This window comes from Aedes aegypti, chromosome 2 (genome assembly GCF_002204515.2).
Source record: "Aedes aegypti strain LVP_AGWG chromosome 2, AaegL5.0 Primary Assembly, whole genome shotgun sequence".
Lineage (NCBI taxonomy): Eukaryota > Metazoa > Arthropoda > Insecta > Diptera > Culicidae > Aedes > Aedes aegypti.
The window spans coordinates 227,022,836-227,167,014 of record NC_035108.1 but is presented as its reverse complement, the minus strand read 5'-3'; the positions used below and the strand labels follow the sequence as shown (position 1 = coordinate 227,167,014).

The 144,179-nt window shown below is 37.4% G+C and overlaps 2 protein-coding genes and 1 long non-coding RNA gene across 10 annotated transcripts; 2 read left to right on the top strand and 1 right to left on the bottom strand.

The window, feature by feature from the left end:
- Positions 1-4,997: 4,997 nt before the first annotated feature.
- LOC5571797 lies at positions 4,998-6,053 on the top strand. The gene is made up of 3 exons (XR_002500359.1): positions 4,998-5,307; positions 5,377-5,536; positions 5,616-6,053. It is a non-coding gene; the product is annotated as an uncharacterized LOC5571797 (long non-coding RNA).
- Positions 6,054-27,483: 21,430 nt separating this feature from the next.
- Positions 27,484-89,584, bottom strand: LOC5572042 (protocadherin-like wing polarity protein stan). 7 transcript variants are annotated; one of them, XM_021844223.1, is made up of 10 exons: positions 88,729-89,582; positions 53,107-55,017; positions 45,052-51,655; positions 44,775-44,995; positions 44,180-44,716; positions 43,754-44,120; positions 33,658-33,727; positions 31,961-32,696; positions 31,827-31,891; positions 27,484-28,313 (listed from the first exon to the last, which is right to left on the bottom strand). In XM_021844223.1, exons 2-9 carry the CDS (start codon positions 54,972-54,974, stop codon positions 31,858-31,860), a joined length of 10,437 nt encoding a protein of 3,478 aa, XP_021699915.1. In that variant the 5' UTR covers positions 54,975-55,017; positions 88,729-89,582; the 3' UTR covers positions 27,484-28,313; positions 31,827-31,857. The 7 variants fall into 7 exon arrangements, with proteins under 7 accessions (XP_021699915.1, XP_021699916.1, XP_001660147.3 ...); XM_021844224.1 differs by lacking the exon at positions 31,827-31,891 and having other exon boundaries at positions 88,729-89,237; positions 89,309-89,582; XM_001660097.3 differs by lacking the exon at positions 31,827-31,891.
- Positions 89,585-98,703: 9,119 nt separating this feature from the next.
- Positions 98,704-141,359, top strand: LOC5572039 (mediator of RNA polymerase II transcription subunit 9). Of its 2 annotated transcripts, none has more exons than XM_001660096.2 (3): positions 98,704-98,978; positions 99,088-99,151; positions 140,909-141,359. In XM_001660096.2, exon 3 carries the CDS (start codon positions 141,076-141,078, stop codon positions 141,322-141,324), a length of 249 nt encoding a protein of 82 aa, XP_001660146.2. In that variant the 5' UTR covers positions 98,704-98,978; positions 99,088-99,151; positions 140,909-141,075; the 3' UTR covers positions 141,325-141,359. The 2 variants fall into 2 exon arrangements, with proteins under 2 accessions (XP_001660146.2, XP_021699913.1); XM_021844221.1 differs by having other exon boundaries at positions 98,708-98,978; positions 140,909-141,352.
- The last annotated feature ends 2,820 nt before the right edge of the window (positions 141,360-144,179 follow it).

The window sequence follows — 144,179 nt, the reverse complement described above, 5'->3', positions numbered from 1 at the left end:
GCTGAACGTTTTCGTTAAAATATTCGAGGTGCATTGAAGTTCAATAATGATCGAGATTTTGACACTGTATGTATGAGACTCGTAAAAACTATTTTGCGCCATCCATCATAGTGTCGAAAACATCATAAAGTGAAGATGAATTGGGTCCTAAAGCCCTGTCCCAATTTTAGTGCCAAACGCTTAAGTTTAGGCCAAAAACACATGTTTACTCAATTTTCTAATGTTTTCCGTTAATTTAAGCCCAAAAACATTTTTATTAGATTTTGTCACATCCTTTGGCTTAAACTCAAATTTTGGGTGTATTTTGTTTTCCGTGTCCCTTACGAAATGTCAGATAGGAACAACCCCAGTGGTCGAACTAAAACCCCTGTGGTGTTTTTGTCGACTAAGCGAACGTCAAACATGATCAAAAGTGTCAAGGTTCATTTATGGACCAAATTTTTAAATTAAAATTTAAACATGATATAGCCATTATTTGAACGGGAAAAATTGCTAAAGTAATTGCAGTAACATGCTTTTTCGTGTTATTAAATAAAAACAAGATTTCATTACACATTTTAGGACCCAATTGAAACCACCCCTAAACTTTCAAGAGCACAAATCTAGAAGACAAAAAAGGGGTCTTAAATAAACATTCGATCGATTGGTTGCAACAAACAAGCTACTAATCAATCAAATTTTATGCGTTATCGATTGTTTTTGTTCTTTAGGTTTGATTTTTGAAAATTCTGAATATGGCTTGGTTTGATGTAATTAAAAGCGAATTTTAAACAAAAAGTGGAGATATTTCAAGGCATCGGCACAAATTTTCAAAACTGTCGCGGAGCACCTGCCAAGGCTTTGCGGAGCACCAAGTGCTCCGCGGAGCACGATATGAAAACCGCTGAATAGTGTAACAAAAAATGACATTTTTGCGAGTCTCAAGGATCAAATCACGTGTCTCTAGTAGATTAGGAGTCGCTGAATCTGATGCGATTTTCAGAAATTCGTGCCCTTGAAGTTTGGCTTCGATTCAGCTTCACCTTATATGGCAGAATACAATATGTTTCCAAGCCATCAAAATAGATATTTATGCAACAAGTTGCAAAATGATGATTTTTTTCAGCACGAGTCGTACATTTATCCGACGAGGCTTGCCGAGTTGGATAAATACGACGAGTGCTGAAAAAAATCGAGTTTTGCAACGAGTTACATTCAACATGTTTTGCAATTACGAAACATGCCGTTTCAGTTGGATTATTTCTAGGAGCACAATCAAAATTTAAAAGAGAATCCACATGGACAGCCATGTGTAGCAGCGACTCAGTATTTTCAATCAGGTAGGCGGTGATGCAGTAGTATCTATGACCATGAACATGAATGTCACAATTTTTTTCACTTCACTCAAACTCAAATGGATCTTGATTGTTAATTCGTGAACGGACCAGGTAAAACGCCGCTTGCAGTTTTCAGTTGTGTTGTAGGTACAGTTATTTACCATGTGTCAAACTTCCTACACAAACCGTGTGGGAACACGAAGTTCTTATCAGTTTTGGTCTGGCTCACCAACCGCCTCTACGTTCACTGGACGAACCAATTCCGTGTCGGTATGGCTCACCAACGGATACGGATCACCCAATGGATATAAAATCGTAGGCTTGTAGACAAAGTAATTGAGAACCACAGAGTAATTCGATGAATTGCGTATGAAGAGCCACCGATAAGTAATTTACTGCCACCAAAATAGTACTGAAAAGTGCAACTTTTCAGCACCGTTTTAAGTGTTGAAAAGTAGCACTTTTCAGTACTGTTTGTTTTGTAAGGAAAAGTAGGCCGTTATGATATCCATTCTATTCATGAAAAGTAGGCTCATATAATGCGGAATTGCAAAAAATAACTTTTTGCAATTTCTCATCGTAATAGGCTGTTTTTCATCACGCCAATCTGTCATGAAACGGGCTACTTTCCTGCACTGAAGTATGCAGTGCGGGAATAGTCATTACCTAACCGAAACCAATGCTGTAATGGTTCATTACGCAACGCTTTCTCATTACGCAACTGTTTTGAGTTGCGTAATGAATCATAACACAACAATTTCTCATAAATTGTTAAATAATGGTGAATGCATTCCGATATAATTTCTGATACCCTCAAGTGGTCTTCTACGAAATTACAAAAAATGTTGTACGTAACTCGTGGCAGAACTCGATTTTTACAGCACTCGTCGTAATTATCCTACTCGACAAGCCTCGTAAGATAAATTTACGACTCGTGCTGTAAAAATCATCATTCTGCAACTTGTTCCGTAAACTACTATTTAAGTACCGTCGATGGGGGTGACAATGGGTCTAGAAGGTGAGATTGGGTCAAAACGGAAATTTTTTTTTTTTTTTAATTTCTTTATTAGTATCATTCCAAACATTACATTCATTTCTTATATCTAGGTGTTCTGTGTTATTAGGCAACACTATCATCCTAATTTGGTAAAACAAATTTAAGATTTTATTAACATTTTGTTAACAACATATAACATTTCATTTGCCGTAGCAGTTCAGATTTTTTACAGGTGAGTTGATTTCACCTGCTTATAAGAGAAAAAAAACGCTTTAAATATACTTAACCTAACTTAACCTAGACATATAACGCATTAATCGTGGCAATAGAAGATTGTAACGATTTTTGCCTGAAATTATTAATTATTTTATTTGACATTTGTTCCAATGTTTCAACATTGGATATTCTATGTAACTCATTGGTACTATACCAGGGAGGAAACCAGAATCATTTTCAAAATTTTATTTTGAATTCTCTGCAGAGCTTTCTTCCTGGTATTACAACAGCTAGTCCATATTGGTACAGCATACAACATGGCTGGCCTGAAAATTTGTTTGCATATCAAAAGCTTGTTCTTAAGACAAAGTTTTGATTTTCTATTAATAAGGGGATAAAGACATTTTACATATTTATTACATTTGGCTTGAATGCCCTCAATGTGATTTTTGAAAGTTAAATTCTTATCAAGCATGAGCCCTAGATACTTAACTTCATCTGACCAATTTATTGGAATCCCTCTCATCGTGACAACATGTCTACTTGAAGGTTTCAAATAAAGAGCTTTTGGTTTATGTGGGAATATTATTAGTTGAGTTTCGGAAGCATTAGAAGAAATCTTCCATTTTTGCAAGTATGAAGAAAAAATATCCAAACTTTTTTGCAATCGACTACAGATGACACGCAGGCTTCGACCTTTGGCGGAGAGGCCTGTGTCATCCGCAAACAAAGATTTTTGACATCCCTGAGGTAACTCTGGTAAGTCAGATGTGAAAATATTGTATAATATTGGTCCCAAAATGCTGCCTTGAGGAACACCAGCTCTTACAGGAAGTCTTTCAGATCTGGAGTTCTGATAATTTACCTGAAGTGTACGATTTGACAGATAACTTTGAATTATTCTAACAATGTATGTTGGAAAATTAAAGTTTTTTAATTTTACAATCAAACCTTCATGCCAAACACTGTCGAATGCTTTTTCTATGTCTAGAAGAGCAAGACCAGTAGAATAGCCTTCAGATTTGTTGGAACGGATCAAATTTGTTACACGTAAAAGTTGATGAGTGGTCGAATGTCCATGGCGGAATCCGAACTGTTCATTGGCAAAAATTGAATTTTCGTTGATGTGGGCCATCATTGTGTTCAAAATAACCTTCTCAAAAAGTTTACTGATGGAGGAAAGCAAACTGATTGGACGATAGCTAGAAGCTTCTGCAGGATTTTTGTCTGGTTTTAAAATTGGAACAACCTTAGCATTTTTCCATTTGTCAGGAAAATATGCTAATTGAAAACATTTGTTAAATATATCAACTAGAAATGATAAGCTACTTTCTGGAAGTTTCTTGATGAGGATGTAGAAAATTCCATCATCGCCAGGAGCTTTCATATTTTTGAATTTTTTAATAATAGTTCTCACTTCTTCCAAATCAGTCTCCCAGGCATTTTCGAAAACGTTCTCTTGATTGAGAATATTTTCGAACTCCTGAGTAACTTCATTTTCAATTGGACTAGTAAGTCCTAAATTAAAATTGTGCGCACTTTCAAACTGCATAGCAAGTTTTTGAGCTTTTTCGCAATTAGTTAGTAATAATTTGTTTTCCTCTTTCAATGCCGGTATAGGCTTCTGAGGTTTTTTCAAGATTTTAGATAATTTCCAAAAGGGCTTAGAGCCAGGGTCCAATTGAGAAATTTTATTTTCAAAATTTTTGTTTCTTAATTGAGCAAAACGCTTTTTGATTTCTTTCTGCAAACCCTGCCATATAATTTTCATAGCAGGATCGCGAGTGCGTTGAAATTGCCTTCTGCTCACGTTTTTAAGACGGATCAAGAGTTTAAGATCATCGTCTATAATCACGGATTCAAATTTTACTTCACATTTTGGAATTGCAATGCTCCTGGCTTCAACAATGGAATTTGTTAAAGTTTCAAGAGCATTGTCAATATCAAGTTTAGTTTCTAAAGTAATGTTAACATCAAGATTAGAGTCAACATACGTTTTATATATATTCCAGTCGGCTCGTAAATAATTGAAAGTGGAGCTGATAGGATTTAGAATCGCTTCTTGGGATATTTGAAATGTAACAGGGACATGATCAGAATCAAAATCAGCATGAGTAACTAATTGGCTACAAAGATGGCTAGAGTCGATTAAGACCAAGTCAATCGTAGATGGATTTCTAGAAGAGGAAAAACATGTAGGGCTATCAGGGTATTGAATTGAGAAATATCCTGAAGAGCACTCATCAAATAAAATTCTGCCATTGGAATTACTTTGAGAATTATTCCATGACCGATGTTTGGCATTAAAGTCACCAATGACAAAAAAAAATTGACTTATTGCGAGTCAATTTTCGCAAGTCAGTTTGGAGCAAATTAACTTGCTGCCCAGAGCATTGAAAAGGCAAATAGGCAGCTATGAAAGTAAATTTACCAAACTGTGTTTCAACAGAAACACCTTCTTCTTCTTCTCCTTTCTGTTAGCTCACTGTCAAAGTAAGCTTCAAATGGATGGCACAGCAATCGCTATATTGTCAGCATGTTTTTGTTTATAGTCCCCATCGACTTTACTGTCAGTGTGTTCAGAGATTAAGAACGTTTACCGTAATTTCTAATTGGATCTATGTCAGGTCAGTCAGATTTGTTTGTTTATTTCTTTAAGGAAAGCTATTACATTTTGGAGTATTTTGATATTTTTGGTAGCAAATATTTGATAAATACTGTGATACCTGTCTATTTCATATTTGCTCCTTGTTGTCGTATAATTAGTGCAATGGAAAAGTAAGTGTTCTGCATTTTCCACAGCATTGCAGTTTTCACAAATACAACTCTGCTGTATTTTCATTTTAGATAGCCAATAAGCTGAATAATCATGGCCTGCAAGGAGACGATTGAGGGTGCGTACTTCAGAATTAGAGAGCTTTAATCCGGTATACCAGGGTTTGGATGGTATCGTGTTCTGGAACTGGAAATATTTGCGTCCCTTTCCATTCACAGCGGCATATTCGAGGTACCATTGTTGTGCATTTTGTTCTGCGAGCTGACGAAAATAGTTTTCCACATCATGACGAAAAACCTTATTATTGCAGGAGTACTGTTGATTCAAAGCTGCTTTCGCCAACTGGTCAGCAATCTCGTTCCCGGCAGTGCCAGCGTGGCCAGGAATCCACTGCAAAGCTGTGCTAGTTTTCGAAGCCATACCGAGCAGTTTTTCCACGATTTCATCCCGAAAATCATCTTGCATGTTCGATTTGATGAACTCAAGACCCGCCTTTGAGTCGGACATGATAACGGTATTGGAGATTCCAGATCGTCGTATATACTGCAGAGCTACCCAGATGGCCTCCAATTCTGCGGACATAATACACACATAATGATCTAGTTTAAGACTAAGCCTGAAATTGGACGATGAGTCATAAACTCCTATTCCACAGGATTCCCAGTTTTGGGAAGCATCCGTGTAGATGATACGTCTCCCGTTGTATTTACCGTGAATTAATGAAAGAGAAAGTTGCTTCAACACCCGATCACTTGTAGTTGTTTTCTTCCACAGGCCGCCTGGTAGTTCGGTGTCGATCTGAACATCTTCCCATTTATTTTGGCAAACAAATGAGGTTGACGTCACCTGAAGAATAGAAGCATGATCTAAAGCGATCCGCTCGATAAAACTTAAACGACCATTATCATGATCTTGTTCCTGCTCTATGGTGAAGTCCAGCTGGTGTTTCACAACAGAAACTCGATTATAATGTCTAGCCAGCTGTTTGCCTGCATTCTGCATACGGCGAAACTCCAAAGGAAGCTGTCCTGCAATTGCATAGAGTGTATTGATCGGTGTCGTTTTTGTGCACCCGGTAACCTTCCGAAGACACTGGTTGTTCAGCACATCGAGCTTTTCAAGATTTGATTTACAGGCAGATCTGTAAATTGTAGATCCGTAGTCTAAACAACTCCTGAATAGAGCGTTGTAAGCCATGCCTAGTGTTTGAGGGTGCCCTCCAGATTTGATTCCACTGATGACTCCGACCATATTTTGCCGATCTGATAAACGATGAACAAGCTCTCTGACGTGTGGACCGTATCGGAGCGATCTGTCCAGGATCAGTCCTAGGTACTTATGGATTCGTACGTTTTCGAGCTTGTTACCATCAATACGAATATCCAAATCCTTCGTACTGTTAATAAATAGCATAGCCTTGGTTTTTTGTGGGTTCATTGTGAGATTCAGATCCTCTGCCTTACGGTTGAATTCTCTAAGGAAAGCCTCGCCTCTAGCTGACACTTGTTCTCTGCTGCCCCCTTCGATTATTGCCGCAAAGTCGTCAGCGTATTGTACAAGCACAACACCTTCAACCTTAATGCTGTGCAATACCGCAGTATAAACATTGAACAACGTGGGCGAACAGACATCTCCTTGTGGCAGTCCCTGAGTTACATATCGACTCAGTTTTTCACCTGCTACTTGAATCTCAATTTTTCTGCTTGTTAGAAAAGAAACAAACCAACTGATAAGTTCCGGAGGGACATCAAAATCTAGAAGTGTTTTTTCTAACTTATCAACTTTTACGCAGTTGAATGCATTGGAAAGATCCACAAAGACTACTGCAGCTATGCGATTTTGGCTTTTGATCTGGTTGATCCTGTTAGTGACAAATTCTAGGCATGAAATAGTTGACATTCGTTTCCTGAATCCGAAGGACAAATCCGGGAGGATAGATTTTTCTTCCAGTACCTCTTCGAATTTTTTCAGGACAGCCCAGTTCAACATTTTGAGACCGCAGTTCACTAGGGAGATTGGACGAGTCCCTTCGATCGTCTCAGGGTTTTTTCCGGCCTTAGGAATTGCAACCACCTTAATCGTTTTCAAGTCAGTGGGTATCCTGTTTGTTCTCCAAATCAGGTTCAGATCTCTGATTACATTATCTCTGACAACTGGTTGCAGCATTTGAAGAATCTGATACGAAATTCCATCCGGTCCCGGTGCAGATAGTCGTGTCTTCCCTTGCGTTTTTTTAGCAATTTGACTCTGCCAAAGATCCACGGATAGAATATCATAATTCGCAGTACGTGCAGGTGTGTCATCTTGGAAAGGTTCTGGCGGAAAATGCTTGTTCAGGAATTCGTTTGCCAAACTCCTGTCAACATGAACGAGTACATTTTCTGCTCTTCTTTTACCACCTGTTAGCTTTCTCAATTTGTCCCAAACAGCTGAGACAGATGTTTGTGGATCAATGCTCGAAACGAAATCCTGGAATTTCGCTCTTGAGGATTCTTTTTTCTTCCTGATAAAGATTGCTTCCTTCAATTTGTAATCCAGAAGCTCTTTAATGCCACCAGTACGATTGAACAGAGATCTAGCCGCCCTCTTTTCTTCCCACGCTTTTTCAATTTCCTCAGACCACCAGAATTTTGGCGAGTATCTATTCTTCTGTCTAGATTTTTTCAAGATACTCTTGGTTTCTTTTTGTAGCTCTGAAAATGTGGCAACATCTCCACCTTCAATTTTTCGAACTTGCTCGAAAACCTTTCTCCTGTTAATGAAGAACTTATACTTCGGAGGTGTGGAGAGTTGCACAATCGTTTCCAAAGCTAAATGGTGACTGCCGATACCATAATCGAGGATATTCGTGATTGAATCGAGCAAAAGCGAGGGTGACACAAGCACCAGATCAATGGCTGACGGACTCTTATTCACATCAACCGGAAAGAAAGTGGGCTGTCCATTATTCATAATCACGAGATTTGAATCGTTAATCAGATCATACAGAATGGTGCCTTTGCCATCTAAGTGTCGTGGGTCCCAGGAATAGTGATGCGCGTTGAAGTCGCCTCCAAAAATCACCTTTCTGTACCCGGCAGCTATGTGGAAAATTTCTTTCAGCTCGATCTCGAAATCTGAGACTGATATACTCGGTGACACATATAAGGAAATGACCAGAATGTCATCGGCCACAATGTGACGTCCAACCGATTGGATTTTTGGAGAATCCGGTAGTTGTACCTCTCTCGACTTAACTGATTTGTTTATAAGTACTCCCGCTCCTCCATAACCATCATTTCTTGAATCAAGGAATGTAAAAAACCCTGGTATCTTATATTTTGTTTTTTCTAATTCTAGTTTACTCCAACTCTCAGAAATGAGAGCTATATCATAACCCTCTTTAATTAAAACTCTTGAAAGCTCTTCCTTATGCTTTTCCAAGCTTTGTATATTGATCTGGAAAAGTCTGACTTCTCGCCCTGACATTTTTTACTTACGGTTGAAAAGAATCGTTCTACTCATCTCTGCGATTGCTTCGGCTGCGTGATCTCTCCTTGTTCTTCGTCTCGATGTAACTCGTACGTTGAACAGCGCCCAACGGTTTGGACGGGCTATCTACTCCACTGCTGCTTGAACCTTCGTGGGTCGTCGACTGTTCACTTCTTTTTAGCGATTGCTGCTCTGCCGCGGAATTTGTTGAAAAGGGCAACTCCGTTGGTGCTTGTGTCTCCGGACGATTTTTTTCTCTTATCAGTGAAGACATCAATTTGTTGCGCGATGACCACATCTTCAATCGGTCGCTTGGGTCGTTGAGGCTTCGGTTTGAAACCTGGCTTCGCTGTGTATTCACCGGCAGCCATATCTGAATACGACTGCGGCAAAGCAGGAAACTCCTCATTATTCGTCAGCAGGTCGTACCGGTTCTGAGTCAAATTCCACTACTGATTCAGAAAACCACTTCACTACTCAAAGTTTTAAACAAGGTTTAGCTGTTTTTTTGATAATAATTCACCAAGAAAAAAAGGTTTTTCCGCGCACTCGCAAAAAAACTAATATGGCGACACAAAAAAAGTTTCACCGGAAGAACAGAAACACCTAAAGTTTCAAAAACTTTAGTTTCAAATGATGAAAACAGTTGATGTTTTATACGCCTATGAATGATGATTGCAACTCCCCCACATGCCCCATCAAGTCGATCATTACGATAAACAAAAAAGTTAGGATCTCTTTTGAGTTTGGATCCAGGTTTTAAATACGTTTCGGTAATAACTGCTATATGCACGTTATTAACCGTAAGAAAATTAAAAAGCTCGTCCTCTTTACCATTCAGAGAACGAGCATTCCAATTTAAAATATTTAAATTATTATTTGGATCCATTAGAAAAACGTAATCCAATAACAATTTGATTTGTAAATTTTACACCTACTTGGACTGCTTCAGTCATAGTGGTGGCTTTGAACATTGCATCAATCATTAGATTCAATTGTTCAGTTAGAAAATTAAAATCAGAGGCAGACATGTCATGTGATTTCCATTAGAATTTCCGGTAGACGAAGAAGCGGAATTACCTGTGGCGGTAGGGTTTTTTCCATTTGATTTGAAACAAGTAGAATGGGTACCCATGGATCGAACAGGGGAGGAGTTCAAATTTCCTGCTACGATATCGGCAAAGGATTTTCCGTGGGTAGATACATTCGAAATTGAAAGATTCGAACGCCTACCCGACGGATTAAAATTAGTTTGTGAATGAGCATGATTATGATCTTCCTGATGGGTATGATTCATGATCAAGCGATCGTTAACTGAAAAATGAGCATTGTTCGATACTCTACCAGGCAAATTGCGGAAACGACCGTTATCGTAACGGATATTATCTTTCATCTGCCTGGCACGAGCCTCAATGACCCTTTTGCGTGAAGGGCATTCCCAAAAGTTAGCTTTATGAGGGCCCTTGCAATTTATTTATTTATTTTTTTATTTTGGTATCTTCTTTCACAGGACAGACGTCCTTAGCGTGAGAAGAACCTCCGCAAATCATGCATTTAGCATCCATGCGACAATTTTTTGTACCATGACCCCACTTTTGGCACCGACGGCATTGAGTGGGGTTCTGGTAATTTCCTCCAGGTTTATGGAAATGTTCCCATGTCACACGGACATCGAACATAAGTTTTGCTTTTTCTAAAGCTTTCATATTATTTAGTTCTTTTTTGTTAAAGTGAACTAAATAATATTCTTGAGAAAGCCATTTCCGAACAATGCCAGATTGGGTTCTCTTTTTCATAATGATTACTTGGACTGAGGAAAATCCAAGTAAATCATTAATTCCATTTTTGATCTCTTCAGGTGACTTATAATCACTTGAGAGGCCTTTCAAGACAACTTTGAACAAACGTTCAGTTTTGTTGTCATAAGTAAAAAAATGGTGCTTCTTCTCTTCAAGATGTCTGAGAAGAAGTTCACGATCTTTAAGAGTTTCCGGCAAAACGCGACAGTCTCCTTTCTTTGCGATTTGGAAGGAAACCTTGATTCCCCTAATGGAGTTCAAGATCTCCTGCCTAACTCCCCCAAATTCGGAACAACTGACCACGATAGGCGGCACTCTTTGCTTCCTCACTTGAATCAAAGAGCCTGAGCTAGAGGCTGCTTCGATTTGGTGTTCGGAAAATTTGTCTAGAGCATCGAACTGATTGCTCATTTCGATACAATTATTCATTTCACCCTTGGAAGAAAGTTCGCATTCCGGGGAAGCGTCCTTTCTTCCATTCTTGCCACGTGTAGTGACAGTTTTAAAACCCACTTTTTTGGAAGGAAGTAGTGAATTCAGAGATTTACCCTTCCTTTTGTTAGTTGTTGATACCATGTTTAGTTAATAAACGAAAGAAGACGTGACCTTCGAGAGGTTTTTTCCCAAGACGGTGTCCAAGAAGGATTACCACCGCTAGCTTTCGCCAACGGATCCAACGAAAAATCGAAGGCACGGGTCCAAACAAGGATCGTAAAGGGATCAATAGTAGAAAAAATAGTACTGAAAAGTACTGTTTTAGTAGCACTGAAAAGTACCGTTTTTAATTTTAGCACTGAAAAGTACTGTTTATGTAGCACTGAAAAGTACTGATTTATTGCTTTAGGAAGTTTTTAAGAAAACTTCCAAGCAGGGCCGTACATTTTCATTTCATTGAAAGCATTTTCAGTCCCCTACTGACTGACTCAAGCTTGCTTTTCAGTTGAAACTCTACTGTTTCGTTTAAATCCGACGAACCTTTCCTTTCATCGCAGCAAGCGTAGTCTCTCATCTCTTTCGTGCTGCTTGTGCGTCGCGCGTCATAAATCGGAGCCTCGCCGCAGCGAGCTGGTCTTTCAATCGGTAGTCTCTAACTGTAGGAGCTGTTTAATTCAAATGAACGACGTGGTGGCCCGCATAGTTTCTCTATCTTAATTAATCACTCAACAAGTTACATAATTACATTACAAAAATAGGTAAAATGCAATTTTAAACATTTTGATAAATTTCAACGAAATTAAATGAAACGAAATTCTTACTCTTCCATTTCACCTTTCTTGTTCGTTGCTTTCAATTCGGATAAAGAAACGAATGAGTGTGGAACGAAGAACGAAGCGACGCAGTTGTTCGTCACCATCGAGACGATACAACCGAGCCTTCGTGTTTCACAAAATGCTTTCGAAAATGCACAGCCCTGCTTCCAAGAGCAGAGAGAATTCGTGTACGCACAGCACGAAGGTACGATGCGCACTGAAAACGGAAAAATATGATTTATGAAACATTTCAGCTTACGGTTCTTTTGAAAATTTTCCGTTCTGCGGTAGCCGCCAAGTTCTACCGCAGCCGTCAAAGTTCTACCGCTGGCTTGAGAATCATTGTATCATTGAACGAAACCGTCTAATCAAAGTATGCTAACAGAGTCCAATGCTTTGAAAAACAGCCGTAAACAACAGTCATCAGCGTGGTTTCCAAGGTATCATCGCAGCCGATCGATGATGCTTTGTGAAAATCAGTAATGTTTCAGCTGCGGTAGCTTTCTGTTCAGCCGTAGAATGGAAAGTTATCTCTAAAATTGCAATAACTAAAATTAAGGGGACACGGGAGACCGTGTTATTTTCCCTATCTTTTGTCTCATTCTAACAATTATCATCAAAACTTTGCCGAAGCAAATCTCGAGTTTTAGTGAACCGATGAAGCTGAAAATTTAATCGATTGTGCACCACATATATAGAATATAGTGATAAATTTTTCACATCCATATATGGAGTAGTACTTGAGATCTGCTTCTTCAAATGGATAGGATGATTATAATGACGTCCCGTGCGGCCTTAATAATGTATATGTTAGGAAACATATTATTACACATAATTGATCACAATATACATTTAGTAATAGTAGTTTTTGTTTAATATATCAATAAACTTGTATGTTGAAACTAGACAAAATTTACACCATAAAATTTCTCCTGTGCAAAGTATCACGCATGTACTTTAACCTCTATTGTAATATTAGTAGAAGGTTGAAAGTCTTTTCAATACACTTCACACGTATTTTCCAGAATCTATTTGATTTTTCTACATAAATTTATTTTTTTCGGTAAGGGATGGTACACAAATTATGTCACGCAAAATTTCAACTTTTTTGAGTAGTGTTCTTATGAGCACTTCCACAGTTATTAACTGAGAGCTTTCTTTGCCAAAGTTACCATTTTCGCATTCGTATATCGTGTGGCAGGTACGAAGATACTCTATGCCCAGGGAAGTCAAGGAAATTTCCATTACGAAAAGATCCTGGAACGACCGGGATTCGAACCCAGACACCTTCAGCATGGCTTTGCTTTGTAGCCGCGGACTCTAACCACTCGGCTAAGGAAGATTTGTTTATTCTTTCTAAATACAACTTCGCTGAAACATCCAACAACGTCTAGTTGAGGATTCCGTGCATTCCGTGCAATATTTTTCAGCTATGAATGATTCTGCAATCATATATGATTAAGGTACCGCGGGGCAAGTGGGTAAATGGGGTAAGTGAAAATAATTGATATATTTTACTGAATATGTGAATTAATGTTTTAAACTCATGCGTAAACCTTTGAGGCCATTGAGAACATTACGATAGGTAAGAGATTTCTGAGATTTTTCAGCCATTATTGCATAATAGAGCGAAATATTGTTAACCTGTCAACTATCACTCCGTAACAAGTTGGCGGCGTGCAATCTTAATTTAATATTTTCAGTGGAAAAAAGTTGCGGAAAATAATTTTCTGTACCACTTTTAAGTTGTCCCCTCTGACAGTTTTAAACTGCAATAAAAAAAGTTTTAGAATTAATTCGACATAGACCTAAAAATAACTAAATTGAAGCACCGTCAATTTTCCAATCACGTGGGGCAAGTGAAAAGTTTCTCATTAGAGATTGAATTTGTGTTTTCTCTTTAGGTAGCTATAAGTATACAGGTATGTTCCGTTTTTATCAACACGATCGGCAATTTTCAGTTGACAAAAACGGAACCGTGACAAAAACGGAATAATTTTCTTAGACAAAATATTTTACAAATTTTAAAAGAAAATTGCAGTTTTGTCAGTAATACCAATTGTTATCATATAAATGCACAATTTTGATGTTTAGGAGCCGTGAGGAGCATTTATATTGTACATCCTTATTCGTTCGTAATGAAAGTTGATTACGGACTCCTATCAATCAATATGATTTTGTAATAAATCATTACTAGTTTTAGTTTTCATGGTTAGAACTTCAATAAATGTAAAAAAGAATATTAAAATGATAATCACATAAATGTCCTTTGCATCATGAGGTGCATCGTATTTGTAAAAATAACTACAAGGAAGAGGGTCAAGCTGATTATTGTTATTTTTTTAAAGAAACATATAAAACAACTTATTTTTCTATTGTTTATCCTCATCTTTCTGCTTCTTTTTCTTTTTCTTCTTCTTTGTGGCATTACATCCCAACTAAAATAGAGCCTTCTTCTCAGCTTAGTGTTCATTTAAACAGTTCCGCAATTATCAACTGAAAGCTTTGTTGCCAAGATACATTTTTTGCATTTTTGGCCACACTCGATTGGCGATTCAATGTGGAGTTATGTTGCGAATGTTTTGCAAACTAAAATGAATATCTATGGTTTCCTGTGCTTTGAATTGCCAAAATATTATCAATAAAATTGTTGTAGTGATCTTTCTTCTGAAGTTTTTACTATAAACTTCGACAGAGATGCACTAATCGCCAATCTAGAACAGCGCCATCATAGCCTCTAGCTTTACGTTAAATCACGAATAGACTGGCAATAAACTAACCTAAAGTTATGGTTTTTTATTAAGTCAAAATAATATTTAACAGTGGTCCTGTCAAACTTCATTTTGCCATTAAGTAGGCTGCTAAAAATGGCATGCAATGTACTATGGATCAATGCACGAGTTCACTAATTTGACTTTTGAGCGGTGCCGAATTCACTCGTTGCCATGGTCACGTAAATAACATGGCACCGCTCAAACGTCAAATAGTGTACTCGTGCATCGGTCCATACAAAGCGACAGATTAGTTTTCAGTTGTTTTTCCAGTTATTCCAGAGATTTTTTTAAAACATTTCCTTCACTCAATCACGTCGGAACACATGAACAATGCTTCACTGGAATAATCATGTAAGTCACCATTCCATTTTTATTTATACAGAAGTTCATTAAAACACAAAAGTGTACAAACTCTTGAACAAGCATCACCAAATACGAACGTTTTGGTAAGAAACTCTTTTGTAAAGTTTTATTAAGAGGCGTGTGGCTGTTGGTATAAGACTCCTAAATAACTTTTTAGTCTCCATATGGGGAAGGGGTTCATGTCTGCTCAAAGATCAAGATCCCAGCAAATTTGAAAACGTCCAGTATCAACAGTTTCTCAAATTGTCAGCCATTTACCCTCTTCCTCGATGCAAACTTATTATATGGAGCTTCCAAAATTGTCTTTAGATTGCTTAGTTTTGCTGGACATCTTCCCCTACCCCAACAGGATCTAATCAAAGGCTGTTTGCTGTAATTTGTGCAATGCTATCGAGTTTGAGAGATAGAAGATTATGTCCAAGATATGACGGGGTCGACAGTCTTATTAAAAATAAAATAAACTCGATCATGTCTCTTGCCGTTGCCCAAACATTATTCAGTTCATTCCCAAGTGTATCCATAATAAAAAGAACTGAACATATATGGGATCGTCCATTAATCACGTAAGCGGTTATGGGGGGACGGAGGTTTGAGATATCTTACGTGCCATACAAGTTATTTTTTTCATTTTCATACAAAAAATCATACTATAGGGAGAGGGGCCGGAAAACCGCCATAATTATCTTACTTAATTAATGGATAGCCCCATATGTCTATCAAATTCACATAGAAAATTCTTTGATGCCATGTATAAAAAGGAGAAGTCTTTGCAACTCTCTCTGAAGTACGTTTTCAACTAACCATAAATTCCAGTTGCTGCTAGGACGTGGCCAGAGGAACTCTTGATTGTTAAAGGATGAGTCAATCTTGTTCAACAGACCATGCTAAGTATTAAAACTCAAATTGATTAGTGGATAGGAAGGAGTCAAACCTTATTGAATCGTAGATGACTTGACACTTACCGTGTATCGTAGGTGCTCAACATTAACATAATGTCGAAAATTCAACAATGAGGCTTTTGAAAATTGTAATTGTAATTGCTCAATCCACACCCTGGCAGACAATTATCCGCCCATCTAGACACGGGCTGGGTGAGGACCTACCAAGCCTCCCCCGTTAACATGTCCTATACCGTTTAGCACACCGGGATCTTCCACAAGCAGGCGCCGGAATTAAAGCGGTCCCACAAGCTTCAGATACATTAAATAGATATAGTCCCTCTGGCACTAAACCGCATAGCGGCCTCCATATCATCACTAGCACTGCCTATCCCGCACGCCAAACAAAATGCCGGAAGTAGCGTGCCGTGTAGAACATCCGATGTTCTACACAGCACACCACCTCCGACACCATGCTCAACGTACAGCAAAGACATCGCTAATAAAAAGCGGAATGCGTCATTCGATTCAGTGCTAGACGGACTATAAATGTAACGAAGAGGAAATGAAAAGATAGTAGAGATGGTTTGGTTGTTGGATTGCTGAAACGAGAAGAAATAAAGTCATTACGTTAAAACGTGGTTTTTATAGTTGAATAAATGTATCGATAGTTTCTCATCTGTTTCTTTTCCGTGTCGTAGTTGCGTCGATTCTATCCACCTCGAGTTTCGTCGTCTCCGCTCGAGCAATGAGGACCGCGATGAAATGAAAATATAAAAATATGAGCATTAGTGTTTATCTATTATTTAATGTGGTTCTCATTTGCTTTTAAATACCTAAGTAACATGTGAACTCTGCCTCTATCAGAAAATTCTAATGAATTATATTTTATTCTCCTGCACTTTCCCTAACACAAAGTATTCCTATTTAGTAAGACATTTACAAGTGCAAAAGCGCAAATAAAAGTGTGGGACCTCATCGAATCATGTTGATGCCCTCAGAGCACTCAGTCTTCGATTTGCGAAAAATGAGTCCGCTGAAAACACCGACCCGACTCGACGCAATCGCGCACCTCTACCAACGCCTCCGCACATGTAAAAACTTCTGCGATAAACCTGTGGTGTGAAAGAAATGCGCAATATTATTTTAATTTCAATCCTAACTGCATGACCCGTAGGCTCTATGCGTATGATTGTTCATTATTTTAGCTAAATATACCATTTATTCCTGTACATCAGAAGAAAAGAAAAACGACTAAGAATATCTTGCAGCGTAAAGTTTAAGTGATCAATTATTAATCCTTTCTTTGAATCTAATTTCATTATACATTGGGTTATGCTATGCTTCGCGTGTGATACGAACAATTAGATTTAACAATATAATGCATTAGCATCCAAACAAATACCCTAGAAAATTTTCTTATTGTCCGACAAACATTTCAAAACAATTACGAACTGCACAAATTCAACGGCAACTTTACTTACAAGCTTTCATTCGATCACCCTTAAAATACACAGTCATCAGTAGACCCTGCACTATAATATCCTCCTAATATAACGCAGAGCTAAAAATCCTCTCTTGCGTTACCCAATCTGAACAAGAAAACATTTTCAAATACTTCCCATAATTTGTGCACGGCAAAACAGATTCCACTTTCTACGTAATGTAACCTAGCATGAACAGCTGCCCAACTCTCCAAGATCCAAGGTGCTGCTGCCTTACGTTCAAAACTTCTTTCCTCAAAGTCTGTCTATCAATTCCGAACTCTATTGCATACTACCATACCAATCAGACCCTATTCCTGATAAGACACAGAGTCATAACCCCAATGTGATGGATTTACCCAGTAAATCCACAACCTTGTCCTAACCCCTCTTACGTTTCGCTATCCTCGAAAGTCACCCATATTGATGCTTGGCAAAAAATATCAGTATTCAATCTACAAATCCCAAATTACACCACATTACGTTGGTCCGTTTGGCGTCGCCGGTGGATACCTGTTCTGACATTCGTTTATTTCAAACCCCATTTCAACCATGTCCCCCCACTTTATCAATACGAATGTTGACGAATCACGATAATCTGAAGATCGTGACCAGAACGGAGGTAGGATAAATCACTAGGGACCAACTACCACCAACAATGAGGCTTTTGAAAAGCATTTAAATTGCTTCAAAATTAGTATTTAGTTTATATTCTAAACATTTTGAAAATAAAAAATAATCTTTTTTTGTGTGTTGATAAAAACGGAGCGTGACAAAATCGGAACGTGATAAAAACGGAACATACCTGTACAAGGTTCGCAATTAGCATAGAACAACAGAACGTGCTGATAATTCAAGAAACACTATACTCAAAGCGTTAAATGCTATTATCATGGCCAAATCATGGAACTTCACTAAAAATAAGGTTACCAAATATTACGATATTAATATGTTTACTTCGGACAGCCGATTAAAAGGAAGACGTTGATTAAAAAGCTCCAATATAAGAGAACGCACGGAAATCTCGTGGACTGTCTATGTAAAGCTAGTTCAAAACATAAAAATGGGGTAGAGGTGTATCCACTTAAAAAAGTTTCTAGATACTTTATTGAAGAATTCCGTTTGATTTCTTTTGGAAAGTTATCCGGCGTCATATCCGATTTTCTTAAAAACAAATAACGAGTTGTGGAAAATCTACAGAGCAGAAATACAATTGAACTAACATTGGAAATGTTGCAGTTATAATGTTGTCGAATCATTTCAACAAACATAACTGAACAGAAGAAAATTCAAGAAGAAAATTTTCTTTGTATACATGTTACTTATATTTATGTTCATTGGGACGCCTTAAGAAATGTTGAAGGTAATAGAAATCGTGAATATAACTGTTAGTTTTTGGATTTATTGTCCAAAACGATAAACTTTTTACTTGCCCCACCTGTGGGGCAAGTGAAAAGTAAAGAGATTTTTTTCAAAAACTTTTTCTGTACTTTTTATTTCAATTTTACATAAAAATCAATTTCAGTTTACTGCCTATATATTGTGGGAGTCAAACTAAAAAACATACACGACCTCATTTGTTTTAATTTAAGGTCTCTAGAATTTGAAGAATCCCAACTATGCAAAATCCATTACCCACTTGCCCCACGGTACCTTATTATTATTATTATATATTCTCAAAACCAAGTTATTTCAATTACAGTGACCCATAGCAAATTGTTTGATATAATCGTACTTTTAAGTGGGTTTATCATACTTGTGAAACATCTTAGAATGTCATTTCATCTTGTTTGCATCGTATTTCATCAATATTTTTAACTATGAATGATTCGGCAATCATATTCTCAAAAACAAGTTATTTCAATTACAGTGACCCAATGTCAATGACCCCCCTCTATGAGGTGAGATTGGGTCAATTTTCATTCACTTGTGGTGCCGCAGTGAATAAATATTTTTATTTATTTTTTGTACAGTGGTTAATGTAGCACCAAAGTACATAAACACCAAATTTGAAGTTTATTGGAGTTAAGTTGCAATAGTTATTCAATAAACAAATCGTACATATCCTTTTTTGACCCATTCTCACCCCCAACGACGGTATCGAAAGTTTTTATGAACTTTATTGATAAGTATTGATATATACATGAACTTTGAATTCTATGGCAAATTAACCAAATAAATTGCCATACAAACTGGCAAACTTGCATGCAAGTTGGCTGAAATAGTCAAACTTCGCATTTTCAACATTTAATGTCTCAAAACTAGACGTGCTACGACATTTTTTAAAACAGCATTGGATTCAGGAACCTCAGATTCGCTGCGTGCAGGGCTTATGGAATTCCATCAATTTGGGGGTGTTGTTGAATATCTCGTATGCGTTAATAAATATCACAAGTACTGTCTTCGGCGGAGTTTCAGCACTCAGTACGATCTACCTTTAAGAGTTGAGGACCATCTTTTTTAGTTTAGAACTTGGTCGGTAGGGGCACTTTTTCTGATTTGCACTATATGAATAATAAGGGATGAGAATGCAAAATTTGTAACATATGATTTATGATATCTCCAGATCCTGATGTTTTGGAAGTTTGGTGCCTTCGGAAGTGTTGTTCAATAGCACAAGGGCTGACATCTTCTTTTTCTTCTTGGCTTTAACGTCCCCACTGAGACAAAGCCGGCTTCTCAGCTTAGTGTTCTTATGAGCACTTCCACAGTTATTAACTGAGAGCTTTCGTTGCCTAAGTTGTCATTTTCGTATTCGTATACCGTGTGGCACTGTGGCAGGTACGATGATACACTATGCCCAGGAAAGTCAAGGAAATTTCCATTACAAAAAGATACTGAATTTGTGTGCCGTGGTTCATTTCCCCACATTCGCACTAGCTAATTTGTTGATGTGCACATTCGTATGGGTGAGCTTTGCAATCGTTTTATAAGAGACATCAAAAAGAGATCCTCGTAGCAATCCCGGTTCAAATACTATGTTTTTTGTAGCTAGAGAAGATTTTTTCCAACCTCGACGTTAATCCTTCGACATGAACCAACAACGAGCTTTGAGTTTATCTAAAAGAAAAAAAAAGAATTTCTTTCGAATAATTACCATTCAACGTACACAAATTACATGCTTGTATTTTGAAAACATGATATAAGTTTTTTTTTTGCTTTGTTCAGACGTTATACTTGTCTTTTGTAATACTTTTCTACATGTACATAAAAATCTGTCACTGGGTTCCTTAAGTGTACACTGTTATCTTGAAAATTATGTTACATTATATTAAAATAAATTAAACCTATCAATATAGTTTGATAATCTCACTTTTGCTTTACAGTTAAAATGCACTTCTTATACTCTCTACTTATAATACAGCATGTTCGACATATACAATAAACATAATCGTTAAAAAAAATGTGCCGCCTTATAAAAAATATATAATAATAATAAAATAAAATAACCGTATTATACTGCCGTTCTACGCATATTTGTCCCGCTGTCCATAAGGTTTACATAGAACATGAGACAAGTAGGCGCAGAAGGGCAGTATACTCTGATTAAAAAAGCTTATCTAAATAAGAGAACTGTCAAAGTTGGCATGCTGGGAGATTATGGCACAATTAACCCAGCCAGTCAGTCTAATGCACTTTATTTTGTCTCATCCGTTGTTTTTGAAAGAAATGATCATATGAATACTCTTTTTACGTAGTTCATATGTTGATTTCCACAATGGTGAAGTGTAAACTGAGGTGAAACGTATATAGACAAATAATAAATACCATCAGTGCATCATATTCCGCTTATTTAAGACAAGATACGTGTTCAAATTAATAAAAACAAACTATTGGTCCAAGCATACTTTTTTATGTCACAATTTAGCTTAAAGTATATCCGTTCAGTGGGAAATTATAGTGAATTAAAAAAAAACTTCCATAAACAATTATTTAGGTAATTGCATTTGTTACTGCAATCACTGCTCACGCTAAACAGATTTTATATCAAACGTACTAAAAATGCATTATTTCAAATTTTGTTATTTATCCTGATAAGTAAATTAAATCAAAGCAAGTATTCCACTAAACAGCTCGAAAATTTATTATCATTATGCTGATATTTTTAAGGACAAACCGTAGCTGCGACAGCAATAAAAGCTGTACATAGGTGACCCGATTTTGTCAGTCCCTTTTTCAAAACTTCTTTCGGCTCCTATTTTGAAGAGCAATTTATCAATGTTATTTCTTCCCTATGTTATGCGAATTCAGAGTAAGTTTAATAGGTTTGTAATAAATTTGGAGAAAAGCTATAATATAACAATGACAACAAAAAGTTCTCCGTGAAAAGGGGTTGACAAAATCGGATCATTGCTGTATACTAAAATCGACTTTTTTTTTAATTTTGTTGCATGGGCGATAACTGAAACATACAAAAATACCTACTGATCCAATAATCGCTTACAAAGTCTTGTTTTTTGTTACTAATACAATGATGAATACAATAATAATGAAAATAATGTCATTCGACTTCATTTGAAGTTTGTGATGCTGCCAGAAGATATCCTGTAAGATCAAGATTGCATTTTTACCCGAAAAATCAGTTTTAACACAAATGAGCGGTAATACGGGCATGAGCCGCTACTGGTCCATTAATTGTTAAATGCATTTAAGAACTAATAATAGTATAAACGTCAATGAATTTGAGCTTTCGATGTTTCAAATGCGTACCCACTTGCAGCCAATGTTAACAAGACAGTGCCTTATGGAAGTTTTCTTAAAAATACGCTGTTCTTCAACATTTGATATTTTAATGTGTATTTCCGAATTGTAAATTCAAAAAAAAAAAAAAAAATATGCCAGGCTATTCTACATTCTTCGTTTGATTCAATTTTCGATTTAAAATTTTTTGTTGCTCTTATATTAAAGTGATAATAAAATAAACATACATAAAAAATGTCTATAATTGTAAACATTTCAAATTAGACTAAATCTTTGAATTAAATCGTTCAATTTAGTATGCCTTTAAAATTGTCATGTTTTAAGTACGCTTGTTCCCAATAATCCTCGATATCATCGGTAAAATTACTCGCCCTAAATGTTTTTAGGCACTAACATATTACTTCGATAACATTATGTTTTCATATAAAAAGCCAGAAAGCGAAGAGCATTCTAAATTTATGTATAATGCCTAAATTAAAAAAATCAAAGCACAGATCTATTTACGTTTTTCAATATATTTAAGGCATATCGTTCAGATATTATGTTAACTTTAGTATTAACACGTTTCTGCCTGTGCACATTGAGATTTTTTTTTTTGACGGTCGAAGAACTTTTGAAACAAATGGAATGTCGTTATCGTATTACAGGCCAAATACACAGTTTTAACTTTATTATTAATATATTGGATTATAATGTTGTCAGAGCACTCGGCTTACGAATGTAAAAAAAATGACAAAATAAAAGAATTAACAAGCATTTTGTTTTGAATTACATTTTAATTTTGTGACATGCTTTGATAACAATATGCAAGTTTTTTTATAGCAAAGAGACCGCAATGTTAGCGATTATTTTTGAGTATTATCTCAGTCGCTCACTTGTATGCATATTTTTGAAGCATATCACAAAACGTTTCACCTACATACATCAGACTTTTGTTTCCAGGGAATGTCATTTTCATTTTCATTTTGCAGCGTTTGGTGGGGCAATGAGAGCGCAAGTCAGTCCAAAGCCGGGGGCAGGGATAGGTAATGGCCGTAATAGTCTATGCGGACCACTTGAACACCATCGGAAATGATAGGAAGGGTTGGGGTAGGGTATAGGAAATTGGAGAAGACTTGACACAGTAATGCGATTAATGCTGCAAAATGTAAATGTGCTGAGAGCAATTTAATTTGAGTTTTGAAGTTTGGTTTAATTTAATTAAATTTCAAACAATTGTACAAGTAAGAAAGAATGAGCTGATCGCTTTATAGAAATTTAATAAACAACAAAGTAATAACAATATGAGAGTGATGCTTGCTGATGGCACGATGCGACGCTTTAGGAGCTTTTGATAATGATTGAACATTACTATAAAGAACGCAATTCAATCGATGGTGACAACTTTACAAACTTTATCTGTTTTTATTATGTACAGATATAAAATTATAATTCAGTTTACTGATTGGCGGTGCTGATTTATTTAAAAATATTTGATATTATTAAAATGAAATGTATTACTTACTCATGTGGTTCATACTTCCCTGACCAGAATTATTCTGTTTTGAGCATTCTTTTCGAAGCTATTCTATCCAGTTATCCATGGACTGCTTACAGTTCTGAAATTATTCTTATTGTGCATGCTCATGCATTATATTAGTAATGATCATAATCATGCAACAGTTAAGAAGGTGAGAAAGAGAGAATATAGGAACAGTGATTAGTAATGAGTAATTATGTAATTTTGTTATAATAATAAACAATTAAACAGCACTAATGAATAGCTTAAAAAATGACATTACAGCATAGCTGAGCCTTTCGGATCATAAGACCGATGTATAAAAATAATTTGTTTCGAAATTGTCCGCGTGGTCTTCTAGTGCCCCTATTAGATTAGAATCAGTCATAGACATACATACCGAATGCTCGCCATGACCCTATGACCAACATTTGTATATGTATAGCCTTAGCTGATGTGGCTTTTCTAATAGGTAGTTCTTTCACTCATTGATTGTCTTCAAAACCTTGTCAAGTATAGAAAATTGATTTTATTTCATTTATGACTACATTGAAGCTACACTGTACTTATTGAGTATTAGGTATTATTTTATGTTTTTATCACTATTGATATTATCAAGGCCAGAATTCCCATTGAGTGAAGAATTTTATAGTACTAGAACACCATAGAAGATCGCTAAACATTACCTAATCATGGAACGGCTTTTTGCTCTATTATTTTAAGTAGATGCTATTGATCTCCCTTTGCTCCTATCCGCAACCCGGTGCACGCGCCCTGTTGGTTTTCGAAAACCTCGTAGAAGATTACAAACCGTCAATGGCATTCCCAATTACTACCCCACATTGCACATTCAAGGGTCTGACTGTGCTCCTAACCCACCCTCAGTTTGTAATCTTCTCGCCAGATTGAAATTATATTTTCCCGAAGTGAAAGTAATTTTGATGAGTGATAGCCGTACTATGCAGTAGTTTAACCAGAATCTTTAGGTCTGAAGACAAAATCTAAATTTTGTAATAAAAAGTTTGCCATTGCTTTGAAATTCACCTAACATCTAATCAATCTACTAACAACAGCGATCAATCATCAAAACTCATCGCTCCCTGGAAAATATAATCCCAAGCCCAGGGAACTTTTGTTTCCAGGGAATGTCACAATAATTTTGCTAACTTGGAATGCGTAATACTAAGCGCGAATGCTAAAATGCATCTTTTTTTACTAGAACAAAAGATCAAAAGCTCGATAGGCAGGGAAATTTCCATTTCTGAAGAAAGGATTTTGAATAATGATTAATGAATGCATGAACCTGGATTAACTACATACATTTGTATTCTGGATTGGTCCGAATGAATCTAAAACATGTATTTTCCAATCAGATCTAGATACTGAAGATCTGATAAAACGCAGCAATTGAATAAGTTTTATTTACTGTCGCCACTGTTCATTAATATACAACAGTCTCATTTATCTTATTCTAGACTAACATGTGAAAAGGTTGGTTGGTATAGGCAGTGTAGGCAACAGTAATTTAGGCAGCAAAGTGTAGAATGAGGACATCGTCGTACATTTGTACAACAAGGGTTGGCAAACATCCAGTTACGCGACAGATGTAAAAATCGTGTTGTACACCGAATTGCTTACATTTCATGCAATTTTGATCATAATGTTATCTATCTTGTTCCAAGTTATGTAATGAATTAGCATTAAGTAATGATTACGCAATTGGTTGGATACAGAAGGGTGGAAGTGACAAAAAACTGGTTTTGAAATTAGAATTAGAAACCGTAAGAAAGATTTTTTTAATATTCAATTTTTCAATATCCTTTCTTCGGTCTTGGTATACATATTACCTCAAATGTTGTAAAACTTAAGCACCCGTCATATTCTATGTAAATATATTCTTACATTTTTAAACAAAGCTCGAAAACCACCAGAACTCTTACAATTGTAAAATCATCCTGGATTGAATTTCAGTACAAGCAAATTCTTTATGAATGCTAGCGATTAGTTATTTTGTGTGTCAAAGCTGATAAAAATCGGAGAAAGAAATAAAACTATCGAGAATGTCTTTATCTAGTTAGATCTTTACCAATAGTGCTGAGATGTACCTACGTCATTTTAAAGAGTAATACAAAGTAACCATCGAGTTGGAGCTGTACGCATGTTATAGATAAAGTATATAGGGTAGATTGCCAATCGTTGCACAGGTTAAAAACGCGCCAATGATTGCACACTCACAAGTGATACATGGACTATACAATAATTGGCGCGTTTTTAGCCTGTGTAATAATTGGCAATCTACCCTATATTGACATGCTTTACTCTATATCTGCCATTACAGTTGAATGTAAGCTGGAGGTGGCGCCACCATTGTTGAATTACGAATATACGTACACTAAAAAGCACATATCATTGCTACGTGAAAATCCACGTAAGCCGTAAAAGAAGTTCATTCTCTTGAACTCAACTGACGAAGGTAAACAATATTGGGCTAAGGATAGATGTTCACCTGTGGCATCTGCGTCAAAATCACGTATTAACTTGAATTTTTTTTTTTTTGACACTTTTTGTACTTATTGTGTGGCATACAAATTTGACTTCAAATTGATTATGCAGCCGAAAAATTAAAGAGACGTTATCATTCGGTGTTGTATGGATTACAATAAATCTTTCATTATTGCAATTTTCGAACGTAAGTGAGTATAGATGTTTTCCAAATACTATATTTCAACTTCTATAACCACTTTATAAGATAAGCTAAGGTAAAATCACGTAGATACTACGTTAAACTGCGGCGGAATGATAATTCATTAGTTCATTCTTAGTCACCTACGATCCACGTAAATAAAGAAAAAAAAATACGCCTTGACGTGTGGATTATTTTGAGTGTAGGTATTCAGCTCGTTATTCAGCTGTAGTAGCGCCACTTTACTGCAACCTTGACCTTCCGGTCGTCGCACATTTTACCACCGTCAATCATCCGCGAGCTGTGTATAAAAGTGAGCTTTTTTCATCAGTGTTGTACAAAATATAACAGCATGACTACTAATGGTAGATATAAAATAATGCATGCCTTTATATACATACTGCGTGAAGCTTCAGCTCGATAGTCACTTGGGATGTCGCGCATAAATAACACTCCTACGAGTTCATCATCACCACATGATAGATGCCATTGCAATGCATTGATAGAACTTAAATTTCCCAGTTTGCCTATCACACAATTTCTTCTGTTATTGTTGATCTTACTTGCACAGAAGGAGAAAACCGTAAATAAACGAATGCAACTTACAAAAATAAGACACAACCTTTATATAGACCTTATAATTCAATCCCATAATTAAAAAACAAAAACAACTTATTTACAATCTCAGCTATTATCATGACAAAAAAGCTGCCATTTCTCATTTTTGCGCTTCGTTTTCAAAATAGGAAACTAAAAAAGTTTTTCAATTTTTGGACTGAACATAATATTACAATCTTCACAGTATGCAAACAAAGCAGAACACGGTATGTCGCAACTAGCAGATTCAAATAATCGAATGTACATTGGATTTTTTTCGCAAGAGATCAGTTTATCAGTTTATTTATTAAACACCCGAATTTAAATTTGCATAATCGGAAGGTTTTAAAGTATTCTATGGGAATTTTTTTCAGTTTTTAGCTTTTTTTATACTAAAAAGCTTGAAAATCCTGTTTTGGCGTATTTTAGCCCATACAAAATGTATGGAAAAAAATCTCCATTAGAATATTTTAAAACCTTTTGATTATAAAAATATAGACCAGATACTGATCTAGGCGATGAATAAACATATTTTCAATCGATTTTTGAAATCAGTTAGTTCAGACACTGCGTGCAGCATACTGACATATTTATGATTTCTGGTTAATATTTCGAAAGAACGAAAACCTTTGTGGTAGGTACATTGGATCCTTGAGAAACTGTTTTTTCTAGCTATTTATCGTGAAGTACCCATATTTCTTGCGTGCTCCTAATTCCGCTCACTGCCACTTTAAAGATGTTTTGCTAAATAAATGTTTGTTGGTCATCATTTTTTATAATGGATCAATACATGAGTTCACTATTTTGATGTTTGAGCGGTGCAAAAATCACTCGTTTCCACGGTGACGTGAATAACACGGCACCGCTCAAAATTCAAAGAGTGAACTCGTGCATTGGTCCACACTCCTTCAGTCATGCTTACATAACATGCAATTACACAATCTAATATGTAAGTATCAACAAATATGAATAAAATGTCATTTAGCGAAATTAGGAGCGTGCGCGAAATATGGACGCATCACGGTATACCCTCTTCAAATATTGATGTCGGATTGTTCATTCTATTGATGCACAAATGCACAAATTATAACACAACTACATTAGGATAATTTGTTGAATGGGTCTTCCGAAAAAGTATGTAACGCTTATTACGCTTGCTATGACCCCCTTACTCTCTCAAGAAGCGAACCATGTTTTGTTCATGACGCCACTACTATTTGGAGGACATTTGTATAATACATCCAAACTTCAAAATTATCCTAAGGAAACAATCCTGAATGAATGGTCTATATTTTCAGTCTGCTTCGGATGAACATTGACGGTCGATATTTAGAAGACACATTTTTTACCAACCAGGAAGCAATAAAAAGCTGTGCTAAGCTTAACATAAATTTCTTAGCCTACGGTTGTTGCAATAGAATTTGTGCTTTTGAAATCACTTGTGATGTGAGGAATGCTACGCCAAACCGTTGGATCTCATACAGTTGTCTCGTCGTCATCGTTAGGTCCTCTAAAAATAGATAGGATAAATGATAAAAAATACTTACTGACAACACACTATATAAACATAAGATAACATCTAATTTGCGATCTACATAGTACTAATGAGTTACCGTAAAAGGGGTGACTTGCAACACACGGTAATTTACCATAATATTTCACTATAAAAAAAAGTTGAAAAGAAATGTCAGTTCAAACGGGAGTCGTTGTAGAAACTTTATGCAAGGAATTGGCGAGAAATCTCTTTAACGATTCCAGCAAACCAACCTTAAAACACAAATAGCAAAAGAAAACTTGTCATAAAACGGTCCTATAATATGTGCGGTCCACAATTCGAGTAGTGGATACAACGGAACTGCTCATATTTGCATAGTCGACGTAAGCGCCAAATGACCAAAATGCATTTTTACATTGATATGCATTCTTTACACTGGTTGGACATGCGAACAGCGCTTATTTGTTCTGACATATTTGAACTATAAGAAGAAAACGGATTGACGAGAGCACATACACCAACTTATCCGAAGAAACACCCGGTTTGCAGTGTTTATTCGGATAGTTTAGCGTTTAAACCAGGTTGCTATGATAGTGACCTGGTGTTTACGATAATTCATCCATATAATCGTTCATCAAACTCACTGATTAGACGGATAAAACGACGTATGCGTTTGACAAAGTGAGAAATGACACAGATGACAAAAGTGAGAAATTATTCAAAAAGTCTTCCCCAGTCAACTTTTGAATTTTAATCCTTAGCAAATGCACAGATTATTCGAGTAAAATTGTTGAAATATTCAAGAATGCAGCTGGGAACACAAAAACGCATTTTCCCAGCAAACATGGTGCTGGTGGTTACGTTGACCATGAAAATATGGATAGTAAAGCTTTTATTGTAATTATTTTTACAGATCAAGCTAACTCTTATAAACTTCTTGAAAACATAAAATGAGATAGATTCAATTTATATTTCTATGATTATATTTATTTTACAAAATTGTAGCAACATTTTTTAAATATTTAAATGTTCTCATGCAACAATTAGTTTTTATAAGATTTAGAGTTCTATAAAAGTTATATTTTTTGGTGGCTCTAAAACCCGTATTTATGATTTAAAACCCCATTCTCACATATAAAAATATCTCAATTAGTTCCATACAAATAAGTTATCAAAATTCTCTTATCCTGGCTCGCATGCTTTGAAGACATGAACAACAATACTTGAAAAGTGTGACTTATGAAAAATATCAACATTTTGTTGTAAAACACTAAAATACTATTGAGTGTTGCAAATTACTTCGCACGAGAACATTTAAAAATTTTCACCTTTTTTTTGTTTTTGATATGACAAAATAATTTTATACTTTGTCATCTCATTATGTGGGCATTAAGAGTTCAAATAATAATTTACTGAAATTATTTATGGTTTTGGTTGGTTGAAGGTGAAAAGTGTTCCAAGTCACCCTTTTTGACGGTACATAGAGTATCCAATGTTGAAACATTTGGAACAAGTATCGATATAGATATCAAAAATGATTGTAATGTTTGAAATGATAAAAGAAAATCATCAGCCTAAATGCTGAAACTAAATGCCTATGGGACAGATGCATATGCAATCGGGTGCGGCTTATTTTTCGAAATGTCCCAAAACCAAAAATTCGTGTGCTCTCCTGAATTCAAATCACATAAAAATGGAAACCTCAAATTTTGAGCCAAAAATATTAAGATTTAGAGGTGGCGCATGCGACTTGAAGGTGAATTTTCAAGTTATGAAATATGACCTTCAGTGAAGTCTTCATATCTTTGCTTTTTTTCAACCAATTTTGAAGCTTTAAAATTAAATTTATGAAAAGTTTGCTGAACATTAAACATTTGTCTAAAATCAAAACTAGTCTTAGTTAAAAGTAGTTTTCTCCAAATTTTTCCTCTTTTTACTAGAAAAAATCATGTTTGTTTGACCATAACTTCATGAATACTCAATTGATTCCAGATATTTTTACATGCTTTTGAAGCTTATTTAGTTGTTTTCATATAGTGTATAAAACAAATTAAATTAAAAAAAATGTTTGAATAAGTTATTTAACAAAAACTACTCAAAAACATGATCTTTAATAAAAAATAAAAAAATCAAATTTCTTCGAATTGTTGATTATTTTTCGCCAGAAATTACATTTTTACTGTTTAACTAAAGTTTATGAAGCATCTTGTTATAACTTCAAGTTGAAAAATTCATACATTTTTGAAAACTTCAAAAATATTTTTGTTTTAATATTCATGAAAAATTGCTCCAATGACCTTTCTGAAGGTTTAATGAATAAGAAAACTCAGTTTCAGCTTAAGTATTAATGTTTAACTGACAAAAATTTGAAAAATATTATATTTTACGTTGAAAATTCATGTTTTTAGGCAGTTTTGGCTGAATAAGTAAGTCAAAACAATTTTTAAATCAATATGTTTTGCCCACAACTTTAAACCTACTAAATTTGCTACAAAAAAATGTAAAAAGATTCAGAATCGTTCAAGTATTCATAAAGTTATAGTAAAACAAAACATTTTTAGTGAAAAGAAGAAAACTTTGGAGAAAACTACTTTTAACAAATAGCTTTAATTTTATACAAATTTAATATTGAGCAAACTTTTAATAAATTTAATTTTGAAAAGAATGATGCTAAAAGCTTCAAAATTGGTTGGAAAATAACAAAATTATGAAGACTTCACTGAAGATCATATTTCAAAATTTGAAAATTTACCTTCAGGTCGCATGCCCATCCTCTAAATCTTAATATTTTGGTTCAAAATTTGAGGTTTCCATTTTTATGTGATTTAAATTCAGGAGAGCACACGAATTTTTGGTTTTAAGACATTTCGAAGAATAAGCCGCACCGTAATATGCAAGTATGGGCATTACTTTGCTAGTATATAATAAAAACATCAGAATGTGTTGATTAACAATTGTAAGCAATTTTACAAAATATTAATATACGAAATAAAAAAGGTATAATAAAATTATGATTTCCACTGCCTCATAAGGCTGATACAAATATTTATTTTCTTTTATGTCACCACACCCCTCAAAAAGTCGAAAATATTGCTTTTGTTTGACTTTATAAGGTTTTCGAGGCAAAGAAACCGTTGAAACAACTACCCTATGGTAAACCTAAGTGAATTTCAAGCATGAGGTTTATTTATTGTCACCTTTTTTAAAAAGTAATTAAACAAAAAAATGTGGAATTAACTTTTTTTGCATTTAATTTTTTTGTTCCTTATTTATTTTTATCCCCCCCCCCCTCGTACCTTCCAAGTGATCTTGGACATAAAAGAAAATTGATATTTGCATCAGCTTAATGTAAATCATATTTTTTAGCAGGAACAAAACACTAAGCAAAATAAACAAAAAAAAAAATAAAACTGAAAAACAGTAGAAGTGCATTTAACCTATTTTCAAAATCGTAAATGAAATAAATGGATTCTATGCACGTTGTTTTGAAAACCAGTGTCGCAATTTAACATTAGTACTAAATCTTACTCTGATTTGGAAGGATTATCAAACGTTACGTTTATTCCAGACTTTTCAGTCGATCCCAACACCATCTGTTTAGTAAGAAATTTATTAGTATTCAATAATTCTACAAAAAAAAAAGTAATGGAAGGACTACTTACTCGTTATTATCGTTCAAATTCGTTAAAGGCGCCATTGGCTGTATTGAAGTAGGGTTGTTAAACCGATGCATTATTTGACCAGCTCCGTCGTTGGATTTCATTGTTGTGTGACTTGAATGGTCTTCTTCCGCTGTATACGGGAAATTGTATGGATTTTTATCCGACCCTTCTGACATACGGTCAGAATCAGCCCCCTGTTTGTGACGTTGATAATCATTTTTCAATAGTGATTGTACACTGGACTTGAATGATCCATGTGGATCAGTCCGAGGACTGTACAAGTCTGGAGCTATACGCTCCTTTGACATGTACGGTGATTCAGCCTTGTAGCCAAGTGTTCTGGATCTTTCGTAGAGAGATTCTTTGAAACCATATGGGCTCTCATGATTATACGATCGCATGTGATTGATAACTTGCGTTGATCCAGATAAATGGTTCATGCCTCCACCTGCGACGTAAGACATTGTTTCATGATGATGGCTTTCTTCGTAATCTCTGTATCCTTCAGTTGTATACTTGTCGTTGCCATGATTGCCATACTTATCATTTCTTAAATCTTGATTTGAATAGTTATAGCTCTCCTGGATATTTTCCAGTATTGAAGGTGGCATGTTCATGCGATTTTGGTGTAAATATGATGTATCCGTTATATCTGGATTGGGCAAGACATTTGCAGCCCCAGAATTGTGAGGATGGGCTTCATTATCAGATCCAGTTTCCTGAGACCAACGTCCAGCTTAAAAATAGAATAATACAATTACGCTATAGAAGAATCATGAAAAAATTCTAAAACTATTTTTCATATGAAACTGATTTAGCATTTTACTCAGCTACAGCACACAGATATTGAGTGTTCTCTAAAAATTTGAGCTTATTCTTATAAAACTAAGACACTTAAAATTGGTATAGTCATTACTATGGGAAAATAAGGTGATTCATTCACTCAATCAAAGTTCCTTTCCTTTTGTTAGTTTAAGATGTACTGTTTTTTTTTTTGTCAGTAGCGATAGGGGTAGTACTGGGACTTTTAATCTGCCATAAGCTCATTTTTTCAACATTTGCTTTTATAATCCTCTATTACGTTCATCACACAGACGTTCTGTGTGAAATGTAATAAACACATATGTATACTTTTCATTATATCACTTCACTATCACAGTTACAATTTTTTTTTATCAAAATTACATCACACTGCTTTCATAATCATTAATTTGTATTACCATTTACCATTACTAAATAATCAAAGGGTAATCAAACTACGATTTAGCACTACGATCAAGAAAGTTATAGTAGAAAAATAAAATCACTTCGATCAATTCTACTGCACTTACTGTCATTATGAACACCTTTATCATAAATGTGTTAAGAGCTAGGCAATAGTTTTTATATTCAGCGATAATATTCCCATAGAAAATCCCATATTGGAAGTTCGTGCAGTGTCAATTTGCTTTCAAATAAGCTCTAATTTTTGGGGAAAACACTCAGAATATGGACAAGAATCGAAATAGCGGTGTGAAGTAAATACGATACAGAGTATGCAAAATTTGAACATTTGAACATTGTCCTATATCTAAATAACTTCCTGAAGGGTCGTTGTATAGGTTATTTCATCTCTGCATTAGAAAGTAAGAATGCCGAAAAAGTAAGAATAGAAGAAAAGTAACGTTTAGATTAGATGAGAAACATGTAAAAATTACCATTTGTATTTCCTATGTATGATTCTGGAGCCTGACTCGACCATCTCGTAGCATTAATGTTGGGGAAAAGCTGAAAATAAAAAATAAATAAATTTACATTGCTATAGGGTTGCTGATCCAATGATAGTGTGTGTCCAAAAATAGTGGTAGTGCTATAAACCGCGTGTTATAGGTAATTTTTATTTTTGTGTGTATTTTCCTAAAACACTGAACCAAGTAATCATGTCCGATTTATCTGAAAACACATATAGTTTTTTCCCACATAAGTTTTCGCATAACGCTCATCAATTTACCACATAAACTTGTAAGATTTTGTTTTAATTAGATTCATCTGAAAAATATACATACATTTCATTCAAATTGAAGATATGAACCATTGTATGTTGCCAATGAATCTTATGTTATTCTAATATGTTAATATATAATAATAATATATAATGTTATATATTATGTTAATATAATCAGATGGAAAATATTAATATTGTCAATGGTTTTTATATGACAATATAATAAGTTTGCGACGATTTCATTTCAGGTTTGTAGTAGAATTAACAATATAATTATAATTGAAACAATATTCATTTAATAAATTATCAATTACATTGCATAGCAAATCATTTTAATGTATATGATTATAACTTAAAAAATCACATCATATACTTCTAGGCGTTTCTGTTCCTTTCGTTCTTGTTCCCAAGTGATATTTCCTGTAAATTTAATTCCAAAGTTGATTTACGTTCAATTTGTGTTATGAATATTTTACTTACCCATCTTTCACATATTCGTTAACTATTTGACAGTTCCAATTCATGTCGCTTATAATCTAAACTGACTTAAATCCATCACAATGAAATTATCAGACCCAAATTCGCCGTCACGAAAGTACGAATCAAATACGACAATAGTAAGACTGAATTTTCACATCGGAAAATCACTTAACATTCATCGATACATTCGATAAATGTATCAATCATCAATAATGATAAGCTAGTCTTTGCAAGTTCCTTGATTAGGATGTAAAAAATTTCATCATTGCTAGAGACTATCATATTTTTGATTTGTTTAATATTAGTTCTCACTTTCTCCGAATTTGCCCAGCAACACCTATCCCTACTTCCTCGTGGTACTGGCCGGTGGGAAATTTGGTCGTAGGCTGACAGGCAAACCACCACACCCTCCTTTTGGTTCTGCAAACCTGGAGCGTCTGTACTCCATGTTAGGAGCGGCTCTCAACAGCGTATGTTCCCCATGTCAGGGACGGCTGATCATCGTCCGAGTGCCAGAGAAGGACTCTAAGCTAAACTGCGCGCTATGGCCCTCCGTACATTTAGAGGGAATGGTCTTCCGGAAATCTAGAGGGTTGATATCAGGCCCTGAAAGCTAACCGTAAAAATACACCAGCCCAGGAACGTCAACGAGATAATAAGAACCAGAACAGTCGGCAAGGACCACAGCGACGGAAATGGACTAGCGGTTGGAAACTCGGTACGTAGAGCTGCAAATCTCTCAACTTCATCGGAAGCACACACATACTCGCCGATGTACTGAAGGTCCGCGGTTTCGGCATCGTAGTGCTGCAGGAGGTGTGCTGGACATATTTGATGATGCGAACGTTTATAGGTAACCAGAGCTACGGCAACACACGTGAGCTGGGAACAGCTTTTATAATGGTGGGTAATATGCAAAGGCGCGTGATCGGGTCAACCAAAGAATGTGCAAGCTAAGATCAAAGGCCGGTTCTACAACTTCAGCATAATAAACTTGCATAGCCCTTACTCCGGAAGCACTTATGACAAGGACGAATTTTACGCGCAGCTCGAACGCGAGTACGACCGCTGTTCAAGCCACGACGTCAAGATCATCATAGGAGATTTGAACGCTCAGGTTGGCCAGGAGGAGGAGTTCAGACCGACGATTGGAAAGATCAGCACCCACCGGCTGACGGACGAGAACGGCCTACGATTGATAGATTTTGCCGCCTCTCAGAATATGGCCATTCGTAGCACCTACTTTCAGCACACCCTCCCGTATCGGTACACCTGGAGATCACCACAGCAGACGGAATCACAAATTGACCAAGGAACTTCTCCGATATAACCGACATCAGAACCTATCGTGGCGCTAACATTGACTCTGATCACTATCTAGTGATGGTGAAACTGCGCCCAAAACTATCCGTCATCAACAATGTACGGGATCGACGCCCGCCTCGGTATAACCTTGCGCGACTGGCCTAACTGAACGTCACCGCCGCAAACGCGCAGCATCACGAAGTAGCGTTGCCGGAAGAGGGCGAGCTGGAGCACCATAAAAGCAGCCACCAACAACGCAGCCGAAAGCATCTTCGGGTTCGTGGAAAGGAGGACATGTAACGATTGGTTCGACGAAGAATGCAGGCAGGTTTTGGAGGAGAAGGAGACAGCGCGGGCTGCAATGCTGCAGCAAGGAACGCGACAAAACGTGGAGCGATATAAATATGGGGAAATAGGAAGTAGGAATAAATATGGAAGCATCTTGACCAGGGTTTCTTAACCGGTGGTCCGCGGACCCCCAGGGGTCCGTAAAGAATCATCAAGGGGTCCGCGAAGCCGTTGTAAATAGATGTCGTATTTTTGGTTTTGATGAATATAATTGAGAATTTTTTCAATTGGCTTGTTTTGCAAGAGAGTATCATTACCGAGTTGCAGTATGTATTTTTGAAATGTTGTTTTTTTTTAACTACTGAAATACTGATTTTTCAATGACTTTCTGTCTATAAGAGATTGCAAATTAGATATATGTTTCTTATCGGTGTTGCTTAAGTATTTTCCAGGAAAAATTTTAAAATGCAATTAATAGCGTTTCTATAAAAAATCATAGCATATTTTCGGCTTTAATCTTGTTAAATTTCATCAGGAATTTATGTTGTATTTATGTGTCAATTCCCGGTAGAATCCTAGTACTGACAGGATAAAAAATTCTAAATTTTAATTGTTTTGACTCAAACCATCATCAGAATGTTTTCGAATCTATCAGCAGTGCTTTTGAAGAGATTATCAACTGTAGTAGTGATCTTTTACAGATTTCGGCGATGATTTGGGACGGATGTTTGACAAGGCATTCTAAGAGTTTCTGTCGTTTTTTGTGGTAATTATATCCCACTAGTAGATTTCTAAAAATATTCTTGGCAGTTTATTGGTGATTTATTGTAGATATCAGGATTGTTAACGTTAATCAACGATTAACGCCGTTTCGTTAATTCGTTGACGTTGATTTCAACGATTAACGGAACTACCGTTGATTTTTAAGAACCGTTGATTAACGATAACGTAAAAGTTGATTTAACGTCAACGACAAAGCGTTATTTCTAATGTTAACTTTTTCGTCTTGTGACAAGATGACTTGTTGTATTTTCTTACACTTTTGTTCTCTTTGTCTCGGGTAGTTTTTTTTTTCGAAAACCTATTAGGCTGTGGTTTCGAATCTCATTTGAGCAAGTCGATTTTTTTCATAATTTTACTAATAAATTGTACATATTAACACTTTGCAACATTTTTTTGGGTGCTGAACAAGATAGTTGGTGGATGTTTGACAGTTTAGTGTACTTACTCAGTTTGATTGTAATTTTGAGCAGCATTGATTTTATTTGACTCAATGCTTATGATCTATATCTTTTTTTTTATGGTATTCAGTTGGAGCTGCCTGACAGCTTAACTTGTCAAGGCTGAACCCTCGGTCTGGCTTTTGCCAAGTTTCCCCTCTACCAGGACCAATACTCAGACGGACTAGGCAATGGCGCCCACATGAACACTGCTTTTTTATTAGTATTGTGACGTGGTAGTTTTTGAAAAGTACCCATACTCCCTTGCTTCTGAGAAAAGGAAGCACTGTGAAAATCAGCAGCTCCATCAGAATTTGTTTGAAATAGTAGTGTAGTAGTGTCATTACTAATACTGTCTAGTCGAAATGGTTTTGAATAATTTGTCATTCAAGTTGTATTCTGATTACTCCTGTCTTTTACGTAAGATTAGAGTCTTGAATGTCAATTGTCAAGTCTTAACAAAATAAGGCTGTTTAGTAGTAGTTCTAGTTAATTTCATTTTTGTTGTTAAAAGTATTTATTGGTCATTACGTTCATGTATCCTAGTCGCTTTCCTCGTCTGTTCAACAATTTTTCGAAACTAGCAAGTGTACCCTAATGATCGATCTCAGCGTCTTACTTTCCATAGTCATTTATATAGTGAATATTGAAGAGTAAAGTTACCTTAGGCTTCTATTACAGTCTCCTACAAGATTCACTTTTCGGTAGCAAATGCAATGCTTCACAACGCCTACTTTCTACTTGTAAATTTTGCGAAAATGAAGCTGGAATTAGATTATTTATACCGCTGTTACAAATGAGGTATTTCTTATTATGGCAATGTAAAAACCATATTAAAATAAGATTGTCGCCACTTATTTCTACTCAGTGAAACTACTAGTCATTTTCCTAAGAGTTCCTAAGCATTCCCTACGTCGTATATGATAAAGATGTGTCTAGCTAGCTAATAGTAAGAGTGGCTACGGATCATTCTGGTTAGCAAAAGGCAAACTGAACGTCACCAATAGTATTAATGTCCACTTCGAATAGATTAATTATTTGAAATGGGCATCAATTCTATCAATGACGCAGAATGTCCGTTGGATCACATCCGAAATATTATTGCGTCTATGCAATATGAATTATGACGCGGCTTTAAGCAAAAAATTCCAAAATGTGATACCACCACTACAGGTTACGCCTTTGGTTTCCATCATATGGGCTAATGGATTATGCCCTCCCATCGCGGCAAGGTCGCATAACCAAGGGGAGGGCTCAATGCTTATGATCTATATCATATCTATATAAATTCTTGATTTTCATAAAATTTGATTCCAAGAATGTAAATTTCAAGGGGTCCGCGAGATGTTTCTATAATATTGAAGGGGGCCGCGGCTACAAAAAGGTTGGGAACCACTGATCTTGACGGACGGACGTGAGGCGATTGACAGGTGGAAGCAGCACTACGATGAACACCTGAATGACACGGAGAACACAGGCGCAAAGGGTCACGACAGCGGAGGAAGTGACTAAGTTAGCACGGCGGATGACCTGTTCCCACATCGGGGAAATGTATCGGTCTAATAAGACCGGTAGTACTCTATGGACATGAAGCATGGACCATGCTGGAACAGGACCTGCAAGCACTTGAAGTGTTCGAACGAAGGGTTCTTAGGACCATCTTTGGCGGTGTGCAGGAGTACGGTGTGTGGCGGCGGAAAATGAACCACGAGCTCGCTAGGCTCGGCGAACCCTGTATCCAGAAGGTGGCGAAAGGTGCGTTGGTCAGGGCATGTTGCAAGACTACCGGACAACAACCCTGCAAAGATGGTGTTCGCGTCGAATCCGGTTGGTAAAAGAAGGCGGGGAGCACAGCGAGCGAGGTGGCTTGATCAGGTGCAACAAGATGTGGAGAGCGTGGGCCAAAATCGAAGTTGGAGGGACACAGCCATGGACAGAGTAAATTGGCATAACATCGCTAACGAGGTATCACCAAACTAATTGATGTAACATCAAGTAGATAAATTCTTACAAATCCTGAGTAACATGATTTTGAATTGGGGATGGTACACAGATTATGTCACGCTAAATTTCAACTTTTTTGAACCCCCGACCCCCCCCCCCTTGTCACACTTTTTGTATGAGTCCTCCAAAAATTTTGTAAGGCTTTTCACGCTTGGCTCGACCCCCTCCCTTGGAGCTTGACGTAATTTGTGCATGACCACTTGGGCTAATGAGTCGTAAACTAAAATTGTGCGCGCTTGCAAACTGCATAGCAAGTGTTTGAGCTTTTTCGCAATTAGTTAGTAATGATTTGCTTCCTCTTTCAATTCCGGAATTGGCTTTTGAGGTATTCTCGATGTTTTAGGTAATATCCAAAATGCCTTAGAGCCAGGGTTTAATTGAAAAATTGAAAATTATTGAGAAAGAATTTTGGTTATTTCGGCTCGTGAATAATTGAAAGTGGAGCGGATAGGATTGATAATCGTTCCATGGGATATTTGCAATGTGACAGGAACCAGATTAGAATAATTCTTGACAACACTATTTCTCCAACCAATCAGGAGTCAATCTCTCAACTACCTGTCTCAGGTGTTTGTAAACAAAACGGCCAGCCCTTCCTCGCCTAGCAATGAGAATATATACCGAGGTGTGGAAAAGACATTTAGTGTGCGTGACATCCGTGTGCGGTGCAAAATGTTTCACAACTACAAGCCAATGAGCTCCCATAAGAAGCCATGTAAGTGACGTAGTTATTTTTTTTTACATTTTTTCTCCTTACTAATACATAGCCATTGCTTCTTCTTCCACACCTTGGTATATATTCTCATTGCTCGCCTACCCTGTCTGGTATTCTCCACAAAGTAAGTATAATGTGTCACCTTATTAAACCCGCTGTTCAGTTTGACAACAGTCCACAGGAAACTGAAGCAGTGGCAGCGGTATGCACAACGAGAGCTCCGCCCATCCAACCAATGACAACGACAACGACGACGATCCGACACCGAATCATTGTGCTATAAAAGCAAGGGCCGAACTGCGCAACGGAGTCAGTTTTTGTTCACCCGTCAGCGTAACAACAGTCGAGCGTGAAGTCCTGAGCCGTCATCCAGCCGAAGCCGAGTTGGCGAACCGTGATCATCGCGAGCAAATCGAACTCGACTGCCAACGCGAGTGATTCGGTTATAAAACCGAAAGCGTGTGTGACGCAACAGTTAGTTGTTCGCGAGCCGCCATACAGTGCGAATCGAAAGGATAGCCGTCTGCCGGCTGAAGAATAAGTTAAGAAAACCAGAGAGAATGAATACAACGGTGTATTATATATATAATAAGTATTCTTTCGTGTTTGATTTCCGACCACCCTTCATCCAGTGCCCATCCATCAAATAGTTTCATGTCAATTTGGGAATAATATTCACTCGAGTTGTTAAGGAAAAATTCACAAATGGAGTCACTGGTTGCTGCTAGCTAGAGGGCTAGTCCAGCTGAACCGGATCGAGGCTTCATGAGGCGAAGCCCATCCAGCGTCGGAAGGAACATAGAGTCCTTTACCCATCCCGCTCGGTTCTTGAGGGAACGCGAGCCACTCAGTTTTGCCAGTGCAGTGCAGTCCACCCGCCTTGATTATTTTTTTGTTTGACGTCAAGCATTTGTAGACCATTCTAGATTAGATGTAAGTACATTTTCTGTTGGGGTTTTCCGTTGATAAAGAGACGGAATAGAAGTTACCTGTGGCGGTATAAGCATGGGTATTTCCATTCAATTTTAAACAATTTATTTTTTTTTCCTAGAATTTAAAAAAGTATTGATTTTACTGAAAAGTAATTTTGTACGCTTCATCGCGGGATGAATAGAAACATGCAACATTTTAATTATCAAGTTATATTTGAGCCTAATAAAATTGTTTTTTATCCACACGGTTTAAGTTGTCAACATTCACATACCTACTTCGGAGAGTGTTTCTATTCGACCTATTTTACAGTACGTAGGAAGAACGTCATCAACAGCTCAAGAACAACAAGGCATTTAAATAGGATGGTAACGGAGGGGAAAGGTTGGCCACTTGTCCGCATGAAATATCATAGACAAGAATAGCTGTTTCGGGAAGGTCACAACGTCACAACGAGCGATAATGAACGGTGTACAAAGTTCTTGGGCAAACACTTCCGTTCGTTTGAATCTCACTGAGTGCAAGAAAAACTTATGGACTGTCGTCTTCCCGATCACATGGGATTTGAGCCACCATATGATCTTACAAAATAGCTGTGCAATAACAACTGGATTTTATACCCTATAACGGTTGTGGACAACAAGCGTGATTACGTATAGTAACTTGTAGGACCGCTTTAAGATTAACTCTGAATACCGTGAACGTACCATATTTGACGCGGGTCCAAACTTGACGCATTTTCTTATTAATTTTATTATAAATTAATTCTAGTTCAAAATAGCATTCAAAAAATTATTCCTAAATCTTCATTTACATGTTATTGAAAGATTTCAACCAAAAAAAGTTTAGTTTTGATTAATAATGGGCAAAAAATAAAAATTATTTGAAAATGCATCCGACAAGTGCGTCAATTTTGTCATTCCTTAGTGAATGTGCTAAATATTGTTAATCAATTTTCATGAAAATATTGTGCTGTTTTACAGCAATATCATCAACAACAGTCAGTAATATTCTTTTATTCATAAATTGACGTCGAAAATTTTCTATTTTTAAGGTTTAAGACATATTTTTGTATGAAAATCTTGTGCGTCAAGTTAGGAACACAATGTTCCTAATTATTTGCTATTTTGTTCAGCATGTTTTATTGAATCGAAAATAGGAAAAGAAATATTTATGGTGCTGGCATACAAAAAATCCGTCCGCAGAACAACCCAATGCTTTATGTAATCACATGTAAAGGGTCATCCATAGATTACGTCACGTTTTTAGGAAGAGGAGGAGGTTCAGATAAACGCAACGATTTATACAAAATATTCGCACTTTTCATAAAATAAATGTGGCCAAGGTTGAGAGGGGTTGATGGTTGAAAATTGTACAATTTATCGCGGTTCATGGACGTCTTCTAATGTTTCAAGGTAGCTTCAATAAATGCGTCAGGAGGTGAGGTGTAGGTTCAATGGTTTGTTTCGTATAATTTATACAATAGGGGGTGTCCATGAGATACGTGTCACAAAAACATACTATTTTCTACAAAAACCCCGCCCATCCGCCCTACGTCTCACTTTTTATATAGAGCCTTCAAAAAACTTGTGTGATTCGTCACATCTTGCAGAACACCTCCTTCCCCCTAATAACATGACGTACTTAATGTATGACCGCATATATGGTTCTCGATCTATTTCGAGGCCCATACTGCCGTTGGTTCTACCGTAGAACTTCTACGCATATTTGTCCCCCGGTCCATAAGGGTGACATAGAACATGGGACAAGTAGGCGTAGTTCACGTGTTATAAGTAACGAAGATTCTAAAACGGCCATTTTTGGAACCGGTTGTTTTCGTTCTAGTTTTTGACTAATTTGTCCTTATTTTAGCAACTACCTTCCCCGCAACATAGTTTTCAAACCTCTCCCTTGTTTGATATCACGACGAAAATACATTAAACTAAACTATAATGCTTAACTATGGATTGAACTCAATCGCCGGTTTTATTTTCTACACTAACTAAACTGCCCATAACTGCATATTTGTAACATTGAACAAAAGTAGGCATTGAGTAAATGGAGCACCAAGTGTGCGTTTTGTGGCAGCATGGGTAGAAACTAAAATTTATAAAAATTCCTAAGAACTCAAAAATGCTTATTTGAGGCTGAAATTGTGTACAGCTAATATTGCATATTAGGTGAATAGTCAAAAAATATTTCTGATGGAAATTTCATTGCTACTACATTACTAAGCGCATATATAATCTCAATGTGACTGTTATGCGGTTATAATTACCAATGTGACAAAACAACTTGGTATTTTTTTCGAATTTTCTAGAACAATCTCAGAGACTTCAATAAGTTGATCGAAAGTATTTGTCATTTGATGACTCTCCCCGGTATTAACTCCAAATTGTCAAAAATGTCGAATGTGACTGTTATGCAGTTATGGGCAGTAAACGCATAGCAAAAGTACTACCGGATGACGTCATTCAAAACTTTTTCCAAAGGTTCTAACTTTTCTGTTCACTCAAAAGCGCTTTTTTCAATTAATTGAACTATTGAATACTGAAATTCTTGTATATTTTAAAATTTGGCAATATTTTTTAAGTGCGTCAAATAAGGAACATAGTGCGTCAAATTAGGCACATTGAAGAATTGATGCGTCAATTAAGGAACCTAATGTAATCCACAAAAAGTCAATCAAACATGAAGAAAAAAAAGTTTAATATTTTTTTACTGATTTTTCCCTAACTCTATAATAGTTGAGCTAGCATAGGTTCAAATTTCAACAAAATCGGACAGATTTAGACAATTTGACAAGTGTTTGAATTTAGAATTTTCTTAACCGCGTCAAATATGGTACGTCCACGGTACCAACGTACCTGAGGACTCTGAACGACATGTAATTCCGGTGGCGTAGTGACCACATGCTCTGTAATGTTCGGCAGGTAGCTGGTAGAACAAACTGCAGAGCTACGATGTGTGCTGCTATTACGACCAACACGTGATTCTTCGTCATCACTTGAATGACTAGACGCAAGCTCCAGGCTTCTGCCATCTGTTTCGCTACCGGAATCCGAATCTCGTCGATGGCGTCGTACTTTTCTACCGTGCGGCGAACTGTCGCTTGATTCTTTGATTTTGCGCAAAGCATTTCCTTCATATCCACGCATGTATGACGGCACACCATCGCTATTAGAATTATAGTTCGATGTGGACGTTGATGTGTGTCGGAACTGTCCATCACTTCTGTAATTTTGTTATAGATGAAAATTAATATAAATGAAAATGTATTGGACAACACAAACCTGTATGGACTTGAGCTGGTCTTCGCAGTGCTTCGAGATGTCGTACTAGATGTGCTAATTCCTATATTTCGTCGTGCAGTCTCGTACTGACTGGCAAAACCTGGAGTTTTTGACGTTTGTCCAATATTTTGAGAACTACTGCTAACCACCAGAGATGAATCAAGTAAAGGTACTTTCCTCCCTAAACATCTTAAAAATGTCCTGTGGAGATTCTCTCGTACGCGTTTATTGATCACACAATACCCAATAATGGAGAAAAGGGCATGTATAATTACAACTGCTGATAGCAACACCTTCAACGTCTGTGAGCTCTCTGATGCTGCTAAAACTGCTAAAACCCACATTATTCCCATCAATGGCAGTGAAACTACAGAAAGCCACAGCAGAGTCCGAAGATTTCCAAATCCCAACACATGATCCTTTATCGTAAAGGCAGCCTTCACCGAAAGGAATAAGATTAACAGATCTACAATAGACATCACGACGATCGGTCCAACTAACCACCATATTACCGATTCGTACAGCGATAACCAGCAGCTGAAAAAAAAAAATCAGTTGGTTTAATTCATATGATTATTATTAGTTTTATACATACAACATATTGTTTCCGTATTCGTGTACCCGGACTCCTACAGAAAGTCCTACCAGCAAAGCCGGGGCTCCATATCCTAACGTGTAGTAGAAACCCATAGGACCATGGTTGATGTCACGCATTTCTGTCAACATGCGATATAAGTGCACGCAATCTACTGTAGTCCAAGCGAATGCTGCCAGCCATGCATAATGTAAAACAATCGCAACCAGTTTGCAAGAGAACTGCAAATGAGACAGTCATTCATTGTTTTACAAGTAAAAAAAGACGGAATAGTTACCTCATTATCGATCAGTTCTCTCCGTGCTTGAATGCCAATGAAGAATAGCAGTTCAGCGATAAAAACACAGAATAGCAAGTTTTGATGAATGGTGTTCGAATTGGTTTGCAATCCTCGTAGAAGAGCCAGAGAAATTATAACAGCAAACAACGCAGGCAACGATATAAGGAATGCCGAAAACGATGTAATTTGCACCAACAATGATGGTTCTGGGATGATTTCAGGATCGATTACATCTACCAGTACGGCATAACTCGATATTTGACTGCAAGTGCAGTTGATTAAGATGCTTTCATTTACTGGTAGCGCTTCGTAATTTGGAATCTCTGTTTGACAGCCCAACCGTGTCCACAAATTTACGTGAGCATTCCATCGCACGCATTGAGGATTTGAGCGCGCCCCAAACCAACTTCTAGGAATATGTAACCACATTTGTAATTTAATTGGTTGGGGTAGATAAGGATTACCCAATGGTTTGTATTCAATTGGTTTATCCAGGCTGTCGTAGCTGAATGATAGTTGCGAAACGCTTCGCTTTCGTATTTTCGTATATATTGCTTCGTCCATTCCGTACGTTGCTTCATTATTGACTGAACTAGATGACAAAACTACTGTGTCTGGTGGATTCGATGTTTCGAATGGATTTTCATCGATACTCATTATAATTTCCGGATGTTCACCTAAGCTCTCCAGATTATCATGCTCACTCATATCATGAATTGATATTTTAATTTCATTTGAATGTTTTTCATTGATATGTTCATGATTCGAAGGAGCGAATACTTCAGTATCTTTCATAGAATACTTTTCCAAATAATCCGAACGGCCACTCGTAGATTTTACTTCAGGTGGTTTATCTGGAATGGGCACCATTATGCTGAGTGCTAGAACTGGACTAGCGATTTGAACATCGACGCCCCACCTGCGAGTTATAGTTTCATCGAAATTCATTGGGAAAATTGCGCCAGCGTCCTTGTATTGTGCATATCCAACTATAGCTCGATAGTCACTAATGACATTAGTAACTTCATCTTTATCAGGCTGTACGATTCCTAACATGTCTAGCGGAATCAGAATTTTGCTGTGTCGATCAAATTTCGTTTTATCTTGAATATAATTGTTATATTTTGGAAACGAAATTAGAGGATATTTCTGTTTAGTTGGGTGTTGCAGGAATGAACTCGTATCTGGCAAAATAACGCTTTCGGTAGTGAACATATTAGATTTACTATTCCTATGATAACCCGTCAGCAATTGAGGCTCATAACCGAACAATGATTCTGCAGTTACTATGTCCAAACCGAAGGCCATATTATCGTGAACTATTTCAAACGGGTTTGTGTAGGTATCATGTTGCGAGCGACCCAGTATGAGCATATATTTGTTGAATGCCTCTATCAGATCATTGGGTCCTCTTTGGGTTAAATCAGTTAATCTCTTCCATTCGTTTTTGTACTGAATATCTAGTATGACTCCGGCACTTTCCACTAGATTTTTTATGTAATGCTTATCTTGACTGTTGGACAGGTTCAAGCCATTTTGCCGTGATTCATAGTTGATCAGTTCATGCAGTAGTCGTTCCGTTATCAATATATCTGCACCATATAATCTACTTTGAGTAGTTTTTTGCATATCATACAAATAGTCAAACTCGAAATCGTTTGGCTGCCACAATGAGTTTTTCGACGTGAACGATGACTCAAATGCATAAGTACGCATCATATCTTGCCGATCTTCTTTAGCTCGTCCGTAACTAGAAGTGGCACTCTGTAAACTAGCAGCAATTTTTACGGATATGAACGCATTCAGCTCAAGTCCCTCCATTTCTATTTGCGATAGTTGTTTCCGTAGGTCCAAGAATTTTTCTGAGGTACAGTTGAACATATCTGGTTGACCCCATCCTCCTTGTTCGATGTCGCATCTTCTAACGCCTTTTCCTCTAGCTGGCAGAGGACAATTTTCAACAGCAATCTCACCGAAACTCGTTCGAGGCCACCAAACTCCAGCGGAGAAAGATTTAGGACAAGCATCATAAACTACTTCACATCCGTTAAGTGTCACTTCCGCATATGGATTTGAGCACGAATCACAACGCCTTCCTATTACTCCTTCACGACATTCACATTGACCTGCGTTGTTGCATGATTTTCCGTACGATCCTACTGCGTAACATTCACAGGGTAGGCAAGAAGTGTCATTCACCATTTGGTAGTGGTTTTCCCTGCAGTAACACTGCCCTGTTATTTTGTTACAATCTGGATGATAGCCTTGTTTTAAATTGCATTTACAAGGACCACATCCTCGTTCTCCCCACCATCCAGCAGGACAGGGCTGCTGTGTTGTAATTTCACAGTAATCACCAGAATTTGCGGTGCTATTGCACTGACAACGATAACCTTTTTGGTTCATCATATCAGCACGACACTGACCATTGTCTGAACAGGGTTTGGTCGTACAAACTGGAAGGCAGTGCTCTCCAACGTAGCCATGTATGCATTCACAGTGCGCTTCATCCCAACTCATAACACAAGTTGAATGCTCTGGGCAACTATCGGGACATTTTGCATTAGACATACATCCATCGATCACGTTTTCACGGATGGTTGGGCGGTTAAGAACCGACTGAGTGCCTCCAACACGAACGTCTTGTATGCAGCCTTCATAGAAACCGTAGTCACCATAACCGGAAATACTGGTCTCAGAACCTCCGATGACAATTCTGCCTACGTACAAACCTTGTATTTTTTGAGTCATCGGCAATAATCCAACACGCTGACCATAGTCCACCGAAAGTGACACCTCCGTTCCCAGCCATTTGATTTCTATCCGATGCCATTTTCCATCGGCAAGATTTGTCCCAGCAAGAAACATGGGCTCTGCGTTATATGTATAATACAAAACTCCATCTCGCAGAGAGACAATAACAGAACTATTCTGGCCGACTTGTATTTGCATCAAAAATGCATCTTTTTGACGAGTTCTTATTGAAAGGGCTGTTAGCCATGGTAGTTGAATTGGTCGAAGCAATGGATTAAAGCTTAATATCCCATCTCCGTTAAAGCGCCATGGCAACGTAACAGACTCTTGACATGCATTTCCGGAATATCCATCAGGACAATCGCATTCCCAACCTTCGCCCCAACCTTCTCGGCAGGTTCCACCATTGAAGCACGGCTCAGACACACAGGAGGCAGATTTTTGTGGGCAACCTGCTATTGTACCATTATCGGCAATGAACGAATTGAAATCAACATAACGGTGATCGATGTAAAGATCCGATATGCATCCAATAAAATCGTGTGACTGTATTTGGAAATGAGCCGGAATCCTCGGTAACCCGCCTATTTGTAGAGGACCAGTTAGATCTAAAAATCGATGACACGATTCTGTGAGTGAGGAACATCTACGATCTAGTATCATTGTTGTCTGATTTGCACAGTTCCATCGTTGACCAAGACTGGCCAGTGCTAAGGCAATGTCACAATTGTCTACAGACAGAGTCACGGTACGGTTGAAATAAATCACTTCCACCGTATGCCAGTTTCCATCAGAAACGCGTTTGTTTTGTTCCACTACGACAGATTCAATTTTATCACCAAGTGAAAACGAAAACATTACTCTTCCGTTAATGATTTCTAATGCGATGAAGTCATGTTGTTCGTTGTATCTTCCATTGTACAGAAGCAATCCATTGTCTCGAACCGTTGCGAAACTCATTTTTATATTGAACCTGTGTCGCTGCTTCAGACTTGTAAACGTAAGGAATGAATTCCTAGTAAACGATCGCGATATCAGTTCACAAGTTTTTGTATAAGACGGACTATGCGGAGTATTTAGTGTATGTGACAGACAGCTGAAACCTTCTCCACATTGATCGGCAGCACATGGTTTAAGACTTTTAATTTCTGTCTCACAGTTTACTCCTGTATACGATTCTGTACAAACACATGTGTAATCACCTTCTCTCCGTATGCAGCTTCCTCCATTCTGACAAGGATCTGAATAACACAAATCTACTTCTGTATCGCAAAGGTAGTGTTCTTTGCTACCAGTGAAACCCTCCGGGCATTTGCAAGCGAACGTATTAACTGGATAAATTGGTCTGAATAGTACAGTATCGCTATGAATAAACCCTGACGCATTGCCGAATTTAAGTACCGAAATACATTGTTCGTAGTTTAAGCAGGGTTCTCTAACGCAAAGATTATCATCGAATGGTAACACTTGTACGGTTGCTAATCTAGCCAAAATAGCCCGGTTCAAATAGACGCGTTCCTGCAGGTATTGTGGGCTATAATATTCTTCGAAGGCAACGTCTGGACGTCGAGCAGAAAAGCTAACATTCAATATCCTTGAACTGACATCGGTGTCATCCTGAATTGAAAACAAGTAAATGTTTTCCTTGGGGCACGGAATTATTGCTGCCAATCCATCAAGGAAAAAGTTCAATAAAGGGGATAAGAATGCTTCTTCCGTCATCTCATCTAAACGGATAGTAACTGAATTGAATAGCATATCCTCAGTCACAAGACGCACGATCAATTGCATGATTGCCTTGGCTTCATTGATTCCATCTGACACCGATACCTCCATGGTGGCAAATTTGGGAACATTTGTATTGAGCTGTGGACTTAATATCAATCCTCCGGTCGAGCTATTCAATTTCACCAAGTTTGCATTGTTACCGGATAAGATTCGATACGTTAATTTATCAGTAACATCTGCATCGAATGCTGGTATTCTTCCAAAAACACCGCTCGGGAAACAATCCTTAAAGTTGTTGAATATAACTTGAAAATCGCGTAATATTGGCGCGTTATCATTTACGTCCGTTACTAAAATCTCCACATGAACGTCGTTTCGTAACGGAGGGCTAGCTGCACGTATCACCAACTCAAACCGCTTTTTACTGGACTCATAATCCAATTCCGTCATTGTCAACAATTGAGCACGTTCCGATCCTGGTCTCGTAACTAACGAAAATGAATTGGAATCATCTCCACCAATAATCGAGTAGTGTACAATAGCATTTACACCCTCATCTGGATCATGAGCATGAATTTCACCCACCACTGATCCGACAGGGCTGTTTTCCGGAACGTACAAAGTAATTTTATCGGAAGGGAATGTAGGTGGAGAATCATTAACATCGTCTAATCGTATCTGTACTTCTACCGTACTACTTAGCGTGGGTGTTCCCTTATCCGATGCAATTGCTTCCAGATGATAAATTGCTATGCTCTCTCTGTCCAATCCTTTGTTAGTACGAATTACTCCCGATGTGGGATCTACCACGAACGAGCCATCTTCGATGTCCTTTGAGCTAAGCGTGTATTTTATCCTGCCGTTCAATCCCATATCAATATCGGTGGCGGCGATTTGAACTACTGAAGTACCAATGAGTGCATCTTCTGCTATCGTTGCTTGGTACAGAGGTACTTTGAATTGCGGTGCATTATCATTCACATCTGTAACGCTTATTTCTACATCCGTTGTGTCACTTAATGAAGGGTTGCCTCCATCCTTCGCTGTCACTGTTAATAAATAACCACTCATTGTTTCGCGATCTAAGGGTGCGTTCGTAATAATTGCTCCTGTTTGCGGATTGATACTGAACGGTTCATTCGACCCCAAACCATTAACAGATTCATCGTTTAAAAGGTACGTTATTTGAGCATTTACGCCAACATCGCTGTCTGTTGCAAAGACTACCAGAACTGTAGTGCCAACTGGTGCATCCTCAAAAACTGATGCTGTATATGGAGCGTTCTCAAATACTGGTGCGAAATTATTAGCATCAGTAATATTTATGTTGACAATCGCTGTATCAGTTCTTTGGCCGCTATCGGTGGCAGTAATCGTTAGGGCAAATCTTCGCTCTTGTTTATAATCTAGCGGTTGAGCAATTGTTATCAACCCGCGACCATTCTGAGACGTTATTGAAAAACGTCCTCTAGTATTACCAGCCGTAATTTCGTAGTGTAGTCGAGAATCTTCATCGGGATCAGTTGCGGTAACCGTTGTCACAGGTGTTCCTGGGGGTTGATCTTCAGCGATAGTTGCCTCGTAATATTTTGGACTAAACGTTGGATCATTATCGTTCACGTCTTGTATTGTGACTACGACGGAAGTACTTGCAGACTTGGGTGGTATTCCACCGTCCATGGCAATCACTTGGAAGCTATACCTACTTCTTTCTTCTCGATCTAATGGCTTAGTAGTGTGAATCCAGCCTGTGCGAGAATCTACAGCTAGTGGAAGATTATCATCTCTGTCTTGTATATTATATGAAATTTCTGAATTGGCTCCTTCATCAGAATCATACGCCTGCACACGCACTATATTATAACCTACGGGGACACTTTCCAATACTGCTTCTTGGAACTGAGATGTATAAAAACGAGGCGCATTATCGTTCGCATCAAGCACATTGACAAGGAGTTGTGTCGTGTTGCTACGTGATGGACTTCCACCGTCTTGTGCACGAATTACCAATCGATAACTTCTTACGCTTTCGTAGTCCAAGGGTTTCACAAGAGATACATCGCCACTCATAGAATCTATGGAAAATTGAGACTGCGTATTTCCACCAATGATTGCATATCTGAAAATAAAGGAGTAAATAGACGTTGGTAAATTGTATGATCACATTATTTTTAACTCGATATTCGGTATTTCGATAAGTTAAGACAAAGGATTAATGAAAAAGACCACTTATATACATCTTCTTCTTCTTCTTGGCATTAACGTCCTCATTGGGACAGAGCCTGCTTCTCAGAGTAGTGTTCTTATGAGCACTTCCACAGTTATTAACTAAGAGCTTTCTTTACCAAAGTTGCCATTTTCGCATTCGTATATCGTGTGGCAGGTACGATGATATTCTAGCCCAGGGAAGTCAAGGAAATTTCCATTACGAAAAGATCCAGGACCGACCGGGAATCGAACCCAGACACCTTCAGCATGGCTTTGCTTTGTAGCCGCGGACTCTAACCACTCGGCTAAGGAAGGACTATTTGAACTCTAATGATTTAGAATAAAATCAACGGTATTTTTATGATCGATCATGTAAACTATAAGTTGTTGGATTTAGTTTTTTTCACGCATGTACTCCGTAATTTTCTTTGAACCAACATACATTAGTTGTTTAATTGTAACTGAAGCGAGGACTTTTCGTTTTCTTCGAACATCAATGTATATTAATCTCGACCATGGCTAATCCGAAAGCAAAACGGTATACATGAAAATAATTTGTATATTTTATTGAATATATGAATTAAACTTTTAAACTAATGCGTAAACATATGAGGCCATTCAGAACATTACGATAGGTAAGAGATTTGTCAACCATTATAATAGAGCGAAAGATTGTTAATCTGCCTACACTTACTTCGTAATAAGTTGGCGGCGTGCAATCTCATTTCAATATATTCAGTGAAAAAAAGTTGCGGAAAATAATTTTATTTACAACTTTTAAGTTGTCCTCCCTGACAGTTTTAAACTGAAATAAAAAAGTTCCAGAATTAATTAAACGAAGAATCAAAATTAACTAAATTCAAACACCGTCAATTTTCTAAATAAGTGGGGCATGTTAAAAAAAATTCATTAGAGATTGAATTTGTGTTCGTTCTTCAGGTTCGCAATTATAGGAAACACAACTTATGTTATTGTTCATTGAGACCCCTTAACAAATGTAAATGAAATCCTAAATATAAGTGTTAGTTTTTCAATTTATTGTTCAAACACCATTTGTGCGGCAAGTGAAAAGTAGGAATACGTTTTTCAAAAACTGTTGCTGTATTTTTTTCTTCAACTTTACATAAAAATCAATTTCAGCATAGCGCTTTATTTGGTGGGAGTCACGCTAATAAATATACATTACCTCATTTATTTCAATTTAAAGTCTTTAGAATTTGAAGAATCTCAACTATACGATTTCCATAACCCACTTGCGGTACTTGTGGTACCTTAAATCTTTTTTAAACAAACAACAGTTTCTGAGTAATTCCTTTTGTTAGGTGATATAAATCCTTCTGATTGTCGATGTGGCACACTTACCGTATAGCAGCATTATTTCCTTGATCAGCATCTGTGGCTTGTATATGTGTGATAACATTGTTTTCGTTAGTCCATTGGTCCTCGCTAACTTGAACTGTATATGTCCTTTCACTAAACTGTGGGTAATTATCATTGTCATCGAGAATTTTCACTATCACCGTTGCCGTCGCCGATCGCCGTTCCGTTTGCAATGTAGCCATATCGGAAGCAGATACTATCAATTTATACATTTCCGATGTTTCACGATCTAACGCACTTCGTGTTGATATGGTACCGCTTCGAGCATCGATTCGAAAAGATTGTTCATCTTGTCCGTTCGTCGCAGATCCATCCCCATTGATACTTAATATGGCGTATTCAATATCTGCATTTTTACCGATATCTTGATCGGTAGCTCTGATGGTGATAACTGTTGAACCGACACTGACACCTTCACGAATACTGGCTAGAAATTCTTCAGATTCGAACGAAGGAGTGTGGTCATTGCAATCCAGAACGTTGACCTGTAGCGTAGTCGTTCCAGAGCGTGGTGGGAAACTGTCGTCTGTTGCAATAACGCGAAAATAGTGGACATCCATTAGTTCTCGATCAAGGCTTGCCGCAGTTGTTACGATTCCTGTTCGTGAATCTACTTTGAACATGGATTGTGAACGCGAATCTAATAGTGAAACCATCGAATAAACAACAGGAGAATCTTCGGGATCACGTGCTCGGACGGTCGTTACGGACGCTCCCGGTAGTTGTTCTTCCAGCACGGATGCAACGTAAAGTGCTTGCTCAAAGTACGGGCTTTGATTGCGCAGTTCTCGCTTGACACGCTTAGCAATATCTGTATCATTCAGCTCTTGGTGATGGTAGACAACTTTTAGTCTGTGATCGGCATCTACAATATCTTTGCGATTACATTTTACATTGAATGTAATCGCTACCTTCCAGTAAGATTCCGCTATGCATAAATCATCGCTAGCCACTAAGTCAGCAGATTTCGATTCTATTTTGAAACGGCCATCATTCACATCTAAGTATTTCACTGAGCAGTATTGTTGTACTGTTTTCGGTAAGAACGAGTTGATAGAATTGATGAATTGTGACTTTTTCAGGCATATTTGGTTCCATTTATCGGTGGTATGAATGGCATAGGATGCATAGGTTTCCGAAATCCACTGTCGAGCATCATTAATTTTTCGGTGTATGCGTTGGTCCGGTGGGTCAATTAGACCTCGCTTTTTACGAACAATTATATTATGACGGTATGCGTTCTTTTCCGTGCTATCAAATAATATGTCTCCATCTTGGAAGGAGGTATAATTTGTTATTGGCGACCCTAACCATGGAAATTCGCGATAGTAACTGTGGAGATTATTTCCAGTATATTGTCCGTATAGGCGATTATCATGCACTTCATTCGCTCGTTTGCGTCGCCTATTATATCCAGTATCATCTTCTTCAAAAAAGTGTCTAAAACTTTCTGCTACAGAATCATCTGTACAATTGGTCCCAGCAATAAATATACGTAGTGGTAAACTGTAATAGTCTATACTCCGAAGCCGGTTTGAGGTAGAATCAACGTAAAATGTGAACAAATTAGGGTAATAAATTCCGTCGCATGTTAAACGTTTCCTTAGGCGGATTTGTCCATTGGTTGGATCAACTTTGAGCAAATGATGAACAAAGTGTGCAGATTTATGTGTGTTGATTTTGTAGTGCCTCTCGGATCCTAGTTTGTAAACCGATGCATTGAACACGATTCTATTTGGTTCGTCGTTTTCACTGACAATCACCATATAGCCGCTGACACATCTCCAAAGAGATATCACTTGAACAACGAATAGCGCCAGCGATGCTATTCGTGTTTCTGGTAGCTTCATTTTGTGTTCAAGTATAATTGGAAAATTATGTCATGATGAGGTCCTGAAAAGAGGGAAATATAAGAGGAGAAATGAGAGATGGTGTAAATGACAGCATAAGTAATTGGGTTTGCAAACAACTTATCGTGGAACGAAATTGCAATTAACGAGAAGTATTTGCATTTGCTTTAATCAAAACACTTTTAAAACGTTGGGGTTTCCAGGCAGAATCTGACTTTAAAGTTTTATCTAAATGATATCAAATTTTGTTTTTTTTTTTTATAGGATATTGATAGCCGTTCCTGATAAGTATTTTCTGGATCGAACTTCAAACTTCGATATATTTTTGATATTCCTCAATTCAAATAGATTTTGTTGAATTAAAAGTACAGTGAAACCTTCATGAGTCTATATTTCAAGACTTAATAAGAGAAGTTTCTCAGTGCGCATCGTACCTTCGTGCTGTGCGTACACGAATTCTCTCTGCTCTTGGAAGTTTTCTTAAAAACTACCTAAAGCAATAAAACAGTACTTTTCAGTGCTACATAAACAGTATTTTTCAGTGTTAAAATTAAAAACGGAACTTTTCAGTGCTACTAAAACAGTACTTTTCAGTACTATTTTTTCTACTATTGATCCCTTTACGATCCTTGTTTGGACCCGATTTTTCGTTGGACCCGTTGGCGAAAGCTAACGGTGGTAATCCTTCTTGTACACCGTCTTGGGAAAAAAACCTCTTAGGAGGTCACGTCTTCTTTCGTTTATTAACTAAACATGGTATCAACAACTAAGGGTGAATCTCTGAATGCGCAACTTCCTTTCAAAAAAGTGGGATTAAAAACTGCCACTAAACGTGGCAAGAATGAAAGAAAGTACGCTTCCCCGGAATGCGAACTTTCTTCCAAGGGTGAAATGAATAATTGTATCGAAATGAGCAATCAGTTCTATGCCCTAGACAAATTTTCCGAACACCAAATTGAAGCAGCCTCTAGCCCAGGCTCTTTGATTCAAGTGAGGAAGCAAAGAGTGCTATCTATCGTGGTCAGTTGTTCCGAATTTGGGGGATTCAGGCATTGAAGATCTTGAACTCCATTAGGGGAATCAAGGTTTCCTTCCAAATCGCAAAGAAAGGAGACTGTCGCGTTTTGCCGGAAACTTTTAAAGATCGTGAACTTCTTCTCAGACATCTTGAAGAGAAGAAGCACAACTTATGACGACAAAACTGAACGTTTGTTCAAAGTTGTCTTGAAAGGCCTCTCAAGTGATTATAAGTCACCTGAAGAGATCAAAAATGGAATAAATGATATACCGTAATCCGGGGTAACATTGATCAGCGGGCAACATTGATCGGTATGACCCTTCTCGTAAAAAGTTCGAATCATCTTTTATTGATGGAACATATCCAAAGCATGAATGGTGCCTCTCTTTTTAACATTCATGAGCTAATAAAAATTGAGGTTTGTGCGAAAATTGCATTTAGTTCATACCTAAATTTGTCAACTTTTTGAATCAATGTTTTTTATCATTATAGATGACACTACCGAAGATTCATGTCTCACGTGAGTTCTGCAAATGATGTGAGCACAGAAAATGCGGTTGTTACTAAAAATGGCATCGCCGAAAACGATTCCGTTGTCAAATTTGTCATAAGTTTATTCAATTAGGCAACATTAACGAACTGCTACTGAGAATGCACAATTTTCTTAGGAAATTGCCTACCTTTAGGCGTTTTCCGCAGTTCAAAGTGTTTTTTTTTTTAATTACTCAAAAAGTACATGACTTGCAAGAGTTTGGTCTTCATATTCGGCTTCAGGAGCCATGATTTTAGTAAGTAACGATATTTTGAATATTACCGAACTTTGTTAACATGGGTGATCAATGTTACCCCATATCGGCTAAATCAAAAACCCACTCAAAACATTTATTTAAACATACTTAAATCTTTTGGAAATCAAAATACAGTATATAGTCATGAGCGGTGGGTGCCAGTACTTGTTTTAAAAATATAAAACTTGCAACATTTGCATTTTAAAATGAAAAATTTAAGAAATATCGCAAAAACTGATCAATGTTACCCCGGATTACGGTACTTGAATTTTCCCCAGTCCAAGTAATCATCATGAAAAAAAGAACCCAATCTGGCATTGTTCGGAAAGGGCTTTCTCAAGAATATTATTGAGTTCACTTTAACAAAAAAAAAACTAAATAATATTAAAGCTTTAGAAAAAGCAAAACTTTTGTTCGATGTCCGTGTGACATGGGAACATTTTCAGAAACCTGGAGGAAATTACCAGAACTCCACTCAGTGCCGTCGGTGCCATAAGTGGGGTCATGGGCCCGTGCCAGGCAGATAAAAGATAATTTTCGTTACGATAACGGTCGTTTCCGGAATTTGCCTGGTAGAGTATCGAACCCGAATACCCATCAGGAAGATCATAATCATGCTCATTCACAAACTTATTTTAATCCGTCAGGTAGCCGTTCGAATCTTTTAATTTCGAATGTATCTACCCACGGTAAATCCTTTGCCGATATCGTAGCAGGTAATTTGAACTCCTCCCCTATTCGTACTATGAGAACCCATTCTACTTGTTTCAAATCAAATGGAAAAAACCGCCACAGGTAACATCTACTCCGCCTCTTCGTCTACCGAAAATTCGAATGGGAATTCATCAGATAATGTACCCACTTCAAGTGATATGTCTGCCTCTGATTTTAATTTTCTAACTGAACAATTAAATCTAATGATTGATGCAATGTTCAAAGCCACCGCTATGACTGAAGCAGTCTAAGTAGGTGTAAAATTTACAAATCAGATTGTTATTGGAATATTTTAAATTGGAATGCTCGTTCTCTGAATGGTAAAGAGGACGAGCTGTTTAATTTTCTACTGTTAATAACGTGCATATAGCAATTATTAATGAAACGTATTTGAAACCTGGATCTAAACTCATAAGAGATCCTAACTTTTTTGTTTATCGTAATGATCGACTTGATGGGGCATGTGGGGGTGTTGCAATCATCATTCATAGGCGTATAAAACATCAACTGTTTTCGTCATTTGAAACTAAAGTTTTTGAAACTTTAGGCGTTTCAGTTGAAACACAACTTGGTAAATATACTTTCATAGCTGCCTATTTGCCTTTTCAATGCTCTGGACAGCAAGTTAATTTGCTCCAAACTGAATTGCGAAAATTGACTCGCAATAAGTCAATTTTTTTTGTCATTGGTGACTTTAATGCCAAACATCGATCATGGAATAATTCTCAAAGTAATTCAAACGGCAGAATTTTATTTGATGAGTGCTCTTCAGGATATTTCTCAATTCAATACCCTGATAGCCCTACATGTTTTTCCTCTTCTAGAAATCCATCTACGATTGATTTGGTCTCAACCGACTCTAGTCATCTTTGTAGCCAACTGATTACTCATGCTGATTTTGATTCTGATCATGTCCCTGTTACATTTCAAATATCCCATGAAGCGACCCTCAATCCTATCAGCTCTACTTTCAATTATTTTCGAGCCGACTGGAATATATATGAAACATTTATTGATTCTAATCTTAATGTTAATATTCCTTTACAAACAAAGCTTGATATTGACAATGCTCTTGAAACTTTAACAAATTCCATTGTTGAAGCCAGAAGCATTGCAATTCCAAAATGTGAAGTAAAATTTGAATCCGTGATTATAGATTATGTCTAATAACACAGAACACCTAGATATAAGAAATGAATGTAATGTTTGGAATAATACTAATAAAGAAATTTAAAAAAAAATGAATGGACACCACATGTAAATAACATTACATTCACAAGACCAATTACAAATATGTATATTTGTTTAACTTTTCCGTCTATATTATGAATTAAAATGATCGAATGGATCTTAATCGGTCGTATTTTTATTTGTGATGATATGAGTACGCCTAATTCATTTGTATGTTACAAAAATGTCAATATTTAAAGCAAAGCACTTTTTTCAGAAAGATAATGATCAAGATTACCCCGGAAGCTGTGTTTGCGGAAAAGGTGAATAAGTTTTAAAAACATTTAAATTAGCGATCGAACTTAGGACTCTTCGAGGAAGTGGTCTCGAATGTTTGTTCCGAATACCATCAAAGTACCAGTAGCCGCAAATGCCCCCATTACCGCTCAGTATAAAACTAATTTTTCGTGTAAAATGCAATCTTTTACGCAAGGATATCGTCTAGCAACATCAACAACTTCCAAATAAAGCCTTCTGACATTATTTTTATGTATTTAAATAGTTTTTCATATGATAAACAACAAGACCTTGTGAGCGGAACTGGATTAGTAGGTATTATTTTTGTGTGTTCTAATATCGGGAACAAAAAAAATCATGCTCACTATGGACCAGTGCACGAGTTCACCAGTTTGACGTTTGAGCGGTGCCATATTCACTCGTTGCCATGGCCGCATAGATAACACGGCACCGCTAAAACGTCAAATAATGAACTCGTGCATAGGTCCATAGAGCTTAGTGACATTTGATCACACGAACACTAACATACGCTCTTTATACACAGTTTATTTTTGTTTTCCTCAATGAAACTTGCACACGCTTTCCATACTCATCAAAATGCATACACGCTAACTCAGAAGTACCCTTTAAATGGGTTCCATGTATCCATTTTCATGGCCAGTACTGAATTGTCAGAAAAAGGGTATTTTAAAAATACTATTTTTCTAATGTCATAAGAAGGGTACTTAATGCCCATAATGAAGTTCCCATTCGTTTACCAATGATGGGTACATAATACGCATGATACTTTGACGAGCAGCATCGTCATTTTGAAGTTAACTTTGCGGTGTCGTTTTTTGTAGACTAAATATTGCGTTCTAATCCTGAATTCTGCTGGCAAACATATTTAAAATATATTTTCAAGGTAAGTAGTTTCTGGAACGGGTTTTGTTCTGGTCAAAGGGTAATTATTTTCATCGTTTTCATTCTAGAACGATTTTGGATGTGGCCCAGCAATCTCCGAAGCCGATGCCCGATGTGCAAGGTTGCACTTAGCGAGGAAGAGTATCGGGAAAGTGTCCTGTAAAAGGTTAGCTGTTGTCTATAGATTGATCTCCATTGGCTAATTTAAATAGATCATTTCACGCTACTAATAAAATTATGATTGTGTTAATGTGTCGACATAATATTTCAAATAAAACATGTATTGTTTCAGTTGCATTCGTTGATGTTTTATTTTAACAATTTGGGAAAAACTCCACCTGAATATAGAGTGAAATCGACAAAAGATGAGGTTTTTTTACCCATTTATTCGAAACCTATCAAGAGTGAAAAATACCTATGTTTAGAAGTTGCTGCGGAATACTCTTTAATGAGTAAATCGGCTTTACTCATTAAATGGGTTAAACCACTTTAGTTGAAAATGGGTACGAAAGTACCCATTAATGGGTACATCCGAGTAAGCGTGTATATTGCTGTGTGCGTTTGAAATGCAAATATCAAATGCGGGAACACCAAAGGCGGTAAGATATTTCACAATTTGAAAAATTTACACCCGGATTCTGGGGGTTGTTGCATACTGTTTTCCTCAAAGTTTCGCAACCACATCTACACTAGGGCACCCATACCATTGAGCGTGATAATCGCTATGGGGCTCTGCACAAAAATCATCCTCTCTCTTTCACTCTGCCATGAAATTAGTAAACAACAAGGCCAGTAAACGTCAAAATCCTATACAAAATCAAAACAGTGCAGAGCCCCATACTTAACCTTCTAATACCCAACCCCGCCTTTAGACGGGGTACACTTTGGAATTTTGTGTATTTTTTCGTAACTCGGAAATCAAAGTGATTTTATTTTTGGCTTAAACCTTGACTTATAACATACATATAAGGAAAGATTTTTATGACTTTTGAAACTTTTTTGTATTTTTGAACAATTGTTTGAAAAATTGTATTTGTATATAACCTACAAATGCCTGGGGTTCATTTAACGTGTAATATAAAAATCGAAACTTTATAATTTTCTACAATCAACCTATCACAGAAGAAGAGCTTGGTGGCATTAAAATAATTTCAAACCTGTTTTTCCGTTAATTACACGGAAAATAAAAATAATTCCAGAAACAAAATTAAAACTTAATATTTCTAAAAGTACCGTGAAAATTTATTTTTTTATTATTGCCAAAAATCAGTAACCAGAAGAGGCTTCAAGAAAAAATGAAAAAGGATAGGGATGTTCAAAAATAAAATTATAAAAATCAAAAATCAAAATTCACAAATTTGCGAATAAAAATAAATCATTGCCCAAAACGTGTTTAGAACGATTGTAGATAACGAAAAATGATATTTAGATCGAAAATAAAAATTTGGGTATTCACTGACATTTATGCCACCATCCAAGTAACCGCAATGTGATGGATTTTACTCAGATGGCGTAGATCATTGATGCGTGCCACTAGTTCTCTATTTCATTCTCCCGCTGTTCTTATGCAGCGCAAATAGTGACGTCGCTATTTGCGCTACATAAGAACAGCGGGAGAATAAAAGAGAGAACTAGTGGCATGCATCAATCATCTGTACCACCTGAGTAAAATCCATAACATTGAAGTAACCGCACCACCACCAATATGATTTTACCCACGGCATAAAAATTAACAAGGCAGGCTCTTTACTAGTGTAAATCGGATTTGGTTGTAAACATGTGACGTCACTCCTATCGTACTATCCGGGCGACTAGATCATGTTTTTTCCACAAATTTGTTCGAAAACAAATAAAAATCAACGAAGATTCCCCAGAAGTGTCCAGAAAGTGTCAATATAGGAGAGGGTAGAGGGTCGCGTCACTTTTCCCTGCGGGGGTGGGTTATATGTGAGCACACTGAGGAAATGGAACGTATGAGGTACACAAGATTTTCTTATGGAATGTAGACATAAGAAGTATTTTGTTTTTCATTCGAGAATCTTATAAAATTCCACAAAAGACTTATGAAATATTACTCATACAGATATAATTACAAAAGAGTACAATTTTCGTAAGAATTTCATACGAAGATCTTATGAATTTCGAGGAGCGATGGTAATAACATAATATTCACGATAAGCGTGCGTATGCCAATGATTAGTAACACTTGTGAAAGAGTCGACTTCCTATCAAAAAAACACGTAAGAATTTCATACGAATTTAGATATAATTACAAAAGAGTACAATTTTCGTAAGAATTTCATACGAAGATCTTATGAATTTCGAGGAGCGATGGTAATAACATAATATTCACGATAAGCGTGCGTATGCCAATGATTAGTAACACTTGTGAAAGAGTCGACTTCCTATCAAAAAAATACGTAAGAATTTCATACGAATTTCTAATGGAATAAAGACATAAGAAGCAGCTAATGAGATTCATAAGAAAACCTTGTGAAATTTCATCGATCATTGCGTTCATAATATAAATGGCTACAATATCATAAGATACTCTTATGAAGGATCATAGATATCAATTATGGAATTCTTTGGGACCATTATGTATTTAAAGAATCGCTCTTTGAATTTTGGAAAATATAGACTTTCATAAGATCTCTAATGATACCGACAAGACTTTCTTGTGAATATCGAATGTTTTGTGTTTCATAAGAATCTTATGGAAAAAGTCACAAGCGTTTTCTCATAAAATTCGTACGTAATTTTTGGCTCAGTGCAGGATCATCCGTGTTGCGTGTCGCTCGCGCAACACGATGACATAGTGTCGCGGATCGCGTTAGTAGTGTTTGATCCTTTGGTCGTGTAACTTTGTCCTGCGGGGGTAGGTGATGTGAGCAGGATCGACCGTGTTGCGCGTCGCTCGTGTAGCACGATGAGATAGTGCGCGGATCGCGTTAGTAATGTTTGATCTTTTGATCTTATTGCTTGCTCTTGTTCGGCGTACAATGCGTTTATCGAATAATATCGCGAATCCGATTAGGCGTGAATATATCATGGATCACATCACCAACCAAAGGTAACTCCCAGATCCTTAGCATATTCCACTAACCCAAAATCCTTTGCATGACAACTGTAGAGATGCAGAAGATTCTTCGGTCTCTAGTAACAATGGTTGTCTAACTAATATTATTTCCTTTCCCGATAATCGTAAACACGTGGCCGGCGCCGTTATTGACTTTTAAAATGTGAACTCTCTATTTGTGCACATTGAGGAATAGTGAGCCCCATTCATTAAATCTCTGTGCAACTTTGATTGCTCTGGTCAATCACGGAGTAGGGGATTTTTTTTTTATTACCGTACGAGTTTGGGCCGAAGGGTCTCAGATTTTCATGAAACTTTTTCCACAGGCAGGGCTCATGGAAATATGAATAAAAAAAAATTGAGAAAAATTCAGGGTCGCCTATTTTTCCGGAAAACTCAGGTGGAAATTTTTTGTTTTCCCTTGACACTACTTACTTTGAAAAATCATAACTCAAGAACGAAGCATCGTAGAAACAAAGTTTTTATATGAAAATTTAAGCAAATTTTCTCAAAAATCCAAAAAAAAATATGAACTGGAAAAAGTTTTCCACAAAATTTTCCACCGTTGGGGAAATTTGTAAAGAAAAGCCGGAAAAACTATGCCCGAACTCGTGGAAAATTTTCAAAAAAATATTTTCGAGAAGGTAATTTTATAAGCTTTAATCACTGAAATTTTGCGAATGCACTTTTTTTTCGTTTTTGAGTTATGGCCAATTTTGTGAAAAATGTCCAGATGTGCCATATAAGACTTTTCTTTGAAAAATCATAACTCAAGAACGAAACATTGTAGAAACAAAGTTTTTATATGAAAATTTAAGTTTTTTTTCTCAGAAATCAAAAAAATATATGAACTGGAAAAAGTTTTCCACAAAATTTTCCACCGTTGGGGAAATTCATAAAGAAAAGCTGGAAAATCTATGCCCAAACTCGCGGAAATTTTTTAATAAAATATTTTTAAGAAAGAAACTTTATAAACTTCAATTCTGGTAACTTTTAGGATGTACTTTTCGTTTAAAAATCATGACTCAAGACTCATCATGACTTGTCGAACCGGATTCAAATTATCTCAAAAATATGAAATTTTTGAAATGGAATCAGTTTTCCAGGACATTTTTCACTGTTTATGAAAACAAATAATGAAAACCCGATTAGCTATTCCAGCTTTCAAACAAAGTATATTTGAAAAGAGCGATCAATAAGATCCAATCCTACAATATTTTTTCAATACGCTCATTTTTCGTTCCTAAAACATGATCAAATATTGCTAGGATGAGCTGTTTAAACCATATATTTACAAATTTATAAGTTCATAAACAAAATTTCTTAAGAACGAAACTACCGTCAAACGGGGCTTCTTTTGACATTATTTCCACATTCTTTAACTTTGAGCATTTGTAACTCTTAGAATTATGGATTGATGTTGATAATTTTTGCCTATATTTAAGTTGTATATGTACGTAACAAATGTGCAAAATATGAGGCAAATCCATCAAGAAATAACAAAAATGCTTGAATAGCGAAAAAAGCGTGTCCTTCAAGACAAAAAAGGGGCTACTTTGGACATTTTCACAATTTGCTAATGAAATGATTTTTTTTATAACTTTCAAACTGATTCAATAAATTGTCGTCCACTGTGATGTTTTGGAACGTTTTTCATTGATAAACTTAATGTAGAAAATTGCAAAGCTAGAATCAATTATACATATATATCAAATTTCAACGAAACATGCCATTCACTATTCTCAGTTTGCAATATGAAACTTAAATTTTCAACTTCCTCTTAAATGGAACTATCAGTTACGAATGCTCGATTTTCAAGTTGACATAAACGAACGACGTAACTACTAGGTACTGCGATGATAAATGAGTTATGTACAAAAACTCTTTTTTTTCTATTCTTACTGTTATATGAACGATATGTTGAAGAATCACATTAATACCGGTAACTAATTTAATACCAGTAAGTTATTTTCATTAAAAACGCAATCTATGAAATAAAGTTTAGCATGATCGTAAAGAAGTAAGTTTGCTTTTGTAATATGCTTTTAGCTTCTAAGCAGTTTAGAGCTGGCTTAAGAGTAGTTTAATTTAGGCATTTGAAGGATGCAACTGTTCTGTACTACAAATTCATGTAAATTATGACGAAAAATTGTGTTTAAGAGATTATGTTGTGAATTTGGCATTGGTACGTATTGAAATATATGCGTTTTATGTCTGTTCACTTTTACAAACATTTATTTTATTTTTTTAAGTTGTAAAATACACAAACCAAAACATTATAATAAAATTAAAGTCGCAAAAATAAGACCTTTGATCAATTATTTTAATAAAACAACAATTTTAAGCAAAACAAATCACAAGATTTTCATGAAACATGACGATTCGATAGTTTTGTGATGCTCCCAATAAGTTTCCAAGACATGGGTAAAATTCAAACAATGTTTGTATAGCCAATGTTTTATACCTTGTGAATATTTATTCGGGCTTTTTTGAAATGTTTTCTTGTTTATCCTGTTATTGTTGATGTTGTTCCAAGAAAACATCATGCCTAGTGGTAGAGCATATATTGGTTAATAAAAGTGCTGAAGACACAAAATAGCTCAGATTAATATTTACGCTGCTAATAAATACAAAAGGTGAGTGTCCAAAGTAGCCCCTGGAATCAAAAGTAGCCCCATCCGACGGTACATAGAAACAAAGTTTTCTTCAATCAGAATGTAGGCATTTTATTCCTGTTAGGTAACTACAAAATTGACAGTTAAATAAATGGGTAGACAATATGACAAATAGGTATTTACCAATTCAAGTTTAAAGCGTTGAAATGGCTTGAGAATCATAAGTTTACCAAAAACTAACAAAGAGCAGTGAGAAAGTGCAAGTGTTGTCTATCAGCTGTATATTCCTCGTTATTATTTTTTGTAAAGTGAAAAAAGTTTTCCCGAAGCTGTTGAAATGGACAAAGTTCAATATTACGAATACAATTCTTTATGCTGTAACCCCTTCGGACTGGACGGCCACAAATCAGTAAGGACAAATCTACGATCGATCAGCCAAGGCCTCATCAGTAAGCTTCATTCGAATGGAGTTCGGTGGATTACGGAAAAGATGAAAATTTGCGTGAAGTGCTCCATTACCGGTGACCAGAAGGCTCTCGTAACGGATATTCCAGAACAGTCTTGGGAACTGTGACCACAATTCACCACAGTTCATCGATTCTGCCATTCCACCAAAACACAAAGCAGCAGCAGCATCAATACCATCAGGCGTTGCGCTGCCAACGGTTCACACACTGCTTGACTGTTTTTGTCTCTCCACTATGACCATTTTCGGGCAGCCATTCCAAGCTGAATGATTGAAAAAAGTGTTAAATCATTCAATCGCTAATATTTCGCTTGTGTTTTCAACTAATTGAAATCTATTAGCTCTAACAGAAAGACCACAATCATTCCGTTACGATACATATAAACAAGTTCAATTTCATACTGCCTTTATCGAGCAAAAATGCAAAACCCCGAAAACCGCAAAAATCGTGTCACCACTGTGCTCGAGTCATTTCGCATTCGGAGTTGAAAAACGTTAGGAAGAAGAAGATTACATTTTTTGAAGAGCCGTGACGTTTTTTGTTTTGAACCGTCATGGTTTGCTTTGGATTTTGATGGTCGTGTAGAAAGATGTAAATGTAGAGGCGGTAAATGTTTGCTCCAGTACTTTTCTCATCCCTGTTCCAGAAGCAATGGCGTTTGAGGAACAAGTTTCACCACTATCTTCGTTGGCGTCGCCAAAGGAAACTCCTTCTTTGGGTGAGTCAGTTGGTTCTATAAATAATGTACAAAAAATACAAGAGCTTGCTAAATTCTTGGAAATTTCTTTTCAAGTAAAATCTTCACGTTTGGATGCTTCTAGTAGTAACTATCGCAATGCTTCTATGGACGAAATGTTCAATCAAATTTTGAGTAAAATAAAGACTTGGTTTCCGCCTAATATTGTCGATGTTACAGAGGATTTTAATTCCGTTTTATTAAATTTGAACTCAGCTGTTACAAAAGCCGAACCTGACAAGCAAATTGAACTTCTAAAATTACTACCTAGGAATTGGTCATATGCCAAAGTTAAAGCTCATGTTGACGTGTCTCAACACGTTATAACTGAATCAAAAAAATACAATTTAGGGATTCAACCACTTTCAAAAGTAGGACGACCCTCGCATGGATCAGATGTCCAAGACATAGTTTCAAATTTTTACCTAAGGGATGATATCAGTCGGCCATTTCCTGGCTTGAAAGATACCATATCTATTAAGTTACCCAATGGAGTGCGCCAAAATGTTCAAAAATGCCTTTTGCTTGACCCTTTGGATACTTTATATAAACAATATTTGGAAACCTGTAAGAGTGAACAGGAATCTGTCTCATTCACATCGTTCTGGAAACTTAAACCAAAACAATGTGTTTATACAAAGGATTCATCGGCCATGAATGTTTGTGTTTGCATGATACATGAGAATATGAAATTCATGGTTGATGCATTGAAAAAAACTAATTGCTTTGAAGTTCATAATACAGAAAAAAAACTTAACACCTTTTTGACTAGTCAAATGATATGTCCAGATAGTACAGATGATTGTTACTTGAGGTCCTGTGAGGATTGTAAATTAAAGAAATTAGATTTTGTTGCCAATCGCTTAGATGAAAACAACGTTGAAGAAGTTAAGTATTGTTTTTGGATTATTTCTCCTCGTTGTGAAATTATCAACAAAGAGAGAACACAGAGAAGTTTCTTGTGCATCAATTCAAAGTAGATAAACAAAATAAATTTATAAGAGCTAAAAAGGAATCACTAGTTGAAAACAAAGAAATAATGTGCCAGATGGATTTCGCGGAAAATTATTCGTGCGTGATACAAGATTCCATTCAAAGCCATTACTTTGTACGACCTCAAGTAACAATACATCCATTTGTAATTTATTACAAAGACAAATCTTCGATCGAAGTCTTAAATTTTGTTGTAATTGCTGACAAAAAAAGCATAACACGACATCAGTTTATGCTTTTCAAACAAAACTAATTTCAAGATTGAAAAATAAATTTCCTGAGCTTGAAAAAATAATTTATCTTTCTGATGGTTGCGGAGAGCAGTACAAAAATAAATCAAATTTCAAAAATGTATGCAACCATGAAAATGATTTTAAAATTAGAGCAGAATGGCACTTTTTCCCAACCTCACATGGAAAAGGTCCATGTGATGGTATCGGTGGCAATATTAAGCGAATGGCTAGAGATGCTAGTATTAGAAAGTCAGCGGAAATTAATGACGCCAAACAATTTTTTGACTGGGCTGTGTCGCAAAAGGTGAAAGACCAATTTAAAAAAGATTGGGAATTCATCTATGCAACTGAAAATGACTATTCAGAGGCTGAAAAATTATTTCAGGAGAGATTTTCTAATCTTGTTCCAATTCCTGGAACAAAAAAATATCATTCATTTATTCCAAAAGATGAACGAAGCATTTTTGCGAGTGAATTCTCAGATACACATGAAAACCAAGAAAATACAGCATGCTTTGTTCTTAATAGTACAGTGACCCCACGCAGTTGAATCACCCACAATTTATGAATCAGCTGATTTCAAAAGACAAAATTATTATCAAACTTGTCACAAAACATCGCAGAATTATTTTTACACATAGTTTCTTATCAGTAAAAATAGTTCTGTGATGTTTTGTTCTAAAAAAGCACATTGACGTTCTAGTTACTCCGCTTCTTTTCATCTTTCGGGCATCGATTAGCAGCGGTGTTTTCCCATCTTGCTGGAAGATTGCTCACATGTACCCAGTGTACAAAAAGGGCGATAAACGTGACGTCAATAATTACCGTGGAATCACATCCCTATGTGCCGTCTCGAAGCTGTTTGAATTGGTTATTATGGAACCCCTGAAGGCTCATTGTCAGCAGCAACTGAGCGAGGATCAACACGGATTTATGCCAGGGCGATCAACTGCATCCAACCTTATTTGCCTTACTTCCTATATAATGGATAGTATGGTTCGCCGTAATCAAACAGATGTGATATACACGGACCTAACTGCAGCCTTTGATATGGTGAACCATGACATAGCAATCGCCAAACTAGACAGGTTTGGAATCAATGGCAGGTTTTTGCAATGGTTTCGATCATATCTGACAGGTCGAGAATTGAAGGTCGTTATTGGTGATTGTCAGACTGCTTCGTTCATGTCTACGTCAGGAATCCCTCAAGGAAGCCACTTGGGGCCTTTAATTTTTCTGCTTTTCTTCAATGATGTACACCGTCAGATAAAGGTCCCCCGGTTGTCTTATGCAGACGATCTTAAGATTTTTCTTGAAATCCACTCTATCGAGGATTGCGACCTTCTCCAACAACAACTCTCTAGTTTTGCAGATTGGTGTACTATCAATCGCATGATTGTTAATCCCACGAAGTGCTCTGTGATCACTTTTTCTAGAAGGAGAAGTCCAATCCATTTCAGTTATCAGCTCATGGGTGCTGAAATCGAACGTGTCGACCATGTGAAGGATTTGGGAGTGGTCTTAGACACGACCTTAACTTTTAATCAACATGTGTCTTACGTGGTTGGTAAGGCGTCACGTGTTCTAGGATGCATTTTTAGGATAGCTAAAAACTTTACTGATGTGTATTGTCTTAAATCACTGTACTGTTCCTTGTCACGTTCTGTTCTAGAATACTGCTCGGAGGTTTGGAGTCCAAACTACTCCAATGGAGTCGAGCGTATCGAGTCTGTGCAACGGCGATTCTTACGCTTCGCCCTCCGTAGGCTACCGTGGAGAGACCCTTTCCGCCTCCCCAGCTACGAGAACCGTTGCCGATTGATCGATCTTGAACCCTTGCACGTTAGACGCAATACTGCCAGAGCTTTGTTTATCGCTGACTCTCTTCAAGGTCGACTTGATTGCCCCACTATTTTGGAGCAAATCAACATAAATGTTGCACCCCGTACACTGCGCAACAACCTCATGCTCCGCTTACCGTTGAGACGAACCAATTATAGTATGCACGGAGCTATTAATGGTCTGCAAAGAACATTTAATCGGATAGCCTCAGAATTTGACTTTGACACTCCCCGACGCACACTTCGCCGACGTTTTTCAAGTTTTTTTGCAAACGCCGCTGGTGATAGTTGAATGTTTTGTGTAGTATTGACTTGTGTTCACTTTAAGCTTAATTTGACCTTTTGTTAGTATTAAGACTAGAATTAAGTTGACATCATTGGGGCTGTTGATTGCCTGTTGATGTATTAAAGAATAAAGAAAGAAAGAAAGAATTGTGTATTTTGAAGTCAGCTGATTCATAAATTGTGGGTGATTCAACTGCGTGGGGTGACTGTACAAAGAAACGAAAATCTTCTGGTGGTAGCAACCAAAGGCAATCTTCCCGGTAGAAAAAAAATATAGTTTTAAGATAAAATGTAAGTTATGTACTGAATAATTGAATAAATAAAATTAAAGAAAAATATAAAAAGAATCTTATTTGTTCCATAGAAAAGAAAGAATCCCTTAGAATGGAAAAGAAACAGTTTTTTCAGCTTTGCCTAACGGTGTAATGTTTCATGAAAAATATAATCCAATCCGACTTATACTTCATTAAAACCAATCCCATATCGTTTCTTTCAGATCTTTCAGAAAATTTGCAATTGCTTTGATAAAAAAAAAACCTTGTTTTTCTGATGGTTCGATTGAAATATGGGTTTTCAAAGAAAAGGCTAATATCAAAGACACATTAAAGACCTCCATGTCCCTTGCAGTTGCCCAAAATTTTATGGCTCATATGGTAATCTAGAATGCCGTGAAAAGTGTACTGCGATCTGTCAAACTTGGGTACCTTTTGCACTACCGAGGGATTTCTGAGAAAATTTGCTTAAATTTTCATATAAAAACTTTGTTTCTACGATGCTTCGTTCTTGAGTTATGATTTTTCAAAGTAAGTAGTGTCAAGGGAAAACAAAAAAATTTCCACCTGAGTTTTCCGGAAAAATAGGCGACCCTGAATTTTTCTCAATTTTTTTTATTCATATATCCATGAGCCCTGCCTGTGGAAAAAGTTTCATGAAAATCTAAGACCCTTCGGCCCAATTTGTACGATAATAAAGAAAAATCCCCAGTAGCAACTACGAATTGTATGGTCATTTATGCTTACACTGAAATGCATTTTATTGTGGTAACTACTGAATCCATGGTAAAATTAAGAACTGCACCAACGATTTTCAACCGACTACATTAATCTGTTAACACTACCATAACATAGTCAACAAGAAAATATATTCTGTTTATTTAACCAGAGTCGTAGTATTTATGACTAGAAACATTCTAGATTTGACAAGTTTGGCATTATACTTTTTACCATACCATTTACCATTGCACGGTGGGTGTCACGGATTGAAATACAATGCTTTGTAGTCGAGGCTACTATGGACATAGTCACATTTACTGCACTGCTCAGTGATTGGTGGTTCACAAATCACCAAACCAAACCATCAAACCGGTGGAACACACGGTCATCTTACTGTTCTTGGCCCTACGTCCTCACTGGGACAAAGCCTGCTTCCTAGCTTAGTGTTCAATGAGCTCTTCCACAGTTATTAGCTACGAGCTTTCTTTGCCAAAGTTGTTATTTTCGCATTCGTATATCGTGTGGCAGATATGTTGATACCAGTTTTCCCATGAACCGAACCGATGTGCAACTTTGGTTTGAACCTTGCAACTTGTGTTGAACCACAAACGCGCTTCGTTTCTGTACCAGTGTATCAAACCGAACCCGGTACATGTGTACTTCGGTTCAAACTTTGGTTCAAACTTGGGTTCAAATAATGGCACAAAGCAGGCAGACAGAGAACGGTTGAGATCCACGCGGATAAATTTCTACGATCATATATGGAACTTCTTGGTTCGAATCGCAAGATCCTTGAGGCTTGAATAAATGTTTCATTTAAGTAGATCAATTGAGATCAACACTTTGAATAACATTTAGTGGTAACTTTATGAAAAAAACCAAGGATTTTACTATATCAAACAACAAGACACGATATGTAGAAATTGATAAGCGTAGATTTCAACAATTTTCTGTCTGTCCATTTGTGTTATCGTTCTGAGCCTCGGATGCAACCGAAGATTTGCACCAAAATTTGAACCGCGGTTGCAATCGAGGTACAAATGGACCGGTTTTCGAACCGGCGTTGCACCGATGTTCTCTTTACACATGTTTGGGTTTAGGTTCAGCGTTTCGGTTTGCACACTAAAACAGAGTACAAGGAGAGTACCGAAACCGCCTGAACCAACGTGTTCGGTGTTCGTTTGGGAAGACTGGTTGATACTTTATGCCCAGTGAAGTCAAGGAAATTTATATTACGAAAAGATCCTGGACTGACCGGAAATTCAATCCAGACACTTTCAGCATGGCTTTGCTTTGTTGCCGCGGACTCTAACCACTCGGCTAAGGAAGGCCCCAATGTATAGTTCAAAATATGTTGAAAATCCTTTAACGGTTATTGCAAAACAGTCATAACTTTGCAAATTACTAGTGAATTGATTCGATTTTTTTTTTTATTTGCACTGGGAAAATCTATGGAGATTTCTTCGGATGTTCAAAATATATAGGAGAGGGTGGTTCAAAAAATCGTTTTTGTTCCACGCCGCTCATTCGATTCTAGATCACAATATGAGTGTCCTCCCAAAATTTGAGCTCATTTGGATGAAAACTGAGATAGCACAAGCAATTCAAAGTTTGTATGGGTAAAGCAAGCAATTCGTTCGATCGATAATAGTGTTTGTCCATGTGCCCTTGAGGGTTAGACCAACGCAGATACTGTTAGATACACTTGTCAGCTACAACTTTGCCGAAGACCGTTTTCAAATCGGACGTCTCAGTAATTAGTTATTGTTTTATATACAATTTAAAATTATTCGACACTGTTCATTCATCTTCTGAACATTCAACATTGCTGCATCTGGCGCTAAAGATAGCACATGCAAATCATGGCTAGGGTAAATGTTCCAATAGTGGAGGTACTTAGCACGGTTCAACTTCATTAAACCCCTCAAAATCCAAGTAGTGCAATGAAAGTACAAATTATTTTTGTAACGCGAAGTGACGACCATTCACTAAATAAGAAAATTGATTTCATCGCTGTAACCATCGGGATGTCAGTGAAAAATAATACCTCCACTATTGGTAGGGCAAACGCTCCCTTAGTGGAGGTAGCTCCAATAGTGGAGGTAGTGTGTTTTGGCATGTTTCGCGCTAATAAATGATTATGTGATATTTTTGTATTATGTACGATGCGAAAATGATACAAGTAATCGAATAATATTCATGAAATTTAACCGTAAAACTATTTAAATCAATTATTTTGCTTAATTTTATTGCTCCTTTGCACCTATAGTGGTGCATCAGTACCCATAGTGGAGGGTCCCATAAGAAATCAATGGTTTGCGCCACTAAAGGAACCATCCTTAAAATATACCTCCACTAAAGGAACAGTGTTCCTATTATTGGTGCAAGGCTTTTTGCAGGGAAATTTCAAATGAATCGTGATTTTTATACATTTGAATGATAGAAGGATTTGAGATCTATCGAATGATACGTTAAAATCATATATTTCATGATCTTAACACCGTGTTTTAGCAGTTTTCCCTTAGGTGCACCACTAATGGTACACTTGCCCTACCGCTGTTCCTTTAGTTGAGGTAAATTTTTAATTTGTGTTCCTATAGTTGCGGTATCCGTTGCTTCCTTATGGGATTCTCCATTATAGGAACACTTTACCGCAACTATTGGTACAAGTGAGGAAAGTTTAAGCAGATTTGGTGGTATTTCATCTATTTTGAAGCAATTTTAGCGATGTTTTCAGCTATTTCGTGTATCAATAAGCCAATACGTGGATTGGCGGGCCAGATCTGCAGCTAATTCAATTAAATCAGTGTAAATGGCACTATCGCAACTATAGGAACACTCACAACTAATGGATCACTTACCCTACTATGTTTCACTATACATGTCCAGTGATGCCTGCAGAGCAACTCAATTATTATAAGCAAAGAACTTTAACTCATACAAAAATTAATAACAAATTACTGAGGCATCCGATTTGAAAACAGTCTTTGGCAAAGTTGTAGTTTGCGAATGTATCTAACAGTATAAGCGTAGCTCTAACCCTCAAGGGCATATCGGCAAACACTATGGCCGATTGAATGAATTGTTTACTCTTTCCATAGTAATTCGCACACAAACTTTGAAGGGCTTGTGCAGTCTGAGTTTTCATCCAAATGAGCTCAAATTTTGATCTAGAATCGACTGATCGGTGTGCTTATACATTTTGAACACCCTGGGACTTTCCCAGGCTCAATCAAAATATTAACTTCACTTAAAAATCTTCAAATATCTTTATTTAAATTGAAGATAATTGATTGTCTTCAAACGAATAAAAAATCCGAGTGTCCGGGGTAGACGGGGCGGTTTCGCCAATGGGCTGGAATGAGCATCCCTTGAAAACTACATAGTTCTTTTAATTTCATCTGAAATAACATGCAACCCCAAAGCTGACAAGGAAAAGAAGCAATAATATAGGATGTCCCAGAACGCATGGACTCGACTTCACCATACTGCCATTTTAAGACTAGTGCAGATAAAAACCGGATTTTCACATATTTTATTCTTATACTTATCAAGATCAGATTTTGATTTTTGTGCGATTTCTTTGCTACATTCTTCGTTAGTGTCACCTTTTTAGAAGCTTCTATTATCAGATATGCACATATCGCTTTATATATGAGCGACTTCGTTGTGTGAAATTTGTGCTAGGTCAAAAGTGCGTACAATAAAAAAAAATAAGAATAATATACAGTCGACTCTCCACAACTCGATATTCTATAGCTCGATATACTCTATAACTCGATGGATTTTTTCGGTCCTTTCAAATTCCCATACATCGTGCTCTCCATAAGTCGATATTTCTATAACTCGATATCTCCATTAGTCGATGTCACGTGAGAGGAAAATTTCCCTCCATAACTCGATATCCATTTTAAAATCCATCTTATACGGGCAAACTTGGACTAATTCTTGTTTGGAAGTGAATAAATACTTGCAAGTTATAATAAATGTTAAAAAACATTAAATTTTAAAATAAATATTGTAAGCAAAATATGAGATTTTTCGAACATTTCGAAAAAAGTTTTCAAATAATTGATTGTAAAAAAATATCAACAAAATATTATTGCTTTCTTACAGTAATAATCATATACGTATTGGAAATACAGAAATTTGTTCCTTCGATTTTGGGATTTTTTGCGTTGGTATGTTCTATAACTCGATAATTCTATAAGTCGATGGTACAATATCGAGTTATGGAGAGGCGACTGTATATCATTGCAAAATACTATAAATGATCAGCCTAAAACCGATCTAGTGGGTCACCGAATTCCGTGAAAATTTTCTATTTTGTTCCTTATCCGAAATAAGGATACACGTGTTTTTGGATTTTTTGATTAGGGTGACCATTTCCGAAATAGGTTCTGGTCACCCTATTTTGCGATTTTGCTGAATTTTTATTTGAAAATATATAACTTTTGAACCGATTTTCAATCTTTTTGGACGAAATGAAAGCCAAAGATTTTGATTTTTCAGGAAAAATAGAAAATTTCACAAAAAATGTTTTTTTTTACATAAAAAAATCAATAATTTCCGTTTTTTCGTGTTTTGAAGGCCTCGGGACCAAAGGGGCTGTTACTGTTCTCATTTTTTCTTGAAAGTTCAGTTAATTTTACGTTTACTGTCAAATTTTCAGCGATGTGTGTTTTTTAGTTTTTGAGATATATTTTTTTGAAAATAAAAAATCAGTGATTTTTCATCGGCACACACTGTAGGTCTCAGCGCATCAGATTTTTTATTTTTTCTAAAAACTTTTGAACAGCTCAATCCATTTCCAATCTTTTTTTATAGAATGAAAGCTTAAGATTTCAACTAAAAAAACATATATCACTGAAAATTTGAAAGTAAACATAAAATTTTCTGAACTTTCTAGAAAAAATTAGAACAGCAATAGCCCCTTTGGTGCCGATACTTTCAAAACACGAAAAAATGTAAATTATTGATTTTTTTTTTTCATGCAAAAGAACAATTTTTGTGATATTTCATATTTTTCCTGAAAAGTAAAATACTTTAGCTTGCATTTCTTCCAAAAAGATTGAAAATCGGTCGAACGGCTCAAAAGTTTTTTAGAAATAAAATTTTTGCAAAATCGCGATTTTCTGGTCACCCTATTTCGGAAATGGTCACCCTAATCAAAAAATCCAAAAACACGTGTATCCTTATTTCGGATTAGGAACAAAACAGCAAATTTTCACGGAATTCGGTGACCCACTAGATCGGTTTTCATGGAATGGCTGTATATATATTTGAATAGAAACTAAATATCCGATTTCAGCTGTGGTCGATTTAAAAAAGGTTCACAACCAAGTGCTTATATTTACGTTGATGTAAAAATCTTTATTTTTTTTTTGTTACCTTTCCAAAAGTATAGATATTTGACAAAAGTTAATCTGAAATTATTCATTTTAATTGATATCGAAAATACATGAAAAGTAATGTATTCGTGATTTTATCTTATGTGGAGAGAAAACCAGTGATTTTTTTTTAGAATTTTACCATTTTGGCAAATGTTTAAAGCAAAACTAAAAAAAATAAACAAAAATTCTTGTGAAAACATTCATTACTAGTCAAGTTTTAACAACACATAAAAGTAGGGTCTGTGCTGGCTAGATAAGAATTGATTTTCTGAAATAAAAAATGTCCAAGTAAAACGTAAAAGTAAAACAAAGTCAGTGTTTTAAACTCGAAGAACAATAAATAAATGAAGTTCGAAAAAACTGTCCATATTGCCCCAAAAGGCTCTTTCAAATTTCATCATTTCAAAATAAATAAATGTTTGACTGTTAGAATGCTATTTACAGCTTAATCTTTTTGCATGAAGTGTTGATAAATAAAATCTAATAATTGAAGATTGTATGACCAAAAATAAAATGCTCATATCATCCCATCGGTAAAAAATCGACTCGAAAAATAACAAATTTAAAAAAAAAAAAACTTTCATTCTTCGTAAACTATATAAGACAACGAAAACCTGCGGAAAAAATTTTGGAAATCATACAAAAAACCGAAGATTCCATAATATTTTCAGCACTTTTATCGACTTTTCCTTGAGATGGCCTAACTTCCCCACTTTCATTGAGGGTTCAAAAACCCAGTATGAGGTGTCCAAAATAATGAAAAATAAAACATTATAAAAGTATAGTTTGCATGTCGTTTGCTACATAGATAAATGGTGTTTTTTGGCACGAGTTTTTGAACGTTGGACTGATTGCACGGTACGTATTGCTCTTGTAAAAATCAGAATCGAGTGTATGTAAACTGTGTGAGCATGGTAAACTTACCGAGGAAGTGTTTATATTAATTACATGTTCGTTGACTTGATTACGCTGTGCAATTAATTATTTGGAACAAAAATCCACAATTAAGAGGATCAAAAATTCTACCGTTCCGTTGTTATAGACAAAATTGCGCTTACAATTCTGCAAAAGGTTTATGGCAGATATTGTGGAAATAGTAACACAATTTTACACTTGATATTTTATTACCTCCGATTTTAATTCAACAAGATCGAATCAATATCAGTGAGCGGATAAATGCTCCATATTGATTTTAGACATATGTCATGTCAATTAGGTCCCAGATAATCTTTTTTTTTTATATTTGATGTAATTTACGTCAATAAACGTTCAAGGATCCGCCATCGCAATCAGCGAAATTTTAAAAGCAGTTCTTCAGCTCAAAACCAAAATTTATTCGCTGAAAATATTTTTACTGTGTTTCGGTTGGAGAAAAGAATATAGTAAACACATTTTTATTCAAACATTGTTGATTTAAAACAAAAAACTGCTTTTGAAAATTCAAAAATTGATGACGAATCTTGCCTTCTTAAGTGTTGGTTTTCTGCTATTTTGCTTTAATTACATTTCTATGCATGATTTTATCTGACTAAAAAGTTAATGACAAGCAGCCAAAGGATCGCGTAAGGGAATTATTACGAGCATATTAGCATAGCATAGCATAGCATAGACTGAGAGGGAATTATTAGGGGCATATTGGTGCTTTACACAATTATTCGCATTTTTTGCTGACAAAGCACAAAGGATCATTCTCATACGTATTAGGATTTTTCTATGTCTATAGCCCAGCTCAATGAATGGAACATTTTACATGAATACTTCATCCATAACGTACTACTGATGCAAAACGTTTTCACATTGTCCCTTGCATGGAACGGCTGCATTTTCCTTGCGTTTGCATACTCATAATCATTACCCTCTAAGAGGGTGGTGGGTTAAATACTGTTTGAAGTTGTGTACGTGCAATCAACCATATGCTCTAACTAGGAATACGTGTTTTCTCTACCATCCAAGCCGGTTTACGGTTTAGTCGACGAAGGGAATTCGTAGAGATAGAAAACACCAACAAGAACATCAACACAGCTCAACACAATTTGTAGCAGAGCAGCGGTAAACAACATGTGCGACAAGTGAAGCTTTTGATACTGTGCAGGGTGATGGGGGTGTAAAAGGAAGAAAATCGATAATCCTGTTCGCACAACATCGGCAAGGGGGAGAAATCAAGTATGATTCATCAATGAAAATACTTGCAAGGGTGGCTGACCCTGGCGGTTCTACACCACTTTGAGATTAATAGGGATGAAAATAAAAGACAAATTGAGAGCTATGTAGTATCATTAATAGTATAATTATTTAACAAATCTGATATCTAACGGCTCGCCACCGGTATCCAAGTTGTGAAACAACTTCTTGTTTTTAATTCTTTATTAAGTACCATTCCAAACATTTTTTTTTTTTAATTTCTTTATTAGTATTATTCCAAACATTACATTCATTTCTTATATCTAGGTGTTCTGTGTTATTAGACAACACTATCATCCTAATTTGGTAAAACAAATTTAAGATTTCATAAACATTTTGTTAACAACATATTACATTCCATTTGCCGTAGTAGTTCAGATTGTTTACAGGTGAGTTGATTTCCCCTGTTTATAAGAGAAAAAAAACACGTTGTCAATTTACTTAACCTAACTTAACCTAAATATATAACGCATTAATAGTGGCAATAAAAGATTACAATCAACTGAGTTCTGTTTGATCTTTCGACCTTGACGCTTGCTTTTGCCGGAGCGAGCGACGAGGGCAGGATCAAACATGTCGCGCGTCGATCTCGTAAGTGAAAAAGTGGCGTGATCGGGGAGTTCGGTTGGAGTAAGTTAAAAAGTGCCGCGATCGGTTCGTTCTTTTTGATCTTTCGACGACCTTGACGCTTGCTCCTGGGCAGTGCGTCAAGAAAGCCCGAGCTGTCGTCCGTGTTTTTTTTCGGGTCGCGCGCCTATTTTTTTATTTTTTTCTGAGTGCTAGCCGAGCAAACGAGTGAAGCTGAAAGTGGATTGTGGCTGCTCAGTCAAGGATAACGGATCAATTGGTGAGCTCGTTTCATGCTACTATTTCTAATCTATAAAATATGTATGACTGCACATTTAATCGTTACAATGGTGGGATGTAAATATGATGTTTCAACAAATTATGGATGGTTCGTCACTGTGAGTGTCGACACAAACTCTGATTCATGATTTATTTATGTTTAACATTTTTTTTTCAGAACACCCCTTATATACCTTTATTTTTGTAATTAAAAAAACTTTGAATGGTTCGACACTACAAGTGTAGACTTGCGAAAGGTTCACTTTATTCAACAAACTTTGGATGGTTCGCCACTGTAAGTGTCGGCATAAGAATAAGAGTGTTCTATGATGTCCCAACCAATTGAGTCTTTTGTTTCTTTTCAAATAAGTAAAATATAATAACACATGCTTTCGTACTGACAGCTGTAGGAATGTTACATTTAGGTATTTGTTCAACAAACTTTGAATGGTTCGTCACCTCAAGTGTCGGCATAATTTTCCTCTACATAGAAATTATATGAACAATTATATTTACGTATAAGCATGTATATATCTCACAAATCATTGTTTATCATGGTCTAATCACTTATCAAAGTGAATCCTTTGACCCAACGATCCTCCCCATTAACAAACATCCCTCCCAGTAACCTTTGTGCAGATGCAGAGGCAAACACGGTCTCCAAATAGCAAAGGTTACACACTAACATTCCTTCCCCCAATCCCATCTGACTGCAAGGACGTGGCCGGCGCCGTTATTGACCTTGTATAAATAGAGGCACTGAATTATGTACACTGAAGAAGATTATGGCCAATCCCAGCTGAACTTCTAGTTGATTCTTTGTGCATTTTCACTGACTTCGGTCAATCACGGAATAGCAACCATTGATATGTGTAGTCAGTCTAAGCTAAGCTAAGCTAAGCTAAGCAATAAAAGATTACAATCAACTTTTGCCGTTTTGTTTTTGATTACAAACGACTTTTGCCTGAAATTATTATTTAATTTAATTTGACATTTATTCCAATGTTTCAACATTGGATATTCTATGTAACTCATTGGTACTATACCAGGGAGGAAGCTTCAGAATCATTTTCAAAATTTTATTTTGAATTATCTGCAGAGCTTCCTGGTATTACAACAGCTAGTCCATATTGGTACAGCATACAACATGGCTGGCCTGAAAATTTGTTTGCATATCAAAAGCTTGTTCTTAAGACAAAGTTTTGATTTTCTATTAATAAGGGGATAGAGACATTTTACATATTTAAGGAGTGTATCGAAAAGTAGTCGCAAACATTCAAAACAGTCTCAAAAATATTGGGTTGAGCCTACAAACAATTTTTTGATAAGAAATGCTTTACAATGTATTTAAAAATTATGATGCGGTGATATTGTTTCAATAAAGTAGCATTTTGTATGATAATTTTGCAAATTACTAACAGATGTCGATGAAAATTTTGCACACCTCTGAAAAAATTGATTTGTTAATAAATGTGTTAAATTTTAAGAAAAAATGGTTTTTGTTTATGCTAATATATTGTGTGCCACAACTCTCATGGCATAGTGCAAAAAATATTTGGAAAAATACATTAACAAACATTTGAGAGCAAATACCTACAAAAATCGAAAAAGTCGATTTTTAGGGACCTCGTTTTTTGATTTTTACTTTCTACACGTTAATGGTAATATAGAACGATTGTGACACATATAAAAATGTTTTTTGATTGGAAAAGTTTCTTTGCATATTTATGAAGTAACGTAAGCAAAAAATGGAACTCTATATAATTACCGCTTTATATGACAGAGCTTCAAAAGTTGCTTATACAAAAGTGACTTTCCAAAACCGACCTTATTCCAATAATTGAGATTTCTTAGAAAAATAATCCATTTTTTTGAAATCCGTTTTACGTGCTGTGTGAAGTAAACATATTTTCCGATAGAATAAGCTTTTCATCCTATTTTGTTTGGTATACATTTTGTTCAATACAAATCATCGAATCTTCAGAAGACATTACAAAAATGTAATTTTGTGCAAGATTTTATTTTCTATGCTTTATAAACCTTGTTGTATATATATTAAGACTGCATATTATTCAATATTTTTTTAGTTGCTTCAATATTCGATGACATGATGAAGATTTGCGTGAAAAAAAGCTTTTAAAAAGATGAACTATGCTCTGAGACATACCGTTTTGAATGTTTGCGACTACTTTTCGATACACTCCTTATTACACTTGGCTTGAATGCCCTCAATGTGATTTTTGAAAGTTAAATTCTTATCTAGCATGAGCCCTAGATACTTAACTTCATCTGACCAATTCATTGGAACTCCTCTCATCGTGACAACATGTCTACTAGAAGGTTTCAAATAAAGAGCTTTTGGTTTATGTGGGAATATTATTAGTTGAGTTTTGGAAGCATTAGGAGAAATCTTCCATTTTTGCAAGTATGAAGAAAAAATATCCAAACTTTTTTGCAATCGACTACAGATGACACGCAGACTTCGTCCTTTGGCGGAGAGGCCTGTGTCATTCGCAAACAAGGATTTTTGACATCCCTGAGGTAACTCAGGTAAGTCAGATGTGAAAATATTGTATAATATTGGCCCCAAAATGCTGCCTTGGAGAACACCAGCTCTTACAGGAAGTCTTTCAGATCTGGAGTTCTGATAATTTACCTGAAGTGTACGATTTGACAGATAACTTTGAATTATTCTAACAATGTATTACGGTTGTTAGGAAAATTTTCCAGTTTGCGGTAGCCGCAGAGTTCTACCGCAGCTGTCAAAGTTCTACCGCAGGCTTCGAAATCATCCCATCATTGAAGCAAAAATTCAATCATAGTATGCTTGAAAGAGAAAACGCTATGAAAAATAGCAACAAACAACAATCATCAAGACGGTATCCAAGGTATCATTGAAGCCTACTGATGATTTACCAGTGCAAATCAGTGATGTGACAGCTGCGGTAGCTTTTCGTTGAACCGTAAAACGGAAAGTTTTCCCTAAAATTGCAATATGTTGGAAAATAAAAGTTTTTTTTAATTTTACGATCAAACCTTCATGCCTAACACTGTCGAATGCTTTTTCTATGTCTAGAAGAGCAAGACCAGTAGAATAGCCTTCAGATTTGTTGGAACGGATCAAATTTGTTACACGTAAAAGTTGATGAGTGGTCGAATGTCCATGGCGGAATCCGAACTGTTCATTGGCAAAAATTGAATTTTCGTCCACATCAACGATTGGGGTCTGGAAATTTCCTCCAGGTTTCTGGAAATGTTCCCATGTCACACAGACATCGAACATAAGTCTTACTTTCTCTAATGCTTTAATATTATTCAGATCTTTTTTGTTAAATTTAATAATATTCTTAAGAAAGCCCTTTCCGAAGAATACCAGATTGGGTTCTCTTTATCATAATGATTACTAGGACTGGGGAAAATCCAAGTAAATCATTTATTTCATTTTTGATCTCTTCAGGTGACTTATAGTCACTTGAGAGACCTTTCAAGACAACTTTGAACAAATCTCGCATAACTTATGATCACGCCCTAAAAGCCATTGGTGTGTAGCTCATTGTTTCTGAGCATTTGAATGGATTTACACGTTGTTTAACGACTCTATGGTGAAGAAAGGATCATTATCTATCTACCAGTGATGTTGGTTTGGATGTTTATTCCTTCACTTGCTCAGAAATAACGAGCTACACACATGGAACCTGTAGCTCATTGTTTCTGAGCAAATTAATGAAAAAAGCATACAAACTAACAACACTGGCAGGTAGAAAATGATCCTTTTATCATTATAGCGTTGTTAAATAACGTGTAGATTCACTCAAATCCTCAGAAACAACGAGTTACACACATGGTTACCAATGGCTTTTAGGGCGAGATCATATGTTATGCGAGAAATGTTCAGTTTTATCGTCATAAGTAAAAAAAATGTGCTTATTCTCTTCAAGATGTTTGAAAAGAAGTTCGAGATCTTTAAGAGTTTCTGGCAAAATGCGACAATCTCCTTTCTTTGCGATTTTCATTTTCATTTCATTTTGCAGCGTTTGGTGGGGCAATGAGATCGCAAGTCAGTCCAAAGCCGGGGGAAGGGATAGGTAATGGCCGTAATAGTCTATGCGCACCGCTTGAACACCATCGGAAAGGATAAGAAGGGTTGGGGTAGGGTATAGGGAATTGGAGAAGACTTGACACAGTAATGCGATTAATGCTGCAAAATGTAAATGTGCTGAAAGCAATTTAATTTGAGTTTTGAAGTTTGATTTGATTTAATGAAATTCCAAATAGATCGGTCATTGTACAAGTAAGAAAGAATAAGCTGATCGCTTTCTAAAAATTTTATAAACAACAAAATTATAACATAATGAGAATGATGCTAAGGGCTACTGATGGCACGATGCGACGCTTTAGGAGATTTTGATACTGATTGAACATTACTACAAAGAATGCAATTCAATCGATGGTGATAACTTTACAAACTTTATCTGGTTTTGCACTGATTGACTATGCTGATTTATCTATATTACCCCCTTCAGCGTTATGAAATTTGTGAACAAACCCTTAGTTTTTCGAAAAAATAACAAAAGTCGAGAAATTTCTCAACCGAATCAGCCGTTCTAAAGCCATATTTCTTAAAATATTTGGTGAAAATCCAAATATAGTTTCATATAGAGCCTTAGGTAATTGTTACAGTTACACCTTGAAATAAAAAAAAAAAGTTTAATCAAAAACCATTTTTTTCGATGAAATTTGAAATTTAAAAAGATAAAATCAAAATTATTAAAAGTTCTTGCTTTACGATTTTCGTAGGAACAATAGGGTCGAAAAAATAAAACGTGTAAAATATCCAGATTTCAAAACGAAGTGATGATGAAGTCTAGGTGCTCCGCGCAACAATTTTATTTCAAAAAGTGCTCCGCGAGCCAAACAGGCTGTAAATCCCTGGTCTAGAGCATCGAACTGATTGCTCATTTCGATGCAATTACACTGCGGAACACGTTTTTGTCTCCAGCACCAAAATACCGCTATTCACTTAATTAAGGGTTGCTGAATCCATTGCCGTTTACAGAAATATCATAGCACGTCTAGTTTTTGAGATATTGGCTGTTGAAAATGCAAAAAATGACTATTTCAGCCAACTTGCATGCAAGTTTGCCAGCTTGTAAGGTAATATATTGCCACAGAATTCAAACTTTATGTGTATAACAATACTTATCATCAAAGTTTGTAATACTTTCGATGCGGAAAAGTTATTTTTTGATGGTTTAGACAATTGTTGTATTTTGCCATATAGAAGAAACAAAGAATTTTATATGGAGACTGCAAACATGTTGATAAAATCGTTTCAATCGAAATTTAATCGCGCAATTTCAATCAAATTATGTCTAAAATGAAAGTTCAAGTTCTGTTTTCATGTTTGGTGGATTAGATTACAACAAAGTTTGATAAATTGTACTTTAAATTTCATTTCATTTTCATTTTCATTTTGCAGCGTTTGGTGGGGCAATGAGAGCGCAAGTCAGTCCAAAGCCGGGGGAAGGGATAGGTAATGGCCGTAATAGTCTATGCGGACCACTTGAACACCATCGGAAAGGATAAGAAGGGTTGGGGTAGGGTATAGGGAATGGAGAAGACTTGACACAGTAATGCGATTAATGCTGCAAAATGTAAATGTGCTGAAAGCAATTTAATTTGAGTTTTGAAGTTTTATTTGACTTATTGAAATTCCAAATAGATCGGCTATTGTACAAGTAAGAAAGAATATGCTGATCGCTTTCTAGAAATTTTATAAACAACAAAATAATAACAATATGAGAGTGATGCTAAGGGCTGCTGATGGCACAATGCGACGCTTTAGGAGATTTTAATACTGATTGAAGCGCAATTCAATCGATGATGATAACTTTACAAACTTTATCTGTTTTTGCACTGATTAACGATGCTGATTTATATAAAAATATTTCAAAAATAGTTTATTTGTTTGTGTTATTTAGGTGTTAATAATGGAAAATTTTTACATACCCTTGATGATGATACTTCCCTGACCAGAAATATTATATTTTGAGCGCCCTTTTCGAAGCTATTCTATCCAGGTATCCATGTACTGCTTTCAATCCTGAAATTATTCTTATTGTGCATGCTCATGCATTATATTAGTGATGCTCATAATCATGCAACAGATAAGGAGAGAAAAAGAGAATATAGGAACAGTGATTAGTAATGAGTTAATTATGTAGTTTTGTTAGAATTATAAACAATTAAACAGTAGTAATGAATAGCTTATAAAATGACTTTGCAGCATAGCTGAGCCTTTCGGATCGTAAGACCGATGTATAAAAATAATTTGTTTCGAAATTGTCCGCGTGGTCTTCTAGTACCCCTATTAGATAAGAATCAGTCATAGACATACATACCGAATGCTCGCCATGACCCTATGACCAACATTTGTATATGTATAGCCTTAGCTGATGTGGCTTTTCTAATAGGTAGTTCTTTCACTCATTGATTGTCTTCAAAACCTTGTCAAGTATAGAAAATTGATTTTATTTCATTTATTACTACATTGAAGCTACATTGTACTTATTAAGTATTAGGTATTATTTTATGTATGTATCACTATTGATATTATCAAGGCCAGAATTCCCAGTGAGTGAAGAATTTCATAGTACTAGAACACCATAGAAGATCGCTTAACATTACCTAATCATGGAACGGCTTTTTGCTCTATTATTTTAAGTAGATGCTAGTGTATTTTAAGTAGAACCCGGTGCACGCGCCCTGTTGGTTTTCGAAAACCTCGTAGAAGATTACAAACCGTCAATGGCATTCCCAATTACTACCCCACATTGCACATTCAAGGGTCTGACTGTGCTCCTCACCCACCCTCAGTTTGTAATCTTCTCGCCAGTTTGAAATTATATTTTCTCGAAGTGAAAGTAATTTTGATGAGTGATAGCCGTACTATGCAGTAGTTTAACCAGAATCTTTAGGTCAGAAGACAAAATCTAAATTTTGTAATAAAAAGGTTGCCATTGCTTTGAAATTCACCCAACATCTAATCAAAGCTACTAACAACAGCGATCAATTATCAAAACTCATCGCTCCCTGGAAAATATAATCCCAAGCCCAGGGAAATTGTACTTTAAATTTCATGTAAAAATCAATAAAACCAGTGTTTTATACAACTTTGGCGACCTGTAGCTAAAAATTATGACGTGCTGGAACATTTCTGAGAATGGCACCAGATTCAGCAACCCCAAATCTACTGGAGACACATAATTTGATCCTTGAGACACGCAATAATGTCATTTTTGTTGTGCTGTGTTATCAACATTATTCATTTCACCCTTCGAAGAAAGTACGCATTCCGGAGAAACGTCCTTTCTTTCATTTTTGCCACGTTTGCTGACAGTTTTAAATCCCAATGTTTTGGAAGGAAGTTGTGAATTCAGAGATTCAGCCTTCATTTTGTTTGTAGTTGCACCCATGTTTAGTGAAGAAACGAAAGAAGACGAGACTTTTTTCAAGACGGTGTCCAAGAAGGATTACCACCGCTAGCTTTCGCTAACAAGTCCAACGAAAAATCTAAGGCACGGGTCCAAACAAGGATTGTAAAGGGATCAATAGTAGAAAAAAAGGACTGAAATAGTAGTTTACGGAACAAGTTGCAGAATGATGATTTTTACAGCACGAGTCGTAAAATTATCCTACGAGGCTTGCCGAGTAGGATAATTACGACGAGTGCTGTAAAAATCGAGTTCTGCAACGAGTTACGTACCACTTTTTTCGCAATTTCGTAAAAGACCACTTGAGGGTATCAGAAATTATGTCGGAATGCATTCACCATTATTTCACAATTTCTGAAAAATTGTTGTGTTATGATTCATTACGCAACCCAAAACAGTTACGTAATGAGAAAGCGTTGCGTAATGAATCATTACAGCACTGGTTTCAGTTAGGTAATTACTATTCCCGCACTGCTACTTCAGTGCAGGAAAGTAGGCCGTTTCATGACAAATTGGCGTGATGAAAAACAGCCTATTACGATGAGAAATTGCAAAAAATACTGTACCAATTATGGATGCAATATGTCAACTGTATGGATAAAAATCCAATTTGACCCGCGTTTCTAAAACGTAAGCATGACTTGCTGGTGTTAATTACTAGTTTGAAGCCTTGAGAAACAGTTGAATTAAATATTGTTGGTACTAAATTGACTTTAAGCTTCTAAAATTTAGTTTTAAAAAGCGTTGTCTTTGTACCAATTATGGCAATAGCGTTCCTTGCATTCGACATAAAAGTGTACCAATTATGGACTATCGAATATTTGCACGAAATGAACTCAAACGCCATCCAGAGCGAATGATAATGCAACGCTAATATTTAATGAAGAGATTGCACATAAATTTTTCCAAAATAATTGTGTTAAATAGATGGTACAGGTCGGACTCGATTATCCGGAGTATCGATTTTTTTTCACTCCGGATAATCAAATCCTCCGGATAATCGAATCACTAAGAAAAAATTAAAATATTCGATAACAGAACTTTTAATATTATCTTTTTTGTTGTTTTATTTATATGATGCAGTGGCGTAGCCAGAAATTACTTCTAGGAACAGTAGGGGTCTTTACAAGAAAAATTAATGTTTGACCAACCTACACAAACCACTTTTTCAAACCCCCCTTATCTTAAATACGTTCAAAACTGCAAAACCATTCATATTGTATCTTGCAATACCAAATTATATTATATTTATGCATAAATATTGAAAAACAAGAACATCAAAAAACAAATTCCGTGATTGAAACATTTTAGTGATTGAGTACAAAACATAAAGATAATGCCTTACCGAACCGTCCCGTCGTGGAAGTCACCCGTAAACAGCTGTACTTTTTTTATTTCACTGATCAAAAATATATAAACAAACCGCCTCCAGAGTATCGGAATAATTGGGCTCTCATACACTCTTTGTGCCAGTTATCGACATAGTGGAAATAACACGATTTCCAACATAAAACAGTAGATTTGATTGCTAGCCAGCTAAATTTGTTCATTTATTCTCACTAATAGAAAACCAAAGTGAGATAAAAAAAAATGCTTCGATTTTATGTACAATTATTTAATTTTATCGACAATTTTTAAATACCTTAAAATAATGTTTAAAACCCTGTATAAAATATATGCTTAGGCATTTTTGAATTACTGTTTACTTACAATTAATTAAAAATATAGCTGACGTTTTCCTGGTGATCACTTTTTAATGAATGCAGTTACAAAACAGGTACTTTTCTATCAATTCCAGTATCGTGCACTAGCAGATGTTTTTGCCGCCTCTCGCCAGCACAGTCGCTCGCTTCCTTCTACTTAGCCACCGTTAATATCCTTCACCTAGTTCCACCTGACTTCAATCCGTTAACTGCCACTCATTCTATTCATAACTTCTCCGATGATAAAGAAAAAAGGCAAGAACGCACCGATTTTTTCGCCTTCCTCTTTTCTATCTCTTCATTCAGCACTCATTACCGAGTAGAAAACTTTTACAGCAAGCTAGCACCCCGATTGAACGTCTTTGATGTAGATATCATTTTTCCCATACAAGTGCATTGACTCGGCGGTGCGAAAGCAGAAAACTAAAAACTTGTATTTTTTTCACTACGTTTTTCTTTTTGCTTTATCCCGTTGCTTCGTCGGCTTCCGCTGCTGCAAGACGTAAACACGAAAAGCTTCGCAGACTTAACACTCACACATTGACGTTGGCATTCTTTTGATGGGGGACAACACTTTTACCACTCACACAGCGATATTTCCAATTAGACCAACAACTTCACCTTTCATCTCCAAATGCAATCGGAAATTAATTTTCGCTTTTTCATGAAAGAAATCCACTTGTTTCGTCAGTTTGTATAATTTGCACAACAACAGCACACCGGGGATGTGTAATTTTATAAATTTTAGCTATTCACATTCACTTTGCAGCGATAAATTAAACCGAAAGACGGACCGACGTGAACACTTCTTAACGCAACGATCGCCCGAACTGAAGTGAACAAAATGAAGAAGCAAACTGGAGCTGAAGCACCGAGACTAGCATTGGGCGCTATATTGTAAAATATCGATTCCGATAGAATGTTCAAAATATGCGTTCACCACTTCACTTTGGAATGCGTGTTTGAACTAAACGCAACGCATAAAAAGCCGGAGCAATTCCATTATTATTGTCATTATTTTCTACTTATTATTTATCATTAGTAACTGCAATGAGTAGTATACGTAGCCTAAAATTTTCATACGGTTGTTCTTATGAAACACTTCTAAAGATAACAATCACAAAAATCATATGTTTAATTATCATTTTATTATCAAGAATGAACAACTTTATTTAAATATGTTAAATGATGATAAATTTTAAAGTTTTGGGGATACGAATCTCGTTTTTTTCCTTTGTGGGGACATGATACCACTGCGACCATTATTTTGATCTATTGTGGTGTTATCCTCTTTGTTTTTGCCGTACTGTAGAAATATATAACTATATGAAGTAACTATCTCCACAGCTATTGGCGTGCATCTACATTTCGGATAAAATTTAGTACCTGTTTTGGATGGTAGATCCGAATTTCATTAGGCTCTAGCAGGCCTTTATCTAAATGTTTGCAACGCTTGTGGTATAGTGCGATACACTTGCAAAACAAATGTTCAGTGTTCTCGCTTTCTAATTTACAGAAACGACACATATCTTCTTGCAATTTACCTATAATTTTGAGGTAATGTTTGCTGGGGCAGTGGCCTGTTAATAAGCCAGTATAAGAACTTAGATCGTGTTTATTGAGGTTTAACAACCTCTGTGTTTGATAGGCATCTGGTTCAATAATAGAAGTAATAATAATAAATAAGTAAGTTTATTATTTCTATTGGTTCAATGAATCGTTTGGACTGGCGAGAGTCCGTTGCGTTCTTCCAGTTGAGTTTGATTTTTGCCTTCATCCAGCTCTTTAATTGCATTTTCAGAGCACAAGAGGCCATTCCGAAGAATGGCTGAGGCCCGATAAATTGCATGGAAGAACCTTGTTTTGCTAACTCATCAGCTTTTTCGTTTCCTTCTATTCCGCAATGGCCAGGAACCCAATATAGATTAACCTTATTATTGCAATTTTAGGGAAAACTTTCCGTTTTACGGTTCAACGAAAAGCTACCGCAGCTGTCACATCACTGATTTGCACTGGTAAATCATCAGTAGGCTTCAATGATACCTTGGATACCGTCTTGATGATTGTTGTTTGTTGCTATTTTTCATAGCGTTTTCTCTTTCAAGCATACTATGATTGAATTTTTGCTTCAATGATGGGATGATTTCGAAGCCTGCGGTAGAACTTTGACAGCTGCGGTAGAACTCTGCGGCTACCGCAAACTGGAAAATTTTCCTAACAACCGTAATACGATAGGACAACTGCTGCAGTAGCTTGGCCCACTCCCAAGCAAGTCTTGATGTGTAAGTTCTAGACTTCAAAGCGTTCAAGGCTGCTTTTCTATCCGAACAAATACATATATTAGCATTCCTATAGCGCCTTTTAAGACAAATGTCAGCGCATTCCCGTGTTTCTGAGTGTAGATAAATGTCCAATATTTATAAAAGAGGACCAGCTAAACCATGAGCTTGACTTTATAAGTATCTTTCTCAATAAATAATCAATTAAAAATTAATTTTCTAAAAAGAAATAGAAATAAACCTATTCCATTCGAACCATATCAACAACTGTTACTTGTTAATGTAGGATTGTACCGGAACTATAATATCATCTCTCCGGTAGTGTTATTATCAACCTTTATATAAATATATATCCCCTTCGTGGTTCTTGTTGAAAATTTGTATGAGACAAATTGAATTTTGGAACAATAAATAAACATTCTAAACAACCATATGTTCGGATCTCGGAAAACCTTACTCATTACACTCGAAACATTACCCAGATATGGTAGCCTTACGGTAGAAGGAACCATTCTGGAAATGGTTGGAAGTGGACCATAAACCACATTTATCAAGGTTCTGTTGTGGTTTGCATTTATGCGGGTTTCTGATTTTTTTCGGGATATTGTGCTCTGCAAGATAAATCCACGTAATGCGATTATCTGAAAATGTCGATACACCGTCGCAGTGCTAATAAAAATCACTAAATGTTTCAGATTTAGCAAACTTAAAACATTTGCGTCCATGAGGAACACTGTACACTCGGCATTACTCTTTAAAGAATAAAAAATACCCATTTTGTTTCGATGTATGCAACTGTCAAAATAAAGGGTACTTCAAAATTTTCAATAATGGGCATTTTGTGCCCACTTACTTTTTCCATTTATTTACTCTTTAATGGGTGAAAAACATATTGCAAATGTATAAGTTAGTTATCGATCGCACTAGTCACTAGTGTTTGGGACATCTGAAGGATTTTTCCCGTAATAATTAAATATGTTTGGAGAAATAAGGTTACTTACTTTACTTTTGCTGGCGCTACGTCCTTCAAGACATGACCTGCGCCACAATGTTACGCCAACTAACTCGGTCCATGGCTGCTAACCTCCAATTCCTCGATCGCCCCACACTTCCAAGATCCTGCTCCACTTGGTCAAACCACCTAGCTCGTTGCGCTCCCCTTCGTCTTGTACCGGCCGGATTTGAGTTGAACACCATTTTTGCGGGATTGTTGTCCGGCATTCTCACAACGTGTCCCGCCCATCGTACCCTTCCAGCTTTGGCGACTTTCGTGATACTGGGTTCACCGTAGAGTTGCGCAAGCTCGTGGTTCATTCTTCTCCTCCATACGCCGTTCTCACATACTCCGCCGAAGATCGTCCTAAGCACACGTCGTTCAAAAACTCCTAGCGCTTGCAGGTCCTCTTCGAGCATTGTCCACGTCTCATGCCCGTAGAGGACTACCGGTCTTATTAGCGTCTTGTACATGGTACACTTAGTACGGAAGTGAAGTTTACCAGACCGCAAGGTCTTGTGGAGTCCATAGTAAGCACGACTTCCGGCGATGATACGTCTTCGAATTTCTCTGCTGCAGTTGTTATCCGACGTTATCAATGATCCGAGATAGACGAATTCGTCCACCACCTCGAACTCATCCCCGTCGATCGTCACGCGTCTGCCTATGCGAGCTCTATCGCGCTCGGTTCCTCCAGCCAGCAGATATTTCGTCTTCGACGTATTTACCTTCAATCCAACCCGATCTGCTTCACGTTTCAGCCTGGTATACTGTTCAGCAACCACCTGGAACGTTCTTCCGACAATGTCCACGTCGTCAGCGAAACAAATGAACTGGCTGGATTTATTGAAGATCGTGCCCCGCATGTTGAAGCCCGCCCGTTTCATAACACCTTCTAGCGCAATATTGAACAGGAGGCAGGAAAGACCATCGCCTTGTCGAAGTCCTTTGCGTGTTTCAAACGGGTCCGATAAAGCACCCGATATCTTCACACAGCACTGTACACTATCCATCGTAGCTTTGATCAGTCTAGTCAGTTTCCCGGGAAAACCGTTCTCGTTCATAATCTTCCATAGCTCTTCGCGGTCGATGGTATCGTAGGCCGCTTTGAAATCGATGAATAGGTGGTGCGTAGGGACTTGATATTCGCGACACTTTTGGAGGATCTGCCGCAACATAAAGATTTGGTCTGTCGTCGATCGACCGTCCACAAATCCGGCTTGATAACTTCCAACAAATCTGCTTGCCAGTGGCGATAGACGGCGGAAGATGATCTGGGAAAGCACTTTATAGGCTGCATTAAGAATGGTGATCGCTCGATAGTTCTCACATTCTAACTTGTCACCCTTTTTGTATATTGGGTATATTATTCCCTCCTTCCACTCCTCCGGTAGCTGTTCTGTATCCCAGATCCTGGCTATCAATCGGTGCAGACAAGTGGCCAACCTGTCCGGGCCCATTTTAATAAGTTCCGCTCCAATACCATCCTTTCCAGCTGCTTTGTTGTTCTTGAGCTGTTTGATAGCATCCTTAACTTCACCTATTGTGGGAGTTGGCACGTCTCCCTCATCCGCCGTACTGATGAAGCCATTCCTCCTGCTGTCTTGATCTTCCTCCTCTGCGCCGTTTAGGTGTTCATCGTAGTGCTGCTTCCACCTTTCAATCACCTCACGTTCGTCCGTCAAGATACCACCATCCTTATCCCGGCACATTTCGGCTCGCGGCACAAAGCCTTTGCGGGATGCATTTAGTTTCTTGTAGAACTTACGTGTTTCTTGAGAACGATACAACTGCTCCATCTCTTCGCACTCCAACTCTTCCAGGCGGCGCTTTTTATCCCGGAAAAGATGGGTTTGCTGTCTTCGCTTCTGTTTGTATCGTTCCACGTTTTGACGGGTGCCTTGCTGCAGCATCATCGCCCGCGCTGCATTCTTCTCGTCCAAAACCGTCTGACACTCCTCGTCGAACCAAACGTTCCGTCGATTTGCTTCCACGAACCCAATGGCACCTTCCGCTGCGTTGTTTATGGCTGCTTTGAGACTACTCCAGCAGTCCTCAAGAGGGGCTTCGGTGAGCTCTCCCTCTTCCGGCAACGCTGCCTCAAGGCTTTGCGCGTATTCAGTTGCGACTTCGGGTTGCTTGAGTCGCTCCAGATTGTACCGGGGCGGGCGTCGGTACCGAATGTTGTTCACAACGGAAAGTCGTTGGCGCACTTTAACCGTCACAAGGTAGTGGTCCGAATCGATGTTTGCGCCGCGATAGGTTCTGACGTCGATAATGTCCGAGAAGTGCCTTCCATCAATCAAAACGTGGTCGATTTGCGATTCAGTCTGTTGGGGTGATCTCCAGGTGTACCGATACGGGAGGCTGTGCTGGAAGTAGGTACTACGTATGGCCATGTTTTTGGAGGCGGCGAAATCAATCAGTCTAAGGCCGTTTTCGTTCGTAAGCTGGTGAGCGCTGAACTTCCCTATAATCGGTCTAAATTCCTCCTCCTGGCCAACCTGAGCGTTGAGATCTCCGATAACGATTTTGACATCATGGCTTGGGCAGCCGTCGTATTCACGTTCCAGCTGCGCGTAGAAAGCGTCCTTATCGTCATCGTCACTTGCTAGGTGAGGGCTGTGCACGTTGATTATGCTGATATTGAAGAAACGGCCTTTGATCCTCAACTTGCACATTCTGTTGTCGATTGGCCACCACCCAATCACGCGCCTCTGCATTTCGCCCATCACGATAAAAGCTGTGCCCAGCTCATGTCTATTGCCGCAGCTCTGGTAGATTGTATAACCATCCCTATACGTATGTACCGTCGACCCTTTCCAGCAAACCTCCTGCAGCGCTACGATGTCGAACTTGCGGACCCTCAATAATTCGGAAAGAATGCGGGTACTTCCCAAGAAATTGAGAGACTTACAGTTCCATGATCCGAGTTTCCAATCGTTAGTCCGTTTTCGATGCCTGGGTCTATGCCGATTGTTCCGGTCCGAATTTACATTGTATGCTTCCTGTACTGATGATTTTTACGGCTGGCTTGTAAGGCCTGCACCAACCCCCTGTCTCGCCGGAGGATCATCGTGCACAGCACTGTTTAGAGTCCCACGCTGGCACTAGGACGATGATCAGCCGCTCCTAACATGGAGAACAGACGCTGTTTTGAGCCGCCCCTAACATGGAGAACAGACGCTCTGATAAGCTACACCCTCAGAAGAGAGGAGCCCCCCTTCCCTGTCAGCATACGACCAAGGTAGGAGAAATAAGGTAGGTACACTTAATTGCTTTTTGCATGTTCCAACTATACAAACAATCATATTTTACAGGGAGCTTTTCCGTCGAGTTCATCCCGTATGCTTATGCAGTACAACAACCTCCTGGAGCAGCAGCCCCATTTACCCGGTCAAATACTCAAAATGTGATGGCTGATCCTCCCGTATCAGAACAATAATCGATTTTTGCGATATTTTTGAATAAAATGTTTTTATAGTAATAATATTGTTTTGGTTATTATTTTAAGAAAATTAATATAAAAATTAAAACAAATTTTCATATCGAAAAAAGGGTAAATTTTACTCTGTTTCTGAATAAAATATGTTTTGGATAGTGGGTAAAATTCACTCGTTGATTTGACGTACAAGCCTTGTACTCTTTAAAGAGTAAAGGCCCTTTACTCTTTTTATGAGTTAAAGTAGTTTCTCTCAAAGAGGGTACTTTTTTACCCTTTAAAGGGTACTTTGAGCTTACAGTGAACGAAAAAATCCAAGCCTGAATTTTGACGTTGCGTTTGAATCTTCTGCGCGTTACCGCCGCCGCTGAATGTGGATTTAAAATGAGCGCCGCAATACACGATATTTTTAACTCTACGCCATTATTCTGGCACTTTTGAACTTTGTGAAAATGGTTCATTTTTACACTAGCCATTTTTAGTGTGCAGGTCCCGAGCTGAGAGAGAGAGGAGACAGCTCTCTGACAACTGGCTTGTTTTCTTGGCTTCTTTGATTTCTTCTTATCGTGTTTGGGTTGTGCACAACGGTTCGGAGAGCACAAACTGGGTCAAAACCATTTTCACATCCCATTAGCTATCAAAAAGGTCATAAAATTAAAAAAAATCAATAGTGATTTGAGTCCATTCAAAATTTAAATATCCAACGTTTTTATATGCGATAGCACAGTAAAACAACCTGAATTTTCAATCACTTCCAGTTTTAGTTTGGTCAAACTTTGACGATTTTTTCACGCTCTGCCCTTCGAATGTGCGGTTTTCCTGTGACATTTGATGACAGGTTCCCTTGACTTTTGGGAGCTCGCAATCTAAGCCAGCTGTCTCCTCTCTCTCGGGTTCCAGCTAGCGCGAACTCTGTTCACGCGCGCTGTCAATAATAATAACGCATGCGCAGTAGTACCTAGTCAACAAGACAGACTCGAGGGCGAAGATGCCATTCACTTTCTGGCAAAATCTTTTTCTTTTTCAGCAGATTGTTTAGTTGCAAGTGGATTTTAATTGGGTCCTAAAATTTTTAATAAAATCTTGTTTTTATTTAACAACCCGAAAGAGCATGTTACTTAAACTACTTTAGCATTTTTTTCCCGCTTAAATAACGGCTATATCATATTTAAACTTTAATTTAAAAATTGGGTCCATAAATGAACCTTGACACTTGAGATCATGTTTGACGTTCGCTTAGTCGACAAAAACACCACAGGGGTTTTAGTTTCAACACTGGGGTTGTTCCTAACTGACATTTCGGAAGGGACACGGAAAACAAAATACACCCAAAATTTGAGTTTAAGCCAAGGGGTGTGACAAAATCTAAAAAAATGTTTTTTCGACTTAAACCAACGGAAAACATTAGAAAATTGAGTAAACATGTGTTTTTGGCTTAAACTTAAGCGTTTGGCACTAAAATCGGGACAGGGCTTTAGGACCCTATTGAATTGGTCACCTATCCCGACATTGCTGCTGCTAAAAATGAAGCCTGCTGCTCAAACGGACTGAATATGCAACTGATAGCCGATATGTTTCCTCGAGAGCGTAGCTGCTTCTACAACGGGGCGAGCGCCTGGAGGACGTTGAGGCGGCTTCAATGAGGGACCACGAGGAAGCACCTGGACGAGGAGACATGACCTAGACGAGGAGGCAGAATCTCGGTGAGGAGGTAGAGCGTGGACGGAAGGTGGAGTCTGGACGGGAGGTGGCTTGGACGAGGTGCCGAAGAGTTGGAGGCCAAGATGCTGAGAACGAGGCTGAAGGTGCGGATGCTGGCTGATCGACGTGCTCGGAAGTGCTGGAGGAACTCGGCAGTCAGGAGGAGCTTGGAGGACGGCGCGGTTGACCAAGAGGACGATGGTGCAGCTAGCCAGGAGAAGCTCGACTAGGAGGAGTTCGGTAGCTGGAGCTTTGTGGACAAGAGAGCTCGGGTGGCAGATGGCGGTTTGAAGGTTGTATGATGAGGAGGAGTGTTGGAGAGCAGGTACGTCACACACCCTGCAGTGGCGATGTCTATGGGTAAGAATTGTAGAGGTAGTATTTTAAGTGAATGAATTGTAGATATCTTTACCCGGACATGAAATAAAAGAGAGGAGCTGACTGGTAGCGATATCAGTCAGTAGCTTGCGGCGCGGTGCGAATAGCCTTGTTTTTTTAGTCGTTATTATTTCAACATTTCTGAGTGTAGATAAATGTCCAATATTTGTAAAAGAGGGCCATTTAAACCATGAGCTTGACTTTATAAGAATCTTTCTCAATAAATAATCAATTAAAAATAATTTTCTAAAAAGAAATAGAAATAAACCTATTCCATTCGAACCATATCAACAACTGTTACTTGTTAATGTAGGATTGTACCGGAACTATAATATCATCTTTCCGGTAGTGTAATTGGGTCCTAAAATTTTTAATGAAATCTTGTTTTTATTTAATAACACGAAAAAGCATGTTACTGTAATTATTTTAGCAATTTTTCCCGCTCAAATAATGGCTATATCATGTTTAAACTTTAATTTAAAAATTTGGTCCATAAATGAACCTTGACACTTAAGATCATGTTTGACGTTCGCTTAGTCGACAAAAACACCACAGGGGTTTTAGATCGACCACTGGGGTTGTTCCTATCTGACATTTCGTAAGGGAAACGGAAAACAAAATACACCCAAAATTTGAGTTTAAGCCAAAGGATGTGACAAAATCTAAAAAAAATGTTTTTTGGGCTTAAACCAACGGAAAACATTAGAAAATTGAGTAAACATGTGTTTTTGGCTTAAATTTAAGCGTTTGGCACTAAAATCGGGACAGGGCTTTAGGACCCTATTATCAACCTTTATATAAATATATGTCCCCTCGTGGTTCTTGTTGAAAATTTGTATGAGACAAATTGAATTTTGGAACGGTAAATAAACATTCTTAACAACCATATGTTCGGATCTCGGAAAACCTTACTCATTACATTCGAAACATTACCCAGATATGGTAGCCTTAGAAGGAACCATTCTGGAAATGTTTGGAGGTGGACCATAAACCACATTTATTAAGGTTCTGTTGTGGTTTGCATTTATGCGGGTTTCTGATTTTTTTTCGGGATATACAGGATATTTTTAACTCTACGCCATTATTCTGGCACTTTTGAACTTTGTGAAAATGGTTCATTTTTACACTAGCCATTTTTAGCGTGCAGGTCTCGAGCAATGACATTTGACAGTTGGAATTCCAATTGGAACATTGGGAACGTTCCGTCTTTTCTTCCAGGAATGAAAACACTCTTTCTGTTCTTCGAAAGGTTGTGTCGGTAACTGGAGTCATTGTATTATTTACTGAAAATTAAAATGCAAAATTAGGCTGAATAATTGTATAATGGAATCAATGCAGCTCGACCAAACTGATGTGAAGCCACAATTACAGACAGGAAACATCGACAATTCCTCGTCGGAAACGGAAGCGCCAAAAGTTACGGAGCTTGAGATCTTGCCTGTCATATACGAAATAATCAGAAGGTAGATATGTAAATAAAATATACTGTCGTAATGTTTGTTTCGTTTTTAGACAACAAAAAGGTGTGTTATATAAATATAATTCGTCGTCTTATCTTTTCATAACTAAAAGCATCGAAAAGGATCCTGTGGACAACGCTGCGAAGCAAAAAGAAAGCCAGGATTGCAGCCAGAAGGTATGTTTGAAAAAGTAGAAACGCTTCTAAAGCACAATAATTATGCGGCGTAGTTTTCAAAAAAGTATGATAGTGAAGATTCTTTGTTTCACTTTTATGGCCAAGTCATGATTTGTAGGCAGGGTCTAATGGTTATGGCTTCTGTTTTTCAAGCGTGAAGGTCATGGGTTCAATCCCCAGGCTTCGACCCTTTTCTTTGTAAAACTGTAGTTATAGGGCAAATGATTTATTAGTAGAGCACCTAAGAGAAAGCAGCTGAAAATTGCTGGTAAAATCATGAGATACGATATTTTAACGCATTAGTCGATAGATTTCAAATCCTATCATTCAAATCAAGGTTGACGCCACCTAATTTTCATTTTTACAATGTCCGCTTTTTTTCCGGTACAATTGTCCAACTTCCTGGTTTTCGATTGTGCTAACAGAACGTAGGGTTACGGTCTTATTTTGGATGAAGGAAGATATTTTAGGTTTTTGTCCGAATTTAGTAAGGTACCGTGGGGCAAGTGGGTAATGGAATTCGCATAGTTGAGATTCTTCAAATTCTAGAGACTTTAAATTGAAACAAATGAGATCGTGTATATTTTTTAGCTTGACTCCCACCAAATATAAGCAGCATGCTGAAATTGATTTTTATGAAAAGTTGAAGAAAAAAATACAGAAAAAGTTTTTGAAAAATGTCTCCTTACTTTTCACTTGCCCCAAAAGTGGGGCAAGTGAAAAGTTTACCGTTTTGAACAATAATTTCGAAAACAAACAGTTATATTCACGATTTCTATTAGCTTTAACATTTGTTAAGGCTTCCCAATGAACAATAACATAAGTAACATGTAAACAAAGAAAATGTTATTCTTTTCACTTGAATTTTCTTCTGTTCAGTTATGTTAGTTGAAGTGATTCGACAACATTTCCAATGTTAGTTCTTACATTATAGGACAGCAAATGCATTTCTGCTCGGTAGAATTTCCACCGCTCGTTATTTGTTTTTGAGAAAGTCGAATATGACGTCGGATAACTCTTCGGGAAAAATCAAACGGAATCCTTCAATAACGTATTTAGAATCTTTTTTATGTGGATAGACCTCTACCCCATTTTTATGTTTTGAACTAGCTTACATAGACATTCCACGAGATTTCCGTGTGTTCTCTATTATTGCAACTTTTCAGTCAACGTCTTCCTTTTAATTGGCTGCCCGAAGTAGACATATTAATATTGTAATGTTTAGCAACATCTTTTAGAGAAGTTCCATGATTTCTAATAGCTTTTAACCCTAGAGTATAGTGTTTCTTGAATTATCAGCACGTTATGTTTTTCTATGATAATTGCGAACCATGGTTACTTATGGCTACTTAAAGAGAAAACTCAAATTCAATCTCCAATGATAAACTTTTCACTTGCCCCACCTGATAAGAAAATTGACAGTGTTTAATTTTAGTTATTTTTAGGTCTACGTCGAATTAATTCTAAAACTTTTTTTATTGCAGTTTGAAACTGTCACAGAGGACAACTAAGAAGTGGTACAGGAAATTATTTTCCGCAACTTTTTTCCACTGAAAATATTAGAATAAGATTGTGCGCCGCCAACTTGTTACGGAGTAACAGTTGACAGGTTAACAATTTTTCACTCTATTATGCAAAAATGGCTGAAAAATCTCAGAAATCTGTTACCTATCGTAATGTTCTTAATGGCCTCAAAGGTTTACGCATGAGTTTAAAACGTTAATTCACATATTCAGTAAAATATATCAATTGTTTTCACTTACCCCATTTACCCACTTACCCCGCGGTACCTTATTTGCACAGCGTATCAACGTCAATAAAGGTGTCAAAGCGCAAAAAAAAAAAACTTCCTCTTTAAGGTGATTATAGAACGAAGCCACACCTCAAATTTTCAAGAGCACAAGACTAGAGAATCAAACAGCGCTCTGCGTTGAAAATTTATCCCATTGGTCGCCACTAGGAAGCAAGCAATTTGATTGATTTTCTACGCGAAATGATGTCAGATTCTCCAGTCTTGTGCACTTGAAAATTCCAAAGTTTGGCTTCGTTTTATAACCACCTTAAGTTTTTTTTAATTTTGTTTTGGATTCTTTTATAAGTAGGTCATTTCAAAATGGACATGTTTTATATCTAGGGTTCTGTGTCAGGCAACACTATCATCCTAATTTGGTAAAACTAAATTAAACTTTTATTAACATTTTGTTAACACCATTTTACATTTCATTTGCCGTAGTAGCTCAGATTGTTTCAACATTGGATATAACTTAGGTCTAGTTTTAGGAACTTGCTTGGCCACCGGCCACCGGAGATATTCTGGATTTTCCAAGGTCATGTCCAAATGGCATTTTTTCTGTCGCTTGTATTTTTGTGCGGTATGAAGTTGTATATATGTTTACAATTTTCCTAGAAACTAGAACTAATAGGAAGTTGAATGCCGGTGGACGCATTATGATTCGTTGAAAATCTTCAGAAATATGACCATTTCCGTACAACTGGTCCGGGAAAATATGATCAGTCATGTTTGTATTACCAATCATGTAAATATTATTCGTAGTTATATTCAAGTGGCATCAATCTTCAAAATGATGCATCCAGCAGCACATTCCGAACCATTAGATGCACTGACCACTCTATAGTAGGTTGCAGGTGCCCTAGGGGAAGTGGCCAATTAGGAACATATCTGGAGTCATATAAATATGGGCATTAAATTTCAATATTTTTAAAGGTGAAGCTTCTGGAAGCATTTTCAGCATCACCGGCTGATATGAGTACTCTATAGTAGGTTCCAAGTGCCCCGGGGGATGTTGCCAATTTAAAATTTGGCCGGAAACACATCAATATGAGTCAGTTGGCAATCGCTCTTCGTGTGCGACACACGTTCTTTTACTGTGCTCTGGTTTAACTTTACTGCTCACCACGTCTGTACGTTGCATTCAATTTAGAATGACATCGTATAGAAAGAACACCTTGGTAGTAGACTTTAGTGTCCTGCCGAAGCGACCAGATGTGGACCAGGTAGAGGAGTTTCTACGGGACTTTGTCAAACTTGACATGACGGACGATCGTAACGTCCAATTACACAACCTTCAGAATCGTGTGTACATAGAGATGAACGACGCCGGTGTAGCCCCGCGGCTATTCAAACAACATCATCTCCAGCATTGCATCGTGTACAAGGGAGCGACGTACCACATCCCGATTTACGTGGATGGACCTTTAACGACCTTGAGGATCCACGATCTTCCTCCGCAAATGGCAAACACTGCCATCAACGATCACATGGAGCAATACGGTAAAGTGATATCTATTGAAAACGAAGTGTGGAAGAATTATTTCAAGGGTTTACCGAACGGCGTCAGAATCGTACGTATGCGGCTAGATAAAGCGGTACCGTCGCACATTGTGGTCAACGGGCAGCATACATATGTAAGCTGCCAGAAAACAAGTGAACCAAAGGCACAGCCGCAAACACTTCCAAAGTCGAAAGAGCAAAACAATAACGACACCAACCAATCCACTACAATGGGCCTATTACTGCCAGCTGAAACGAGCGACGACGACAACGACGACAGCACCGATGACGACAACGCAGACGTTGGCACGATAGAAACCAGTACGGAGTTGGACTCTGCGAAGAGGCGATTCCCGAGTAGCACATATGTTATAACTGTGTATTATCAGCTTATATATGACTAATTTTGGTCATATATCAGTTGATAATACACAATTATAACATGTGTGTTGCTGGGGTTGTCAATCGATAAGGCGGATGGGACGAGAAAAGAACAATCATCGAAAAGAGCATGCAATGAGAATTCGGAATCGGACTGGAAGGTGTATCATACCCGGTCAAGAAAAAAAAAGATTGTGACAAAAGATTAGAATTAATATTTTACGACACGAATGCACTACTTCAGTGTAAAGTGTCGCTAATAAATAAAAAAAAAATCAATATGAGTATAAAACATCAAGATTTTTGAAGGTGATGTTTCTGGAAGCATTAACAGAGCAACTTATTAATATGACCACTGTATAGTAGATTCCATGTCCCCTGGGGGAAGTCGATAATTAGGAACATGCCTGGAACCATATCAGTATGAGTATCACACTTCTAGATTTTCGTACATGATGCTCCCGGGAGCATGTGGGTAATTCGGAAGCATCACCTTCTGACATCTTGATATAATTCCGGACATGTTTTGAATTGGCCACATTTCTCGGGGCATCTAGAACCAACTATAGAGTGGCCATGGCAGCCGATGGTGCTGAAATATTTCCAGAAATCTTTGAAATTATTGATGTTTGATGTCCATATTGATATGGTTCCAGATATGTTCCTAATTGGCCACTTCCCCTAGGGCACCTGGAACCTATTATAGAGTGGTCAGTGCATCTTATGGTTCTGAATATGCTGCTGGATGCATCATTTTGAAGATTGATGCCACTTGCATATAGCTCCGAATAATATTTACATGATTTGTAATACTAACATGACTGACCATATTTTCCGGAGCCAGTTTTACGGAAATGGTCATGTTTCTGAAGATTTTCAACGAATCTTAATGCGTCCGCCGGCATTCAACTTCTTATTAGTTCTGGTTTTCAGGTAAAATGTAAACATCTATACAACTTCACAACTCACAAAAATACAAGCGACAGAAAAAATGCCATTTGGACATGACCTCGGAAAATCTGGAATGTCTCCGGTGGCCGGTGGCCAATATCCATGGCCAAGCAAGTTCCTGAAACTAGACCAAATTTGCCGTCGACTGCTTTCGGATGCATCAATGTTTCATAAAGTTATAAGCATTTGAATTTAGGCAAAATTTTGCCTATCTCAATCATTTTGCCCATCCCCTGTAGGCTAATTTGATATCCAATGTCATACTTGTTATTTGCAGCGAAAACTAGATGAATAACAAAGAGAGCCTATATTACGTAATATCAGCTCTAGCCTGAACGTAGTATAAAGCGTTGTTACAATAAACTCAGAAATACGGATAGTCGCAAAATTACTAAATTGTAGTAAATTATGACCATTTTCTATCTGCCTCTCTGTCTCTCTTTAGTGCATTTTTATGCTTTTTTGTCAATTCGCCTCGCTAAGCTTGAACCCAGTCGAAATGACAGTGTAAAAATCACAGCAGAATGAAAGAGTAGCAGTTAGAAAATAGTCATTAATGCATAAGCTTTAGTAATTCGATGACTTTTTTTAGTGTATATTTTGGAACCACATAAGTATTAGAGTGGTTCAAAAAATAGTTTTTGCTCCACACCGCTCATTCGATTTTAGATCAAATTCTGAGTGTCCTCCCAAAATTCGAGCTCATTTGGCTGAAAACTGAGACTGCACAAGCTCTTCAAAGTTTATATGGGAATTACTATGAGAAAAGCAACCAATTCATTCAATCGGTCATAGTGTTTGCCCATGTGCTCTTGGGGATTAGAACTACGTTGATACTGTGAGATACATTGATCAGCTACAACTTTGCCGAAGATCGTTTTCAAATCGAACGCCTCAGTAATTAGTTATTTATTTATATCCAGTCACAAATTCTTCAGCAGTGCTCATTTAACTTCTGAACAGGCAACATTGCTGCACCTGGCGCAAAAGATAGCACGCACAAATCATGGCTACTATGTTTTACTGCATATATCCAGTGATGCCTGCAGGACAGCCCAATAATTATAGCAAAAGTTTTACAACTCATTCAAAAAATAATAACTAATTACTGGGGCGTCCGATTTGAAAACGATCTTCAGCAAAGTTGTAGGCTATTATTGTATCTCACAGCATCAACATAGTTCTAATCCCCAAGAGCACATGGGCAAACACTATGACCGATTGAATGAATTGCTTGCTTTTCCCATAGTAATTCCCATATAAACTTTGATGAGCTTGTGCAGTCTCAGTTTTCATCCAAATGAGCTCAAATTTTGGGAGGACACTCAGAATTTGATCAAGAATCGAATGAGCGGTAAGGAGCAAAAACGATTTTTTGAACCACTCTAGTAAGTATATATTTTAGACTCCCGGCATTTATATTCGATTGGAGACAAAGTCGACAAAGATACTGATCGTTTAACCCTTCAATACCCAACCCCGCCTTTAGACAGGGTACACTTTGGAATTTTGTGCATTTTGTCGTAGCTCGGAAATCAAAACGATTTTATTTTTGACATAAACATTGGCTCATAACACGCATATAAGAAAAGTTTTTTTATAACCATTGATTTTTTTTTTGTATTATTATTATATATTATATTATTATATAGTATTATTATGATTATTATATTATTATATATTATTTTTTGTATATATGTATATGTACCTTTTATATTTTTCTACGATCAACCTATCACAGAAGAGGAGCTTGATGGTTTTAAATAAAACAATTTCACACCTGTATTTCCGTTAATTACACGGAAAATATAAAAACAAACTGTTAAATATTATAATTTAATATTTTTAAAAGTAAGGTACCGCGGGGCAAGTGGGTAAATGGGGTAAGTGAAAACAATTGATATATTTTACTGAATATGTGAATTAACGTTTTAAACTCATGCGTAAACCTTTAAGGTCATTGAGAACATTACGATAGGTAAGAGATTTCTGAGATTTTTCAGCCATTATTGCATAATAGAGTGAAAAATTGTTAACCTGTCAACTGTTACTATGTAACAAGTTGGCGGCGTACAATCTTATTTTAATATTTTCAGTGGAAAAAAAGTTGCGGAAAATAATTTCTTGTACCACTTCTTAGTTGTCCTCTGTGACAGTTTCAAACTGCAATAAAAAAAGTTTTAGAATTAATTCGACGTAGACTTAAAATAACTAAATTTAAACACCGTCAATTTTCTTATCAGGTGGGGCAAGTGAAAAGTTTATCATTAGAGATTGAATTTGTGTTTTCTCTTTAAGTAGCCATAAGTAAACATGGTTCGCAATTATCATAGAAAAACATAACGTGCTGATAATTCAAGAAACACTATACTCAAGCGTTAAAAGCTAGTAGAAATCATGGAAATTCTCTAAAAGATGTTGCCAAATATTACAATATCAATATGTCTACTTCGGGCAGCCAATTAAAAGGAAGACGTTGACTGAAAAGTTGCAATATTAGAGAACACACGGAAATCTCGTAGAATGGCTATGTAAAGCTAGTTCAAAACATAAAAATGGGGTATAGGTCTACCCACATAAAAAAGACCCTAAATACGTTATTGAAGGATTCTGTTTGATTTCTCATGAAGAGAGTTATCCGACGTCATATCCGACTTTCTTAAAAACAAATAACGAGCGGTGGAAATTCTACAGAGCAGAAATGCAATTGCTGTCCTATAATGTAAGAACTAACATTGGAAATGTTGCAGTTATAATGTTGTCGAATCATTTCAACTAACATAACTGAACAGAAAAAAAATGAAGTGAACAGTATAACATTTTCTTTGTTTACATGTTACTTATGTTATTGTTCATTGGGAAGCCTTAACAAGTGTTAAAGCTAATAGAAATCGTGAATGTAACTATTTGTTTTTGAATTTATTGTTCAAAACGGTAAACTTTTCACTTGCCCCACTTTTGGGGCAAGTGAAAAGTAAAGAGACATTTTTCAAAAACTTTTTCTGTATTTTTTTCTTCAATTTTTCATAAAAATCAATTTCAGCATGCTGCTTATATATGGTGGAAGTCAAGCTAAAAAATATACACAACCTCATTTGTTTCAATTTAAAGTCTCTAGAATTGGAAGAATCTCAACTATGCGAATTCCGTTACCCACTTGCCCCACGGTACCTTACCGTAAAAATTTGAATTTTTATTATTCCCAAAAATCAGAAATTTTAGATAACGCAAAATTATATTTTGATCGAAAATAAAAATTGGAGTATTAGAGGGTTAATATGCTTGCGCATGCACGCAAAAAAAAGTGCGGTAAAAACTACCATTTTAGGGGGTTAACTTAAGCGTTCGCACCGGCAATTTTCAGCAGACCCGAAATGCACTTGATTTTATTATGTCTGTAGTCGCAATCAGATTGTTTTAAATTATTTCTGTCAAATGTACCAGTAATGCGGTGGGGTGTACCGTAAACATAGTAAATTGGTCTGAATTTCCATGGTAGTTTCAAGAATGGGCGTAGTCAGCTAAAATAGTTATTTTTACCACAGATTTTTTTCCGTGTGGTCTGAACCAATATTTCCCAAACAGTGCTCCGTAGTATTTCTTCGCGATTTCGGAAATATTTCTTAAACTCTTTAATCACACTTCTAAGAGCACGACAAATACTAATATGAACAACAAAGAAAAGCCTTTAAATGTTTTACCAAACTTTATGAACTATGACGACAGTCACTTCAGGGGCAGAAATAACGGAAAGTGTGATCATGACAACAGCCAAAAACCAAAGGTGTTCATAAACAGATGTCGAAAAGGAAACAATTTCCTTCCACCTGACAGGGAGCTTCTGGCTGTAGCAAAGGATCGATACTCGAGACCGCCAACGAACTATCCACCTATACAATTCCAAAGGGGGGAAACTCTAAACCCCTATACAGTCTGCAATGGTCAACAACGTCACGTTCCCGCCACCAACCAACCAACAAACTGGATGGAGCCGAGCTGTCCTTCAACATCAACTGCATCATGCAAATCGTGTGGATGTACTAGGTACTCGTGTTTTCAACGAAACTGACGCTCTCCCTAGATGAAGAAAATAACAATGACGTGTTAGATCTAAATATATCTTCAAATTTAACAAGTACCGAATTGCAAGATGAAGAGGTAACTAATCTAAGTAAATCAGATTATTCTACTACTTTTGAAACTTCTTCACAGTTAGGTACAGAAGTTTTGGTTTACTGCCAAAACTTTAACCGTATGAAAAGCGCTTCTAAGATGAAAGAAATCCATAGTAGAATTTTAACATGTCCCTACACAGTTATTTTGGCAACAGAAACTAGCTGGGATGAAACTGTGAATAGTGAAGAAGTTTTTGGAAATAATTATGATGTTTTTAGGAATGATCGTGACTGTCAAACGTCTGAGAAGAAGTCAGGAGGAGGAGTCTTAATTGCTGTTTCTACATTGTTTAGTGCAGAAATCATAGAAACCACTAAATTTAAAGAGTTTGAGCATGTATGGGTGAAGGTACACATAGCAGGCGAAACGCATGTGTTTGTGTCTGTGTATTTTCCGCCGAAAAACGCTCGTAAAATAGTTTATGAGAAATTTTACAATATTGTTGAACATGTTATTGGCGGATTTCCTCCCGAAACAAAAGTGCATATATATGGAGATTTCAATCAACGTGATATTGATTTCTTCCCAGACGTCGACAACGAGAGCATCCTGCTGCCAATATTTGGAGAAAATGAGGCTTTGCAATTTATATGTGATACATCGGCAAGTCTAGGTCTAAACCATATTAACCACGTTAAAAATCAGCAGAACTGTTATTTAGATCTCTTAATGACCAATACTGTGTGGTAGAATCATTGACTCCCTTATGGAAAAACGAACTTTTTCATACAGCTATTGAGTTTTCTTCTGCACGAAGGAAATAACAGACCTAAAGATTGCGACTTTGAAGAAGTTCATGATTATCGTTCAGCAAATTATGACAATATAAGACAGAAAATCAATCAAGTAAGTTGGCAAAATGTGTTAAGAAACGAAGAAAATGTTGAATCTGCCGTTAAAATGTTTTACAAAATTTTAAACGACATAATACACGACGATATACCCTTAACCCACCGTCGGTCGCCCTAGTGTACTGAGTACACGCACTTTGCGAAAACTCGAAAAACACGATGAAAACCCCTTCAAATTGATCCGGGTGTTGGTCCTATTCCAAGATCTACTCTTCTTCTTGCTTGTAGGGAAGAAATTTTTCGAAAAAAATCAACGAAAAGTATTTGAAAACTTCGTGTTTCTAACCTAAGTTTTTACGCGTGTACTCAGTACACCAGTGCGACCGCTCGTGTAACTTATTTTTACCGGGCCCGTCACACGAGCGGTCGCATCGTGTACTGAGTACACGCGGAGCATGTTGATTATAAATCTAAAACTAGGCAAGATAGAGTATTGAAGTCTTCGGCAAATTTCTTCAGTGCAACGGTACCAATTGGTCAGTGGACAAATGAAACTTTGAAAACATCATCACCCTTCAGTGGCCATCGGAATGTGTCCCGGGGGAACCGGTGAAGTGGACATTTCGCAATGCAACATCTTGATCACAAATATCTCAGGATCTAGATTTTTTAGCAAGATGGTGTCTTCGGCAAAGTTGTTCAGTAAATCAAGGACTAACATGAGATTGGCTGCTTGTTTCGGAATTCTGTCACCAGTTGGCGCTAGTGAGCATGTAATTTTTCAAACACGGATATCTCAGGATCCTAATTACCTAGAAAGATGCGGTCTTCGACAAAGTTGTTTAGTAGATCAAGGACTATCATATCATAGGCCATCCAACTTGAAATTCTGCCATCAGATGGCGCTAGTGAGCATGCAATCTTTCAATCACGAGTATCTCATGATCCCGATTTTTTAGAAATATGGTGTTTTTGGCAAAGTTGTTCGATAGTTCAAGGAGTAATATGTGGTGATCTATTTAATTCGGAATTCTTTCACCAGTGAGTATGACGTATTTTGAACACAGATATCTTAGATTACTTAGAAAGTTGACGTCTTCAACAAAAGTGTTGAGTAGGTGATATGCCATGTGATAGGCCACCCAACTTGAAATTCTACTACCAGATGGCGCTTGTAAGCATGCTGTATTTTGATCGGGGTAAGCTGTAAAGTAGATCAAGGACCAAACATGTGATGTGACGTTTGATTCGCAATTTTTCCACAACACGGTGTTAATGATTATTAGAGCGGTTCATAATATAAAAAAGTTTGAAAATCCAATCTCGCATATGTTCGTTACTATAATTACCATAAATATAATGTTCTGTGAAATTTTCAGTTTTCTAGGTGGTTAAATGGTGGCCCAAAGACGATGTAGGTTTATATGCAAATTACTATGGAGAACTTTTAAAAAATGTTCCAAACACGTTAATACCAGATTGTAAGTACAAACTTATCATCACATAGTAAAAACTCATTCTTCAAACTATAATAAAGTAATTTGCTGAAGAGATAAATTCATTCCAACGGATAGGTGAAGAGATATTCATGAGTTTGTTTGCTTTTATTTAGCTTAATACGGGATTGTAGCCCTGCAAACATTAAAAAAGAAATTCCCAAACAATTTAGCTCAAAAGGGATTTGTTTTTTCAGCAACATCCTTCATTAGGGTTTGAAGAATGAGTTTTCACTATGGGATGATAAATTTGTACTTACATTACAGTACTAACGTGTCTGGAACATTTCTCAAAAATTTTCCATAGTAATTTCCATATAAACACACTTTGTCTTTGGGCCACCTTTAAATCACCACCGAAAAAGCTGAAAATTTCACAGAACACTATTTTTATGGTAAGGATGATAAGGAAGATGCGGGAGATTGGATTTTCAAACATATTTATATTTCTTATTTTGAAAATAAAATTAGATTAGAAATATGACGTCTTTGATCAAGTTATATTGTATATCACGGGCCAACGTGTAAGAGGTAAAATGTACTCAAAATTCTTCCACATTCAATTTAAAATACAGTGGGATGCTAGATGTACTTCCATCAGGCTACGCTAGAGATCCCAAATTTTTCTAATGCAGAATCTCGAGTTCCCGATCATTTTGAAAGTTGACGTCTTCTTCAAAGTTATTCAGTAAGTAAGTGCTGACATGTCATGGGCAATTATATTTGGAATTATGTAACCCGGCGAAAGTGAGCATTTTATTTTCTGAACATCTTATGATTCTGATCATTTGGGCTATCAGTGCACGTTTTATCAAATGTTAAAATATTTCGCTACCAGTGAATTGATAGGCAAGCACAAAATAACACAAGGGATATAAGGTTCATTATCGTTCAAAATCTAGATTCAAATTGATCAATCTTATTTTTATATTTAGCCTATTAATCGAACTTCTGATGAATAAATTGATTATGTTTGCGTGAAAAGACTTCGTAAAACACAAAGCAGAAAGTGATTCTATAAAAAAAATATGTCAAAATGAAAAGGAGGACGAATTTCATAAAAAATTGTTTCAAGAAAAATCCAACACAATTTGTAAAGAGAACAGAAAACGCCATATTTCTAAATACTGTCAAACCTCCATGAATCGATGTTCCATGGACCAATGCACGAGTTCACTAATTTGACGTTTGAGCGGTGCCGAATCACTGGTTTCCATGGTCACATAAGACGGATTTCACGCCAACTCGACACGCGATTGGCAGCACCCCTTCAGAATTCAATGAAACTTTCTGGATGTCAAAAGTATGTGAAACTAAGATACTTTGCATATTTTGTATTTTCAAAATCGATCTAGACTAACATTTGAAAAGGGTCAAAGTTTTTTTTTACTTTTTTTATAAACCCGTACAACTCGAAAACGGTAATACCTACAAAAAAGTGTTGTATGGGGGACTGTCGTGAAATTTCCTGACGTTTTAGAAAAAAATATTGAAAAAATAAAAAAACATTTTCTACACCGGAAAAACAATGATTCAAAACTTTAAAGTCGATTTAAAAAAACGGCCATTTCAGATTTTGATCATCCTTAAGCAAAAAGTTTCGTAATTAAATTTACTAAAAGTCGTCCATACATTGCAAATTGGGCATATTTTAGGGAAAAAAGTTTTTCTAACAACGAATTTTTAAGTCCAAAATTTTTTATTTTGATTTTTTTTTATTTCGTTTTAAATAGTCTAGTATACTCATATTTTGATGTGATAAATGAGTTTTAATCACAAAATAGATTATATCTGTTCTATTGGGAGTAGTTAAAAGAAATAAAACGGAATTATACAGAGTTTTTTTTTAATTAAATCCAATTGATCTCGCACCAAACCGCTTATGAGAAAATGAACTCCGTCTAACAATCCGATGGGTTTTTAATGGATGGAAAGATATCACAATAATATTTTATTTCTTATTTGGTCAAAGCCAATCTTAACAGGTGTCTGGAAAGGGTCAATATTATGCTTCTAAAAAAAAGTCGTGGTTTTTTTTTTATCATGCATCATTATTTTTATTATTGCTATATATCCTAAAACGTAGTATCTGCACATGAATATTTACATTATTTTTGGGCTTTACTGAATAAATTGAAAATTTTTGGTTCATCCTCTGAATTGGTATACCGTTTGGCTGCAATTTGTGTATCACTAATAGGCATAAAACAATGATATTTTTGGGTACCTGGGACAGTTTTAACCTTATCAAACAATTCCATCAACTCCTCTGACATTTTAACATACTTCATTACATATATAACAGAAATTTAATTTGGTGATACATGTATCAGTTTGTTTCACTGCCCAGTCGAATAGTTCTCGCGGAGTTGAGATTGTGTTTCCATAGTCTTTTGCAAGACTTGCTCTTTTTGCCATTCGCTTGAGAGTGCCACCAATAGCGTCACAGGGGCCTTTGCCGTGGGATGTGGCAAAAAAGTGCCATTCTGCTTCCAATCCATATATTTTCTTGAAATTACATAAGCTGGCAAAATATTTTTTATTTTTATAATGAGCTGCAGCTCCATCTGACATAAAAATAACTTTTGAGAAATTTATTTTTTGTTTAACAAAATTTATTATCTTTTTTATGGTAAATCGCGAATGGGTGTATCGTTGCTTGGGAATTATTCCAGTGATATCCTTGAGCAGCGTTTTGTATGATAAAACTATAATTTTCAGAAAAGTCGCTAATTACCAGCATTTCACCTTGTTTTAAGGAGTTTTTTGTTTCGTAGAAAAGAAGACTGTTCTTTGCAAATAAAATCATGAGTTATTAGCTTATCAACTTTCTCCACGAAATACGTAACAAATTCTTCAACAGGCTTTATTATAGTTTCTAAATTACAGCGATCGGTGGTGAGCCATTGCTGAAAAACTACATCTTCTTTGTCGCTTTCCTCTAAAAGCGAGATTAGTTCTCCTGTAATATTTTATTTGGAATTACACTTTTCACATTCTCGAAAAAAAACAATCAGTCGTTCTTACTAAACATCGCATAACAGTTTTTCACAAATTTCTGCCTGAGAGACAATTCCTAAACTGTTAAGCATTAATTTAACATTTTCGTGGTATGTGCACACACATACATTGTGAATTCCTGTGCTATCGAGAAGCCTACAATGTCATGACGTACAGCTTTGGTGATCTACACTGACTTTTTAATTCGATAGACCAAGCTCCTCATGTTTCTCGACGAGATTGGGGATAAATTCAAAGTTTCAATAATACTGTTGAATTTTTCCACGTTGTAGGAGCCTAGTAATTCATCCGCTGATGGGACGGATGGCAAAGATGAACAGGACGGGACTGCTTCTGAAATATACAATAATGTCGAATTAATATATTGATATGGGTTCTACAGGGTGTCCGCAAATTATCCGTACAAACTTTGAAGACCTGTCTCTTAAAAATCAAGCATGATAAATTCAATATTCTTGCATGGTTTCAACCATTAGCTTATTATATCCTCAAGGTGTAAGTTTGACACATTTACGAATTGAAATATTTGTCAAACCAAGCCAAATGTGTTGAGGTGTCTTTAAAAGAGTTGTTTTTCGAGCTTAATGACGGAAGAGAAATGTCTATAGAACTCATTGAATTTGAACCGTATAATTTTCTATTTCCAGTCAAACTTGAAGCCACTAAACTGTAGGTTACTTCAAATGATAATAGAACATTTGGATTCGTCTCGTTTAGATTTTAGGGATAACACATCTCCAGTATGACTAGCGGCCCTCAGGAAAATCGTCCCGGAAAAATTTAAATTTATGTTTCTCAGTAACAAGCACTCAATTCGAAATTATTTAAAGTTGTATTTTGGTTAGCATGTAGATGTATTATAAAAGGCAGTCTTCAAAGATCATCATTGCTGCACAGATATTTTGAAAAGCATGCTTTGAAATAATCATTGCTTCGCGTAGGATTCGCGCCTTTTCAATTCAATTGCTCCTGTGCTCACTTGATCAAAAATAATACATCATTTTTTTTTTTTTTACTTATCTCGTTTATTTGGCAGGCTCAGGCGCCGTAGGGCATAACAGAGCCGAAATCTTTTCTTTTTTTTACATTATTTACATTTTGAAATTTGAACTTATTTTAAAAACTATGTTAGTTTGCGGAAGTTTTAAGGTTAGTGGATACATTTGAAATAGGGAAGGAAAGGATTTTTTGGAATTTCTTAAGCTACTTAGACTACTAAGCTGATGAAGCTTGAAGGGACAGGATGTCCAGATCTGTAATGAAACTAAACAGAAACGGTTTGTGGGAGACACGACGAGAAGAGGACAATTTGAATGGGAAAAAGAAAGACAGGGAACGAACACAATCAAACCCGGATATTGATACGCTTCAAAAACAGATGGATTAAATTCATATATTCTAAATCAAGGCCCGCCAACACTTCCCTGACAGGTTTCTGCTGTTTTCCTCGGATCCGGAGAGTTTCAGTCAGCTCAGATCTGACGCCACGATGCTCAACGCATCCCCACACAACATGTTCGATATCCTGGTAAGTCACGCCGCAAACACAGAGATTGCTTTCTGAGAGCCCAATACGGTGAGTATGCGCGCTTAACGAATAGTGATTGGACATAAGCCGACACATGACACGAATGAAATCACGGCTCATGCCCAACCCCTTAAACCATGGCTTTTTCGACACCTGTGGAAATATGGAATGCAGCCATCTACCCATTTCTCCGTCTCTCCATTTCTGTTGCCAGCTGATCAAGGTCTCCCGACGGGCCAATGCAAAAAATTCTTCGAAGGCGATTTGACGCTCGTAAACATCGCCTTCTTTAGCGCCTACCTTAGCCAGAGAGTCCGCTTTCTCATTGCCAGGAATGGAGCAATGCGAAGGGACCCAAGCTAGGGTAATAGTGTAAGAGCGAATTGACAAAGCACTCAATGCCTGGCGTATTCTATTCAGGAAGTACGCTGAGTGCTTCACCGGCTTCATTGACCGAACAGCCTCCAGAGAACTTAAACTGTCGGAAAAAATGAAGAAGTGCTCGGGTGGGAGAGAACTGATGTACTCTAAGGTGTAATGTATAGCTGCTAGTTCAGCAACATATACAGAACATGGTTTTTGAAGCATGAAGGAGGCGCTATGAGAAACGTTGTAAACACCGAAACCAGTGATATCATCCATTTTTGACCCATCAGTGAAGAATTGTCGGTTCTCGCTGACATGCCCGAATTTACTTGCAAACATGGGAGGGATAAACTTTGAACGAAAGTGATCTGGTATACCATGGATATCTTGCTTCATGGACAAATCAAATACTACAGAGGAACAGTCGAATTCAAGGAAGTTATCACGATTGGTGTTAACCGAAGATGGACTAACCTCCAGCGTCATGTACCAGTAGTACACACTCATGAAACGAGTTTGAGGGTTATGTTCAAGCAGCTTTTCGTAGTTTTCAATAACCAATGGATTGAGAACCTCACAACGGATGAGGAACCTGAGTGTTAACTCCGCGAAACGATCTGTCAGGGGCTGTACTCCTGCAAGTACCTCTAAACTCATTGTGTGAGTCGAGTTCATGCAGCCTAGCGCGATGCGAAGACAGCGGTACTGAATCCGCTGTATCTTCAGCATATGTGTTTTCGCCGCGGATTGAAAGCAAAAGCTACCGTACTCTAAGACCGACAAGATGGTTGTTTGGTACAGCTTGATCAGATCTTCCGGATGGGCTCCCCACCATGTTCCGGTTATAGTTCGCATGAAGTTGATTCGTTTTTGGCATTTCTGTGTCAGATACACAATGTGTTTCCCCCAGGTGCATTTGGCGTCGAACCAGACCCCGAGATATTTAGAAGACAAGCTATGAGTGATTGTCTTACCCATGAGTGTAAGCGGAAACTTGGCAGGTTTGTGTTTCTTTGAAAAGACAACCATCTCAGTTTTCTCCGCAGAGAATTCGATACCCAGCTTTAAGGCCCAAGTAGACAAATTGTCCAGAGTATCTTGTAAGGGTCCTTGTAGTTCGGCTGCTGTTGGTCCTGTGACAGAAACAACACAGTCGTCTGCAAGCTGTCTTAACGAGCAATTTTCCATGAGACAGTCATCAATGTCTCTCACATAAAAATTATAAAGAAGGGGACTCAGACATGATCCCTGGGGGAGACCCATGTAGCTAATTCGTGAAACTGACAAGTTGCCATGAGTAAAACTCATATGCTTCTCGGACAACAAATTGTACAAAAAATTGTTCAAAACTGATGAAAGGCCACTTGCGTGGAGTTTGTCTGAAAGGACATCAACACAAACTGAGTCAAAAGCACCCTTAATATCCAAAAATACTGAACCCATCTGTTCCTTTTGGGCAAAGGCAAGTTGAATTTCTGAAGAAAGCAGCGCAAGACAGTCGTTCGTTCCTTTGGCTCTGCGAAAACCAAACTGTGTATCTGACAGCATGCCATTCGATTCAACCCATTTATCCAGCCGAAAGAGAATCATCTTCTCTAACAACTTGCGAATACACGACAACATCGCAATTGGGCGGTACGAATTATAGTTCGACGCGGGTTTCCCGGGTTTTTGGATGGCTATTACTCTCACCTGCCTCCAGTCATCCGGAACAATGTTACACTCCAGAAAGTGATTAAACAAGTTCAATAGGCGCCTCTTTGCGACGTCAGGTAGGCCCTTAAGCAAATTGAACTTGATTCGATCCATTCCTGGAGCGGAATTGTTACATGAAAGGAGAGCAAGTGAGAATTCAACCATCGAAAAAGGTCTATCCATGGCGTCCCTATCCACCGGAATATCTCGTCGCACGCGATCAACAGGAACGGAATCCGGACAAACTTTCTTAGCGAAATCGATAATCCACCGAGGAGAGCTCTCTCGATCTTCATTAACCGACGATGTATTACGCATTCTTCTTCCGACGGTCCAAAGCGTTCTCAACGAGGTATCACGTGATAATCCTTCCACAAAATGACGCCAATAACCGCTTTTCTTCGCTTTGACCAAACTTTTAAACTTGCGTTCAAGGGAAGAATAGCGCTCATAGTTGTCAATTGAACCACGTTTCCGGAAGTCTTTAAACGCGGCGGATTTCTCGCGATATAGTGCCTTACACTCTTCATCCCACCACGGATTGGGAGGCTTCTTGCGAACCGACGGACCAGGCACAGGACGGCGTTGGGCTTGAAGAGCGCTGTTGAGAATCAACTCGGATAAAAAGCGATACTCTTCCAACGGAGGAAGTACTTCTACCGCTTGTTCTCCATCAATGATCGTTTCCGCGTACTTTCCCCAGTCTATGTGCTTTGTGAGGTCGTAGGCGAGATCGATGGATGAAGACTGTTGTGTTCCATTGGAAATTGAAACTACGATCGGCAAGTGATCGCTACCATGGGGATCCTGGATTACCCTCCATGAACAATCCAGCGATAACGAGCTTGAACATATTGAGAGGTCTAAACGGCTATCCCTAGGACTTCCATCTTGAGCTGGAGGTGCCACTCGTGTAACTTCCCCAGTGTTGAGAATTGTCATATTGAAGTCGTCGCAGAGGTCATATATCAACGTTGATCGGTGGTCGTCATACAGTTCCCCCCAGCCTGTTCCGTGGGAGTTGAAATCCCCAATGAACAACCGTGGTTCAGGCATAACAGAGCAGATGTGAGAGAGATCTCTGCGAGATATCGCCGATCTCGGAGGAAGATATATGGAGGCGACACTGAGGCTTTTGCCTCGGATAGTCACCTGACATGCAACGACTTCAATGCCTGACATCGGCGGCAGATCGACTCTGTAGAACGAGTGATGCTTTTTGATCCCCAAAAGCACTCCTCCATATGAGTCGGATCGATCCAGGCGAATAATATTAAAATCATGGAAAGGAAGGGTCACATCAGGTGTTAGCCATGTTTCTGATAACGCAAAAACATCGCACTGTAAATTACTAACTAAAAATTTAAAACTATCTAATTTAGGCATAATACTACGACAGTTCCAGTGTAGAACAGAAATCATATCTTCGACCTCTGTGGATAAATTATCCATCAAAAGATATGATCGTTGCAAGGAGGGGCATTCTAGAAGCCAGTTGCTTCAAAAGAGGAGTCACACATGGAAGCAATCCTTTGACAATGTTCTTCACTGGGTCAGAAGCATTGAAGAAATTAAGGATGATATCTACAATGCCAGAAAGCGTAAACATTGGAACGCCCTGAGGTTGCCCTAGGGGCTCCGAATGCGAACTTTCTTTTGGCTGAGCAGTTTGAAATTTTGGAATATTTGGGATTTTAGATTTTCCCGGTAGTGGCGGAAAGTCTCTTTCCTCTTGGAGTTTGAATCCAGGAGGTGAAAGCTTTGAGACTTTCGCGACAGGCTTAGTATTTTTCATGGCTGGTGGGTCATCACTGCTAGACAGATTCCGAGGCTTTTTTGTGGGTCTCTGGAGTCTCACACGCTTCCTCGATGAACCCTTGAAAACGAAGGAAATTCCTTCACCAACCTCAGAGTCGGAGCCCTGATCATCAAGAGACAGAGAAGAGTAGATATTTTGGGATTCAGCAGACGGAGCAGCCTTTTTCAACATCTCGGCAAAACTACGCCGAGAGCGCTGCTCTAATAATGTTGCTGCCGGCGTACGTACGTCGGGCAGTTTTCGAGGGCATGTGGTGGACTTTCGTTGCAATAAACGCATTTTGGCGGTATACTACATGCACCATCCACATGTCTCTCCCCGCAAGAAGCACAGCGAGGTTTATTGCAGCAATACTGGGCAGTATGGCCCAGCTGCTTGCAATTTGTGCAATTCATTACCTTCGGTACGTACAGCCGCACAGGTAAACGAAGTTTGCCGATTACAAGAAAATTCGGCAAAGCAGATCCGGAAAAGGTCACACAGAAGGATTCAGAATGTGAATAGATCTTCTTTTCTCCCACCAGGGATACGGAATGCAATTGCTTGCATTCCAGTATGGGGACAGATGGGAGAGAAGGGTTTTTGAAGCGACCACAACCCTGCATCAATTCTTCGCAGGTCATACTACCTTCGGTGACCACTCCCGCAATCTCAACCCGATGGCTTGGCAGATAAGCTTGATACTCCCGAGTAAAGAGCTCACAGGCCACAATCTCATTGGCCTGTTTACGGTCACTGACGGTGACGCGCAGCTTACCAGAACCCACTGTGTCAATGGCGACAACGGAAGAGAATCGCTTAGTCAGATCCTTACTGATCTGAATAGTGTTCAACCGTTTGCCTTTGGATCGAAAGAAAACAACAAAAGGCCCACCAGAGTCGGGCGGGTAGGCCTTGAGGCGAGGGGACGTCGGAGATGGTAGAATATTGGTGTCCATTTGAGACACATCAGATTGAGGGGACTCACATGGATTGAGCATAGAGGTGTTTGTTTTTTGTTGGTTCAACACATTCGAAGACTCAGTGAGGGGATACGACGTTCCCCCGCCATCATCATCTACACCCATTGCGGTAGCTTAACACCGCAAAGGGCGCACGAATAACTCAAACTAACACTATTCACAGAAATGGAAATTGAATCAAACTGAAAAAAAAACACATACAAAGGGGAAAGGGAAGAGGGAAAACTTTCACACGCAGTAAAAACTAATCAAAAAAGACGTGAAGAGGAGAAGAACAACGAGAGGTACTTATCTTTTACTCTATCCACGCTGGCGTCGTCGATGCTGTAACCGATGGGCGTCTACGCTTGGGGAGAGGTAGCAAGTAACGTACGACCATTCGCTGGGACGCGTAGATGTGTGGTTGATCTCCGCTGTCCACGCTATACGCACACCACAGACGATGATCGCACTGATGAACTCTGCACTGCACACAGGTAGCACACGGGACGGGGTGCGAGCTGCCTTCGATGATACACGTGATCAAAAAAGGACGGTCTGGTTCCTGGTTCGCTGGTATGGTGTATGTGTGGTTGGTCTCTCACTGCCTGCCACCAACCAACACAGGCGTCGATAACGATGGTGACCACTGTCGGTGTGGAGAGCGCACCGCTGTGCACGCTATATGCACACCACAAACGATGATCACTCAGGTAGCACACGGGACGAGGTGCAAGCTGTCCTCCACGATACACGTGATCGGAAAACAACCACGCAATGGCGAAAACGCTCAATACTTTTGCGCAAACACAACGGCTTCGCCAAAAGTGCTCCGCTTCCAAGCCGAACTAAGGCTCTTCACTGCACTAAAACACCTTGCAATAGGCGCCGAAACACCAAAGACTTGGAAAAACGGGGGTGAACCCGGACACACGAGAACCATCGACTGTCTCGCACGGTAGCTCAACAAGGAATGAAATAATACATCATTGATTCAAATCATTTCAACGCAAATGCATACTCTAGACCTCGGATTCCTAGCCTCGGTAAACATAAAACAACCCCGAGCAAAATTCCAGTTTTCAGCGAGCTTTGTATACAATTGGAACTTCTTGATTCCCCTTTTGGGAAACCTATCTAAGGGCCTATATTATCAGTATAGTAAATGAATAAAAGTGTTGAGATCTAATATACTTACCATGGGAGTTAGGTTATAATTTATATAAATAGTAGAATTAGTTTAAAGATTAGCTCTTTCTACGAAAAAAACAGTTTGGTGTAAAAAGTTAGTTATATTTTTGCTAGTTGAGGCCATTTATTTCACCAGTATAACTGCAGTATAAACTTATCATGTCTTAATCTTAACTCATAAACATATTTTCTATTGGCATGAGGCAATTCATATGTTCAAAAACGATGCAGGAAGGACTTAACCATCTATGCATAATAGAACTTGCTTAACGGATACAATGGACTTAAATAGGGAAACTTTTTTGTTTAATTTAGAGTAAGAATAGAGCTGTCAATAATTTGAATTGCTTTGGCTTGGCACCCAGTCTTATGAAATCAGAGGATATGCATTACGCCGAAATCTCGCAAAATAATAAAATTTCTTTTGATTTTTTTTTTTCAACTGGATGCCAAACCAATGCCAATAAAATTAGAATGGAGGTGTGTATAACATGTTTAAACTTCTTTTTTCGTGATGGTAGAACTTTCACAGGTAATACAAAACATTTTTATTGACATTAAACATAAGATAACATATTGCTAAGTATTGAAATACAATGAGTCTGTTCCAAAAATCACATCACATGCGATCCGCTACAGGGTTAATGCTCCTGTTCGTACATGACGTCAATATCGTAGGAATGCATATATGATGAATTATCACATCATTTTCTTCAAGAAAGACTGTTGAAACTGGTTGTGGCTATAATGAAAAAGATAACATTAACATCTTCAAAAGACTTTTGGGTCAATCAATTGATACTACACAACAGCTTCATGAGAATCACTATGTTCCCGCAAGATAGTTCACCATTTATAGAAGCAAACATTTTATTTGTCAACTGGATAGGTACTGACACGCACTTTGTGACCTCGCGATGAAAAGAAAACATTGTTGGTTGCTAAGCCTACCAACAATTTCTATTATCCTTCTGCAGCGTAGCCCGCTTAGTCCAAGGAGCCACAAATGATTCAGAAAAATGATGCAATATTTTCATCGAATTTTTTTTTTTTTTTTTTTTTTTTTTTTTTTTTTTTTTTTTTTTAATATCTTTATTAGTATCATTCCAAACATTACATTCATTTCTTATATCTAGGTGTTCTGTGTTATTTGACAACACTATCATCCTAATTTGGTAAAACAAATTTAAGATTTAATTAACATTTTGTTAACGACATATTACATTTCATTTGCCGTAGCAGTTCAGTTTTTCTACAGGTGAGTTGATTTCACCTGCTTATAAGAGAAAAAAAGGTTTTAATATACTTAACCTAACTTAACCTAAACATATAACGCATTAAGAGGAAAATAACCATCATCGTTTTACAAATTTTCAAAACCAGTTTTTTTGCTCAAAATTGAAGCAATGTTGAAGAAAATCTATCATCGCATTGAACTTACTATATGTATTGCAATGATAGATTTTCATGGGATTTTTTTTAAGTTTGAACAAAAATACTGCTTTTTCATTATTGATGATTGCTGATGATTGAATGATGGAGTCTTGAGCCTTAATCGTGGCAATAGAAGATTGTAACGATTTTTGCCTGAAATTATTAATGATTGTATTTGACATTTGTTCCAATGTTTCAACATTGGATATTCTATGTAACTCATTGGTACTATACCAGGGAGGAAGCCTCAGAATCATTTTCAAAATTTTATTTTGAATTCTCTGCAGAGCTTTCTTCCTGGTATTACAACAGCTAGTCCATATTGGTACAGCATACAACATGGCTGGCCTGAAAATTTGTTTGAATATCATCAGCTTGTTCTTAAGACAAAGTTTTGATTTTCTATTAATAAGGGGATAGAGACATTTTACATATTTATTACATTTGGCTTGAATGCCCTCTATGTGATTTTTTGAAAGTTAAATTCTTATCTAGCATGAGCCCTAGATACTTAACTTCATCTGACCAATTTATTGGAACCCCTCTCATCGTGACAACATGTCTACTTGAAGGTTTCAAATAAAGAGCTTTTGGTTTATGTGGGAATATTATTAGTTGAGTTTTGGAAGCATTAGGAGAAATCTTCCATTTTTGCAAGTATGAAGAAAAAATATCCAAACTTTTTGCAATCGACTACAGATGACACGCAGGCTTCGTCCTTTGGCGGAGGAGGCCTGTGTCATCCGCAAACAAAGATTTTTGACATCCCTGAGGTAGCTCAGGTAAGTCAGATGTGAAAATATTGTATAATATTGGTCCCAAAATGCTGCCTTGGGGAACACCAGCTCTTACAGGAAGTCTTTCAGATCTGGAGTTCTGATAATTAACCTGAAGTGTACGATTTGACAGATAACTTTGAATTATTCTAACAATGTATGTTGGAAAATTAAAGTTTTTTAATTTTACAATCAAACCTTCATGCCAAACACTGTCGAATGCTTTTTCTATGTCTAGAAGAGCAAGACCAGTAGAATAGCCTTCAGATTTGTTGGAACGGATCAAATTTGTTACACGTAAAAGTTGATGAGTGGTCGAATGTCCATGGCGGAATCCGAACTGTTCATTGGCAAAAATTGAATTTTCGTTGATGTGGGCCATCATTCTGTTCAAAATAACCTTTTCAAAAAGTTTACTGATGGAGGAAAGCAAACTGATTGGACGATAGCTAGAAGCTTCTGCAGGATTTTTGTCTGGTTTTAAAATTGGAACAACCTTAGCATTTTTCCATTTGTCAGGAAAATATGCTAATTGAAAACATTTGTTAAATATATCAACTAGAAATGATAAGCTACTTTCTGGAAGTTTCTTGATGAGGATGTAGAAAATTCCATCATCGCCAGGAGCTTTCATGTTTTTGAATTTTTTAATAATAGTTCTCACTTCTTCCAAATCAGTCTCCCAGGCATTTTCGAAAACGTTCTCTTGATTGAGAATATTTTCGAACTCCTGAGTAACTTCATTTTCAATTGGACTAGTAAGTCCTAAATTAAAATTGTGCGCACTTTCAAACTGCATAGCAAGTTTTTGAGCTTTTTCGCAATTAGTTAGTAATAATTTGTTTTCCTCTTTCAATGCCGGTATTGGCTTCTGAGGTTTTTTTCAAGATTTTCGATAATTTCCAAAAGGGCTTAGAGCCAGGGTCCAATTGAGAAATTTTATTTTCAAAATTTTTGTTTCTTAATTGAGCAAAACGTTTCTTGATTTCTTTCTGCAAATCCTGCCATATAATTTTCATAGCAGGATCGCGAGTGCGTTGAAATTGCCTTCTCCTCACGTTTTTTAAGACGGATCAAGAGTTTAAGATCATCGTCTATAATCACGGATTCAAATTTTACTTCACATTTTGGAATTGCAATGCTCCGGGCTTCAACAATGGAATTTGTTAAAGTTTCAAGAGCATTGTCAATATCAAGTTTAGTTTCTAAAGAAATGTTAACATCAAGATTGGAGTCAACATACGTTTTATATATATTCCAGTCGGCTCGTAAATAATTGAAAGTGGAGCTGATAGGATTGAGAATCGCTTCTTGGGATATTTGAAATGTAACAGGGACATGATCAGAATCAAAATCAGCATGAGTAATCAGTTGGCTACAAAGATGACTAGAGTCGGTTAAGACCAAATCAATCGTAGATGGATTTCTAGAAGAGGAAAAACATGTGGGGCTATCAGGGTATTGAATTGAGAAATATCCTGAAGAGCACTCATCAAATAAAATTCTGCCGTTGGAATTACTTTGAGAATTATTCCATGACCGATGTTTGGCATTAAAGTCACCAATGACAAAAAATTTTGACTTATTGCGAGTCAATTTACGCAAGTCAGTTTGGAGCAAATTAACTTGCTGCCCAGAGCATTGAAAAGGCAAATAGGCAGCTATGAAAGTATATTTACCAAACTGTGTTTCAACAGAAACACCTAAAGTTTCAAAAACTTTTAGTTTCAAATGATGAAAACAGTTGATGTTTTATACGCCTATGAATGATGATTGCAACTCCCCCACATGCCCCCATCAAGTCGATCATTACGATAAACAAAAAAGTTAGGATCTCTTTTGAGTTTAGATCCAGGTTTTAAATACGTTTCGGTAATAACTGCTATATGCACGTTATTAACCGTAAGAAAATTAAACAGCTCGTCCTCTTTACCATTCAGAGAACGAGCATTCCAATTTAAAATATTTAAATTATTATTTGGATCCATTAGAAAAACGTAATCCAATAACAATTTGATTTGTAAATTTTACACCTACTTGGACTGCTTCAGTCATAGTGGTGGCTTTGAACATTGCATCAATCATTAGATTCAATTGTTCAGTTAGAAAATTAAAATCAGAGGCAGACATGTCATGTGATTTCCCATTGGAATTTCCGGTAGACGAAGAAGCGGAGTTACCTGTGGCGGTAGGGTTTTTTCCATTTGATTTGAAACAAGTAGAATGGGTACCCATGGATCGAACAGGGGAGGAGTTCGAATTTCCTGCTACGATATCGGCAAAGGATTTACCGTGGGTAGATACATTCGAAATAGAAAGATTCGAACGGCTACCCGACGGATTAAAATTAGTTTGTGAATGAGCATGATTATGATCTTCCTGATGGGTATGATTCATGATCAAGCGATCGTTAACTGAAAAATGAGCATTGTTCGATACTCTACCAGGCAAATTCCGGAAACGACCGTTATCGTAACGGATATTATCTTTCATCTGCCTGGCACGAGCCTCAATGACCTTTTTGCGTGAAGGACAATTCCAAAAATTGGACTTATGGTTAGCCCCGCAATTACAACATATGAATTTGGTGGTATCTTCCTTCACTGGACAGACGTCTTGGCGTGAGAAGAACCTCCGCAAATCATGCATTTAGCATCCATGCGACAATTTTTTGTACCATGACCCCACTTTTGGCACCGACGGCACTGAGTGGGGTTCTGGTAATTTCCTCCAGGTTTCTGGAAATGTTCCCATGTCACACGGACATCAAACAAAAGTTTTGCTTTTTCTAAAGCTTTAATATTATTTAGTTCTTTTTTGTTAAAGTGAACTAAATAAAATTCTTGAGAAAGCCCTTTCCGAACAATGCCAGATTGGGTTCTCTTTTTCATAATGATTACTTGGACTGGGGAAAATCCAAGTAAATCATTTATTCCATTTTTGATCTCTTCAGGTGATTTATAGTCACTTGAGAGACCTTTCAAGACAACTTTGAACAAACGTTCAGTTTTGTCGTCATAAGTAAAAAAATTTGTGCTTCTTCTCTTCAAGATGTTTGAGAAGAAGCTCACGATCTTTAAGAGTTTCCGGCAAAACGCGACAGTCTCCTTTCTTTGCGATTTGGAAGGAAACCTTGATTCCCCTAATGGAGTTCAAGATCTCCTGCCTAAATCCCCCAAATTCGGAACAACTGACCACGATAGGCGGCACTCTTTGCTTCCTCACTTGAATCAAAGAGCCTGGGCTAGAGGCTGCTTCGATTTGGTGTTCGGAAAATTTGTCTAGAGCATCGAACTGATTGCTCATTTCGATACAATTATTCATTTCACCCTTGGAAGAAAGTTCGCATTCCGGGGAAGCGTCCTTTCTTCCATTCTTGCCACGTGTAGTGACAGTTTTTTAAAACCCACTTTTTTGGAAGGAAGTAGTGAATTCAGAGATTCACCCTTCCTTTTGTTTGTTGTTGATACCATGTTTAATTAATAAACGAAAGAAGACGTGCACCTTTCGAAAGGTTTTTTTCCCAAGACGGTGTCCAAGAAGGATTACCACCGCTAGCTTTCGCCAACGGGTCCAACGAAAAATCGAAGGCACGGGTCCAAACAAGGATCGTAAAGGGATCAATAGTAGAAAAAATAGTACTGAAAAGTACTGTTTTGTAGCACTGAAAAGTACCGTTTTAATTTTAGCACTGAAAATACTGTTTTTGTTAGCACTGAAAAGTACTGTTTTATTGCTTTAGGTAGTTTTAAGAAAACTTCCAAGAGCAGAGAGAATTCGTGTACGCACAGCACGAAGGTACGATGCGCACTGCGCGATTTTCATCGAAATGTTCGAAGCAAATCAAAGCCTTGTTGGATGAAAAATAAGGATCGTGCATTCTCTTCTCCCGTGTTTTCTGAATCAAAGCAACGAAATGCAAAGGCAATTTTTGAAGACTGATAAAAGGTACATGGACATTGATTTTCATTGTTTAAAATGCGAGATCATCTTTCCCAAAATTTGCTGTTCGATAATTTGCGGACACCCTGTATGTAAACAATCATTGTCGTTTAATGTCTGGCAAAGTAAATTTATCTTACCTAGCATTTCATTAGAGGACTGACCGCTTGTGGTGGTTGTGGATTTTGATTCACTTCGCCTCCACCCGAACGTCGTTTTTCTTAGGCGGACTTCTGTTGGAGCCTGATCACTAAGCGACTGACTCACAAATATGCATAGTTTTCATCCAAGCTGATGACTATATCCATAGCACGTATGTGTTCGATCATTGTTGGTGACAAATTTCGCAACTGGCTACGCCTGCACTTAGGATTGTTTATACCCGGCGCAACATCTCGAAAATTTTAATGCGCGATAAATCTTGTTGATCCATCTTTAACTCTTTTTCAACAAATGACTTAGATAAAATGAAAAAAAGTTTTATTGACATCCAAGCTTAAATAGTTATATGCATAGGTAGCAACGACGAATTATAAGTTAAATACCTATCTTCTATACCACTCACGCGGTGATTGTTGAGTAACTCAGGTCCGTTAACGGACAATTTAGGTAGATAACAATACCAAACATTATTTCTTATTCGATCATGGCTGTGTAACGCAGTAGCGTTTAGTAGTATTTTCTAGAAGGAAAATTTAATGGGGTATGGATCAGTTGTTCCTTTCAATGTTGCAATCTTTCAAACCATAAATCCTTTGAAAAAAAAAAATCAGTTTTGGACTTGAAAAAATTGTTGTTAGAAAAAGAAAATTTCCCTTAGATATGCCCAATTTGCAATGTATGGACGACTTTTAGTAAATTTAATTACGAAACTTTTTGCTTAAGGATGATCAAAATCTGAAATTGCCATTTTTTTTAAATCGACTCTTAAGTTTTGAATCATATTTTTTTTTTCAGTGTAGAAAATGTGTTTTTATTATTTCAACATTTTTTTCTAAAACGTCAGGAAATTTCACGACAGCCCCCCATACAACACTTTTTTGTAGGTCTTACCGTTTTCGAGTTACCGTCGTTGGGGGTGACAATGGGTCAAAAAGGGATATGTGCGATTTATTTTTTGAATAACTATCGCAATTTAGCTCCAATAAACTTCAAATTGGTGTGTATGTACTTTGATGGTACATTAACAATTGTTAAAAAAACTAAAAGACAAATTTATTCACAGCGGCACCACAAGTGAATGAAAAATGACCCAATCTCACCCCATAGAGGGGGTGACATTGGGTCACTGTAATTGAAAATAACTTGTTTTTGAGAATATGATTTCAAAACCATTCACAACTGAAAAATTATTGACAAAAAACGATGCAAAACAAGACAAAAAAATATCTAAGATGTTTCACAAGTATGATAACCCACTTAAAAGAAAGATTATACTGAAAATTGAAGAGCTATGTGAAAATATGTAAACCCAACATTATCGTCAAGTTACATAAATTTTCTTGTTTCCCTCAAATTGTCTCCAAAGTCTCATCCCCTTGCTATAAAGCCCATTCAGTTTCCCCAAAGGTGTACTGAAACAGTGATTATTTAAACCTTCGCAAATAGTTAAATTTCCGTGCGACATTCCACGATCAATAAATTTCAGGCAGAAGTTGACGGCATAATCCCAGTATTTCAGCGATCCAACTTATTTGTACTCCGTGAGATGTTTCTATAATATGAAAACACTGATAAATAATCAAATTTAGAAAAAAACACCCTTTTGATAAAAATTTACGATGTTGCTGGCACGAAACACAGTTTCTTGGTTTGAGAAGTTGTCAAAATTGCGTTGTATTGTTATTCGATGCACGAAATACTCAGAAGACTTGTTTGATGTTTTCAGAGATGCTGTTTAAGATAAACACATCTTATGAAAAAAAGAAAAAAACCGGCAACGTTAAAATGTCAAAAAAGTGGACTTGGAATTTCATTTACTATCGCTCTTGCTTGACCCAATCTCACCCCCATTTCAATGTTTTAGACATAGTACCGAAAAAAATGATTTTTTGTGGGAAAAATCAAACAGATTCCGGAAATACCTGTGATGTTAATAAAAAAAATCCAACATTCTACTAATACAACGATAGTGGCTAGAGTACATGCGTGTACTTTGTACAGAAGAAATTTAATGTTTGTAAATTTATCTAGTTTCAACATGCAAGTTTATTGATGTAGTACACAAAAACTACATTTCTAAAATGTATATTGTTATGAATTATGTGTAATCATATGTTCCCTAACATATGAATTATTAATTTTAGTAATATCAGCGTTATTAGCTGAAATATTTCACAAAACATATTTTTCCGTTTTGACCCAATCTCACCCCCTAGACCATTGTCACCCGCATAGAGCTATGGGAAAATCATGGACGAGAACAGCTTTCCCGGGGAGCTCACAAGATTGATCAGAGCAACGATGGGACGGTGTGCAAAACTGCGTGAAGATCTCGGGCGAACACTCCAGTTCGTTCGAGTCTCGGCGGGGACTACGACAGGGCGACGGTATCAGGTATCAGGTATCAGAAGGCCGGCTCCAAAGGCACGTTCCCCACCAGTTGGGAGATTTGTGCCATCGCCATATTTGAGCCTATTTCATCATCTACCCGATGGGAGAGGAAAGGGAAGGGAAAGATGGGAGGAAATAGGAGTGGGTCCCTTGAAGAGGGAAGATCGCATAAGCGAAATGAGAGCATGTAGCTCCATACCACAATGGGTTCGAACAGCGCCCTAAAAAGGGCACTGCAAAACGCGTGAGCGTAAAGAGAGCCTATAGCTCATTACCACAGCGGGTTAAGAATAACAGGATGTCCTGAAGATTCAGGCTTCTGTATTCAGTTTCACTTAATAAGTGTTTACCAAGTAATTGGAATCGCATTTGCGCAAAAACTGGACAGTTACATATCAGGTGATACGAAGTTCCATAATCGGAGTCACAACTATCACACACAAATGAGTCAGCACGCTGAATATTTGCCATGTGATAGTTGAGTCGGCAGTGGCCTGTCAACGCTCTGACCAAGAGACTGCAATTCTGCTTTGACAGATTTGTTAAATACTTCGCCACCTTTGGAGATGGCTCAGTAATATACAATTTTGTTTGACGACACGACTCCAAACTATTCCAATATTGCTTGTGCTGAGTTGCCGCCCAAGAGTTTATCTGAAGCTTCACCCAGCACTTCGAAATTGGAATAGCCGGCTCAGGGCCAATGAAGTCATGCGATGCTCCATCGCGAGCTAGCTCATCAGCCAATTCATTTCCAGCGATGGAAGAATGGCCAGGTACCCATACAAGGTTTACAGAGTTGACTGAATTCAGTTCCTCAATTTGAGTTCGACATGCGATAACAAGCTTCGACCTTGAGTTGGCCGAAGCGAGAGCTTTTATAGCAGCCTGACTATCTGAACAGAAGTATATGACTTTACCCATTACGCGCTGTTGAAGTGCTGATTGCACTCCACACATAAGAGCAAATATTTCCGCCTGAAAAACGGTGCAGTTTCTACCAAGTGAGTAAAACTGATTCAGCCTTAGCTCACGAGAATATACTCCTGCACCAGCTCTACCTTCAAGAAGGGAGCCATCAGTGTAACATACTATATTGTTTGATATACTTCTTTCCAAATAGCCAGACGTCCACTCTTCCGTGAAGGGAATTGTGTGGTAAATGTCCTGTAAGGAAAGTTACAAGCAATTGTGAGATCACTTGGAGCAAGGACAATTTTGTCCCAATTCACCAAAAGTGGAAACAACGAAGTGTGTGTAGATCTACGATTCACTGGATTTTTCTCCAGTAGATCCAGTACCCATAAACGGTAAGAGCAAGAAAGTGCTTCTTGTTTAAGATATATGTGTAGTGGCGCAACGTCGAAAAGGGCCTCGAGCGCTGCTGTGGGAGTTGTAGAGAACGCACCAGACATCGCCATCAAGCACATCCTTTGGAGATGGCCCAATTTTGATTGGATTGTTCTCACTTCGCCCTTTTGCCACCACACAAGACATCCATATGCCAATATTGGTCGAACAACTGTTGTGTAAATCCATTTGATATATTTGGGTTTGAGGCCCCAAGTTTTACCAAAGGTTCGCCGGCATTGACCGAAGGCCATGCAAGCTTTTTTGACTCTGAAATCAATGTGAGGTGTCCATGAAAGTTTGGAATCTAGAATGACTCCGACATACTTTACTTGATCAGTCACATTAATCTCAGTGCCCAAAAAGACGTAAAGGTCGAATTCCATCGCGGTTTCGTCTTTCCGTAAAAAGAACAATAGATGTTTTATTCGGGTTAACCGAAAGGCCATATTGGCGACACCAACTCTCGACTACCTGAAGAGCACTTTGCATCAGGTCGAATAGGGTGCTTATGCACATACCAACTATCAGAGCTAGATAGTCGTCGGCAAATCCATAAGTTGGAAAACCGCAATTATTGAGTTGCCTCAATAGCGTATCTGCTACGAGATTCCACAAAAGTGGTGACAAGACTCCCCCTTGGGGGCATCCGCAAACACTCAATTTTCGAATCGCTGATTGACGCAATGTCGAGAAGAGATGTCGGTTTTTGAGCATTTGATGAATCCAATTGGTAATCATTGTAGGTAGCCCATGGTTTCGTGCGGCTTCCAATATGGCATCGAAAGACACGTTATCAAAGGCACCCTCAATATCCAAGAAAACACCCAAGCACGATTGCTTCTGAGCGAATGCTTTCTCGATATCGTATACAACTTTGTGTAAAAGAGTCACAGTGGACTTTCCAGATTGGTAAGCATGTTGATTCACATGAAGAGGCATGTTGCCAAATAAACATCACGGATGTGATGATCGATAATCCGTTCCAGACATTTCAGAAGAAAAGAGGTCAGACTGATTGGTCTAAAACTCTTCGCTTCCTCATACGACGCACGTCCTCCTTTTGGGATAAACTTTACAGTAATATCACGCCAGGATTTGGGAATGTACCCGGTAAGCAAAACTGCTTACAAGTAGCTTTTTCAAAACATGTTTGATAAACTCAAATCCCTTTTGGAGCAGAACAGGATAAATCCCATCCGCTCCTGGAGATTTGAAAGGAGCAAAACTATTAAGTGCCCATTGAATCGATTCAGTAGTTACGATACTGCGAGCCGAGGCCAGAGACTCGTAACTACATGAAAAGACATTTGATTCATCCGTAGATGCTATGTCCACACATCCGGGGAAGTGTGTATTGAATAAACATTCTAAAACTTCTTCATCGGAAGAAGTAAAGTCACCATTAGGTAAGCGAATTTCGTTCACTTGGAATCCTTAGATTTTGCAAGAATTTTGTTCAACCGACTGACTTCACTCAAACTGGAAACATTTGTACAAAGGTTTTTCCAGCCGGATCGTTCAGCAGAACGAAGAGCCTTCTTGTAAGCCTTGCGAGCTGACTTGAACGACTCTGATCCAGCTGAACGGCGTCTGTTCCAACTCCTTCTACATTGTTTCCTGAGTCTAGTCAGATCGGAATTCCACCATGGGGTCCCTCTTGTAGTCTTTACAGACCGCAGAGGACATGCTTCTTCAAAAGCTTCCATAATGTAGGATGTTGTAGTATCAACGGCATCATCCAGATCACTTGGATTTTCAATGGACGGAGAATATCCATGAAATTTGGTCGCAACCAATTCAATGTAGAGTTCCCAGTTTGTTGACCGGGGATTCCTAAAACGCAAAGTCTGCGCAGTTACATTTGAATGTTCAAAGAAGATGTAGCGATGATCAGATAATGATTCCTCATCTGATACATGCCAATTCGTCAACTCGTGACTGATTCTATTTGAGCAGAGCGTTATGTCTAACACTTCTTCTCTATTAGAAACCATGAAGGTTGGGCGATTGCCTATGTTAAGTAATCCAAGGTCTGTACTACTTAAGTATTCCATCAGACTGGAGCCTCTCAATTGATATCCGAGCTGCCCCAGATGATGTGATGAGCATTGGCATCACTGCCCACAATCAGCGGAAGGCCTTTTGTTACGCAGTGTACGACAACTCGTTTGAAGTCATCCGTTGGGGATGGTTCATCATGTGGTAAATATACCGAACAATAGACGTATTTCCTGTTGAGGTCACCAACAGAAACATCGATTGTGACAGCACATACATCTCTGGTAGTTAACTCAGAAATGAGTGTAGCAACGATTGCTTTATTAACGAGCACGCATGCGCGGGGCATGGAGCGCGAGTTTGCCATTTCAAGCTTGCTAAAAGTAGCAAAAACTGGGTCCACAAGGTTACCTAGATAGAAGTTCCCTCTACGAAAGTAGGGTTCTTGAACTAGCGCCACTTGGGCTGCACCATTTTGCATGAGTCTGCAAAGATTGATCGTTGCTGTTCTTTTATGCTGAAGATTGATCTGAGCTAACCTAACCGTAGCCACTACCCAAACTAGGCAGGATTAAGCTTTTTGCAATCTCAGCACGAAAAAGACCAGCAACGAAAAAACCAGATCGGTATCTATTTAATGTCGCCAAAGGCGAAAGAGCACAGAATACACTGTGTAAAACGCATAATGCGAATCCATATAGGTGATAATTTAAATTAAATGTCAACATATTCATAATCCCACCCTTATTAAGCCTCAAGATAGAGACTGAAGAAGGGCAGCCGATTATCTCGGGAGAAACACAAGGTCACCTGCACCATTGCTCCGGGTAGCACAGGAAGGACTCAATACTGTGGAGGGCGCCCTGGTACCCCACAGGCTCCGTTTGCGGTTAGGTTTTATTTAGACCCCCCTAACCATTCATTCTTAGGCACGGTACGCATCACACCATAAATTAGGGGTCACCTGTGAGGTGGACTTTTACCACCGGAACAGGCAATCCGTAGTGTTAATTCTTAGCCAGTTGAAACAACCGCTACCGACACTACGCGGCTATCTAGGCTGCTCGGGAAAAGGAGGTTAATATTGATGATTAACTCCTGACGTGCCCAAGCAGCCACTCATATTTTTCCGTTTTGACCCAATCTCACCCCCTAGACCCATTGTCACCCGCATAGAGCTATGGAAAATCATGGACGAGAACAGCTTTCCCGGGGAGCTCACAAGATTGATCAGAGCAACGATGGACGGTGTGCAAAACTGCGTGAAGATCTCGGGCGAACACTCCAGTTCGTTCGAGTCTCGGCGGGGACTACGACAGGGCGACGGACTTTCGTGCCTGTTGTTCAATATTGCGTTTGAAGGTGTCATGCGGAGAGCCGGACTTAACAGTCGAGGCACGATTTTCACGAGATCCGGACAATTTGTTTGCTTCGCGGACGACATGGATATTATTGGGAGAAAAATTGAAACGGTGGCAGATTTGTTCACCCGCCTGAAACGCGAAGCAACAAGAGTCGGGCTAATGGTGAATGCGTCGAAAACAAAGTACATGCTGGTTGGCGGAACTGAGCGCGACAGGGCCCGCCTAGGAAGCAGTGTTACGATAGACGGGGATACCTTCGAGGTGGTGGACGAGTTCGTCTACCTCGGATCCTTGTTGACGGCTGACAACAATGTTAGTCGGGAAATACGAAGGCGCATCATCAGCGGAAGTCGTGCCTACTATGGGCTCCAGAAGAAACTGCGGTCAAGAAAGATTCACCCCCGCACCAAATGCACGATGTACAAAACGCTCATAAGACCGGTAGTCCTCTATGGGCATGAGGCGTGGACTATGCTCGAGGAGGACTTGCAAGCTCTTGGGGTTTTCGAACGCCGAGTGCTAAGGACGATCTTCGGCGGCGTGCAGGAGAACGGCGTGTGGCGGCGAAGGATGAACCACGAGCTCGCTCAACTCTACGGCGAACCCAGTATCGTGAAGGTAGCTAAAGCTGGAAGGATACGCTGGGCAGGACATGTTGCAAGAATGCCGGACAACAACCCTGTAAAGATGGTGTTCGCCACGAATCCGGTCGGAACAAGAAGGCGTGGGGCGCAGCGAGCTAGGTGGATTGACCAGGTACACCAGGACCTGGAGAGCGTGGGTCTCAGTCGAGGATGGAGAGAAGCGGCCATGAACCGAGGGAATTGGCGAAATATTGTTGGCGAGGCTTTATCAAGATAATTGATGTAAAGCCAAATAAGTAAGTAAGTACCCATTGTCACCCCCATCGACGGTATACGGGTTTATAAAAAAAAGTAAAAAAAAAAACTTTGACCCTTTCCAAATGTTAGTCTAGATCGATTTTGAAAAAAAAAACAAAGTATGTAAAGTATCTTATGTCGTTTTCGTTTTTAGGAACTGGGTCGGTGATCAACACATAAATAAACCAATGTCAAATAAATTGTAGTTCGGTCGAACCTGAATCGGGTTGGGGTTGAAACTGTGATTCAGAACGGGTTGCGCCAGTTCCAACCTAGGTTCAAAAACGAATTCGACATTAGTTTCACATAGTCTTCACACCCAGAAAGTTTCATTGAATTCTGAAGGGGTGCTGCCAATCCCTTTGTGGAGTTGGCGTGAAATCCGTCATAAATAACACGGCACCGCTAAAACGTCAAATAGTAAACCCGTGCATATGTCCATAGCTCGATATTGACTCATGAAACCATACTTGAAATAAAAACAAAAATCATGGTTACTATGATGCACCCAATCAGCTTTCCAAAGAATATCTGTTCCATGACTCAATATTTCCATTAGTTGATGATCCCTTAAATATCTACTGGAAATTTAACTGTAGTTAGGATTCTGAAGTATTTACTTATGGAATTTTCATGCTGAATAGCGCCGTTTGGTAGCATAGTTTCGAATCAAACGGATTATAACATGTTAAACATACTTTAGCCTTGGACAGAATAAACAACTTTGTTGAAGACATCATTTTCATGATTATCCAATCACGATCCTAGATATTTGGGTTCCGACGTGTTTGTGTGCATCAAAATCCAAGGATATTCACCAGAAAAGTCGAAAAAAACGAAAGTTAACGGACCTGTCATTTTGTATGGGGTGATTCAAATCGTTTTCCAACAGCCTACTTGATGGCAAGACGAAGTTTGCCGGGACCACTAGTTAATCATAAATATGCATGCTCACTAGCGCCACCTGTTGGATGACTTTTAAAACTTGAGGTCCTTCCCATTTAGGCTTCTATCTAATGAACAACTTTGCCGAATATGTAATATTTCTAAGTAATGAGGATATCCCAGGATCATTTTTTTAAGAATCAGGATCCAAAGATATCTGCGTCCTTGATCTACTAAACAGCTTTGCTAAAGACACCATCTTGCTAAAATATCGCTATCCTGAAAATTTGTTTACATTAGGGAAATCTGCAAACAGACGCCTGAGAAGGTAACTCAGGCAGTATGGGGTTGCCGCACCAACTACGACCCACTCAAACCAGCCGATGCACTGTACTTGAGCAATTATTGTTGAATTGCTCAAGTGGTGTACAGTGCATCGATATTACCCTTGGCCTCAGACCCTTATCTCCCCGGACCCACCTTACGGTATTTCGGTATGGTACTGCTATCCTGAGATAGCCGCGATCAATATACAGCATGCTCACTAGCGCACATGCTAGACCTTGACGTACTCAATACTTTTGCCGAAGACGTCAACTTTCTAGGTAATCGGGATCCTGAGATATCTGTGTTCAAAAAATGTCATACTCACTAGCGTCATCTGGTGAAAGAATTCCAAATTAAATAGATCATCACATATTACTCCTTGAACTATCGAACAACTTTGCCAAAAACACCATATTTCTAAAAAATCGGGATCATTCGTGATTGAAAAATTGCATGCTCACTAGCACCATCTGATGGCATAATTTCAAGTTGAATGGCCTATGATATGATAGTTCTTGACCTACTAAACAACTTTGTCGAAGACCGCATCTTTCTAGGTAATCAGGATCCTGAGATATCCGTGTTTGAAAAATTACATGCTCACTAGCGCCAACTGGTGACAGAATTCCGAAACAAGCAGCCAATCTCATGTTAGTCCTTGATTTACTGAACAACTTTGCCGAAGACACCATCTTGCTAAAAAATCTAGATCCTGAGATATTTGTGATCAAGATGTTGCATTGCGAAATCCACTTCATCGGTTCCCCCGGGACACATTCCGACGGCCACTGAAGGGTGAGGATGTTTTCAAAGTTTAATTTGTCCACTGACCGATTGGTACCGTTGCACTGAAAAAATTTGCCGAAGACATCAATACTCTATCTTGCCTAGCTTTAGATTGACAATCAAAATTGCTCCGCGTGTACTCAGTACACGATGCGACCGCTGGTGTAACTTTTTTTTGAGCGACTGACGGAAGGTTAATAAAAAGAAGAAGGAATCATAACTCAAAGTATCCTATATGGTTTAGTAGAGAAATCAAAAATTTAAAGAATCGTAAGCAAAAGGCACATAAAATATACAAAAAATGTAAAAATGATGCAAATTTAATTAACTATTTAAATATTTGCGATCAATTAAATCTTGCCATTGATACCGCATTTGAAGAGTATAATGAACGAACTGAGCGTGAAATGAAATCATGTCCTAAAAATTTCTTTAATTACGTTAAAACAAAAACCAACTTTCCATCTGAAATGCACCTTGATGATAAAATTGGTGTGAACCCTGAAGAAAGCTGCAATCTGTTTGCAACATTTTTTCAAGACGTTTACACTACTTATTCGGAAAATAATCGAGATCGTGAATATTTCTCATTTCTTCCGGAAATCCCAAATGACATTTGCGTCAATCAAATCAAAGTACATGATATTGTAGATGCACTAAAAAGTCTAGATGTCTCCAAAGGTGCTGGACCTGACGGGATTCCACCTGTATTTTTGAAAATGTTATCAATCGAACTTGCATCTCCGCTATTTTGGCTCTACAATATGTCTCTGCAATCAGGTAGTTTCCCTGAAACATGGAAAAGCTCATTTTTAGTGCCGATCTTTAAATGTGGCAAAAAATCCGACATACGTAATTATCGTGGGATAGCCATTATCTCTTGTATTCCAAAGATTTTCGAGGCAATAATAAATAAAATTTTATTCGATATGGTTAAAAACAGAATAACTCATACTCAGCATGGATTTTTTAAGGGACGATCAACATGCACAAACTTGCTGGAGTTCATTCATTATTCTTTGACAGCCATGGATAATGGTAATCACGTGGAAGCTCTCTATACAGATTTCAGTAAAGCTTTCGATCGCATTGACATACCAATGTTGCTTTTTAAGTTAGAAAAAATAGGATTTCAACCGGACCTTCTTAACGATCAACGCTCCGTCATCGTAATCATCGTAATCATCGAAACTTCAAAAGCAGTTTTTCTGTTTAAAACTGAAAATTATTCGATGAAAATGTGTTCACTGTGTTTCGGTTGGAAAATAGAATACAGTGAACACATTTTCCTGTAAATTTTCTTGATTTTGAACAAAAAAACTGCTTTTGAAAATTTCGAAATCAATGACGGATCCTGCCCCCTTAAATGGGTAGAGTCTTATCTTACTAATCGCCAACAAATAGTTAGATACAAAGGAGTAAAATCTATTCCAATTAAAGTTACATCGGGAGTTCCTCAAGGGTCTCATTTAGGGCCATTATTCTTTATTTTATACGTTAACGACATTTCCTTCATTCTGAAAAAAGTGAAAGCTCTCATATATGCTGATGACATGAAACTGTTTCTTGAAATAGTAAACGATGAAGATATACATACTTTTCAAAATGAAATTGATATGTTTTACAAATGGTGCAATAAAAGCCTTCTTCAATTGAACGTAAAAAAATGTAATTCAATATCCTTTAGCAGAAAGCGTAGTATACCTAACACAACAGTCTACCTAGGGAATCAACTAGTAGAAAAATGCGTAAGAATAAGAGATTTAGGAGTGATTTTAGATTCCAAAGTTACTTTTATATATCACTATAATACAATTATCAACAAGGCAAACAAGATGTTAGCATTTATAAAACGATTTAGCTATAATTTTCACGATCCATACACTATAAAAACATTATACATAACCTATGTGCGTTCAATTTTAGAATACTGTAGCATAGTTTGGTCACCATTTTCATCAACCCATGAAAATCGTATAGAATCAGTTCAAAAACAAATTCTGTTGTTCGCACTTCGAAAATTAGGTTGAACAAGGTTACCTCTACCATCTTATGAAGCACGATGCATGCTTATTAATATTCAAACATTGAAGAAACGTCGCGAATTTGCAATGGTCTCGTTCGTAAACGATATAGTTTCGCATCGTATTGACTCGATGACACTTTTATCAAAATTAAATTTTTATGCTCCTTCAAGACAACTGCGAAGTCGTAGTATTTTTTATACAAACCATCACCGCACAAATTATGCCAAATTTGAGCCTTTAAATCAAATAATGTCTGTTTACAATAAACATTGCGAAACCATTGCACATTGGACCGAATCGACAATTTAGCCGGAAAAAAGTGTTATCTCTGTTCTCGTCGAATTTAGACGTTCGATGTCTTCAGAGAAGTTATTCGTAATTGAGTTTTGCATCTTTTAAGGAAAAAGTTAAATAGGGTGGCCCATATTTAAGCTAAAATTTTGACTCAAACTTTTTTGTTTGATGAAATTTGTGGCTGCGCTCTTCTGCAAACTTTTCGAAAATATTATTTTGAACAACTTTGTCGAAGACACTTTTGATCTAACTCTTCATTTGAGCTAAGTAAATTGATTTTGAAAGTATTAACTTAGGGTGGACCCAAAAAATCAGTTATTTTGATCTAACTTTTTTGTTTTCAGTTCTACGTGAATGTGGTCTTTAGAAGAGTTGTAGAGGAAGTAAAGATACACGTTTTTGCTGAACATCGCAAGTTTGTAATTCTTGTGATTTTGAAATTATAAGCAAATTTAAGTGAAAAACTATGAAATCTTAAGATGAGTTACAAGCGAATTTCGTGTTTTTTAAGTGCGTCTTTGAAGTGAATTTTCTCAATTTACAAAAAATACGTTCTCACAGTTTTTGCAGCAAAAGTTGCCTATCGTATGGCCTTTCGAATGCTACTTAAAGAAAAATTTTATCGAACTAACTCCATGAGTTATGGGCATCTTAAGATTTCATAGTTTTTCACTTAAATTTGCTTATAATTTCAAAATCACAAGAATTACAAACTTGCGATGTTCAACAAAAACGTGTATCTTTACTTCCTCTACAACTCCTCTAAAGACCACATTCACGTAAAACTGAAAACAAAAAAGTTAGATCAAAATAACTGATTTTTTTGGGTCCACCCTAAGTTAATACTTTCAAAATCAATTTACTTAACTCAAATGAAGAGTTAGATCAAAAGTGTCTTCGACAAAGTTGTTCAAAATAATATTTTCTAAAAGTTTGCAGAAGAGCGCAGCCACAAATTTCGTCAAACAAAAAAGTTTGAGTCAAAATTTTAGCTTAAATATGGGCCACCCTATTTAACTTTTTCCTTAAAATATACAAAACTCAATTACGAATAACTTCTCTGAAGACATCGAACGTCTAAATTCGACGAGAACAGAGATAACACTTTTTTCCGGCTAAATTGTCGATTCGGTCCAATGTGCATTGACTTTACTATGACGAAATCGGAACTAAAAGAAAAATTTATGTCACATCAAAATTCGAACTAGATTAAGAAAATAACGTTTTCAAACTATATAATATTAAGTGTAAAATTGTAACAAAATGGTCTACTTCTGATTGACGACATGAAATAAATAAATCATCATTAATTTGTTATCTGTACAGTCATCTAGGTACTTATGATTCAAGTTTTCAATTTTTATAAATGTAACAGAAGTATAGATGTAACTAGACCAGTTCTAATAGATAGATACATCTACATCTAGAGATTTGTTTACATTAGGAGAATAAATGTTTTTGATTTTTATACCTTTTTTCCCACTTATAGGTTCTGGAACTGCAGAAGAGGCTGGACTCCGCTAGGATAACAATTCGACAATTACCTGGAATCGACTATAGCAAGGAGGAGCAACTGAGAAGACTTGAGAGTCTTCGAAAGCAACTAGCGTTGAAACAACAATTGATTAAAAAATACAAGAACGTTCAATTTTAATCATGCTTCGCGTTATTCTGCGATATTTGGCTAATAATGAGCAGCTTATACAACGGCTCGCTGAGAGTTATCCTATGCGCAGAGCTGCTCAATTACTAGTAAGTGCTTATTATAGAGGTCGGGCAATTGCCCAGGACCAGAAAATAGGAGAGATGACTCCGGAAAAATTTAAACGAATGATGAATACATTTAAAACAAATGTCCAGCAGGAAATTAAAGCAGCAAAGGAGGATTTGAAAAAACGTCAATGATAAATATAGCAACCTAGTAATATACTCACATAAAATGGAATTAAATTTATTTAGAAAGAAATTCAGATTTTGTTTTGATTAGATTATTTTTTATTTCGTACGTTTAGGTTTGCAGTCTTTGACGTTAGCGTAACTTGATCAAAATTCCCATTGGGATGCACAATTTATTGAGCAATATGCCTATTCAGCATAAAAGTTTAAGTTTGGAGTTTGGAGTTTTTCCAGAGGGCGCTTAAAGGATTAGTGAGTTTGTATGTTAGTTCAAAACACTTTTCAATCACAGAAGTAACTCTCGACGAGACAAATCATGAACAACTTTCCAAGAAATCTCGCTGAACTAGAAGGACCAACGAGAGATTCTCTCCTCTCTCGCTCTCTTTCGATTTAGACAGTGTAATACTGTGCTTCCCAAACATTTTTACCTTTCGCCCTCTTGAGGTAAATATATTTTAAAATCGAAAATGAAAGGTTGAAATCTTTCATTCCGGGCTGAAGTTGCTCAATAGGGCGATATTCAAAACTGAAAAGATGGCAATAGACGGCTCTTTTTAAGTGGTAGTAAAAACGAAATCCTGAAGCAAACAAACCACCATTGAAGATGAAGTAAAAACAAAAAGTTATCTATTCACAATACGATTGATTTCTAATCACTACTTTTTCGATCCAGTTTCCTAAATGGTATTGTGCATCCCGATAAAATTCAGAAAAAATAAATTTGCTCAATTTCCTCTTCTTTATCAACGAACTTAAGGTAACACACGATAGACTCATCGTGGCATCCATGAACAATCTATGTTCAAACTATCGTTGAAAAGAAAATATTTCTGTTTTATATCATATCGATCATTCGGTGATCTATCCCCGGATCATATGCTTGCTAACAACAGGCATGTTGATACACTTTCAGTTCATCTATGTCCGGTAGAAACGATATTACATCCCCAAAACTACAAAATTGATCATCATTTATGGATAGCAAACAGTTGCACCTTAAGCACCGCCAACACATTTTCAATCGGAAGGATTTTGGCGCGCTCGAACTGACACATCCTCCGTTGTGGTGAAACTTCTTCCGTCGACGTGATGTTGGACAGTTTTCTAAAACAGTCGAGATAAAAGCCGAGCTGGCAGAGCAATGACAGTTAGTTCGTTCAAAACTTCGCTTCGGAAGTCCAACTGGCGAACTCCAGATTGGTGCTGCGAAGTCAATAGTAGGGTTTCAATGCTAGTAATGGACCCCTTAGTAGCTGAAATTCATTCTAGACGCTTTTCCGCAATGATATCTCAGACGCATATACGTTTTGTGGAGTCTAATAACAAATTCAATGTCTTTACTTCATACACTCAAAATAATCCAAACGTCATTGTTACGTGAAAACATACGTGATTTTTTTCCATCGCACTTTTCGCGTAGCTCTTACGTGAATCATAGGTAACCCAGAATGAACGCATGATTTTTTGAACTTTGTCCATTCCACCGGCGCTACACGTAAGAGCTACGTGGATTTTCCGGTAGCCTTTACGAAGCGTTTCAATACAACCTAGATGGTTTCGCATTAAATTTAACTGTAATAAAGACCAATCTAATTTCTAATAGGCTTTGGAAGAAAACTAATTCCCAATTGGAAAATGCAAACAAACTTAAAAGATTGTGATATTTTTATTGTCAATCTGAGCATTTTGATTCCTGTTTCCCCAATGTTGTGAGTTTCTTGTCGGTCTTGTTGTAGCCTTCGCGTGCTATAATTGATAGAGGTTATAAATCAGGTATAAAATATGAAGTAATGCAGGGATTCTTTGGCATTCAAAACATATTTACCTTGAGATCAATCTTACACAGGGTTTAAAGCAGCAGTAGCTTCTGAAGTTCTTCTAAAATCAAGCGGGCGCCATCTTTTGAGCTCAACACCGAATGTATGTACAATATGCAGATGTCAAAATGAACCTAGGCACCTACGTGAATTTAACGTAAGTGCGATAGGTAAACTCAGTAAAAACTAACGAGTCACTTTTTGGTGGTTATGAATGATTTAGTGATCTTTATCTTAGTCAGGTGAAATGGAGGTAAAATGAACTTCGAATGATCTACGTGATTTTTCACGTAGCAATGACGTTTGGATTTTTTTGAGTGTAGTACGTCTATGAAACATACAAAATCATTCGATTTTTACAGCGAAATATGCATTTGAAAAACTGTTGTCCGAATGCCTATTATGGACCCTCCCGGGGTCCATAATAGGATTGTTTACAAATTTGACGTTGCGTATTATGGACCCTCCATTTGATTCCCATGTAATCCGGCTCGCTGCCGATGAGCCTATTATGGACTCACCTGGAAATGCGTATTATGGACCCTCTTGTGTGGTTTCATTTACAAAACTGTTCAAATATCTGTATTTATGCGTCTCAAACCAAATATTTTGCCTGAAACTGCTGATTAACAATGTAATCGAAGTTCCCCCGGTAGATTTTCATAGGAATAAATTTGCTTTGAGTGTTAATTTTATGTTTTTCTGTAGGGGGTCCATAATACGCAAAGGGTCCATAACCGGCATCGACTCCCTAATTTACGTTTTTAATTGTTTTCCATACGTTTTGACAGCTCTTGACTACCATTCTTCCATGCGCTTGTGTTGGAAGTTTGAGAGATTTGAGAATCCAGCGTCAAAACGTATGGAAAACAATTAAAATCGTAAATTACTAGTAATTAGGAAACTGGATCGAAAAAGTAGTGATTAGAAATCAAGCGTAATGTGAACAGATAACTTTTTGTTGTTAGTTCATCTTCCTTGATAAAACCTCGCTAACAACATTTCGCCAATAGGGCGATATTCAAAACTGAAAAGGCAATAGAC

Excerpts from the sequence above, each read along its gene's own strand:
- LOC5572039 (XM_021844221.1), top strand. The coding sequence starts at position 98,839 with ATGGAATCAATGCAGCTCGACCAAACTGATGTGAAGCCACAATTACAG. Across the intron at positions 98,979-99,087 it reads ATATACGAAATAATCAGAAG|CATCGAAAAGGATCCTGTGG; the intron begins GTAGATATGTAA and ends CATAACTAAAAG. Across the intron at positions 99,152-140,908 it reads GCCAGGATTGCAGCCAGAAG|GTTCTGGAACTGCAGAAGAG; the intron begins GTATGTTTGAAA and ends TCCCACTTATAG.
- LOC5572042 (XM_021844223.1), bottom strand. The coding sequence starts at position 54,974 with ATGAAGCTACCAGAAACACGAATAGCATCGCTGGCGCTATTCGTTGTT. Across the intron at positions 44,717-44,774 it reads GAATACGGAAACAATATGTT|CTGCTGGTTATCGCTGTACG; the intron begins GTATGTATAAAA and ends TTTTTTTTTCAG. Across the intron at positions 33,728-43,753 it reads ATGTCGTTCAGAGTCCTCAG|CTTTTCCCCAACATTAATGC; the intron begins GTACGTTGGTAC and ends TTTTATTTTCAG.